Below are 122,568 nucleotides of genomic sequence, written 5' to 3'. Positions count from 1 at the left end.
GCTCAGTGCCAGCCTGCTTCTCCCTCTCCCACTCCCCCTGCTTCTGTTTCCTCTCTCTCTGTCAAATAAATAAAATCTTTAAAAAACCAAACAAACCCACCATCGTTTATAAAAAAAGTTTGCCAAGACCACTCACTGGGGGAAGCACTGTCTTTTCAACCAACGATGCTGAGAAAACTCCATGTCCCCATGCGGAAGAATGAAGTTGGACCCTACCTCACACCATGTGCAAAAACTAACTTAAAGTGGATCAAAGACTGAAATGTAAGAGCTGAAACTGTAAAGTTCTTAGAAGAAATGCAGGGGGGGGGCACCTGGGTGGCTCAGTTGGTTAAACGGCTGCCTTTCGCCCAGGTCATGATCCCAGCGTTCTGGGATCGAGTCCCACATCCGACTCCTTGCTTGGCAGGGAGCCTGCTTCTCTCTCTGTCTCTGCCTGCCACCTTGTCTGCATGTGCTTGCTCTTTCTCTCTCTCTGACAAATAAATAAATAAAATCTTTAAAAAAAAAAAAAAAAGAAGAAGAAATGCAGGGGGAATCTTCATGACCTTGGATTTGGCAACGATTTCTTGGATATGATGCCAAAAGTAAGACAATTAAAGAAAAAATAGGTGAACTGGATCTCACAAAAATTAAAGACGTTGGGGATGACAGCACAGACGCTGTAGAGAGCGGGCAGGCAATCTGGAAATGGGGAAGTATTTGCAAACCATGTATTTGATGAGACATTAGTACTCAGGATATATAAGAGAACTACAACTCAACAATAAAAAACAGATAACTGATTAGAAAACAGCAAAGGACCTGAGGAGACATTTCTTCAAGGAGATACAATGGCCAAAAAGCACAGGGAGAGGCTCTCCATCATTCACTCCTTGTCAGGCAAACGCGAAGTCAAAGCCACTGCAAGACACCATTTCATGTCCCCTAGGACAGCGACTACCCAAGAAATAAACACATCAATAAATTAGCAAACAGGGAAGGAACCAACGCTAGCAAGGATGTGGATGAAATCTGAACCCTGGCGTGTGCCGGGAGGGGTGTGAGTGGCCCTGCTGCTCTGGCAGACAGTTCGCGGCTCCTCAGAGAGGTCAGCACCGCCGCGGACCCTGCCCGGCCACTCCCATGTGCGGACCCCAGCTAACTGAAAGCGGTAACTCAGGCAGATACTTGTATGTCAGCCTCCATTTACATGGTCCACAATAGCCAAAAAAAGGTGGAAACAACCCAAATATGCAATGATGGATAAATGAGTAATCAAAATGTGGTAGAAACATGCCATGGAAAGACGTTCAGCTGTAAAAACCAACTGAGGCTCTGAGAGGATCTTGAAAGCGTGATGCTGAGAGGAGCTAGACCAAGAGGGCTCCCGTCCAGAGTGGCCCGAGATGGAAACTAGAGGGAGGGCTGCAGCAGGCCAGCTGTGGGGAACAAGGATTCTGGAGAGGAGGAAGGAGGTTTTAAAATTGACTACAGTGATGAATACACAACTCTGAATCCACTGACAGCCTCTGAACTATGCATTTTTAATGTTTTTTTAAAAGATGCTATTTATTTATTTATTTATTTATTTATTTGACACAGAGAGAGCGAGCGCACAAGCAGAGAGAGAAGCAGGAGTGGGAGAGGGAGAAGCAGGTCTCCTGCTGAGCACAGAGCCTGATGCGGGGCTTAATCCCAGGACCCTGAGATCATGACCTGAGCTGAAGGCAGATGCTTAACAGACTGAGCCACCCAGGCGCCCCTGAATTACACATTTTTAAAAATATTTTATGGGCGCCTGGGTGGCTCAGTGGGTTAAGCTGCTGCCTTCGGCTCAGGTCATGATCTCCGGGTCCTGGGATCGAGTCCCGCATCGGGCTCTCTGCTCAGCAGGAGACCTGCTTCCCTCTCTCTCTCTGCCTGCCTCTCTGCCTACTTGTGATCTCTCTGTCAAATAAATAAATAAAATCTTAAAAATATTTTATTTATTTACTTGAGAAAGAGAGGGCATGACAGTGCGGGGGCCACAGAGTGGAGGGAGAGGAAGGGAGAATCTCAAGCTCCACTAAGCGTGGAGTCTAACCGTGGGCTTGATCCCAGGACCCTGAGATCATGACCTGAGCCAAAATCAACTCAGATGCTCAGGGTGCCTGGGTGGCTCAGTTGGTTAAGACTTTTTGACTCTTGATTTCAGTTCAGATCATGATCTCAGGGTCCTGGGATTGAGCCCCATGTCAGGCTTTGTGCTCAGTAGGGAGCCTGCTTGTCCCTCTGCCCCTCCCCCTGCACGTACACGTGTGCTTTCTCTCTTTCAAATAAACAAAATCTTAAAAAAAAAAATTTGCAGGAAACAAGACAAAACCCAAGAAATTCACAACCTGAATTTAAAAGCCTAAAGAAAGAACCCGAGAGCTAGCCTTGAAATAATACACATGATGTCGTCTACAATAGAAGATTCAAAAATCAATGAGAAACAGGTTCATTATTCAGCAAATAGTACTGAACATTTTGGCTGTGTGGGAAAAAAAACTGTTCTTGGGTTCCATGTTATGACCAGATCCATTTCAGCTCGATTAAAAAGGAAAACGTAAACAAGAAAACCTTAAGAATCTAGAGAAGATTATAGATGAAATAGCCAGTCACTCATATACAGCATAAAAATAATAAAATTACAAGATTCAGAAACTTCCAATACAGTATCAGTTCCACAGAACGAGACTGACATTGGTATGCTTGTGAGGGGGGCATGTGTTTAAAGTGCGAGAACGTGAACTTGTTTTGCGTTGTTCTTATTTCGCTGTTTTTCCAGAAACATTCTCTGCAGTGAACTCATCTTCGACATTCATAAGAATATGTTTTGAGGGGTGCCTGGGTGGCTCAGCGGGTTAAAGCCTCTGCCTTCGGCTCAGGTCATGATCCCGGGGTCCTGGGATCGAGCCCCGCATCGGGCTCTCTGCTTGGCTGGGAGCCTGCTTCCTCCTCTCTCTCTCTGCCTGCCTCTCTGCCTACTTGTAATCTCTGTCAAATAAATAAATCTTTTGGGGCGCCTGGGTGGCTCAGTGGGTTAAGCCTCTGCCTTCGGCTCAGGTCATGACCTCAGGGTCCTGGGATCAAGCCCCGCATCGGGCTCTCTGCTCAGCAGGGAGCCTGCTTCCTCCTCTCTCTGCCTGCCTCTCTGCCTACTTGTGATCTCTCTCTGTGTCAAATAAATAAAATAAAATCTTTAAAAAAAAAAAAAAATCTTTAAAAAAATATATGTTTTGATATGTGAAATAAAAACCTGAAGGAAAAGAACGATTTTGAATTTTAAACACACTAAACCAGAAGTCAACTCACAGCTGGCCGAGGGCGCACGTAGGAGGCCCCAGGAAGACGCCGGAAGCGTTGGTCGCAGGTCTGTGCCAGCCGCGCGGGGCTGTGTGCAGAGACTGAGCTCAGAGCCGTTTCGGTTGGTCAAGGTGGGGGGCGGAGCCGAGTGCATGGGGGGTCGACTGGGGGTCCGTGGGGTCAGAGCCTGAGAGGTGAGTGCTGAGGACAGTTGGGGCAGGGGAGGTCGGTGTACAAGTTCCCAGAGGGCAGGGACCTCCCGACTGACCACTGAACCCCAACAGAAACCGGAGCAGTGCCCCCAATGCCTGCGGCCACAGGTCCTCTTCCTGGGTGGTCAGATAGGTTCCTCCTCCTTCCTGCCTCCCCGCCAATACCCTACAGCACACTCGGCCAGCGGCGACCCTGGTGCCTGCCCTGCCCAAGGCAGTCCGGGGCCTGACCCTTCAGCCGTTTCGAGACAAGGAAGCAGGGCAGGAAAGAAGGAAGAAGCCAGGTTCTGGTGAGTTCTCAGGTGCTGGGAGGGTTCTAGCATTCACCACTGGCCACCTCGCAGACTTGGCGTGTGGTGCCGACAGGTCAGGCAGGCTGTGCCTGACCACACCCCTGCGTCTATCTTACAAGGGGAGCGCGGAAAAGGGAGAACAAAGGCATCCTAGAAGCCAGGTCAGCTGTCAGCAGGACCGTACCTGTGCCCTGCCAGAGGCAGGGAAGGCCCGCCGTTCTCAGGTCTGTGAAGTGGAAAGGAGACATCACACACGAGGTCGGGCACGGAGGCACCTTTATTGGTTCCCGGATCTCAGGATCTTCCCTCCTCCCGCCTCACTTCCTCAGCAGGTCTGCCTCACCCACTCTCGTGCAGGGGCGGGAGTCAGGAGCATCAGACTTGGCTCCTTAAAGAGGGGAAAGGGCTTCCCACAGCCCCGGTTATAACGTCCTGAGGAAGACCCTGAGCCGGGTCATATGTCTGCCTTGTGGGTCAAGGCCAGGGGCTAGGCTGGGGTTGGCGTGTGTCTTGGGGTGAGTGGGCCCTCCAGGCCGCGGGGCGGCCAAGACCTGCCTGAGAGAACAGCATCCCAACCTGCATCCGTCACGGCGGTCGGCTAAGGCACACTGGCTGGATCATGTCCTGCCACAGAAGGCCAGAGATGTGTGGGCACCATGACCCTCCCGGGACACGGGGCTGCAGAACGCAGCTACTTTTTCCTCCTGGGAATCTGGGAGCTGCCGCTGCAGCAGTCAGGGGCTGGGGCGGCCTGTCTGCTGACAGCTCCAGAGACCTTCCTGGCGCCTGGCCTGTGCTTCTCCTCCTTGGCCAGAGGGGAGGAGCGGGGGGAACGGGGCCCCAGCAGGGCCTGCATCACCCTAATGGCCCCCACTGCGGCGAGTAGCCCCCAGAGCAGGGTGGAAGCCTCCAGCGGAGAGAGCTGTTTCCGAATCCAGCGGAGGGCCTGGGCCAGGGTGTTGCCGGAGCCGCGGGCTCGGGGTGGGCTCTTGTCCTGTGGGCGCAGGATCGAGGAACGTCCATGGAGACCACTCCTGTAGGGGAGGGTCACTCCCCGCCCCCTCGTGCCTTCCCACCTGGAGGCCAAACTGTCGGAGCAGCGTGTCCAGCGTCGGGTCCCCCAAGGACACGGGCGGGAAGAATTCTTCCACCCACTGCCGTCGCCACCACTGGCTGCAACAGGGCAGTGTGCTCAGGGGGTACCTGAGCCCGGACCCCAGCCCCCCACGCAGCACTCTGGCCTCACCTCCGCTCCCCAGGTTGTGAGAACCAGTACTTGTAGCGCTGGGCCCGCACGTAGGTGGGCGGCTGCTTGTGGAAGGGGTACTCGGCCACGTCGTTCTGGATGAGGCGGACCACTGCGAGGGCGCGGGGTTCAGCACGGCCGGTGGCCCCTCAGCCCCGGCCTCCCTTCCCCACACACCCTGCTCCCCCTAGACCCTCCCACGTTCTCATGAGCCCCCACCCCGCAACTCCCCACCAGGTCTCACCAGGGTCCTTGCCCTGCAGCAGGCGCAGGACCAGGCTCGTGAACCAGGGGCTGTGAGTGTGTGGGCCCAGGGCTGCGAACCACATCTGCCAGTCGAGGCGGGGCTGGTGGGGCACCACAACGGGGGGCGGCCGACTCACGTTCCCGGGCTTGTACATGAACTCTATCTCCTGCCCGGCAGAGCATGTAAGACCGGCCGCTGGACCGGAGGCCCCCCCCGCCGCCGCCCCGGCCTGTGGGGACGCTTACCGTCCAGTGATGCCCATCATAGCTGCCCTCCAGCACCACTTCGGGCCGCCCGCCGAGACCGGTCATCCGGCGGAAGAGGCCGTAGGAGTTTGCCAACTGCAGGTGCTCCACGGCCCCAAACAGCCGGTGTGCCCCGCTCCAGAGATGCCCATGGCTCGAGGGCTCGATGTAGGAGTATGGAACCTGCAGCGGGGGCAGAAGCTCAGCGCTGCCCCTCCAGCCCCCACCCTCCTCCCCGAGGACTACCCACCAGGCTGATCACAAACAAGGCCACCGTGGCAGTGCCAAAGATGAGCAGCTGGACCGCAGTGCAGAACTTCCTCAGCCACCCGCGCACCTGGGTCCACCTGGGGGGCAGGGGACCCAAGTGCCGTCAGGCCTGCCCTGCACAGCTCTACCCCACCCCGCCGGACCACATACCTCCAGAGGGCCGTCAGCAGTTCCCAGGCGAGGGAGGCCACCCCTAGCCACATGGTGGGCAGAGTCACCATCTTCAGCCACTGGGAAAACTGGTGGAAGGTAAAGGCTGCAAAAAAAAAAAGGGATGTGAGGAGGGGCAGTCCGGCCTCTGTCCTCTGGCCCCCCAGCTGGCACTCACTGGTTCTGGAGTGGACAGCATGCTGCTCCCAGTCAACTTCCAGGCCAAAGTAGTGCACGGTGCCATAGGCCAGCAGCCCGTAGACGGCAAACTCCAACAGCAGAGACAGCACAGCCCGCAGCGCCCTGGGCCAGGCTGCCGGGCAAGAGAGTCACAGGTCGGCTGGGGCGGAACCAGAGCAGGGCTCCCTTGGGGGGTGTCGGAGGGGAGGAAACTTGCTGGTGGGCCGTCGGGCTGACAACACCTGGCTATCTGGGACAAGCTGACGCTCACATGTGGGTCTCTTTCGGCAGTGGCTATCGCCAGACTCGGCAGTCAGATGCCCGTCATCCAGAAGAGAGGTGGTGAGCACCAGAGTGAGCAGGTTGAAGAAGTTGTAGTTGCCAGTGACGATAATCAGTACTTGCAACAAAACCTGGGAGAAGGTCTGCACTGAGAGCTCCAAGGCCTACCCCGCCCTGGCCCTTTGGAGCCCGCTTTCAAGGCCCTCTGCAACCCATGCCTGGGTCTCTCCAGCAGGCGTCCCGTCCCCTGCTCACCACCCCCGGCCTGTTACACTCCCACTCCAACTGGCCCCTGCGCCCTGCTCATACCTTCCATGGCTCCCCATCATCTGGAGAAAACCCAAGCTCAGCACGCCTCGTGCAGCCCCTCCCCACCTGCCTCTGCTAACTCGTGCTTCTGCTCGTGACGCCTTCTGGACCACCTGCAGCAGCCACCCAGCTCCAGTGGGACGATGGCTCACTGGCAGTGCTGAGAAATGCCACGTCCTAGCTTCCTGAGAGTGGAGGCCCCCACCAACCTGGGAGTAGAAAGCGGCCAAGCGCAGGCGGCGCACAGGGGCGAAGAAGAGAGGGGGCACTGCGATCTCAATGAGGAACGTGGCCACCACGGAGAGTCTGTGCAGCCAGACGGGCAGGTGGTGGGCAAACCAGGAGGCGGGGGTGGGCAAGCACTGTGTTTCGTAGTGGTAGGTGAGGGCTGCGGGCGATGAGTGGGTGGTCAGGGCGAGGCAGCACCCCCAACGCTGCCCCACATTCGGGATGGGACCCTCACCAGTAAGCCCCCACCACGCGGGGCAACGGCTGGTCAGCTTGACCACACCCGAGGCAAACATGAGGCGAAACAGCAGCCAGCGCACGAGCCAGAAGGGGAGGCCTTCGTGGGGCGGGGTCCCTGCCAGCCCACCCTGGGGCGCCTGCTTATGGTGGGGGGGCTGGCTCAGGGGGGCCACCAGCACCGCCAGGAAGCCGGTCTCCAGCAGCAGGGAATCCCTGTGGGGAGAAGGAAGAGCACAGAGGGCCCCTCCCCATCAAGGCCGTTCCCTTCCGCGGGTCCTCCCCGAGAAGAAGACATTCCCGGGGCGCCCCCACCTCCTGCAGCCTCTCCCCCAGAAGTCACTCACCACTGGAAGTAGAGGAACACCTGGCCCACCTGCAGGGAGAAGGGTTGTCAAGGGGCAGGGGCGTGTGTCTGTGGAGGCGGGCGAGGCAGAGGTGAGGCGCAGGGTGGACAGGGCTGGACTGAATTGGTGACCCGGGGCCCAGCGGTGGACGGGGGCGGCAGGCGGCCCCCACTTGCCTGGCAGGCCGACAGGTAGGCCGCCCAGAGCAGCAGGTAGACGACGCCGTTTCGCAGCCGGCGCAGCAGCAGGGCGCCCAGGGCCAGCAGGGCGCCCAGCAGGCTCAGCAGCTCCAGACCCTGCGAGGTGTCCAGCCCCAGCTGCGGAGCCTCCCACAGCAGCGTCGGCCTCTCCCACAGCTGCTGCCAGCGCCCCTTGCCCTGCGGTCTCAGCGTCCTCCGCGCAGGCAGGATGCCCTCGGCGCCATACAGGCCTGCGGGAGGGCTCGTCAGGGCCCGGGACGCTGCCCTCCAGGGCCAGACTCCCCGCCCCCAGGCAGGCCTGCAGACCCGCCTCCTGAGGTCTAGACTGCGGGACCTGCAGACTCTGGTCTACCGGGCGCGAGCCCGCGGGTCCCCGCCCCTTCCGAACCAGACCCCAGCAGGCCTGCGGGGCTCCGCCGTCCCGGCCCTCCCACCCGCGGGCCCGCGTCCTGCCGCTCCCCGTCTCTTCTCCCACCCGCCCCGCTCTCAGCCCGGAGCCTACGGGAGACGGGCCGCAGCGCGCCCCCGTTCCTCGCCAGCTCCCGCCGCCCGCCGGACGCGAACCGAAGCCGCCCCGGGGGCTCCGAGGCCTGGTCCTCACTCCGCCGCACCCCGCCCTCCCGGCGTCGCGTCGGCGGGGACGGGAGCGCGCAGAGGCCTTCCCCGCGGCGCGCCTCACCCGGGATCTGCGTGTAGAGGGACGCGAAGGCGAACGCGAAGACGACGGCCACGCCCTGAAGGAACAGCTGCCGCGGGAGCCGGGAGCCCGCCATGTCCGCTACGCGGCCAGCGGCAGAAGCGCCCGAAGCGCCCGCGGCGGCGCCGACAAGCCCCGCCCCCGCCCCCGGCCCCGCCTCCAGCGCGGCGCGCGGCGTCTCCCGGCCGGGGCCGCGTGCGTCATAGCTGTGCGCGCGGCGGCGCGTGCGACGGTCTTTCCCTGGGCGGGAACAGCAAAATGGCGCCAGAGCCAGTGGCGGGCTGAGGACGCTGGCTCCCCTGGAAGACGGCCCTGCGGTCCCCGGGCCGCCCCGGCCCCTCCCGGACATGGAGGACGTGGAGGCGCGCTTCGCCCACCTGCTGCAGCCCATCCGCGACCTCACTAAGAACTGGGAGGTGGACGTGGCGGCCCAGCTGGGCGAGTATCTGGAGGAGGTGAGCGGGGCCGCGAGACGGGGCGGCGGGCCCGGGGCTGCGGGCAGGCCGCGCCCCGCCTCCTCGTCTGCGATGCCCGCGCTCTGGCCGCGCTCGCGCTCGCGCTCGGGCTGGGGCTGGTGGCTCTCCTTTCGCGCAGCTCCGCCCCGGCCTCGAAATTAGTCTGGCGATGTCGTCCCCGGTCGCTGCCTGGGCGCGAGCCGAGGAGTGGGGTTCGTGGGTGGCGACCAGTCCTCTTCTCTAGGTGGGGCAGGACTTGGCGCGTGTTCGAGACAGCGGGGTCGCGGGTGAAGAGGGGTTTTCCCGCCGGCGTCGAGCGGCCGTCGACACGTGGTCTGTCTGCGTACCGCACCGCCGGGCGCAGGCCGCGGAGCGAGCTGCGGGCTCCGCTAGAGCACGTCCCTTCCCCCGCGGCCCGTCTGCGCCGCGCTCATCCGTATCAGCGGCGACGTCCGTCCTGCCAGATCCAGGGGGCGCTGGAAATGTGACCGTGCTCGGCCCAGCAGCTTTTGTCGGGCTCCACCCTCTTTTTTTGGGACAGGTTTACCTGCTCTGATTTTTTTCCCCAAGTCATTTGCCTACTTTCCCCCGCTGTCCACTCTGTATGTTGAGCTCGTCTGGGCAAGCCCTGGGCCAGCTGCTTACATATCTCCCCCGAACAATCACCTCACTTACTTCCGTGATTTTAAGTTTCAGGTGTACGAGGATAATTCTCAGTTTATATCTCCATCCCAGATCTTTCCCCTGTATTCATCTTCTGTCCAGTCACTCTTGACACTCTAGATTTAATGTGTTAAGTTAGAGCTCTTGGGACGCCCGCGTGGCTCAATCCATTAAGCTTCTGCCTTTGGCTCAGGTCAGGATTTCAGGGTCCTGGGATGAGCCCCGCATCAGGCTCCCTGCTCAGGGGGGAGTCTGCTCCCTCTCCCTCTGCATCCCCCCCACCCCCCACTCATGCCCTTCTAGTCTTTTCATGTCTCTTCTAGTCGCGGTAAATAGCGCTGCTGACCAGCGGAAGGTGAGCGCTACGGGCTGCTCTGCTGAAACCCTGTGCCTCGCACCCCGTTCACGCGTGGATTCTGTCGGTTACACCCCCAGAACTTCACCTGAATTCATCTGTTCTTTACCTCAGATTCATGTAAAATCTTCCTTCCCAGGCTCCTTACAGCTGTTTTGGCCCCATCCCGTTCATGCTCTGTCCGGTAAAAAGCGACTCAGCTGCTGTGGTGTCCTGTCTGACACCCCCCCCCCCCCCCCCCCCCCGGGGGCTTTCTGCTGCACTCAACAGAGAGTACGAACCTCCTTTTTTGAGTCTGGCCTTGCTGACTGTTTAGCCTCATCTGGGGCTTCTCTCCACCTGTTCTTTTGAGCCAATCAACCTACAACTCTGAAACTCATTATTTTTTTTTTAATAAGGAAATTTACTTACTACTATTATTGTTATTATTTTTATTACTATTATTATTATTTTTAAGGAATCTCTATACCTAGCCTGGGGCTAGAATTCATAACCCTGAGATCAAGAGTCGCATGCTTTAAGGCGCCCCGGAGCTCATTCTAGACCCAGGGTCTTTTTTTTTTTTTTTAAAGATTTTATTTATTTATTTGACAGAGAGAGACACAGCGAGAGAGGGAACACAAGCAGGGGAGCAGGAGAGGGAGGAGCAGGCTTCCCGCTGAGCAGAGAGCCTGATGTGGGGCTCGATCCCAGAACCCTGGGATCATGACCTGAGCCGAAGGCAGATGCTTAACGACTGAGCCACCCAGGCGCCCCTGGAATATTCTTTCCTTGGTTCTTCTGACACACATCCTTTATGTGTCAGTATTCTTTACGTCAGTATGTCAGGACATCGTCTTATGTCTCAGTTATTCTTTAACTTGTTCACTTGTTTGTGGTCTTTCCACTCTAGAATGTTAATTCTGCTAGGGCAGGAACTGCGTGTGCATTCTCTTCCCTTTGCATAATAGAATGCCTGGCACATAGTACACACAGAGCAAGTGTTTGTTGAATGAATACTTGATCTGTTGATCTGCTGCCTCTGCTTGAACACACAGGCTGCTAAAAAAATTGGGAGAATTGTGCTGGGTGGGGCTGTGGTGGGTTCAGGTATCCACAGCGAGCAGGCTGCTTGGTGATGCCTGGTAAATCTGCTTCCTAGCTTGGTCAGCTCTTTCCTTCCTTTTAAAGATTTTTTTTATTTTTCCTTTTTTAATATTTAATTTAAGTTTTAATTTTTTTTTTTTTCCAGAGAGAGAACACGTAGGGAGGAGGGGCAGAGAGAGAGAGAGAGAGTCTCACGCAGACTGCATACTCAGTGTGGAGCCCGATGAGTGGTTCAGTCTTACAACCCTGAGTTCATGACCTGAGCTGAAGCCAAGAATCAGACACTCAACACTCAGTCTGACACTGAGCCACCCTGGCCACCGAAAGATTTTGTTTTTTTAATCATTTTTAAGTAATCTCTATACCCAGAGTGGGGCTTGAAGTTATAACCCTGAGATGGAGAGTTGCTCCCTCTGCTAACTGAGCCAGCTAGCCCCGCCCTGCTTCATGCTTCCTGTGTTTGCTCTTCCAGACCTTCTCTGCCCTCTGAAGTCCTGATTTCCCTGCTTCTACTTTCCTCTTTACCCTTCTTTTCATTTTCTTTTTTTTTTTTTTAAAGATTTTATTTATTTATTTGACACAGAGAGAGATCACAAGCAGACAGAGAGGCAGAGCAGAGAGAAAGGGGAAGCAGGCTCCCTGCCGAGCAGAGAGCCCGATGTGGGACTCGATCCCAGGATCCTGGGATGATGACCTGAGCCGAAGGCAGAGGCTTAACCCACTGAGCCACCCAGGCGCCCCCCTTCTTTTCATTTTCCATGCAGCTCCCAGAAAGTTCTTTTCTCAGAAAACTTTAACACATCGTTTTATGTTGCTGTTCTTTTCCATCTGTTTATTTGTTCATTGTTGCTGAGCGTCTGTCGTAGCCGAGAATCGTGTTAAACTCTGAGAAAATAGTGGCAAGGAAACAGTAGTCCCTGCTTCCCCCTTCTGGGAGGATGGATCCTAAGGAGGTAAGCATGCAGAGTTGGAACAGGTGTTGGTTCTACAGAGAGGTTAAGAGAGGTCCTAGCTAGCAGGTGGCAGAGTGGAGGCCCCCCTCCTCACCGTGTCTGTGTGTAAAAACAAACTGACGAGAGATTCAGAAGGAACGTTGAGGACTCCAAGAGGAGTTTGGGTGAAAGGAGTTGGCTAGTCGGAGAGAGCTGAAGAATGTCCCAAGGTTCTGAGGTGGGAGAGTGCTTGGCTCCATGGGCGACCATGGAGAGGGACAGTGTGACCGCTCTACAGTGAGTAGGGGAGGGGGCAACGGAGAGGAAGCTGGTTAGCATGCGAGGCTTTCTCTAGAATTTGGGTTTTTTCCCTAAGAGGGGCAGAAAGCCATTAGGGTTCTGAGTGGAGTGATGTAATCTTGTGTCTTCAGACGCCGCCTGCTTGTGAAGAGGAGGGCGAAGGGGAGTGAAGGGCGAAGAGAATCCAGTCAGTGCCGGGTCCGGGCAGGAGGTGGGGCTGACTGGTGGTATGTGGAGAGGAGCAGGCAGGTGAGGCTGGAGCATGGAAGCATCAGGGAATGTGGCATGGGCTGCACGGGGGAAGCGAGAGAAGACAGGGAGGAGATCCGTGGGTGGTGGTTGCCGGCTTACCTGCGGTTCAGTGTGGACCCGTCCAGTATGAATTTCAGTTAAGACATCCAGGCGGGGGCGGGGGGCACCTGGGTGGCTCAGTGGGTTAAAGCCTCTGCCTTCGGCTCAGGTCATGATCCCGGGGTCCTGGGATCGAGCCCCCCATCGGGCTCTCTGCTCAGCAGGGAGCCTGCTTCCTCCTCTCTCTGCCTGCCTCTCTGCCTGCTTGTGATCTCTGTCTGTCAAATAAATAAATAAAATCTTAAAAAAAAAAAAGACATCCAAGCGGTGTTTGAAGAAGGTAGTTGGACATACAGGTTTCGGCTTAGACGGGAGGTCCAGCCTGCAGCCTGCATTTAGGAGTTGTTCGAATGTGGGTGCAGTGTGAGGCCCTGCCAGCGGCTGAGCCTGAGAAGAAAAGGGCCACTTCTGCAGTTCAGGGCCTGGGTGACTCGGCTGCCCTCTTCTTCATATCCTGTCTTTTCCGGGAAACCCGTGCACTTTTCCAGAACGCTCTGCACTCTCTCAGACTGGCATGTTCCTCCAGTGATCTGAAACACTTGCTCTGTCCTTCGAGAATTAGTAGAACTGGCCTCATGGGAGTGTCCTCCCAGACTCGCCCTTCTTTGGGCCCCCATAGTGCCCAATGTCTGACCTTGCTCTCCAGCACACCCTGCGTTTTGAACATGTGTGCGTAATACTCATTTTCCTGGCTAGTTGGATCCCAGGTCTGCCGACTGCCTTTGTGGGAGCAGTCGCTTTTCTGGGAAGACCACGGCCTTCGTCTGCCTGGGGAGTGTCTTCCAGGCTCAGCCCCAACGGCAGCACTTCTCAGTTTGTCAAACGTTTATTGGACACTCGCTTCTGGCCCTGAGGTGGAGGCGGGAATTGACCCTAACAGGGCAGGGAGAAGCCCCAGGCATGAGACGACACCGCAGGAGTGTTCACACTGGCACAGCTGGGAGCGGTATTCCAGGCAGATGGAAAGCAGAGGCGAGGAGCTTGGACAGATGGACTGGGGCTTCAGAGTGCTGTTTGCTGAGAGGTGTGCAGGAGAGGGGCCCTGTTGTAGAGAGCCCCTGGCTTGTGAATGGAGATAAAAAGCTTGCGGACATTTAGCTGTCTTGGGGTGGCTCTAAGCACGGTCGTGGCAAAGGAGGCCGCCCCGCTGTGGTTGGGTTTGGGAATTGTTGGCATATGGTCTGTGGACCACGGACTTTGAAGAGGTGGTAGGACCTGGGGCTCAGGGGAGTCTTGGGAGGTTCGGGTTGCAGAAGGAAGAGGATTCACTTGGAATTGTTTCCTTAATTTCTGCTCAAAGGATTTAGACCCCAGTGATTTGTGTCTGTCCTCCCCTCTGGGTGAGGGGTCTTCCTGCCTGATTCTACCCGAGTCAGCCTTGACTTGGAGGGGTTTAGTGTGGTGCGCTGCCAGGCCTCCGGGAGGGAACTGCTGTGCAGCTCTAGCTGTTTGTGGCTGATAGACTCCAGGGGCCCCCTTTTCCAAAAGGCTGACCCTCCCCGCCAAAAATTAAAAAAAAAAAAAGACAACCAGAGAGCCGGAAGCAGAGCTGGTGCTCTGAGGGGCGCCTCCTGGTGACCAGGCCCTGCAGGCTGGGTGCTGGGTGGGCTCTGTGGGGAGAAGTATACACAGATTTTGGCTTCCCAGTGCCTGGTATTGTGTCTTGCAGCTGGACCAAATCTGCATCTCTTTCGACGAAGGGAAGACCACGATGAACTTCATTGAGGCAGCGTTGTTGATCCAGGGCTCTGCCTGTGTCTACAGTAAGAAGGTGGGCACCACGTGGTTGCCGGTCTCATGGACTGAGGTTCACGCTCCTGCTGGGGCAGGTGGCAGGCTCATCCCTGTCTGTTCCCTGCCTCGCCAGCACCTGCTGTCTCCCCTGTTCCTCACTACCGTGTAACACAGCTGAGGCTTGCAGTCAGAACGGGTGTAATAGAGGAACAGGCGTGGGTTTATACTTGCAGGGCTTGCTGCTAATGCTGACCCTCAGGCGGTGTACACAAGAGCCCCATGCAACAGACTTAGTCAGTCCCGAAGCCCAGGCGCTGTGTTGCAGAATAAGAGGAAGAGCAGAATGAAGGGAACACCTTGAGAAAAACCAGTATTGAGGAAGCACCCACCAGAAGGAAGTCAGAGCAAGGCAAATTAAAAAAATATCTGGGAGTCAGAGGTATAGAGAATTTTAAAGGGGAAGAAAAAAAGACCAAAATTGTTGAATGTAGTGAATTGACGCACACAGGAAAGGTTTTCATGTGTGTAGTGGGTCTGCAGTTGGAAGGTCACCAGGGGTTTTGGTGAGAGGAGGGTGAGACTGGGGGGGGGAGGGGAGGTGAGAAGGCGCCACATGACCCCTTGTAGGAGAGGTCACAGGGAGGGGGACAAGGATGGGCGGTCAGCAAAGCAGCGGTCCTCCACTCAGCCGTCGTGCACCTTGTACCTGGCTGACCCTGCCTGGCCTGGTGATACAGCACCGGGCAGCGGATAGTTATCAGGATTTCTTAAAATGTCCTTAGTGACAGCCAGGCTTGAACACCACAGAGCTGAAGGACGATCCTGGCAGAAATCGTTCAGGAGTGGGTCAGGGCCGCGGGTTGTTAGGCCCCAACTCAGGAGTCTGGAGGGAGAAGTCAGTATTGATGTAGAGAAGTTGGACACAGGCATTTGGGGAGTCCCTGCCTGAGGCCCCGATTTTCATAACAGAGTAAAAGTCAGTTACTGAGAATCAGCTCCTGGGTCGGAAATTCGGAGAGAGAAGTTCGGTGAGAGCAGAGGACGCCCGAGGGTTACGCAGACAAGACTGACTGAGGGTGCGGGCCGTGCGCTTCCTCCAGCTGCGCTCAGCCAGCCCTGGTGGGGGAGCAAGGACACGTGCGTGACGGCCCTGGTCCGAATTGGCTTTTAGTGGTGGGAGAAGAGAAAAGGTGCACAGGGGTAAGCGTTTGGACGTGTGTAATGGGGTCCCAACTAGGGAAGGGAAGGCGAGTGATCTCCATTCGGGCTTAACTTGCATGGGACCCAGTGGATTTACCTCTGGGCAGCTGAAGTCATTAAAACAGTTTAATATCTCCTTGGTTTTGGTCCTAGATAGTCCCATTAAACCAGATTCCTACGTCCTGCATTTGTCCTAAGAAGGGATGTCTGCAGCCAGCTTTGCACAAGATGGGAGGTGACAGATAGGTGCGTGGGTGTGTGGCTGAGCAAGTGCAGGAACGTGTAACAGTGACGCCTGGGAGGTGGGGGGTCAGTAGCGTCCAGTAGGACTTTCTGAAATGATGGAGCCATTCTGTGACCTGAGCCGTCAAAAGACGGTGAGTACTAGGGACACGTGACACCAGGCCCTTGACGTGTGGCCAGTGTGACGGAGGAATTTTGAGTTTCATTAACTTAAGTTCAAGTTGGTAAAGCCACATGTAGCTGGTGGGTGCAGATGAGGTCACACAGCCTGAGACTCACACGTCCCTGGCCGCACATCCCGGACCTACCCCGATCCCGGTGACTTTCTCCCAGTTCGTTCTCCTTTGAAACCGGAGCAGCTCTGATGCCTGCTTCAGACAGGCCAGATGGGATGAAGCCTGAGCACAGATATTGTGGCAAACTTAAAAACTTCATGTTTGTTAACCCTAACAAACGGGGCCCATGTGTGGGGGCCGCCATCCGTCGTGCTCACCGCTGTGTCCAGGGCCTGGTGCCAGGCCCCTTACATAAAAGATGTGCAGTGAACATCTGTTGGTGGGAAAACAGAAAAAGAAGAAAAAAGGCCCAAGAAGAGAGAGTGGTGTGTGCTCTTAGGCACTGTTACTGCAGAAGGAATGGCCCAGAGGTGGCCCACGTGCACACCCTGCTGGCCGGCATCTCAGAAATGCTGAGCCTCCCCGTCGTGGTGCGCTCCCCAGGTTGTGGCTGGGGCACCGGTGGCCCACGCCTGCGGAGGGAAGGGAGCCAGCTCTGGGTGCTGGACGGGGTCGGCACGGAGATGGGCTAGTGGCCGCACGCAGGCCGGTGTGTGGGAGTGAAGGCAAGCAGGGCTGCTTGGAGTGTGGGGACAGAGGAAGAGGAGAGGACCACAACTGATGAGACACGCTGGTCGGACTGGAGAAGTCTTTCCGGCAGCCACATTGGCAGGACTTGTGCTGGAAGTTCTGGCTTTTCCGTGTTCAGGCTTGTCTGTGTGTGTACACAGCAAGGGCTCTGGGGAGGGCCCTGGGACATCTAGGCTGGGCTTTTCTTTCCACTCCTCACTGGCTGCTTCTGGTCCCCAGGTGGAGTACCTCTACTCGCTGGTCTACCAGGCTCTCGACTTCATCTCTGGCAAGAAGTGAGTACTGGTCTGAGCCCGGAGGTGGAGGCCTGCGTGTCTGCTCCGCATGCAGCTCAGGGGAGGCCCGTGTAGCCTCCCAGATGACCGTGCATTGATTCTCTCTCAGGCGGGCCAAGCAGCTCTCCTCGGTGCAGGAAAATGGGGCCAGTGGGGACACCAGCTCCATGGCTCCCCAGAAAGTGGAGGACCAGGTGAGAGTTCTTGGGTGGCTGGCCACTGCCCCCTGCCCTCTTGCCCGGCACTGCTCCTGAGCTCTGTCTCCCCACAGTTCCTGTCGCTGGATGACCTCCCTGACTCGCGTGCTAATGTGGATCTGAGGACTGACCTGCCCCTCCGTGTGAGTGCCCCTCCTTCTGTAGGGGCTGCACTGAGCCGCAGGGGCTGTGGGAAGGCGTCTCCCGCCTGGGTTCCCCACCTGGAGCCCCCGGGGCCTCTGGCTCACCCACTCTTGGCCTCCATGCAGGAGGTCCTCATTGTCCCTCTCCTGCCCATGGCCCTTGTGGCCCCTCATGAGATGGAGAAGAACGTCAGCCCCCTGTACAGGTACGGGCCTGAGCCTGGCGGAGGGAAGTCAGCTAAGGGGAGAGGGCCCAGTGGAAAGGGTCTCTGCAGTGGCTGTGTTTCTGCCTGCACAGCTGTCAGGGGGAGGTCCTAGCCAGCCGGAAGGATTTTAGGATGAATACGTGCACCCCCCACCCCAGGGGAGCCTTCATGTTGGAGCCAGTCGGCATCTCCCCAGTGGAGACACCGCTGCCGAGGAGCCAGAAGGGTGAGGGCTTGCACGTGGGGGCTTGGGAAGGAAGGGTCCCCTGTGCCTGCCAGCTCTGGTTCCGTCTCCCTCCCCAGGCACCTGCACTGAAGATGGTTCTGTTGGTGCAGTTCCCCTTTGTCCTGGCTTTGGCCATAGCTGGCTCAGCCCCAGGGTGCCCGAGTCCTGCGCCAGGTCTCTGCCCTCCCTGCCCAGCCCTTGGGAGGGACCTCCTGGGGGAGGGCGAGGGCTGACCCTGTCCCATCTCCCATCGTTCCCAGAGGTTGAGAGGGCTGAAGAGCAGCCGATGGAAGTTGCTGCGTGCAGTCCTGTCCCTGTGCTCGGCGTCTCCCAGGAGTCCGGTGAGAAGAGAGGACGTGTGGACTTGCAGCGGGGATGGAGGTGGGGGGCACGGGGCTCTGCTCAGCTACCCCACGGGTGAGGCGTGGGGAGCAAGGAAGCCTGGCTTCTTCATGCCCAGGCCTCGGCCTCTCTCCCCACCTTGGCCCACTGTGCAGTCTTGTTGGTCTCATGACTGCCCTCTGACCGTTCTTGCGCCAGTTGTGAGGTTTGGCTCTAGTCCTCCTCTCTGGGCAAGCGCAGAGGGTGGCATCTTCGGGGGAAAATTGCTAAGAGTAAAAGGAGCTAAACAGAACGGAGGGGCATGACGAGAAGAGTGGGAAATGCCCGGCTGCTTTCCCTGGGTCTGATGAATGAGGCTCAGTGAGGGAAGGGCCTCGCGGGTTCACCGGGGTGTTGGCCAAGGGCGGCCCCCCACCTCCTGCCTGGTGTCTTCCTCCCTGCTCAGGTGCTTCTCCCGAAGGCCCAGCACCTGGAGGTGGTGGTGAGGATGAGGACGCAGACGAGGCAGGAGAGCTCCCTGAGGCCCCAGCCCCTGAGGCCCTTCAGGAGCCCCAGGAACCCAGGAGCCCGCAGCAGGTAGGACCCTGACTGAAGCCTACAAAGCTCGAGCATCAGCCGGGCAAGCTTGCCCCCACTACGATGGGATAGTCAGCGCTTGGGCTTTGCCCGCAGGCCCGTCGCACTCTGTTCCTTCCGTCTGGTCCATGCACACGGGGGCTGTGGGTACGCCCTCCAGACAGCCTTCGACCTGGCTTTGCACCCAGCCCTTTGGGGCAGTGCTGATCGCATTGTCGTCCTTCCTGAGCAGAACAGCTGCGGTTCCTCGGGAGGGAGCTGGGCTTCAGAGTCCAAGCCCTGTGGTGTCCGTAGCTCCCACCAAGGACGGCAGCTGGTTTCTAAAGCTGACTCCTCGAGGTCAGGCTTGCAGGAGGGAATGGGCTCCAAGGCTTTGGCGGCTTCCTTCTACCCCCAGGGTCAGCTTTGTGTTTCAGCCTAGAGCTGAGAAACTGATGCACAGAGGAGAAGATGTTAATACTTGTTCATTTTGATTGGTAGATGGATCATGTTTATTTTTTTCTTAAAAATAAAAGTACCCCATGACCACTAGTTTACTAGTTTATATGTTCTCCTAAAAATTTTCCTAGAGTTTTGTTTGCCCTCAGAGGGTCCCTACAGGGTTCTTGACGTCTGGCCCTGGAGCACAGCTGCTGGGTTGCCTGAGCCTTGGGTGGAGGAGGGGGAGAGACGGATCCGTGGGCTATTTCTTTGCAGAGCGCTGCCCAGCCTGGTCAGTGTGTGCTACGGGAGCGACGGCAGCCGGCGTCCCTGGTGAAGGTGAGGGGTAGTGGGGCTCAGACCCCCTGCCAGGGAGGTGGTGCTGGGGCTCCCCTGCCCTCACCCTGGCTAGCTTTCAGAGCCTTGGATGCCTGGGCTCCTAGCCAGAGGCCCTTTATGCTGGCTCTCTTGCAAGGAATCTCCCTTTCTCCAGAAACTAAAGTCACCTCTTCTGGCGCTCTGGGGCACCTCCCTCCCTGGTGTGTCCCCCTTGGGTTCTGGATCGAATGTGGCTAGCCCTTCTCTGGCTGTCACTGCACTCAGTGTCTGGGCTTTTGAGGGTGGGCATCCCCAGTGCCCCCCGCAGTGTCTGCTTGTGCTCTGTGCTCAGGAGACTCCAGACCCCTGGCAGAGCCTGGACCCCTTTGACTCCCTGGACTCTAAGCCTTTCAAGAAAGGTAATCGGGTAGAGGGACACCTCCCTTGGGCACCCGTGGTCGGTGAGGGTGGGCTCTGTACCCGCTGGGAGCCTGGTGGGGACTGTGCGCCCTGGCGCAGTTGCTCCTGGCGCATGTGGGTGCTGTACCCTGCCCCAGGGCCCCAAGCTGTGCTCGTGCCCCCAGGTAGGCCTTTCTCCGTGCCCCCCTGCGTGGAGGAGGTTCCGGGACAGAAGCGCAAGAGGAAAGGTGCCGCCAAGCTGCAGGACTTCAACCAGTGGTACCTGGCTGCCTGTGAGTGGAGAGGGCGGGGTGGGGCCGGCGCGGGAGGGCCCAGGTATCGCCTGCAGGGACATGGCTCGGCTCCCGCTGACCAAATTCTCTTGAAGATGCCGACCACGCCGACAGCAGGAGGCCCCGGCGAAAGGGCCCGTCGTTTGCAGGTGAGGTCAGGATTGTGAGCGCACCCTTCTGAGGAACAGTGGTTCTGTGCCGTATTTTGCCTGCCTCCCCTAAGGCTCTAAGTGGACTGGGAGTGCCTGGGCAGGACACGGGAGCCCCTCTCACGAGGTCTTTGTGTGCAGACATGGAGGTCCTGTACTGGAAGCATGTGAAGGAGCAGTTGGAGACTCTCCGGAAGCTGCAGAGGAGGGAGGTCAGTGCTGGCCTCTGTCGGGACCCCCCGTGGCCCCTAGTGGGGACAGCAGTGCCCCTCATAGGTGCTCTCTGTACAGATGACTGAGCGGTGGCTGCCGAGGCCTGAGGAAGGGCTGTGGCCTATGGAGGACCAGCTGGAGGACTCCCTGGAGGATCTGGGGGCAGCAGGTGGGAGCCTACTGGGATGGGCTGGGGTGGGGGTTCAGCCTCCACTACCAGCAAACCTGCCTCCTGCTGGGGCTTCTCTCTCTGCAGATGACTTTCTCGAGCCTGAGGAGTACGCAGAGCCTCAGGAGGCAAAGCCTGGGGAAGCTGCTGACCTGGGTAGGTCTGAGAGGGGCCTGCTGGCCAGGGGGCCGTGAGAGGGAGGGAGGGTGTGGCCCATGGCCATATCGGCTCACGATATGCCCCTTTGCCAGAGGCAGAGGCTGTGCCAGCATCCCTGCGCTACGAGGAGCTGGTCCGAAGGAATGTGGTGAGTCTGAGCGAGAGTGGCGGGTTGCTGGGGGGGGGGGGGGGCCTGCACAGAAGGTGCCAGCTCCCTGGTCCCCCCCAGGAGCTCTTCATCGCCACCTCTCAGAAGTTCGTCCAGGAGACGGAGCTGAGCCAGCGCATCCGGAACTGGGAGGACACTATCCAGCCCCTGCTCCAAGAGCAGGTGAGGGGCTGGGCCAAGTTCTGGCTGAGAAGTGGGGACTCCCCTGCTGCCTGCCTTGGTTTTGCCCCAGGATCGTGCCCCTTCTCCTTGCAGGAACAGCACGTGCCCTTTGACATCCATACTTACGGGGACCAGGTTGTGTCCAGGTTCAGCCAGCTTAACCAGTGGTGTCCCTTTGCGGAGCTAGTAGCTGGCCAGCCTGCCTTCGAGGTGTGTCGCTCAATGCTGGCGTCCCTGCAGCTGGTGAGTGGCCTGGGGAGCCTGGGAGGGAAGTGGTCCCCGACGCCGCTGACGCCTCATCCCTACAGGCCAACGACCACACGGTGGAGATCGCCCAGCAGCCGGGGCTGGAGGCGGCCGTGGACACCATGTCGCTGAGGCTGCTCACACACCAGCGGGCCCACAAGCGCTTCCAGACCTACGCTGCCCCCTCCATGGCCCAGCCCTGAGTGCGGAGCATTGAGGCTGAGGGCTGGGCTCTGGAGGTCCATCCCTCCTGGGTGCTGGGCATGCAGTCTGCTCACTCCGCCCTTGTGTCCTGGCTGGCCCAGCCGAATAAAATGGTGTTGCCATCCCACCTCACCCTTAAAGGAACTTAAACTCCTGCTCTGCGCAGGGAAAGGGCTGCCTGTGCCCTACCCTCTCGGCAAGTGACCAGGTCCTGAGCCCTTTCTGCCTTGGCCTCCTGGGACAGATGACAGGCACACAGCTTCATCACACCCTCTTTAATGACCTGGCTCAGTGCAGGACGCTGCGGAAGGCAGCCATGTGGCGCCGGACACTGTCCGCGATCTGCTGTGCGGATTTGGCCCGGCCATAGTAGTCTGTGAAGAGGCCATCGGGGCTGAGCAGGTAGATGGCGATGGAGTGATCCACGATGTAATCCTGGTCCTCGTCCTTAGGGCCAGCGCTGTAGTACACACGGTAGCTGCGGGTCACCTGGGCGACCTGCTCAGCGGAACCAGTCAGGCCCAGCAGCCGCGGGTGGAAGTCCTGCACGTAGCGGGCCATGGCTGCGGCGGTGTCCCGTTCGGGGTCCACGGTGATGAAGACAGGCTGCACGGGGGGCAGGCCTGGTTCGGCCTCCAGCTGCTCAACCACCTGCACCAGCTTCTCCAGCTCGTCTGGGCAGATGTCGGGGCAGTGAGTGAACCCGAAGTACAGCAGCACCCACTGACCCCGGAAGTCGGCCTTGCTGCGAGCCTGTCCCCGGTGGTCCAGCAGGCTGAAGTCACCCTGGCCCACGGCTGCCTGGCGCAGGGCCTCTGTCCGCTGTTGCCACCGCCGCTGCTCCTTCTCAGCTCTCGCCGCCAGCCAGGCCCCGCCCAACCCAGCCCCAAACAAAGCAGTGATCAGCAGCCTGGTCCGAAACCTAGGGCCCTTGGCCTGGCTCTGCCTGCTCTGCTCTCCAGGGGCCTGCCCTGACAGGCGCTGGTACCCCACATGTAGGACCTTGTCTCCCCGGGTCCAGAGAAGGGCTGGGGGCTTGAGCGGAGAGAGCCTGTGCCAAGCCTTGGGTGCCCAAACCAGCAGCAGCATGGGCCTGATGATCCTGGAAGAGAGTACAGGGGTCAGGGGCCTGTAGTGGCCTCAGCCCCGAGCCAACCCTTGTGGCTCTGGGGAGACTTGCCACCGTCTGACGGACCAAGCCCACAGTCGAGTGCACTGCCCCCGCTCCTTAGTGCTCCACAGAGCACAGAAGTGCTTTAAGCACAGCCCCAGCTTAGGTGTCCCCCAGCGCCCATGCCTGTGACGCGTGTCCCCCCTCGCTGACCCCCGGTTCTGCGCTCGCCGCTCCGTGTGGCCTGAGAGGCACTCCTGCGCCTCGCCCTCTCAGGTGCCAAGTGCACGCCTTGCCCGAGTTCCTGAGCATGCGCGCCTGTTTGCAATAAATCCCCATTTCTTGAAAGGAGGCGGGAGAGCCCGGTCTCCGCCTCCAAGGACGGACTCCTCCAGCCCTCCTGCGGCCTGCCCACCCCGCGCTCAGCAGCGACCCTGCGCGCCCACGCCAGTCCGCCCACAGGGCGCCTTCCACGTGCGGCTTTCCTGGTGCTCTCACCCGGGGAGAAGCGAGTCTCGACTTGGCACAAGCCTACCCTCTTCGCATCTGGGATCCGACACCGAATTCGGGGTGCTCCGTGCCTTTCTCGCAGGAACCCTGGAAAGTCGGCCAGGTGGACACCCGAGGACTCCCCCTCACCTGTTCAGCTGCTGAAAAGATCCTCGGGGGGATTCCTGTGCGTCTGGTCTCGGCCACGGCCCGTGGCTTGCGCTCGGGGCTGGACGACCTTCCGCACGTCCCCGGGCTCTGCCCGCCAGCTTCCTGCTCTACGTACGCACTCTAAGCTGTGCGCGGGATGTGTCCGGCAAGCGAAGGCAGCCTCCGGATACTTCCAGGGCGCCCTCCGGGACGCGCAGCTGTCTGTCGAGCGGTAAGGTCAGAAAGCGGACACCGGCAGGGGCCACGCACCGGGCTCTCTGGGACCCTGCGTCTGTATCGCGAGTCCCGGGATAGTCCCGCCCTCTGCGAGGCAGTCGCCGCCGCGGGCTCGACCACAAAGCACGGTCGGGGTCCCCAGGTTCCTGCACTACCGGCACGCTCGCGCATGCGTCTAGGGCCTGCGCAGGCGCAGGCGGGCGCGAGGCGGCGGCCCCGCCGCCCCGCGCGCTTGCGCAAAAGGTGGCGGATGCCGCCTGAGGCCAAGTGCAGGACGAGGCGGGGCTTCCTCCCTGGCCCCGCCCCTTCCAGGCCCCTGCGGCTGCGGACGCGAGTCTCTCTCCCACCGCCCGCGCGCGGGGCACGGACCGAGTTTCGCGCTCTCCCGCCTTACTGCCGTGTGTCGGTCGGCGCAGGGCGCGCGGTCCGAGGGCACGACGTCCCCTGCAGGCCACCGGGCGCCAGGAGGGGCGGGGATCGGCGCCCAGCGTGGCTGCCCCCAGACAAGCTCCGCGGAGCCCGCCTCAGGCGCCGCGGCGGGGGACCAGGGGGGCCCTGGGGGAGGGCCGGGGGCCGGGGGCCGGGGGGTGGGGAGAATCCGGGACGAGTCCGGGACTCAGCGAGGAGAGTGGCCAGGGCCAGGGGTCGGGAAGGAAGGGGCATGGGAACTCAGAGAAGGGAAGGCGCCGGGTTTGGTGGGGAGGGACGGAGGTCTCCCGGGCCCCTCCGTCCCCGGGCGCCTGGAACTCCCCTTGCTCCCGGGCGCCAGGGTCCCGGAGCTCAGGTCCAGGCTCTGCGCCCGGGCTTCCACTTGAAGCGGTCGTCCAGGCCCCGGCAGGCAATGGGACCTGCCGGAGTTATGAAGGAGAGATTGAGCTCGCGTCAGGACCCCCACCCAGACAGGCCACACAGTGTCCAGGAGGCGCAGGTGCTCACCCGTGCTCTTGCCAGCTCCTGGGCGTGGCTAGGGAATGCTTGACCCTCCAAACTTCAGGTCCACCACCAGAGCGGATGGGGTCTCCACCAGTTTTGTTTTTATTTTTTTAAGTTATCATCCATTTGACAGGGGGAGAGGAAACAGAAGCAGGGCGAGTGGGAGAGGGAGGTGCAGGCGCTGCCCCCACCCCGCAGCAGGGAGCCCGACCTGGGGCTTGATCTCCGGACCCAGGGACCTGAGCCACCCAGGCTCCCTTCTCCACCGTCTTCTGATGGAGGATGTAGGCTTTGGGGGAAGGCAGAGGGGGCTGGAGGTGGTAAGGAGCCTGGAGCTTCCGGGGAGATGTGGGGAATGCTGACTCTCGGGTCAGTTATGAAGGACCAAGTTCCCTATGGAGGGGGAGCATCAGGTCACTTTCTTGATTTGGTGGTCAGGCATCTTGTTTTGTTTTTTAAAATAATCTCTACACTCCGTGTGGGGCTTGATATCAAGAGTTGCATGCTTTGTCAACGGAGCCCCCTGGAGCCCCGGCGGTCAGGCTTCTTGTGATGACGAGACACTGACCCTGGGGTTGGTTCAAATCACCTGTTTCGGGGGAGGTCCCATGGTCCCCTGTTGGGGATCTGGGCTTTGTGCGGTCAGAGGTCAGGCGTCTTTACTACGCAGGAGGTAGACCCAGAGCCTGGGCGCAGGCTACCTGTAATGACTAGCTGGCTGTTAACGGTGGCTGGCACCTCTGGCTTCATACAGAAGTCCATCCTCAGGAACCAGCCTCCTGTTGTGACCCACAGGACAGCAGCCCGCTCCCTCCAGCTGCCCTTATATGGGGCCAAACTCCCCTGCATCAAGAATCCCAGTGACCTTCAGTGATCCCTGCACTGATGCTGTCATCAGCAACCGTGAAGAGTGTCCAAGACCATGACCAGACACTTACCAACAACTCGGATAAGTCCTCATTAATGACTGGTTTGACCCATCAGGGATATTGACCAATATCCTATGGCCCATTAATGACTGATCAGAGACCTGTGATTTTGATGAAGTCCCTATTAATGACTCCAATTGGAGTTTCTTTGAAAACCAAAGTTCAGTGACTATCAATGACCCATAAATAACTTTGATCGATATCCAACGCTGATGAAAGACGTATCAGTGATACTTCAGAGATTCTGGCCCCTATTACTATCAGTAACCTAGAGTGAGCCGTCAGTCCATTTGTACCTGCTCTGAGCTCTGGATGGCAGTGAATCCAGAAATGACTCCAATTTATCCAAGTTGCGCCCCCCTCTTAACTCCAGACCACATCTGTTGGTCATTGGTACCTGCTGGGTAGGGGTGTTGAAGATACCTGCACAGCTGCTCCCTTACTTTCCCTGGTTAGGACTTCAGCTGGAGTTAGCAGCAGGCGGAGAGGGAATGGAAAAGAAATTGTCCTGATTTGGTATGGGGAGTGATGAGGAGGACTATCCTGAGGGCTCAAGTCTGGGGAACCAAGGGAGAGGAGTACCCAGCTCTTGCCTTGGGAATCCTGACTGGGGTACCCAAGAAGCTGGATAACTTGGTCCTGTTATGGGGGCTGATGGGGAGGAGGAACCTAAGTTCTGTTATGGGGTTGAGAAGCCTGGGGGGGGGGGGGTTCTGCCTTTGGGGACTCTGTCTAGGCCAGGCTTGAAATTAGAAACTGCCTGTGGGTTGCGGACCTCTTTGAGGTCAGAGTTCTGGTCTGGAGAGGAGGCATCTTCTAACCTTGCAGTCCACAGGCACCTAGGGCGGGTAAGAAGACCTGGCTGACCTTGTCGCCCACTCGCCCTGTGGAATAGTTCTCTGTGAGCTGCTGCCCAGACTTGGTCAGGGCCTGGGTCAGCGCCACTGTCTTCTCCAGACCCATGCCTTGCAGTGGCACGGCCATTAGCATCGCCCCGAGGCATAGGATACTGTGGTGTAATCAACACGACGGGGGTGTTCCCAAAGCAGTGGGTTATCCTGGGGTCACTGACAGTGGTGGGGCCCCAGGGGCAGGCGGTCTCTGGGGCGGGTCTTGGGGTCACAGGCGTCCAGAATTTCCCGCGCACCTATTTGCGCGCCCTGCGCGCTCCCGTCCACAGCGCGGACCAAGCCCCAGATGGCCCTCCAGTTGAGGCGGCCTGTCTGGTTCAGGCGGATCCGCTCCGGGAGTTGCCCGGGGTCTGGCGGGGGGCCTGGAGGGCCCTGACTCCCTGTGGCCCCATCGCTCCGGGCCTGCGGGGTGCGAGACAGGTGGCACCTGCCACCGTCCTGCGTCCGTGTCTCTGCGGCAGGTGCACTTGTTCCGACGGGATCCGGTGTCTCCCTTTCGTGTCCAACCCCCTGTCCCGTGTCTGTGTTGCCCAAGTGCTTGTCTCCGTGTCTGGCTCCCACTTCTCGGCCTCCCAACTTGGCCCCGGCCTGGACATGTCCCGGACGGTGGCCGTCGCCCGCCCTGCTTTAGATTCGCCCCGTCTGGCCGAGGGCCTCCGGAAGACGGCGGGTGGGCGGTGCCGCCTAGACAGGCGGGGCTCTGGGCCAATGGCTGCCTGGGGGGGCGGGACGCCCCGGCTGTCGTCTGCCCCGGCCAATCACGAAGGCCCGCGGCCGCGAGACTTCTGGGACTTCCCAGGCCGGCGGGCGCGCGGCAGTCTGGGGCCCCGTGGGCACGAGCGTCCCTACGCGCATGCCCCGTGTCCCGACGCGCCTGCTCCCCGCCCCGCGCGCCCGCGGCGAACACAGAGGGGCGGACACGCTGCTGGTTCGGGAAGCTTTAAGCAAACGTCTGTCGGGCCGCGCCCTCCCGGCCGGTCAGTCGTCTGCCTTGGTCGGGACCCGAGCCAGGTAGTCCGAGTGCCGGATCCCGAAGCTCCAGCCGCGGGGCTTCCGGGGCTGCGGGACCAGGAGACGTCGCTGACCCCGCGGTGCCACCCGTCCGGCCCCGCGCGGGGACCCCCAGGACCCTGACCCTCCTCCCCCGCCTCTGACCCTGGACCCGGGCTTCCAGACCACCTGGTCCACGTTGTAGGCTGCGGGCCCGGGATTCAGGGTGTTATCTTGGGGGAGCGAAGTCCGCGCCAGCATGGAGAACTGGGGGGCCCGAGGCTTGTAGATCCCAGTGTTCACCGCGTGGTAGGCGCAGGGGCCCGGGGTCTGTGGGGGGCGGCAGGGGCGCTGGGTCCGGCCTCCGCTCCGCGCTGGCCACTGGCCCTCACCTCCTGCTTCGTGCCCCTGTGGCCTGCCCCGCCGACCCCCTCGCTACAGCCCGCCTGGCAGCCCCGCCCCACCTTGCTGAGGTCCTCGAAGAAACTGCCCACCGCGCTGCGGCCGTAGAGGGAGTAAGTGGGGGCCGAGACTTTACCGATGACGCGCGGACCCAAGAGCGAGGGCACAGTGTAGGTCCCAGGGCCTGGGGAGGAGCCAGCGACGGGTGGGTCTAGGGGTCCGTCTCCGCGGACAGGCCGGGGTCTCCCCCACGCAGCCGGCAGAGCAGTCGCCGGTCGGGGATGGGAAGGTCCGCGGGGCTGGAATGGGCCTTTCGGCCTCACCTGGCGTCTGCTGCTTCGCGTGGGCGCCCCAGTTTCGGGGAGCGATGGTGTGCCGAGGCGCACTGGGGTACGTCGCGTTCCCGGCTCGCTCGGGGAAGTACCTGCCTGCGGGGCGGACGGGGGTGTGGGCCGGAACCGGGTTGGGGGCCTGAGGCGAGGGTGACTCCGAGCCACGATTTGTCAAAGCCTGGTGGGGCCCGGAGTCCTTCCGCGATGCGGGTGCGGGGGCAGCGAGTTTGGAGTAGTGGGGTACGCGAGGGCGGCTCGGGGCTCAGGCGGGGGATTCCCGGGTGGGCCTTTCTGGAGGCGGCGCGGCGTTGGGGAGACCGGGGTCCCAGGGGTCCTGACCCGGTCCGGGAGTGAGGAGGGGCGCTGCGTGGCGGGGGCGGCCGTAGATGGAGTAGGCGGGGGTGCCCTCGCGGCCGCGCACGGTTATGTGCGCAGGAACCAGGTGGCCGGGCCCTGGGCCGCAGGAAGTCTGCTGCGTGGGGAGGCGCGCGCCGAAGGAGAAGGCCGGGGCGCGGGGCCGCGACGGGTCGTGCAGGACGTAGCCTGCGGGAGCGACCCAGCATCACTGTGGGGCCCCCGCCGCTGGCCCGCCCTGGGCACAGCCCGCCGTCCCCCGAGGACACCACCCGCCCCAGCCGCCCTGCAGCCCAGGCACGGCGCCCGCCTCCCGGCACAGACCTCACTGGCCCCGTCTGTCTACACCCGCCCGACGCCGTACCGGTGTTCGGTGGCAGCATGTATTTGGGCCCCGGGCCTCTGTAGAGCGCTGCGATGGGGCCGCGGGGCCGGTGGGGCCGCCAAGGGCCGACCCAGACTTCCGAGCCCATAGCGCGCAGGGGTGGGGTGCGCTCACGACCTGCGGTACCTGTGGGCAGAAGGTGGCGGCCCCGGCCCCTCCACCCACCAGGCCCGCGGCTGCTCGGCTGCGGCTCCTCGATCCGGGGGCGGGGCCCATCCGGTATCCCAGGAGCCGCGGAAACACACCGAGCTTCCCGGCCCTGCGGGGGCGGGCGGGGGAGGCCTAGCTCTCACCGCGGCCCCCGGAACGAGTCAGTAGGGGTGTGTGGGCGCGCAAAGTTGGGTCTCAATCCTGCGGGAAAGGAATTCCCTGGGGTTTTGGGGGGCCGGGATGTTTTAGGGGCATGGGGTCACGGACACCAAGGTGAGGGGTCGGGGTCGCAACCCCGGTGCCCGGAGGGGGCCCCAAAGTTGATGCACTAACCTGTTTTTGTGGCTCCCGGCCGGGAAGGCGAGGTGGGGTGCCTGGATTCCCGCCCCTGCCCAGCCCAACTCCCAGACCCCATTGTGTCCAGATCTTGCCTCCTGGCAACGGGAACTGTCCTCCCCTTACCCCAACCTGGCTCCGCCCAATCCCCCCGCCCCCGCCCCCGCGGTGGACCCGGCTTCTCCTCAGAGTCCTTAGCACTCGCTGGAGCCCTGCAGGCGGGGCCTTGGATCGGAGCGCTGGGGCCACCCTTCCCCAGGCGCCAGTACACCCATTCCGGAACGGACGGATCTGCAGGGGGAAAATGTGTGTATATATATATTTTTCACGTGTATGAATTGTGAAGTGAAATGAAATATATGAATATTTCTCATATATGTGAGAAAAAATATATATGAGAATTAAGGAAAAAAGTAGTACAAACAGCAAGTTCAAGTGAATTGTTCCGTGTAGAGAGAGAACTTTGCATTTAAGCCCACGGAATATTTGCAGAAATAGTCTGGGCCATAAAACAAAACTGAAGACAAACATACGAATTGCATAAAGAGACGTAGGGCACATATTTAATCAAACTTCAAAGTAATTCTTTTTAAAAAAGATTTTATTTATATATTTATTTATTTGAGGTGGGGGGGACTTGCGCGCTCGCACATCTGCGAGCAGGGGGAGGGGCAGAGGAAGGGACAGAATCTCAGGCGGGCTCTGCCCTGAGCCTGGGGACGGAGGTGGGGCTCCATCCCTCCACCCCAAGATCATGCCTGATCCAAACCAAGAGTCCCATGCTGAACCACGGAGCCTCCCAGGTGCCCCTAAAGTCCAAAATAAATCTAAGCAAACAGTAAAATATTTTTTAAAAGGTAAAAACGTAAATACCAAGATAATGACAAGTTCTCTTACAAACAACCGGATCAAAGAGAAAGTCAAATGTGAAGTTGCACATTGTATGTGAAACTCACAAGGACAGGTCCCTCATATCCAGCTCTGCAGGACACAGCTTAAGCTGCGTTCGGAAGAAAACATACACCCTTTAATACATTATTGATGAAAAAAAATTAAGTATAAAGAAACTTATTTATCTTAGAAACAGGAAAAAGAACAATCAAGTAAACTAAAAGAACATCCATTCTCTCAAGCTTTGCCGCTCGCCTGCTCCTGGGAGAGGAATGAGATGAGGAGTGCCCAGGGGTTTGTGGAAATTCTGGTCTTTGCCAAGGGAGCTCTGAGCCCAGTGCCGCGGGGAATGAGAACCAAGAATGGGCATTGCTGGGAGCACAGATCTGGGCCCTCCAAGGGGACCTGAGGGCGGTAGAGGGCACATTGTGTGTGGAGAATTTTAATGCAGTGAGCCAGAGTTGATCAGCTTTCTGTTATCCCGGGAGACCAGCAATTCCGAAGGGTCCAAGATAAAACACTCCTCCACAAATCTTCTGTTGGTCCAGTTTTAAATGATACTGTGGTTAGTGTTGAACTTTAGCAGGGTATATGTTTCAAATTAGCATTTTTTATTACTCACCCTTTAGGAAGCATTGTATTCTGTATGGATATTAATTCAGACTCACTATAAGGTTTTCTTAGGAGCCTAAGTGCCTCATGGATGGGCATTGTGAATGGCTTTTAGAGTGTAAGGGGTAGTTAGTGTCCTCTCCCAGGGATAACTCATATTTCCCTCTTTTAAGCCTTAGGTTTGAGATAAGCAATGACACCAGAGTGACTGTAACAAGAGAGAAACTTCGGGTTTCTCACTTCTGTAATTCTGTGACCGTTTGGAGTTTTTATTTGTGTTTAAGATTTAAAAGCTGTAATAATTTTGTCTGGTTGGTGCAAACTTTATTTCATATGTGAAATATCTTTCTAGAAATTGCTAATCTTAATTGCTTATCAAAGTAAAGAATGAGTCAGTAATTACTGCTGACTGTTAGGGGATCGTTACGGAGAAGCGTGTTGCAGATAGCAGGGCTGTTGACCAAAGCTCCACGCTGGGATCAGATGCACTGGGTCTGTCTGCCTGGATGGGGCATCCATGGGGTGCGCTGTGCTGTGGGCTCCTGGGGGCTCCTGGCAGCTTGGCCATCGAGGGTCAGCATTTTAGTGGGAGTTGGCACCTGAACGGGCAGTCCCAGAGCCGGTGCCCGCCCCTGTGCCCCAGGACTCCGCCTGGACTCGGTCACCAGGTGGAGCAGCAGCTCTGACAGAGAAGGACGAGCTCCTGGAATGTGGGCAGAAGGTGAGGACTGGCAGGACTGCATGCTGGGGCTAGTGGGCGGTGAGAGGACATGGTTTTCCAGCCAATGAATGTTTTATTTCACTCCTCCCATGGAAGTAGCTTGATTTCTACCCAAGATACAAGCATGGTGCGTCCTGCCCTAAGGAAAAAGCCAGCCTACGCAGAAAGACCCTTGGCCAGGAGCAGACGCCCGTTGATGCTTGTCCTGTTCCAGAATGGGCTCGTCTTTTGTTCATGGTTCTATGCCTGCCCCAGGCCAGCGGGGACAGGGCTTCCTGTACAAGGACGGCGTGAAGTCACGCAGTGCTCACTCACACTCAGGCCGGTCCTGCAGCTTTAAGACCTACCGTGACCAGGTACTATGAACGCCACTGAATAAACCTTCCTACGGTTCCCCAGATGCTTCTTCAGGATGAACTTCCTGTGTGGAATTGCAGGATTAAGGGAGTAGACGTGTTGTGATTCAGCCTGTGTTGCCTCATGGCCCTCCTCAGAGGTTCAGACCCCGAGAGTGCTGGTCAGTGAGAGAGAGCCCGAGTCTCTTTTGGTCACTGTTTTGTCCCTAGTGGGTCATAAATATTTGGTGAATAAATAAATGAATTTACACTTCCTTCAGTGTATTATGAGTGTTTCTATTTCTGTATACCCTCACCAGTGAAAGTTAAGAACAGCCTTTTAAGTGATAATATCCAAATATGTTTATTGGGCGTGTGTTATACGTCAGGCACTATTCTGAGAACGAATTTGCTGGTATTTATTTAACCCTCACTGGGAAGCTTGGAATCAAGTATTATTATTTATTCCAGTTTCACGCATAAGGAAACAGACCTGAGGGCTACATGCAGAGAAGGTGAGATTCAAATCCAGACTCTGGCTCTCACTCTAGACCCTTCAAGAATCACTGTGCCACATGTGCCACATGTGCCACAGTGACACATGAAAATAAGGTCTTATTTTGTTGAGATTTGCATTACATTGGTTCTTAGGAAGAATGAACATAATGCATATATTTATTGGCAAATTGCCTGTTAGTGTGTTTTTGTCAGTTTTTCTGTTTGTGTCTTCATATATTTCTTACTGACTTGTAAGACATTTAAAAAAAAAAAAAAAGATTTTATTTGGGGGGCACCCCGGGAGGGGGCTCAGTTAAACGTCCAACTTCCGATTTTGTCTGAGTTCATGATCTCAGGCTCATGAGATCGAGCCCTGCATGGGGCTCTGTGGTCAGAAGGGAGTCTGCTGGAGAGTCCCTCTCCTCCCCCCGCCTCCCCTCTAAAATAAATAAATCATTAAAAAATTTTTAAGTAATCTGTACACCCAGTGTGGGGCTCAAACTCATGGTCCTGAGATCCAGAGTCACACGCTGTACTGGCTGAGCCGGCCCGGCGTCCGGGATGACTTTGTTACGAATGTTAAGTTTTGGGGCCGTATGTCTTCCAAGTTTGTTATTTTTCCTTCAGGTTTGTTGTTGGCAATTTTTTTTAAGATTTTATTTATTTATTTGACAGACAGAGATCACAAGCAGGCAGAGAGGCAGGCAGAGAGAGAAGGGGAAGCAGGCTCCCCGCTGAGCAGAGAGCCCGATGCGGGACTCGATTCCAGGACCCTGAGATCACGACCTGAACTGAGCCACCCAGGTGCCCCTCTTGTTGGTAATTTTTGTTGTACAGGAGAATGACATGTTTCTACAGTTCCATACGTCAGACGTTTCTCTCCGGGCTTCTAGCTCTATGGCACAAAGAGAGCACCGTCGTCGTGTTTCCTTGAGTGTGCACACTCACACACGTGTACACACAGCCCTCTGATTTTAAATTCATCATTTGGAATTTATTCTGTGTGTAGAATGAAGGAGGAATATACTTGATTCTCCCCTCTTCTAGTACCATTTATCAAACGAAAAAGATCAATTCCCAGGTTGTTTCTGGGCTCTACCTTCCTGCCGAGTCCCGCACCAAAGCTGTAATGTTTTATTATGGCTTTCTGTTGCCTTTTGATTTCTGATAGGGCAAGTCCCTTCTCTTTAGCTTCCTTTCCAAAATTACTTGGATAATTTGAGGCACTTTTTTTCTGGGTGAATTTGTCAATCAGTTGAAATTGACTGGAGTTGCATTGACCGTGAACTTACTTTGGGGAGGATGGGCTGGGCTATGGTTTCGAGTTTCCAGTTTAGGAACAGGTTATATTTCCGTAGGTCCAGGTTGGGTCTGCTGTGATGGGGAGAGGGTGGTTGGAGGAACCGTTCGGGAGGTAAAGCCGACCTGCGCTGGGAATACACTGGTCATCAGAGACGAAGGGAAAGTGAGGGTTGCGCGTTGCTTTTTGGCTGGATGGACCGAGCCGTGTGCCAGCCGTCACTCTATCTCCTTCCTGCCCTAAACCCCACTGGTCTGCTCTACCCTGACCCTGGAGGGGCCCCACACATGGCCTCCCTTTGGCTAGCAGGCGTGGTGCTGGGTTTTGTCCATAGAGGGTGCTGGACGGACGCAACCAGGACTGGCCTAGAGAAGGGCCTGCATCCCGTGTGCTGGGGTGCGGCGGGTTGGTGCGGTGGCCGGGGTCCAATGGCAGGAGGCTGTCACCGGAGCAGCCGTCCTAGGCAGCTGCTTCCTGCTTGCCTCCTCTCAAGTTTCTCCACGGCGTGGCAGCTCAGACTCGCCCCTCCAGGCCTGGTCACTTGTGGAAGCACAGCCCGGAGGCCGGGCGTCCGGCTCTTCCCGGTCCGGCTCTTCTCTCCTTCAGCCCTGCGGACAGATGCGGAGCCTGGACCAGCGCGGGTGTTGGTCCACTTGTACACGGATTTTCTTTCTCGATGGATACAGTACAGTATTATAAATGTATTTTCTTTTTAAAAAAAGATTTATTCATTCATTTTAGAGGTGGGGGAGGGGCAGAGGGCGAGGGAGAGAAGCAGACTCCCACCGAGTGCAGAGCTGGAGGTGGGGCTCGGTCCCAGGACCCTGGGCTCAGGAGCCGAAGGCAGACACTCAACCGACCGAGCCACCCAGGCGCCGCCGTTGCGATGTTCTTGATGACGCCTCTGGCTGGATTGTGAGATCACTTGTTCATGTCGTCGGTGAGGCTTCCCTTCTGGTCAGCCGTAGGCTGTTAATAGTGCAGTGGGGGGGTCCGCAGTTATATGTGGGTTTTTGACAGTGTGAGGCGAGCTCGGCTCCCCATCCGCTCCATGCTCAGGGGCCGCCGCGGCAGTGACCGCTGTGCCCGCTGCCCTCACAGCCCCTGCAGCGGTCTTCTGCTCACTTCCGTGGGCCCTCCTTTCCTAGTTAACAATTTTTTCCTTTTTAATTTTTAAATTAGAAAAAATTTTAAAAATATTTATTTATCAGAGAGAGAGAGAAGGAACACAAGTAGGGGAGGGGCAGAGGCAGAGGGAGAAGCAGCTCCCCACTGAGCAGGAAGGCCCATTCGGGACTCGGTCCCAGGACCCTGGGATCATGACTGGAGCCGAAGGCAGAGGCTTCATGACTGAGCCGCCCAGGCGTCCCAACAGTCCGTAAATCTCTCTGTGTGCATTTTTTTTTCCGGCTCACATTTCTGGTGGTTCTGACTCTTCTGAGGGACCCGGGTTCACGGGTGCGCAGCTGTCATCTGCTGAGCTGGAGATGGCGGTGAGCAGGGCAGTGTGATGCCTCAGTCAGGGCTCAGTGCAGAAAACAAGCCGCTGTGAAGTTTTGGAGGCAGATGTGGATTTATTACAGGGAGCATGGCAAGGCCATCAGATGGGCTGGTGGTGTAGGAACCGCGAGGTGGCCCCTCGAGTTTGAGAGACTAGGATAGCTGGGAATGGGAGACCAGGAACCCGGGGCCTCGATATTTGTCCCCTGCCAGCCCCCTGATGCCCCATTTTGGCAGCCCTGTCTGTGGTTCCCTCATGGGGAGGTTTCAGCAACTCTATTTGATGTAGGAAAGACGTTAGGGTTCAAAGCCAATGGCCAAGAAAATTCTTGAAACGTCTTTGGTGTGAGAAGGTGGTTTTATTAAAGCACGGGGACGGGACTCAAGGGCAGGAGGAGTGGGGTCATGGCTCGTGGCCCATTATATGCTTTCAAGTTGGGAGGAGGTCAGGGAAAGCCTAAATCTCTAAGGAATTCTGGAAGCAAAGTTTCCAGGATCTTGAGGGGGCTAGCTGGTGTTGGAAAAAGGTCATTTTTTACCCTCTGATAAAACCTGAGTCATGAGACCCTTCAGCTGTCTATCGGTGGGTCATATGCTTGGGGGATGATTGCGAACACGTAAATAAATAGATAAAGGAGGTTTCCAGAGGCATTTTTATATGTTAAAGTAGGCTTACAGGATCCTGGGGAGGGGGATCGGGCTAGGGTTACCTCTTGCCCTTAGCAAAGTATTATCATCGAGGCAGCTGAGTCCCTAGAATAAGGTCACTCTGCCTGTTTCAAGGACTTTCAATGGGCTGTAGGTAGTAAGGAAATTTAATAATTTCTCTTCTGCCTTTGTTTCCCACATCACACTCAGAAGTCCCATGTAAGGGAGTCTGAAAAATGTAGTGTTTCGTTTTTTAGTTCTCAAACACAGGAGAACGAGTGGAAGCAGCTGACGAGCACGGAGGCTGAGTGCAGTCAACCATGCCCCGATGCCGTGGAAAATCGAGAGTCCGGATCTGAGCATCGAGGCTCCCAGTCGCACACCGAGTGAATGTGTTAAGTGGGTAAAGCACACACACCGGGGGCTCAGCGGGGACGTCGAGGTGGACACGGGCAGCGTTTCCGCCGGAGCCCTGCACGGAGGGCCTCTCCGCCTCGTCTCCCACCTGCTGTTTTCTGCGGCTGCTTTCATGGCCGCAGAGCAGAGACCATGCGACCTGCAAAGGCGAAAGTCGTTCTTACCTGGGTCTTTACAAAAATAGGCACCGTAGACCCTGGACTTGACGTGGACGTGGGTGAGGCAGGACGAAAGGAGCACTGCCTCCCTGGGTGCGGCCGGCGGCCGGGCTGGAGATGGCAGAAGTGAGTCCTCGGGAGGTAATTCGGAAGAAGTGACAGTCTCGGGCTCCGCTGTAAGGCCACGTCTCGGCTAACAATTCCGAGAGCCATCGGGTGGTGGGACCTCTGGCGAGCACACTTCTCGAGGTTCAAGAGTCCTCCTGGGTGACGGTCATGTCAGCGGAACCGTGTTATGCCCTCCAGGGCGGGAGCCTGTCGGATCACAGGAAGACGTCCCCACACAATTACGCTCACACCAGCTCCCGCACGAGCACCTTCTGTGGTTGTGAAAAGGGCCGCTCGCATGGGCGTCACTTAGATCTGCACCTTGGCCCCCAGCGCAGCCTCTTTTTATGTCCCCTGGGCCATCGAGCTGTGCTGCCCCATGGGGCATCATTCGTGTGGAGCAGGGACCACACGATGGTCATTGTCATCTGCAAGGCTTGGGAGGGACCTGGTGCAAGGCCTGGCCAGGCCCACGACAGCCTTGCGGCCCACGTTTGGCTGCAAAGAAGAGGAGGGACCAGCAACCCGTGAGGGGGTCACGGCGGCCAGAGGGTTCATGTTGGTGGACGTTGAGGGAGGCCATTTCTTGAAACTGATGATGTGGGACGTCGAGGAAAACGGCTGAACTCTCGAATCAAGAAGCAGCAAGAGCGCGGAGACCCCGGCCCTGGGAAGCGGCTGCTCAGACGGCCCGGGGGCGCACACGTCGTCGCGAGCCGGGTTCGAGCTCTCAGCATCAGGACCTCAGTGGACAGCAGACGGTCGTAGCCGCAACGTGAGCGGGAGGCCTGGGACACCACCTAGAAGGAGCCTCCCAAAGCGCAGGGACAACCGAGAGAGGAGATTGTGAGGAAGAAAGATGAGCAACTGGGGGCAGAGGCGCCGCGGGTGTAGGTGCCCCAAGTTCCTGCACCGAGACCCGAGCCGCGTCTGCTCAGCCGAGGCTTGAGTCCCGCCAGCGAGGCGCTCCCCGAAGCCCAGGCCGGACGACCATCCATTTCTCCTTCTTTCTTTTTAATGTCCGCGCAGGCCCTCTGCCCACTTCGACTCTGAGATAAAGATGTCCTAGGGCGCCCGGCTGGCGTGGGTCATACGGTGCCTGAGCTCAGGGTCTCAGTTCACGTCCCTCGTTGCGAGTAGAGATTGCTTCAAAAGATACCCCTCAAGCTTCTAGGAAGAAAACCCCAGTTAACCCACAAAAGGCAAAATCAGCCTGGCCCCAGGTGCGTTGTTTTCAACACTGGGAGCCAGAGGACGGGGATAGCCGCAGGTCGCTGCGGGAAGGGTCACAGCCAGGACCCCGTGGCTCCGCGGGAACAGCCCTCACCTGTCCCGGCCTGGCCTGGTGCTGGGGACGGGGTGCCAGGAGTCGGGGCAGAGCATCTGGGGGAGGGAAACAGTAGGAAGATTGCAAGCCAACGGCAAATGCACCAGAAGCAGACCTCAGCATGGGAGCAAACAGAAATACCGTTGAGCGAGGAACCTCTCCATCCGTTCACACGTGGCGGAAGTGAGACACAGAGACAGAGATGGAGAGAGACAGAGAGAGACAAAGAGATGGAGAGACAGAGAGGGAGAGAGGGGAGGGGTGGGAGGGAGAAAGGTTCTAATGAAGTTTAAACTATTTTGGCAGAACAGATGCTTGGGAGACGTAAAATCCCTCCAAATTTCTCATGGGGATCGGGAGACGCGGAGAGGAAAGGGACAGAGAAATCATCCTAGAGGTTTTGTCTTGTGGAGGGATCTTGTTGGGGGAACGTACTAGACATCTTGTTTCTCACTGGTGGTGGAATCGTGAGTGTCTGAATGAAGAGGGCAGGGAAGGAAAGTGTGTGGCAGTAGCGTAGAGGCGTATTGGAGAGTTTCAGATGAAAAAGCCAGAAAATGGGAAGAATATCAAAACCAAACTGAAAACCCCATCCCCCACCCCCTGGGGAAGGGGAGGAGAGGAAAAACACTGTAAAAATTGGAAACAAAATGCACAAGCAGGGGGAGGGAGAAGGAGGCTTCCCACCAAGCAGGGAGTCTGATGCGGGGCCCATTCCAGGGCTCTGGGGTCATGACCCCAGCAAAGGCAGCCCCTTAACGACTGAGCCGCCCAGGCGCCTCAGGGAGGCGTTTTTTGCTTTTTTTCTTTTTTTTTACAGATTCTATTTATTTATTTGACAAAGAGAGACATCGAGAGTGGGAACATAAGCAGGGGGAGCAGGAGAGGGCGAAGCAGACTCCCCACCAAGCAGGGAGCCAGATGTGGGGCTTGATCCCAGGATCCTGGGATCATGACCTGAGTAGAAGGCAGACGCTTAATGACTGAACCCCCCCAGCGCCCCGGGAAGGTTTTGATTACAGATTCCATTTGTTGTTATAGGTCTGTTGAGATTCTCCATGTCTTCTGAGTCTGTTTTGGTAGTTTGTGTGTTTTTAGGAATTTGTCCATTTCATCTAGGTTATCTAACTTGGTGGTGGACGGTGGGTCACAGTATTCTCTTATAACCCTTTTCTTGCCTGTAGGGTTGGTAGTAACGTTCTCACTTTCACTTCTGATTTTAATTTTTTGTGTCTTCTTCCTTTTTTCTTCATCTAGCTAAAGGCTTGTCAATTTTGTTGATCTCTGCAAAGAACCAATTTTGGTTTCATTGATTCTATTGTTTCTCTTTTTAATTCCAAATAATGAAGACACAAGAACTTATGGGTGTTTTATAAAGTCAGTGTTTGCTTGGATTATTCCCAGGCTCGTCATGTGTGTTGGTCTTGCTCATCGTTCCTTCCGACATTCCATGTTCTTTGATCTCGTAGGATTTTCTTTGTGCCTAAACCACAAAGGTAGTTTAGTATTGACTTCACTGAAGACTCTCTGTGTGTCTGGAAAGGTCTTTGCTTTGCCTTCACTCTTGAAAGGTAGGTCTTCTAGCGGTCGGACTTGAGATTGGGAGTTACTTTGTTTCAGCACATTGAAAATTCCATTAAATTATCTGTTGGCCTCTGGTTTTTCGTCATGGAGAAGTCACCTGAAGGCTGTTGCTCCTCTGGAGGCGATCCGTCTTTTTCGGGGGTTTGTCTTCAGATTTTCCGTCTGTTGTCCGTCCTTCAGTGTTTCCCTCTGGTCTTTCTTGGTATGAACTTCCTTTTATTTCTCCTGCTTGACATTCATTGCGTCTTTGGAATCTCTGAATTGCCTTTCATCCATTGTTATCTTTATGACATTAAGTTTTCCAATCACTAAGTGTGGTAAATGTCTACATCAATTTAGAGTTTAAAAAAAATTTTAACTTACATAGGAAGCAAATTTAGCAACTGATTTCAAGATTTAGATATGGGGCGCCTGTGGGGCTCAGCAGGTGAAGCCTCTGCCTTCAGCTCAGGTCATGATCCCGGGGTCCTGGCATGGAGCCCCGCATCAGGCTCTCTGCTCAGTGGGGAGCCTGCTTCTCCCTCTCCCTCTGCCTGCTGCTCCCCTTGCTTGTGCTCTCTCTCTATCTCTCTATCAAGTAAATAAATAAAATCTTCAAAAACTTTAGATATATATATTCTCCCCTTTGGAATAAGAGGTGACTTTCACTATGCTGTATCTCTTTCTTCTCTCTCCCTTCTCATACTTTGTCCACATTTTAAATATTATGCCTTGGGCATCTGGGTGGTTTAGTCGGTTAAGTGTCTTTGGCTCAGGTCATGATTCCAGGGTCCTGGGCTCGAGCTCCTATTGGGCTCCCAGCTCCTTGGGGGGCCTGCTTCTCCCCCTCCCTCTGCTGCTCCCCCTGCTTACGTGTGCACGCTCTCAAGCACACGTTTTCTCTCTCTGTCGAATAAATAAATAAAGTCTTTAAAAAAATATGCCTGTTATTATGCCTCTTCTATTATGGCTCTCCATAATAGTATTAAACTTCATAGCCACATTATTAATAATTATTGAGGTAAGTTTCCCAATACCACATCTTTTTTTAAAAAAAAAGATTTAATTAATTGATTTGTTGGACAGACAGAGATCACAGGTAGGCAGAGAGGCGGGCAGAGAGAGAGGAGGAAGCAGGCTCCCCGCCGAGCACAGAGCCCGATGCGGGGCTTGATCCCAGGACCCTGGGATCAGGACCTGAGCTGAAGGCAGAGGTTTAACCCACTGAGCCACTCAGGCGCCCCCGCCCAATGCCACATCTTAAAGTCATGTGCATGTTTTCATCCTTCCCATATTGTTGAATGCTTACATTTTAGCTTTTTCCATTTTAAATCACATTGTATTATTTGTTTGTTTTTAAATAACATTTTCCTTTTTTGCATGAATTTTTCCCATGTCAGATGAATCCCTTAAGAGGCAGTTCCTGTGGGACGTGGTGATTAAATCTGGGATTTATATTTTCTAAGCCTTAAACATTATTCTAGTCTTATTTATACATATATAAAAATACATGTATACTTTTCAGGATAGGATTATTATATTCTTTGTTTTAAAATATTTTGTTTTTTATAATTTCTGATTATGTAATATTTCCTGGTTTTAAGGATGACAGTCACGGAGAAAACCCTACATTTGGTGGGTTCGCTGCTCTGCTCTGGGAATTATGTCATCACGCCACTGTGCTCTCCTTGCACTGAGTGTTTCGGAGAGGGCACAGCGGTGGCCTGGGCACCAGCCAGCTTGTTCGGGCTCCATGAGCAGGCAGTACTGGGCTCTTCCGCGAGTGGCTGCGGGGGACCGGCCCGTCCGCGGATGCGCCTTCTCTTCCAGGCGCCCGGGGTGTGGACCGTGGGCTTCTGGTAGGCAGGAGACGCGCCCAGTGCTGTTCTGGGCTGTCTGAGGAAACAGAAGCCTCCGGTACTAGGCATGAGTCCCTCTCCATCCCTGCCTCAGCAGGGTGCCACTCGTGGTCCCATCGACCTCTTGGTTGTCTGTTTCTCACCTTGATGGTAACGTGGGCATTTGCGCTGTCTCTTGGCACAGCCGGAACAACTTCTGTTTCGCGGTTGGTCTAGATGATGTCACGTTCCCTCACCTTTCCAGCAGTACTGGGAAGTTGGGAGGGCGAATCTCCCACAATTTAGGGAGGCAACATGTCCCCAGTCACCTTCCCGATAGGGAGTTTCTCCATGCTGCAGAGTTTTGCCCTCCCCCTGGATTTTGATAGAGGGAGGTGTTTTCTTTCCATAGAGGATGGGACTAGACCCTTCCTTGTGCCACCAAGACCCATCACAGTCCTTGACACCTTGTGAAATTGTTTGGGATGATTTCCTGTGCTTGGTTCTTCCCCACCATGGCACCCTAAGGTATCACTTGCTGGACACTTCTCCCGTTCTCTGACAGCAGCCCGGGGCTCTGCTAACAACAGGTGTTTTAAGAAGCCAGGTAGAAATGCCTTAGCGTGCGGCATGGCCTGTAAGGGGATGCAGGTCATCTCCAACTTCTCAAGGTCTTTGGACCCCAAATAACCAAGAGGCAGGCCCTGGGACTGGGACAGGAATAAGTGCGACCTGCCGCCAACTTGAAATCCACCTTAAGGGGCGGGCCCGCCTCCTGCCCTCCTGCTGTCATCTAATATGCTCAGGGGAGCTGGGAGGCCGCCAGGTGGGTGAGGAACCTGAGGTCCAGCAGAGCCCAGGCTGGGGGCCAGGGATGCTCCTTGGCCATCTCCTTATGAGTCAGGGAGAGGTCCTGTGTCCTAGAAAAAGTAATGAGTACATGTTGTGGGGGGTCTGCCTTTGTCCCAGAGACTCAGCTCGTCCTCATATCTGGGCCCCACTTGTCCTGAGACTTATTCCTGAGATCGGGTTAAGAGAGAAGTGCGCAGGGAAGAGCCGCAGCTCCTCCCCGAGAAACCACTCTGAGGGAGGCCAGACCCACACCCAGCGGCAGCGGCATCTACGCATTTACGCGCTGCCGGCGAGGGGGCTGGGTTCCAGTGAGGACGCCGGAGGGGCCTGATTTGGCTAAGATGAGGGAAGGCCAAGGGATGGGATGGGGTACCCGGAAGTCAGGCTGGTGACCAGCTGGCGTCAGAGGAGCGTCCCGGAGGGATCCCGGGGCTGGCTGAGGAGGTAACAGGGGTAAGAGCAGGCTGGGGTCAGGGCTTCCCGGGGGCACCACGAGAGGCATCTGAGTAGTCAAGATGGTCCACAGGGTGCAGGGAAGGCCCGGGAGGCTCTAGAAAGGGCAGGTGGGTTGTAATAAGCCAGACCAGTAAAGAGAGAACTACAACTTTTGGATTTTCTTTATTTTGTTCATTTTTTCCCTCTTGACAGCTTAGCAAATTCCTTCAGCAAACTCTAGCCCATCTCTGCTGAGCTCAGGGGAAGGGAAGTCCAGCGGCTGCTGGGAGAGGGGAGGTGGGGGCCCCTCTCAAGCCCCCTTCTGCGTCCGGGGAGAGAAGAGTGCGAGTCTCCAGTTCATGGCCGAGGTGACAGGAGGTCGCACTTTCTAAGACAGTGCTTCGTGTCGGACGAATGCCCTCCACGGTGTCCCCCAGGCTGAGGCCCTCCTGCAGGGCTGGCCCCTTGGGCTGTCGGCCTCTCCACCCCTCCCCCGCTGGCCCACAGTGGAACCGACTTCTTGGGTGTCTGGTAATTTCGTCAGGGCCGCGTCATGTTGCTCGAGCTGCAGATAACATCTCCCTGTGGGTGACACTTCCCTGCCAGAGCCCCCGGGGCTAGACCCAGGGTCGGAGCTGGAGTAATGGGGTGGAAGTCCCGGGGGTTGAGGGTCTTTGGGCAGAAGCAAGTTGGCTGGGGTCCGGAACAGTGGTAAGAGGCAGTGCCATTTGCCGCTGGGCCCCATGGGAAAGGAGAAGGGGCCGGGTGGGCCTGGAAAGGTCCCCGAGCTCCTGGAGCTCTTGGATATTATGTTGTCTCCGATAGCTCCACCGACAAACCCCCGTCCAGGGGCGGGCACAGAGACCCACCCCCTCCGAGGCCGGGCGGAGCCACTAGTCCCCCAGCCCAGGTCTACCTTAACTGGGCAGCTCTGTGGGCGGGGCGCGTCGCTGATGCCATCTGATGCCATCTGTGCGGACAGCAGCCCAGGCCGGACAGCGGACAGCGGACCGCCCTGCAGGCAGCACATACAGCCTCCAGCCTGCGGACCTGGCTCCCAGGCTGAGTCTGCCGCCCAGCGCCATGATCCAGGGCACCCTGGAGCCTGCTGGCCTCGGCTGGGGCTGGGACGGGGAGGATGACCGGGACGGCGCTGTCCTGACCCTGCTGGCGCTGGCTGTGGTGGCCGCCACAGCACTGGCCTTGCACTGGTTTGGCTCTGGGCAGGACCAGGAGGCAGCAGGACCCGCACCCACAAGCCCCGGGGCCCAGCCTTCTCAGGCGGGAGGAGCCAGGCCAGCCCTGCCCCTGAAGTCCAAGGTCAGTGGTGGTGTTGGACACAGCTCAGGGCAGGGGAAGTTAGACCCTCCGGGATGTGGCCAGAGGACTCCGGCTGCACCAGTGACCCAGGATCAGAAGCTCCGGGGAGCTGGAGGTCTGGCTGCCGCAGCTCGACCTCCACTCAAGACACCCGGCGAGGTGACTCTTGGAGGGACCTTGGGGCAGCAGAAAGGTCATGCCAGTGCAGGAGCCCCCCAAGGTCAAGGAAGGGAGCCTCTTGGGCCAGGCACTGCCCCCCTGGGTCAGAGCAAAGTAGGGGGGATACCTGGCCCCATCCTGATACGCTTCACCCCTCGGAGTCCTGGCAGAGAGACAGATGGACGAGCGAAGGCAGGAGGCGTCCAAGTCAAGGCGCCAACTCACCAGGGCCTGGTCCCCACCGCAGAACAGGACACCAGTCCCTGGCAACAAGGTGTAGGGCGACCTGCCTCACTAGAGACAGGCCCCCGCAGCCGGCGGGGGCAGGTGGACCTCAGCTCAGGAGATAGGAACCGCCACTTCCCACAGCCGGCCTCCCTGCACCTGGGCGCTGTGGTGAGTGTATGGGACACTGTGGACGCTGCCAGCAGCCTGGCCACGGGCTCTTGGAGGCCCCCTGCTCCCCGGGAGCTGCCTCCATCGCACGCCACACAGCTTGGACCCCCGGGCGAGGGCACAGAGAAGGGGAGCAGGGAGAGCAGCCTCCAACCAGTTCCCGCCCTAGCTCTGGAGAGCAGGGAGGCGCAGGGACCCCCGGCCGCCGTAGAAGGCTGGCCGTGGGAGAGGAAGGGTGTTCTGGTCACCAGGAGCACCAGCCAGGCCCCAGGCTCCACGGGGCCCTGGCCAGAGGGGTCTGGGTGTGGACACTCACTCTTGTCTCAAGGGCAGGGGACCACGGACCCCAATGACGCGGTAAAGGCTGGGGCTAATGGCTCTGGAGATGGCTCTTTCTTCCGCTCAGGATTGGGTGGGACAGAGCAGCAAGCAGGCCGCCGTGTCGGAGAAGCGGGAGAATCCCAGCGAGGCCAGGGGCGGCAGAGCAGTGAGCAGAAGGGAGGCGGTGGGGACAGAGGAAAGTCCGCAGACGCCACCGGAGGCGCCCCCGCCCCGAGTCCCTCAGCCACGCCCTCCCCACACGTCCCGAAGCCCCTTCCACCCTTGGCCTCCCCTCTGACAGCCCGTCCGCACGGAGGTCGCCTACATGTGGGCCCTACTCTTTCGGCCCCCTCTCCTTCAGACTCTTTGTGCCTCAGAGTTAGCCAGGGGCCTGCCGAGGACGAAGCTCTCAGTGCAGTGCGAGCCCCCGCCCCCGCCGCTGCCCCCGCCGCTGCCCCCGCCGCTGCCCCCGCCCCAATCCCAGCCCCCGCCTCCGCCTCCGCCCCCGCCCCCAGGAGTGGGTCAAGGCCTATGACACAGGAGCGCAGCGTGGCCCTCCTCAAGGACAAGCAGGAGGGACAAATCCCAACCGGCTGGGAAAACCTTATTTCCATGGTTCTGAGGAGTCACCCTTTGCCCAGGCAGGAGAGACCCCAGGGGAGAGCCCCAAAGGCGGCTCCCGAGAGCCCGAGAGATCCCGGCACCGGAGCCCGCTCTGAGCACGGAGAGTCTGGTTCTTCGCCTGAAGGGGCGGCCCCCAGCCTGGCGCTCAGGGGACCGGTCCCAGGGGCAGGCGCGGGGGGCCTGGCTGAGGCGGGGCGCGAGCAGCCCAAGGGGGCTCCCACCGCAGACCCTCGCTCGGGTCGGATCGGGGAGGCCGTCGAGGAGGAGCGAGAAGACCCTGCGCCGCCCGGGGCCCCGGCCCAGCCCCCCGAGCCGAAGCAGCCCGGCCCCGAGCCCTCGGCCCCTGGGAGGGGCGCCCCGCAGCGGGTCCCGCGGCCGCGGAGGCGCAGCGCGTGCGGGGTCGGCCAGGCCGCGCCGCGCAGACGCCCGGGGGAGGCTCGCGGGGAGCGGCGGGGCGCGGCGGGCAGCGGCGGGGCGTTCGCGGAAAAGCGGGAAGAAGCCGGAAAGCTCTCGGGGCTCCTGCCGCGGCCGGGGCGCCGGGGGGCGGCCCGGGGGTCGGCTTCGGCGGCCGCCCTGCCACCGCGGCTGGACCTGGGCAACTGCCTGGACGTCCTGGCCTTCGCCCGGCGGCACGGGGCGCCCGGCCTGGTGCGGGAGACCTACGCCCTGATGAGCGACAACCTGCTGCGCGTGCTGGGGGACCCGAGCCTCTACCGGCGGCTGAGCGGGGCGGACCGCGAGCGCATCCTGAGCCTTCGGACGGGCCGGGGCCGGGCGGTGCTGGGGGTCCTGGTGCTGCCCAGCCTGTACCAGGTGAGCCGCTCGGCGCTCGCCAGGGGCCCTTGCGGGGAGGAGGCTCCGGCTGCGGAGCCCGCGGCCCCGCCTCCCCGCCCGCACCTGCACGTGTTCAACCCGCGAGAAAACACCTGGCGGCCCCTGACGCAGGTGCCGGAGGAGGCCCCGCTGCGGGGCTGCGGCCTCTGCACCATGCACAACTACCTGTTCCTGGCCGGCGGCATCCGCGGCTCCGGCGCCAAGGCCGTCTGCTGCAACGAGGTCTTCTGCTACAACCCCCTGACCAACATCTGGAGCCAGGTGCGGCCCATGCAGCAGGCCCGCGCCCAGCTCAAGCTGGTGGCCCTGGACGGGCTGCTTTACGCCATCGGAGGCGAGTGCTTGTACAGCATGGAGCGCTATGACCCGCGCACGGACACCTGGACCTTGCGGGCGCCCCTGCCCGCAGGCACCTTCCCCGTGGCCCATGAGGCTGTGGCCTGTCGTGGGGACATCTACGTCACCGGGGGCCACCTCTTCTACCGCTTGCTGAGGTACAGCCCTGGGAGGGACGCGTGGGATGAGTGTCCCTACAGTGCCAGCCACCGGCGCTCCAGCGACATGGTGGCGCTGGGAGGCTTCCTCTACCGCTTCGACCTGCTGCGCGGCGTGGGCGCTGCCGTGATGCGCTACAACACGGTGACGGGCTCCTGGAGCCGGGCGGCCTCCTTGCCGCTGCCCGACCCTGCCCCACTCCACTGCACCACGCTGGGCAACACCATTTACTGCCTCAACCACCAGGTCACCGCCACCTTTACGGTCTCCGAGGGGACTGCCCAGTTCCAGGCCAGAGAGCTGCAGCCCTTTCCTCTGGGGAGTAAGGGGGTGCTCTGTCCATTCATCCTGACTCTGCCTGCCACGGACCCACTGCAGACTGCCCTCTGAGCTGCTGCTCTCCAGGGGGACCCTGGGGCTGGGAGTCCGGCAGCACGTGGGGCATGGACCCCACGTTTGGGATTCAGAACTTTCTGCCGTTGTTTCTGGGACTTTCCTTTTCTAAGACTCATGATTTCCCCCTTCTACATCCCAGACCCCGTGAAAAAGACTTCTCACCTGGGAGCCGAGGCTCTTTGCACCCGGGAGCTGGTTGCTGGTTGCTGGGCGTCCCGAGCCTTTTCCACCCTCCCCCACAGCATGTTGTCTCCTGCCTTTATGACTTAGCTCTTGCCCTCACACCTCAGTGGGCTCACATAGCCCCTCCTCCGGGATGGTCCTCCTCCTCTGGGCTCCAGGGCCAGGCTCCCTCTTGCGGCCCTGCACTGTCTGGAGAAGCATCTGTGGGTCTACTGTACTCTGACAGTCAGGGACTGAGGAGGTGTACTGAAGGACCAGGATTTGGCTGCGGAGGAGCTGAGTGACCGCTGAGTGGAGCAAGGAGGTGGCTAGAAATACAGTCACACTTCCTGTCTTTTGTCCCTAGGGCCCCAAGCTGGGCAAGGAGTCTATAAGGGAATGGGAAGGGGAAACAAGAAACAGAAAATCCTCAGGAAAATGTCCTTGCCCCAAGCCTTGGGAGCCTGGCTTGGCTCTTCCTGGGAACAGCTCTATAGCCTTCCTTCATCTGACTGGTCCCCAGAGGCCTAGAACCCTTGTCTATGAAATGGTCCTGCTGACTGCAGCCCCCTCCTGTGAGCCCAGCCCAGGCGGGGCCAGGACCACTTGGGCTCCTGCCCCTCTGTGGGGTCTCTCCCGCCTGCTCTGCCCCACTAGAAGCCAGCCTCGCTTCCCACCAACCCCCATTCTTGCGTGAGACCCAAGTTTCCCTGAGCTCCTTCTCTTATTAGCTGTGGACTTTGAAGAGACATCTAATTGCATTCTTCTCATCTGTGAAATAGGGATAACGAACATGTTACTCAGGAGAGTTGTGAGAACCTAAGGTCCCATAGGTGAGCACCCAGCACAGTGCCCAGAAGGCATAAATGATGTTCCCCTTTGCCTCTTTTGGAATCCATCAGAGGAAGGTAAATAAATCTGCCTGAATACTGCTGCCTGTCCCACGCTCTGACCTGGTTTGTCCCTCTCTGGCCCCGTTTTGGCTTTTTATTCTATGCTTGGTGCTTCTGGCACTAAGTATGTTTAATTCACTGGAAGCAGCTGCATCTCAGAATTCTCATCTTTTGATCACAAGGTTTGATATGCTGCTGGGTAGGACAGAAAGGGGTCCTCAGGCTGTTCTTAAAAATAAGTTTATTGAGAAACAAGTACGGTTCACGCAGCTCTCTATTCTGGCCGCTGTTCCAGCAGAGAGGGTTCCACGCCTCAGGGGCTTCTCCACATTGGCTGAGGGCAGCATGGGGGCTGCGGTGGGCAAGGGGCCTACTGTTTGTGCTTGGTCTCGGTGAGCAGCTCTTGCCAGTTCTTCTCCATCTCCTCCTTGCAGTTGAGGAAGGCGTCCTCCAGCCGGCGCATGGACTCTGCCAGCGAGGGGTTGGTGCGCATCACTACCATGTCGTAGGCCATCCACGTGGCTTGCACTGCAATGAGACGGGCCCTGATCAGGCCACAGAGTGGGGGTGGGCTCTGGAGCGCCCCAGGGAGGGCCCTGTGCTTCCGACCCCTCTAAGCATCCCAGGGCCTAGATCCTGCTGTTACCCAATGTCTTGAAGGAGGGGAAACTGGTAGGTTATGTGTTATAGGGTTCATAAAAACCCCTCTTACAACTTCTCCCTACACAGGACAGTACTAAAACCTCCCTGACCTCACATGGGTCTTAACTTCCGATGCCCATGGCATTAAGGCTAGAAGCCAGTCTGATATAAAATATTAGGAAAAAATTAGAGCAAACAGAAGTCCTTCCCCATCTGTGGCTCCTAGCTCGTGGTTGCAGGGTGAGCCCTGAGGAGTCTGAAGGCCTATCGAAGCTCACGTAGGGGAGCCCGCTCTCACTCCAGCAATGTCCTGAGCCTCATGTTACCTTATGGAGAATGGCCTGGGATGCTGGCCCGCCTCTACCTCAGTACCTCTGTGCTTTCATTAGGGGCAGTCCGCAGAATGAATAATAACAATCGCGCTTGAGTATCTACACGTGACCAAGGTCAGCAGCGCAACAGTCTCGATGTTTTACAGAAAGTAATATCTGTTTGGTTAGGGAAAGACTGTCAGAAAAGCTATGTTCAGTATCTCAACAGATAGAGGGGATACAGCTATATAGTTCGTACCGGAATTCTTGAACTTTTGGGTACATGAGAGTCACTTGGGACACCTGTTGAAATGTAGGTCACTGGCCCCTCCCACAACTCAAAGGCTCTCTCTTTTTTTTTTTTTTTTTTAAAGATTTTATTTATTTGACAGTGAGAGAGACTGAGACAGAGAGGGAACACAGGCAGGGGCAGAGGGAGAGGGAGAAACAGACTCCCCCTGATTTGGAGTTCGATCCCAGGATGCCGAGATCATGACCTGAGTGGAAGGCAGACACCTAACCACTGAGTCACCCAGGCGCCCCTCGAAGAGGTTCTTATTTAGCAGGTTGGGGATGGTGCCCAGAACCTGTATCTTAATAAGCGGACCACCCTTGCAGACCACCTGAACAGCAGGTGGAGCATGTTCCTGGGCGTCAGAGCAGTCGGCTTCTGGGCTCACCGCTTGCTACCTGTGTGACCGGGAACAAGTGACTCAAATGTACTAACCTCATCTGTAAAGGACAGACGATGTCCTAATCTTGCTGCTTGCTATGAAGATTAAATGGATGATATATGTAATTTGCCTAGAACATATTAGAGTGTTCTTACTATAAAATAAATAACTGATATGTTCAGGACAAAGTTAGTATAGTCAGAAATAAAAATTCAGGAGAAAAAAGGAGCTTGCAGAACTGAGTCTCATGTAGTCCCATATGGCAGTCGGAATTCTAGCTCTGAGTTTCCTAAGGCCAAAGTAGAGGAAACATATTCAGGTTTAAGCCTCAGTGGCCAAAAATAAAAACGAACCCATTAAGACACTTTTATCCTATGGAAACATTTTCTGATAGGTATATTTTTTGAGAAGTATGTAATATATTTTATTTTTTAAAAGATTTTATTTTATTTATTTTATTGTAATATATTTTATTTTTTAAAAGATTATTTATTTTTAGAGAGAGAGGGGTGGGAGGGACAGAGGGAGAGAGAGAGAGAGAGAGAATCTCAAGCAGACTCTATACTGAGTTCAGAGCCTGATTCGGGAGCTCAGGCTCTGAGGACCCTGAGATCACCACCAGAGCCAAAATCAAGACTCGGCTGCCGGACTGCCTGAGCCACCCAGGCGCCCCGACGGCATCCCTACTTTAGATACAACGTGTTTCTTCTGTGGCTATAGTTGTATATAGTCACTGGCCAAAGAGAGCTGTTGGGACGGTGCCAAAGCACGGTTCAGAGAAGGCAAGTCGGTGAGACACCAAAACACCGCGTCAAGAGCGAAGCCCTCCTTGATTTGATCCAAGGAAGAAAACTCAGAATGCAGAGAATAGGAAGGACTCATGGTCCTCTGCAGAAATATGTGTTTCCTCAGTTTTTAATTCACTCAGTCTTTATTGAGCACTTCTGTGTGGGCGTTTTGCTCCGGCAGCCCCGCGATATAGCAGCGTACAAGACAGACACACCCTGCCGTCATGAAGTGTCTATCGCAGCTGCTGTGGGAGGCGACAGAAAAAACACACAAGACAACCACAGGCTGTGAAGGCAGCATGTGTTGTGGCAGAAAAACGGGGCAGGAGGAATCTGATTTCAAACCAGGTGATAAGGGCAGGTGCTCTCTCTGAGATTTTGGTAAGTTCTGCGCAGTAGTAAAACTAAGCAAAGCCAACTGGGGCTCACCCCAAACACTGATAACCTTCTGGGTAGGGTTAAAGCCCTCACATGGATGTCAAGGAGAAATGGTGAAGCCGTACGCGTCGACGCAGTCAGTACAGGATGTAGACAGAGCGCTCCAAAAATCTGCTGTGGGGGGCGGACATCACTTAGGGCTGTCGTAGGTGAATCTGCTGTGTGGGCCTGGATGGCAGAAACGGAGAACAGGGAGTAAAGGATTGGCGACAAGAGGGCCAGCTAAGCCGTGTGACGAAGGGACAAGGGACAGGGATGGGCCTGGATTTAACAGCCATACGCGAAATCCCACCTTTGGCAAAACAGACCAATCATTTTAAAATGTAAATGGTGACATTCTGCTTCCCAGTCTCAGGCCCCAGATGGTCTTATGGATGAATTCTACCAAACTTTGAAAGAAGAGTTAGGGGCGCCTGGGTGACTCAGTGGGTTAAAGCCTCTGCCTTTTGCTCAGGTCATGATCCCAGGGTTCTGGGATCGAGCCCTGCATCGGGCTCTCTGCTTGGCAGGGAGCCTGCTTCCTCCTCTCTCTCTCTCTGCCTGCCTCTCTCCCTACTTGTGATCTCTGTCTGTCAAAAAAATAAATAAAATCTTAAAAAAAAAAAAAAAAACACTGTCGGTGGAAGTATAAATTGGTACAATTAAAAAAAAAAGAAGAGTTAATTCTTTTTTTTTTTTAAGATTGTATTTATTTACTCGTGTGTGAGAGAGCGTGCGCAAGCAGCGTGCAGAGGAGGAAGCAGGCTCCCCACTGAGCAAGGAGCCCAATGCGGAACTCGATCCCGGACCTTGGGATCACGACCTGAGCAGAAGGCAGATGCTTAACTGACTGAGCCACCCAGGCATCCCAGAAGAGTTAATTCTTACATCATACAAGTGAGTCCAGAAATTAGAAAAGAAGGCTGATAATCTCATTGTATGGGTATAGAAGCTTCCTACTTATATTATAGGAAATTTGAGAAAAAGATCAGCAAAAATAAAAACACAATTTTCCCTAAGGTGCTTTGTTCTAAAATCAAAGATCATATGAAAAAATTATAGGTCTATTTCACATCAATATAGATATAAAACTCTAAATATAATATAAGCTAATCAAATCTAACAGTGAATTAAAATAGTATATTATGATCAAGTAGAGTTTGTAAAAGAAATTCAAGGATGACTGAGTATCAGAAAACCAATCAGTGTTGGGGCGCCTGGGTGGCTCAGTGGATTAAGCCGCTGCCTTCAGCTCGAGTCATGATCTCAGGGTCCTGGGATCGAGCCCCGCATCGGGCTCTCTGCTCTGCAGGGAGCCTGCTTCCTCCTCTCTCTCTGCCTGCCTTTCTGCCTACTTGTGATCTCTTTCTCTGTCAAATAAATAAATAAATAATAAAAAAAAGAAAACCAATCAGTGTAATTAAGCACATTAATAAAAAGGGGGAAACCAGGGGAATATCTCAAAGCAAAAAGCAGTTAACGAAGTTTAATGCCTATTTATGATTAAAAACCCCCAAATCCTAACAAATTGGAAATAGAATGAGACACCCTTAATTTACTAAAAGTGATATACCAAACCTACAATGAACAATATACTTAATGCAGAAACCCTGCATATACTCCCTTTAGAACTGGGACCAAACAAGGACGCCTCTGACAATGTTACTGGTGTAGGAGATGCTGGCAAGTGGAATAGAGAATTTGGAAAGAAGTAAGAGGTGTAAGGATTGGATGGTAAGAGATAAAACTATCAGTATCTGGGGGTGCCTGGGTGGCTTAGTCAGTTAAGCAACTGACTCTTGATTTCAGCTCAGGTCGTGATCTCAGGGTTGTGAGATGGGGCCCCATGATGATGGCAAAGGGATCCACACTCAGTGGGGAGTCAGTTTGTGATTCTCTCTCCCTCTGCCCCTCCCCCTACTTGTGCACTCTCTCTCTCTAAAACAAACAAAAACAATCAGTATTTATGAATTATAAAAATGTATATGAGCAAATAAAGATCCAATAGCTAAGTCAATTTTAAAAAAAGAAAGTTAGAAGGGAATATGCCTTATCAGATATTAAGATATCCTATAAAGTCATCTATATAGCTATATGATTTTATTTATTTATTGGAGAGAGCAAGAGCGTACACAAGCAGGGAGGGGGCAGAGAGAGAGGGAGTAGCAGACTCCCCACCAAGCAGGGATCCCAAAGCAGAGCTCCATCCCAGGACTCTGAGATCATGACCTGAGCTGAAGGCAGAGGCTTAATTCACTGAGCCATCCAAGAGCCCCCCTTTAAGGTCATTTTAAAAAAAATAGTGGGGTATAGGGGCGCCTGGGTGGCTCAGTGGATTAAGCCTCTGCCTTCGGCTCAGGTCATGATCTCAGGGTCCTGGGATCAAGCCCCGCATTGGGCTCTCTGCTCGGTGGGGAGCCTGCTTCTCTCCCTCTCTGTCTGCCTCTCTGCCTACTTGGGATCTCAATCTCTGTCAAATGAATAAATAAAATCTTTAAAAAAAAGATATAAATATAAAAATTAAAATAACATCAGTGAATCAAAATTTAGCAGAACATCTGTGATCTTGGGACTTCTTAAAACCTCCAAACAAGGCAAAATATTGGTGAGTCTTTCTGTCAAAAAATTTTTTTCAACTAAGGACAACATGGAAAAGTTTTCAAAAAATGATAGAAATTTATAATCGTTAAGGGTGATAATGGGTTAATATCTATAATACACAAGAAACATTTCTAATTAATAAGACAGAAAATTCAATAATTAAAAAAAAGAAACCCCTGGAAAACAACAAGTGTTGGTGAGGATGTGGAGAAATTGGAGCCCTTGTGAGCTGCTGGTGGGGATGTAAGGTGGTACGTCATGTGTAAAACGCTCTGACATCCCTTAGGAAGCCAGGCAAAGAATTACCATATGACCTAGCAATTCCACTTCTAGGTAATATTCCAAACAATGGAGAGCAGGTTCTCAAACAAATAACTTGTATACACATGTTAATAGTAGCACTATTCACAATAGCTAAAAGGTGGACACAACAAATATCAATCAAATGATGAATGAATAAATAAAATATGATATATCCGTACAGTGAGATTATTATTCAGCCATAGGAAGGAATAAAATACTAGTATATTCTATAGTATGGATGAACCTTGAAAATATGATGCTAAGTAAAAGAAGCCAGAAACAAATTGTATTTACATATTATATGATTCGTGTATATAAAATATCCAGAATGGATAAATCCAGAGACACTGGAGACAGACTGCTGGTTGCACGGGGCTGCGGAGAGAGGCTATGGGGATGACTGCCTAGGGGTATAAAGTGTCTTTTTTGGATGATGCACATATTTTGAACTAGATAGAGTTGGTGGCTATAGGACATTGTGAATGTGTTCAATGCCCCTAAATATATACTTAAAAATGGTAAATTACATGGTGTGTGAATTTCACCTAAATTTTTAAATTTAAATTTAAGACGTAGGTACTGTAGTCATCTTCATTCTTCAGAAGTAGAAACAGAGGCAGAGAGGTTGAGTGGCTGCTACAGTCACACGGGTAATTAGTGGCAGGGTTTTACCAAGTAACCAAGCGCCAGTGTCCACGGCTTTTCTTTTTTAAATTATTCATTTACATTTTATTCCAATAACTTTATAGTTCTACCCTTCATATTCAGGTTCGTTAGTTCTTTGTTTATTTATTTATTTGAGAGAGAGAGTGGGAGGAAGAGGGAGAGAGTTTGAAGCGGACTCCCTGCTGAGTGTAACGTGGGCTCAGTCCCATGACTGTGAGACCATGACCTGAGCCAATACTAAAAGTTGTACACTTAACGGACTGAGTCACCCAGGAGCCCTAGTTGGTTATTTATTTATTTATTTAAAGATTTTATTTATTTATTTGACAGACAGAGATCACAAATAGGCAGAGAGGCAGGCAGAGAGAGAGGGAGAAGCAGGCTCCCCGCTGAGCAGGAGCCCGACTTGGGGCTTAATCCCAGGACCCTAGGATCATGACCTGAGTTGAAGGCAGAGGCTTAACTGATTGAGCCCCCCAGCCGCCCCTGGTTATTTCTTTCTTTTTTTTTTTTTTATAAGATTTATTTATTTGACAGATAGAGATTACAAGGAGGCAGAGAGGCAGGCAGAGAGAGAGGAGGAAGCAGGCTCCCAGCTAAGCAGAGAGCCCAATGCGGGGCTTGATCCCAGCACCCCGGGATCATGACCTGAGCTGAAGGCAGAGGCTTTAACCCGCTGAGCCACCCAGGCGCCCCTGGTTATTTATTTCTAAGTAAGCCCTATGCACAATATGGGGCTTGAACTCATGACCCCCCAATCAAGAGTCATTTACTCTACTAACTGAGCCAGTCAGGCACCCCACCAGTATACTGCTTCTTATGGTCCATAAGAAGAAATCCAAAAGACTAATGACCATACGAAGAAAGTCTGGAACTCTGCTCAAACAGATCTTTGTAATACAGTTGAGTTCAATGCAATATAAGTTTACATAACTTAAAACACATGCATAAAAACAAAATGACAAAATTTACAAAAACACACAGACAGGGAATAAGCAAAAAAAAAAAAAAAAGAAATAGAAATAAAAGAATGTAAAAAGAAATAAGAGAAGATTGTTATATGGATCGGTGATAGTAACACACTGTGAACTTCGAAGCAAGCCAAACTCCCTGCCAGAGAACCATTAAGAAAAACAAATCAACAAAACCAGAATCATTAGAAAACAACAAATGAAGGACCCACTATGATAGAGAGGGGATTACTATCAATCACGAACTAAAAAAATTTTTTTCCTCCCTGTGCCATGCAAGGAGGTACCAAGTGAAACAATGACATTCCAATACTTACTTGACTGTTAGCAAGGAAGATATCAACGACAGTCAAGGAAGATGTCAAGAAGCTTAAGACACAAGCTTTCTTAAAATGCATAAAAAGTTGGGGTACCTGGGTGGCTTAGTCAGTTAAGCATCTGCCTTTGGCTCAGGTCATGATCCCAGGATCCTGGGATTGAGTCCCCACTGGACTCCTTGCTCAATGGGGAGCCTGCTTCTCCCTCTGCCTGTCGTTACCCTGCCTGTGTTCTGGCTCTCTCTCTGAGAAATAAATAAATAAAATCTTTAAAAAAATGCATTTAAAAGTTAGGGAGCTAAGAAACATTCATTCATTTAAAAAAATACCTATTAAACACCTGGTATGGGTCAGAACCTGTTTAAGTTCTGGGGACAGACCAATGAGAAGAAATGTCAAAAGTCTTGTCCTCATGATCATTATATAATAAATAACACTAAGTAAACCTATATAGTATGTTAAAAAGGAAATAAATACTAAGAAGAAACATGAATCAGTGAAGGAGGGTTGAGAGTGGTAGGAAAAAGGATTTGTAATTTCAAGAAAGGCACTCAGGAAACACTTCATTGAGAAAGTGACATTTAAATTACCTTTAGATGAAGTTCTTAATGTTAATACAGCTCAATTTATCAATCTTTTATTCTGTGTTTAGCATTTTGCCTCTTGTTTAGGAAATTCTACCCACTCCCAAGTCACAAGATACTCTCCCCTATTTTCTTCCCAAGTTGTTATTATTATTTTTTTTTTTAATTTTTTTTTTTAAGATTTTATTTATTTATTTGACAGACAGAGATCACAAGTAGGCAGAGAGGCAGGCAGAGAGAGAGAGGAGGAAGCAGGCTGTCCACAGAGCAGAGAGCCCGATGCGGGGCTCGATCCCAGAACCCTGGGATCATGACCCGAGCCGAAGGCAGAGGCTTTAACCCACTGAGCCACCCAGGCGCCCCTCTTCCCAAGTTTTATACTTATTTTTGACACTTAAGTTCTCATCATGCTGAAGCTATTATATGTATATGTGGGTAGGGATCCTTTAAAAATTTTTTTTTAAATAATTTATTTATTTGACAGAGAGAGAGAGAGAGAGAAATCACAAGTAGGCAGAGAGGCAGGCAGAGGGGGAGGGCAAAGCAGGCTCCCTGCCAAGCAGAGAGCCCGATTCGGGACTCAATCCCAGGACTCTGAGACCATGACCTGAGGTGAAGGCAGAGGCTTAACCCACTGAGCCACTCAGGAGCCCCTTAAAATTTTTATTCTTTATGGATAACCAGTTTCCCCAGCTTACTTATTAAATAGTTCCTTCTTTTACTCCACTGATCTGGGAGGTCATTGCTGAAGTAGCTCCCAGTCTCCTGCACACTGCTATATAGTCTCTCAAAAACACGTATCTCTTTACGTCACTCCCCTGCTTAGCTTTCTCCAGGATTCCCCTGTTGACTAAAGAACGACTGCTTAGTGTGGTACACAAAGTCTTTCATGATCTGACCCCAAGTGACTGACTGAGATTTATTCTCTAACACTTTCACTTGTAGTTTATTCTTCAGTAGTTGAAATTTATTTTAAAAGATTTTATTTATTTACCAGACAGAGATCACAAGTAGGCAGAGAGGCAGGCAGAGAGAGGGGGAAGCAGGCTCCCTGCTGAGCAGAGAGCCCGATGTGGGGCTCGATCCCAGGACCCTGAGATCATGACCTGAGCCCAAGGCAGAGGCTTTAACCCACTGAGCCACCCAGGTGCCCCAGTAGTTGAAATTTAAATACAACAACTAACTAACTTATTTACTTTCTTTCCTTCCTTCCTTCCCTTTTCTTTTTTTCTTGAGAGTGTTCGAGCAGGGGAGGGGCAGAGGAGAGAGAGAATTTTAAGTCAGGTTCATGCCCAGCACAGAACCTGATGCAGAGCTCGATCTCATGACCTGAGCTGAAATCAAGAGGTGGACATTTAACCGACTGAGCCACTCAGGTGCCCCTCCAACCAATTTTCTTATACTTTTGTTCCTTGGCACAAATTTTTCTTTCTGTCCAAAAGCCTTGCCCATCACCTGTCTGGGAAACTCCTAACCACTCCTGTTTCAAAGAAATGCTCCACGCCTCCTCTTAAAAATTTCCATAATTTACCAGATTTCAGCCATCCATTCCAAATCCCACAGGAACTTTACTATTCTTTTATTATAGCAATTAATATAGTACACTGCATTTATATGTTTACACATTTATTTTCCCGTTAGACTATAGGAACTTCATAAAAGCCTTGGCATGTGTTCATTCAGGAGGTACTTGTTGAATGAATTAATGAATGAATGAATGAATGAATGGTACTTTACTCTGCCACCAAGTCTTGATTTTTCTTTGAGCTCCAGGATTATATTTTTCCAGCTTTTTTGAAGTAAAATTGAGAGACAGAAATTGTATTTAAGGTTTACAGTGTGATGTTTTGATATATGTATGCATTGTGAAATGATTATCACAAACAAGCTAATTAACATTTCTATCCCTCACATTTATTCTTTTGTGTTGAGAACACTTAAGATTTCTATTACTTGGTAAATTTTAAAAAAGATTTTATTTATTTATTTGTCAGACAGAGATCACAAGTAGGCAGAGAGGCAGGTAGGGAGAGAGAGAGGGGAAAGCAGGCTCCCCACTGAGCAGAGAGCCCGATGTGGGGCTCGATCCCAGGACCCTGGAATCATGACCTGAGCCGAAGGCAGAGGCTTCAACCCACTGAGCCACCCAGGCGCCCCTACTTGGTAAATTTTAAGTATATAATACAGATTAACTATAGCTACATGCTGTATATTAGATATTCAAAACTTATTCTATCTTGCATAACTGAAACTTCATATTCTTTGGCTAACATCTTCCCATTTCCCCCACTCCTCAGCCCTGGCAACCATCATTTCACTCTTTGCTTCTATGCATTTGAAGTTTTTTAGATTCCACATATAAGTGGGATCGTCCGGCATTTGTCTTTCTGTACCTGGTTTATTTCACTTATCAAAATGTCTTTCAGATTCATCTATGTTGTCACAAACGACAGGATTTTCCTCTTTTTTTAAGGCTGAACAATATTCCACTATAAAAATATCACATTCTCTTTATCTGTTCATCCACTGATAGACACTTAGGTTGTTTCCATATCTTGGCTATTGTGAATAAAGCTACAGTGAACATGGGAGTGTAAATATCTCTTTGAGAAACCGATTTCATCCCCTTTATGCCTGGATATATACCTAGAAATGGGACTGCTGATCATATGGTTGTTCTATTTATTTTTTGAGGGACCTCCATTATTTTCCATATGGCTATACCAATTTACATTGAACTCTGTGACTATATTTTTGACAGTGTGTAGAAGATCTCCACTTCAATGTAAAACTGATACTTTCAACTCAGCATGCTCGTAACTGAACTCACTTTCCCCTATCTCCTTCCAAACCTGCTCCCTTTTAACTCATGCCCATATTTTAGTCTTAGCTGAGAAGTCATTTACTCTAGGATGCCTTTCTTGGCTCCTTATTTATTTATTTATTTTTGGCTCCTTATTTTAAATTAGGTTCCCATTTTGGCAATCTCATAATACCATAGAACCACAGTACTATTCAATCTTAACAGTCATCAAAAGTAAATACTTTTTTTAAAAAAAAAGATTTTATTTATTTATTTGACAGAGAGAAATCACAAGTAGGCAGAGAGGCAGGCAGAGAGGGGAAAGCAGGTTCCCTACTGAGCAGAGAGCCCCATGCGGGTCTCGATCCCAGGATCCTGAGATCATGACCTGAGCCACCCAGGTGCCCCCAAAGTAATTACTTTTTAGTTATTTTTCTTCCTTCCATGACCATAAGCTTTAGGAACAGGGACCTCCTAACAATACTGCTGCAGGGCTGTACGCTGGGAAAAGGGAAATAATCAGACCTTTTGGGAATTACTAGATGATGGCTCTGAATTGATACTAAGTCCTGGAGACTCAGAATATCACTACCAGTCAGCAGAGTGATCTACCACTCAAAATAGGGGCTTAAGGAGGTCATGTTGTCAATGGAGTTCTAGCTTGGGTCTGTCTTATAGTGGGCTCAATGGGTCTCTGAACACACTTTGTGAAAATTTTCCCAGTTCCAATAAGCCCAATTGAAATAGATCACTTGGCAACTGGGAGAATCCCTACATTTATTCCCTGATCCATGGTGAGGGCTACTATGGTAGGAAGGCCAAGTGGAAACCACTAGAACTGCCTCTACCTTATTGAAAGCTGGAAAGCAAAAGCAACCCTGCATTCCTGGCAGGATGGTAGAGACTGGTGCCACCAGTAAGGATTTGAAAAATGCAGGGGGTGAATCTCTCCACATTCCCGTTCAATTTGCGGATTGGCCTGTATAGAAGATAGACCTTAGAGAACGACAGTGGATTATGGTACACTCAGTCAGATGGTAGGTCTACTGCAGCTGCCTTCTCGATGAGGTTTTGTTGCCCGAGCAAACGAATGCATCCCCTGATATCTGATACGCAGCTTTTGATCTGGCGGATGCTTCTTCTCTGTACTTATCAGTAAAGACCGCCAGAAGCAGTTTGTTTTCTGCGGACAAGGTCAACAACACATCTTCACTACCCTAATTCAGGTGTACCAACTCTCCAGCTTGATGCCATAATGTAGTGGGCAGGGACTTTTAATGCTGTTCTCCTCCCCAGGACATCAAGCTGGTCCATTACACTGATGCTGTTAAGCTGACTGGACCCGCTGAGCAAAAGAGGCCTGACACAAGAATATATACTGCGTGAGTCCATTTATAGGATTATATCAGTGGTGCCCGGGTGCTGGGGAAGGAGGAGTGGGAATTGACTGGGGAGGGGCAGAAGAAAAACTTTTAGAGTGATAGAAATATTTTGTATTTTGATAGTTGTGTTGGTTACACTGGTGTATACATTTGGCAAAACTCAGCGAGTTGCATACTTAAAATGTTTATTGTTTGTAAGTTATACCTAAATAAAGGTGACTTAAAAATAAAAAACAAGAACACGATTTATCAATCCTTATGGGTTGTATAAAAATATCTAGAGATAAATCCACAGCCCCAAATGTTTTCATGACTTAAAAAGGAATAAAAGTGAATGAACAAAGCATTCCATGTAAAGGTTTAATAAAACAATAATAAGAATATTAGGGAGGGCAGAAGGAAAGAGCCCAGAAACCCAATTAGGCTCAAATACGGAGAAATAAATACATATTGGGATGCTTTCCTGGCCCAAATGCCCTTCTCTGAGAATTTGTCTTCATCCACGGGGTGAGCTTTACCTGCCACGCTATGCACCCACGTGGCTTAGGCAATCCTGGCTACGAACGATGCACACTACTGCACGCGCACACTTTTCAGCACCGAATAGCAATAGGTTGGCTGTACACGTAGCATCTTGGACAGGGCTGACATGCACAGCTCTGAGTGAAACAAACAAACAGCACGAGACATATACCACAACAACCTACAGAAATTCAAAATAAATTTATAAAATAGCAACATATATTTCACAAGAACACATACACACGAAATATATGTCTATGGGAGAGAGGAAAGAGAATGGCTATGGGAATAAGGCAATAAAAAATAAACTAGAGGGTTCCTTCATGGGCCAATTATCATAATGTATCATGAACTGAGGGTATGATAAAATCAATTTTCTACATCTGAGATTGAAAATGAACAATTTTTTTCTACAACAACACAATCAGGGACTAGAGGAACAGTCTCAAGGAACCAACAGAAAATAAAATGGAAAATAACAAAGTAATAAGAGAGATGATAGAGATGATGATAAAGAAGATTAACACAAAACGAGATGTACAATGGATAATTGGAATTTCTTTCTTTTTTTTTTTTAAAGATTTATTTATTTGACAGAGAGAAATCACAAGAGAGGCAGGCAGAGAGAGAGGAAGGGAAGCAGGCTCTCCGCTGAGCAGAGAGCCCGACGCGGGACTCGATCCCAGGACCCCGAGATCATGACCTGAGCCGAAGGCAGCGGCTTAACCCACTGAGCCACCCAGGCGCCCAGATAATTGGAATTTCTGAAGAAGTAAACCAAAGAAATAATATACAAAGTATCCTGGTGGGGCACATGGGCGGCTCAGTTGTTAAGCATCTGCCTTTGGCTCAGGTCATGACCCCATGGTCCAGGGTTCAAGCCCTGGATCGGGCTCCCTGCTTGGTGGGAAGCCTGCTTCTCCTTCTCCCACTTCTTCTGGTTGTGTTCCCTCTCTTGCTGTGTCTCTCTCTGTCAAATAAATAAAATTTTAAAAAAGTGTCCCAAGGTATAATAAATGAAAAATTTTTAAAAATATTTTTACCTTTTTTAAAGATTTTATTTTATTTATTTGTTTGTCAGACAGAGAGAGAGAGAGAGAGAACGCACACACAAGCAGGCACAATGGTAGGCAGAGGCCGAGAGAGAAGAAGGCTCACTGTTCGGAGCAAGGAACTTGATGCGGGACTCGATCCCAGGACCCTGGGATCATGGCCTGAGCCAAAGGCAGCGGCCTAACTGACTGAGCCACCCAGGTGTCCTGAAAAATTTCTTTAAAAAAAATACTAAAGGGGCGCCTGAGTGGCTCAGTCAGTTAAGTGTCCAACTCTTGATTTCAGCTCAGGTCATGCTCTCAGGGTGGTGAAATTGAGCCCTGCATCCGGCTCTGCACTGGGCATGGAGACTGCTTATGATTCTCTGTCTCCCTCTCCCTCTTCCCTCTATCCCCACTTGAGTGTGCATGTTCTCTCTCTCTCTTAAAAAAAAAACAAAACAGAAGTCTACTGCTCTAGAGGTCTAATGTATCCCAGAAAAAGTGTTAGAGAATGTTAACGCCAATCTCATGTTAGTGAAGTATAGAACTTCCAGAATAAAGAATCTTAGAGGCAGAAAAAGTAAGTCACTTTCAAGAGGAAACACATGGGCAGGCCTCACACAGAGTCACTAAATGCTGAAAACATCTTTCAAGTTCTAAAGAAAATAATCACCTAGCCAAATTATCATCCAGTTATAAATGTAAACATATTTTTAAATTTTAAAAAAGATTTTATTCATTCATTTGAGAGAGAGAGAGAGAGAGAAACAGAGAGGGCACAAGAAGGGGGAGAGGCAGAGAGAGAGGGAGAAGCAGATTCCCGACATGGGGCTCAATCCTAGGACCTGTAAATCATGACCTGAGCCAACAGTAGACACCCAACCATCTGAGCCACCCAGATGCCTCTTGAATTTTGTTTTTAAGTAATCCCGCACCCAATGTGGGGCTTGAACCTACAACCCCAGGATCAAGAATCACATACTCTATCAACTGAGCCAGCCAGGTGCCCCCACCTTTCTAAACTCAAGGAGCATATCCATAGCTATAGTTTCTAGGGTTAAACATTTGAACTATTGAATACAGGATGTGTAGATCTCAACAACTGTACGATTTATGTGAACAGAATGTAAATGTTGTAAATATTATTACTAATACAAATGTTATTTGTAGTTGATAATGAACAAATACAGTATAATGAATGACAGTTGTGCCTCAGTTTCTTCATCCATAAAATAGGGATAGTAAGAGTCCCTATAGCTCATAAAACCGTTGTGAGGATTAAATGAACTATTTCATGTAAAGTGCTTAGAACAGCATCTAGCATTTAATAAATGTTGAATAAATATTGCTTATTAGTATTGTTAGATCCTGAACCTGAAGAAATAACATGATTTCCTTAATGTTTTCTCACAAACGTTCTTAATTTTGGAACAATCTTACAGAAGCGAATGTATTTTTTATGGTATTTAAAGATGGGATCAGGAGGGAGACAAAGCCTAAGAGAAACAAACTGAGGGTTGCTGGGGGGAGGGAGTGTGTGGAGAGGGTGGTGGGGTTGTGGACATTGTGGGCTGTGGGCTATGGTGAGCGCTGTGAAATGTGTAAGCCTGATGATTCACAGGCCTGTACCCCTGGGGCAAATAGTACATTATACGTTAATTAAAAAAGAAAATAAAAATACTAAAATGCTAAAAAAATATATATATTTAAGGTGTTCAATGTGATGACTTGATGTACTTATACATTGGGATATGTTTTTAAAAGTTCTTATTTTCAATGTAGTTAAATTACTAATCTTTTCCTTATATTATTAGTGTGTTTTGTATACTTTTTAAGAAATCTTTCTCTGGCATAAAGATATTTGCTTACATTGAAAAAAAATTATTTGTTTAGAATGAAGAATTTCAGGGCACCTGGATGGCTCAGTGGGTTAAAGCCTCTCTGCCTTTGGCTCAGGTCATGATCCCAGGGTCCTGAGATCGAGCTCCGTGTAGGGCTCCCTGCTTCTCCCTCTGCCCCTCCTACCTGCTTGCACTCTCTCTCCAATAAATAAATACTTTTAAAAAAAGTGAAGAATTTCTTCAGGTTCACTTCAATTTAAATTCTTAAGTAAAATTAAGGTGAATACCCTCTTTTAAAAGTAGCTTATATAGTATGATTCTATTTTAATGAAAGCATATCTTAAAAAAAAAAAAGATTCCTCCATGCATCAATCCATTGATCCATCATTCTATTTCTGCATAGACAGAGACTTGCCATAAGGTTCACCAATGTTAATAGTTAATTCTGGGTGACTGAGTTTTGTTGATTTTATTTTTTCTATTGTTTCAGCTTTTATTTATTTTTGAGAGAGAGAGAGAGAGAGAGAGACTTAAGCAGGTTCCATGTGATGTGGGGATTGATCTCACATGACCCTGAGATCATGACCTGAGCCAAAATCAAGAGTTGGTTGCTTGAATGACTGAACCACCCATTTTAGCTTTTAGTTTTACAAACTTCCTGAATGATCTTTCCTCCAGTCTTCCTTCTCCAAACCATCCTTCTTCGGTTACCAGAGGTATCTTTCTTTCTTTTCTTTTCTTTTCTTTTTTTTTTAAGATTTATTTATTTATCTGAGAGAGAGGAGAGAGAGTGAGCAAGGGGGAGGGGCAGAGGAGAGCGAGAAACTCAAGTAGACTCCTCACTGAGCGAGGACACTAACATGGGGCTCAACCTCACAACCCTGAGATCAGACCTGAGCTGACACCAAGAGTCAGAAGCTTTAGCTGCACCACCCAGGCGCCCCCAAGGGATGTCTTTCTAAAACACAAGTTTCTTCCTTGAAATCCCAAATGGCTTCCTATTACCTAAATAAGAAAGGTCAAACTCTTTAGCTTGGCACTGAGACCCTTCTTACCTTTACTCTTCTTTCCTCGGTCTGTGATCTTGTGATTCCCATGCACTAATCTCGTTCCTTGACTACACATGGCTTTCCTTCATTGGCACACAGCCTAGGCTATCTCTTCTATAGGGTTGCCTATCTGTCTACCTCCAACACCCCTGACTCAACTGTCCAATCTCAATTCCTTCCCTAATGCTCTGTTCAAAGCCTCGCTTGCCTCCCCAGTCAGCCTCTCTTTTTTTGTTCCCTCCGTAGCGCTTGGTATATACCATTATCAGCACCTGCCAGATTATAGTTTTAATATAAAATTGAAATGTGTTTTAATTTACATATTTAAATTATAATTAATCATCTTGATGTCTGTTTCCAGCCCCCACCTACTTATTCTAATGAAGGAGCATCTCTATTTGGCATCTCTATTCAACTTTATTTACTTATTTATTTATGATTTTATTTATTTATTTGAGAGACAGAGCATAAGCAGAGGAGGGGCAGAGGGAGCAGGAGAAGCAGACTCCCCATTGCAGGGAGTCTGATGCAGGGCTTGATCCCAGGACCCCCAGATCACGACCCAAACCAAAGGCAGCCACTTAAGCAATCGAGCCCCCCAGGTGCTCTGGATTATAGAACTTTCTAAAAAGGTGGTTTAAAAATATAAAAAGCTTTCAAGTACATAGACCAAAAAATGCAAACATTTTTAAGTAGAAATTTTCTAAAGCCCATGGTAATAAATGGAGATTATTTGCAAACTAATAATGTCCTTAAAAACAGGCTGTTTCTCATTTGAGTATAGAGTAGGCATACTTTCTAAAATTTGTTTTATATTAGTATTTTCTTTAATATAACTCAGGCTTACAAATTAGAGAATTATACATATTCTGAATTAGAACGAAATAACGAAATAATAATGGGGGTGGCTGGCTCAGTCTGTGGAACACATGACTTGATCTCGGGGTTACCAGTTGAAGCCTCACATTGGTTGTAAGATTACTTAAAAATAAAATCTTTGAAAAAGTAATTATAATGGTATCACTACCATGGCTGTTTATCACTTAACGGAAACATGTTGAATAACAGACGAACATTCTTTTCCCAAAACGGAGAAATTTGTCCAACTCCACTGCTGCTTTATTCCACGGAACTAAGTGAACCTCCCGTTTCAGCACCTCATCAGTCTTAGCACTATTACTCTGAGTTCTGTATTTAAACAACTCATAGAAAGTAAGTTCTAATTCTGTTCACAGGTGTTATATTGTTTGGCATTTGCTAAGTATTTGAGCTTGGGTCTGGTACTGTGCCCAGTTACAAAAAAGAAATCACCATTTCTGCCCTCAGAAGAGTCCAGTCGCAGAAAGAGGCTACAGACACACATAAAGGAATCAGAAAACACTGCGAGGCGCTCTTTAGTGGAAAGGTCCGACTCTGTGGTGGAGCAGTTACACGGTGTAGAAGCTGAGAGGTGGTCAAGGAAGACCTTGTTAAGGCAGTTGGTTTGAGCTCAGAAGTGCAGGAAGAATTTGACCTCCGGAAATAAGGGGGAAAACACCCTACCTGAGATTTTCTCCATCTCTTCCAGTAGCTTTTCCAAGTCTTTATTCAGGTCTGACAGCATCTTCAGCATGTTGTCATAGTTTCTTTCTCCAGGGTCAGAATCAGCCATCTAGGCGGCACACAGAAAGAAGACGCAGAGAGATCGATGTCGGGGTTTCGATTCCAGCTCTGTTTCTCACACCTGGATAGGCCAAACCAGAAATCCGAGGTCATCTTTAATTTCTCCTTGTCTTATTTTCCTGACATAAGGCGTCACTGAAACTCACCCATTTTATTTGTTCATGGAATATTTACTCATCTATGGGTCAAGAAGTCCCAGTGCTTGGGAGTAGTCAGTGAACGCTACCTTTGTGGAACTCATAGTCTTGCCCAGCTCTTTAGAGACTTTATCCTCCCTCTCTCCAAGGCTGCAACTTTACTTGAGGTCCATTCTTTTATCCACCATTGAATAGATTGACCGAGCATCTACTATGTGCAAGACATCTACTATGGCTGTGTAGATACTGTGGTATATTTGTGGGTCCAGACAGATAAAACCCATGCTCTCACTGAGCTTCCATTCCAGGGAGAGACACAAATAATAAACAACAGAATGGTAAAGATACCTTCAGTTTGTGGTCACTGCACAAAGAAAACAAAACAGCATGGTTTAATAAAGAGGACCTTTCACAGGGAGGGGTGCTTTAGCTGTCAATCAGCCAAGTCCTTTCTAATGAAGCAGTATTTGAACTGACACTTCAGTGGTAAGCATTTTAAAGAAGATTTTATTTTATTTTACTTATTTGAGAGAGAGCATGAGCAGAGAAAGGGGCAGAGGCAGAGGGACAAGCAGACTCCTCACTGAGGAGGGAGCTTAATGTGGGACTCAATTCCAGGACCCTGAGATCTGAAGGCAGATGCTCAACTAACTGAGGCACCCAGGTTCCCCTGACACTTGAATCATAAAAAGGAACTGGCATGTAAAGAGCTAAGGGAAGACAGAGAGAATGGGTCAAGAACAGGTGGGAGTGGTCTTCATGTGTTTCAAAGCATGGAAAGAAAGTAGAGTACGGAATTAAGGAGAAAAGTGGTATAAGGTGAGATCAGTTCAGTAAGCAAGAATTTTGGTTTTGAGTATAAGGAAAAGCCACTGGAAATTGAGAGCAGGAGATTACGTTTTAAGAGAATGACTTCAGCTGCCATTTGGAAGATGGAGTACTATAGAAGGCTGAAAGGAAGTAAGAGTGGGGGAACCAGTTAGTTAAGAGAGCACTAGAATGGTCCAGAGGTGGAAGTGGCTTTGGTTTAGGGTGGTAAGTAATGATATTAATGGTGAAGAGTGGAAGGGTTCAGGCTGTATTTTAGAAGATGAGCCAAAAGAATTTGGAAAGGGATCTGATATGTCTATGTTTGCAATGGTAAGTGTGGGAAGAGAAAAATCAAAACGACTCCGAATTTTGATGAGAACAACTTAATACATGGTGGTGTTATTAACTGAAGTGGGGAAGACTAAGAGAACAGATTAGAAGGGAAACAAAATGCTCTATTTTTTTAAAAGTTTTATTTATATAAGTAATCTCCACGTAATATGGGGCTTGAACTCACAACCCTGAGAGTAAGAGTCACAAGCTCCACCGACTGAGCCAACCAGGTGCCCCCCCCAAATTCTCTATTTTGAGTATGTTAATGAGAGAGGCCTTTTAGACCTGTGAGTAGAGATCCAAATAGCCAGTTGAATTCAGGAGAATTCTGAATTCCAGGTCTGGAATTCAGGAGAAAGGTTGGAGCTAAAATTACAAAGTTTGGGACTAATTGTGCATGCTCTCTTCACCTTTCACTTGGACAATTTTCATGAACTCCTAACTTCCTGCTTCTGGCTTCATCTTGTCAAATCCATTTTCCAGTTCACCTCCTGAATGACCTTACAAAACACGCAAATCCAACCATGTCACTCTGTTAACAACCCTTCAATAGCTCGCATTTTCTTTCAGGATAAAACATAATCTCTTACTACATATATAAGATCCTTGATAATCTAGCTCCTGACTCTTCCCATTCTCATCCAGTTCTGGGTTATGACCAAGTAACTGAAGAAAGCCTTAAGAGATCTCAAATCAAAATCTGTAAGAGTTGTGTATTTCCATGAGACATGATTAGAAAAGATCCATGAAAAAACATAAAACTCTGTAAAGTTTGAAAAATTTACAGTTTTCTTATAAAAGAGCTAAAGAAATTCAAAATGGAATAAAATCATTCTATCTTGTAGGTGAGGTTACAAAATTTGTGCAAAGGCAAAGTAGATAACGCCACACTTCATATTTGTGTGGCCACTTGCTCATTTCGTTACTTTATATGATACTTGTTACATTCTTTTACTCGCACATTCAACACATACTTATTGAGCACTATTTTAGACTCTGAGAATGCAGCGGTGAACAAAACAGGTTAATATTCCTGATTTCATGGAATTTATATTCTAGTGGTGAGAGGAGAACATGAACAAGATTAATAAGTGAAATAAATAAAAGGAGGGGATAGGCACCAAGGAAAAAAGTCGACCAGAGATGGAGGGTGGAACAGTGTGTGTGAAGGGGGCGGCTGTAATTTCAGTAAGCGTACAGGCTTGTTACGATGAGCACAGGGTGTTGATGGAAGTGTTGAATCACTATATTATATACCTGAAACTAACGTTACACTGTATGTCAACTACTAGAATTTAAATAAAAATTAAAAAAAAAAGAAAAGAGCAAAGAGTTGGAAAAAAAAGAAAGAGAGAGGCAAACCAAGAAACACTCTTAGAGAACAAACTGACAGTTGCCAGAAGGGAGGTGGGTGGGGGAGGATGGGTTAAATAGGTGATTAAAGAGTGCGCTTGTTATGAGCATCGAGTCTTGATTAAAAGTGTTGAATCACTGTATTGCACATCTGAAACTAACATTATACTGTATGTTAACTAAACAGAATTTAAAGAAAAACTTAGAAATAAATAAGTAAGTGTGCACTGAAGTGATTTTGACCAGAGACTTGCAGGAAGTGAGAGAATGGGCCATACAGATATCTGGGAAAAGTGTATCCCAGAACAAAGCCCCTGAGCTTGGAGTGAGCTGGATGAGCTGAAGGAGGAGCAATGAAGGCAATATAGTTGGTATAGAGAGAGGGAAGGGGAGAGTAGTAGAAGATGAAGTAAAAATGTGGGGGAGTAGAATTATGGTGGGCCCTGAGGCCACCAAAGAGACACTTTTTCTTTGAATGAGATGGGAGTCTGGGGGGTGATAATCTGATTTACATTTTAATAAATCACTAGGTTGAGAGTAGCTTCTCTGGACCTGGGTGGAAGCAGGAAGACTAGAAGCCCACTAGAATAATGCAGGTGAGAGATAATAACAGATTGGATTAGCACAGAAATGATGTAAGTAATATGAAAGAGGATAATTCACGGTACGTTTTGAGGGAAGAGCCAATAAGATTTGCCGAGTCAATGTGGAGTTAGAGACGACACGAAGATTTTTGGCTGGACAACCAGAAATGGAGATACCGTTAACTGAGATGGGGGAAAACGAGAAGACACTGGGTTGTGTGGGAAAGAACGAACTCAGTTTTGAACATGTTCAGATGGGCGATGGGTACTGAGGACAGCGTGTGCTGTGATGAGCACTAGGTGTTATACTTCACTAATGAATACTGAACAGTATATCAAAACTAATTGTGTATTATACAGTGGCTAACCAAATATAATAAAAAGAAAAAGATATCTATGAGGCATCCAAGTGGGGATGCTGAGTAGGCAACTGGATAAATGAATTCAGGACAGAGTAGGCTAAAGACAGAAATTGAGGAATCATCGACAACAGATGCTGTCTGACATGAGGCTGGGTGAGATCAAGGGAGATAATACAAACGGAGAAGAGACCCATCAAGTTTGGGGAGATGCGAAGGAACCAGCCACGGAGACGGAGGAAGAGGGGCCAGAGAGGTAGAAGGGAAGCAAGTCTGGACTCCTAAGTCAAGTCCAGACTCTCAGAGAGTCACTGGACCCCAGCTAATGTCCTCTGATGACATGAAATCTCAACAAGCTGAGAAGACAACTCTAAAGAGTACAACAGAAAGGAACTCCAAAAACTGTACGGGATAAAATACGTGTTTCCTTAATGGGAGAATAACTTATAATGCTGAGAAGGTAAGGAATTAAGATAGGACATGTTGAAGAGCACAAAAAAGTAGAATTTCTGGGGTTCCTTGTGGCTCAGTTGGTTAAACGTCTGCCTTCAGCTCAGGTTATGATCCCAGGGTCTGGGGATTGAGCCCTCATCATGCTCCCTGCTCAGCAGGAAGTCTGCTTCTCCTCCTCCTCTCTACTTGTGCTCTCCCTTGCTCTCTCTCAGGTAAATAAATATCTTTAAAAAGTAAAATTCCTGGGCGCCTGGGTGGCTCAGTGGGTTAAGCCTCTGCCTACGGCTCAGGTCATGATCTCAGGGTCCTGGGATCGAGTCCCACATCGGGCTCTCTGCTCAGCGGAGAGCCTGCTTTCTCCTCTCTCTCTGCCTGCCTCTCTTGTGATTTCTCTCTGTCAAATAAATAAATAAATAAATCTTAAAAAAAAAAGTAAAATTCCTGTGAATATTTGGTATTTTATGCATTTCTTTTATTTATTTATTTATTTTTAAAAAGATTTTATTTATTTATTTGACAGAGAGAGAGAGATCACAAGCAGGCAGAGAGAGAGGAGGAAGCAGGCTCCCCGCTAAGCAGAGAGCCTGATGCGGGGCTCGATCCCAGGACCCTGACATCATGACCTGAGCCGAAGGCAGAGGCTTTAACCCACTGAGCCACCCAGGCGCCCCTATTTTATGCATTTCTATGTTTAAAAGAATTTGGCTTGTTAGGTCAGTTCTGTCATTCTGGTTTAAAATGTGAAATTGATTATGGGTTATAATTTTATATGTTTTTAAAGATTTTATTTATTTGAGAAAGAGAGAGCACACAACTGGGGGGTGGGGGGCTGGAGCAGAGGGAGAAGGATACTCCCCGCTGAGCAGGGAGCCCGACATAGGCACAATTCCAGGACTCTGAGATCATGACCCAAGCAGAAGACAGGTGCTCAACTGACTGAACCACCAAGAAAGCGCCCCTGATTATGGGTTACAATTTTAAGTCAAAATCTGTTTCACCTTATAAAGAGGTTTAGAACATTTAGGAGAACCTGAAGTTCACCATATTTATAAGTTTCACTTATGATATTTATAAGAATTATTTAAGTGGGGAGTTCTGTTGTTAAGACAACTGAGGGTACTTGCAAGACTCTGTAGTGCTCTTCCTGCCTCAATGATGGATTATCCACACAGAAATCAGGGCCACAAGGTCGAAGCAGTCTGCAATATTGAGCCCCCACATGGAGAGCTCCTTTTCTGGAGTCTCCCAGACCTGTGATGGACCTTATGAGAACGGGAATTAAACTTTTGTTAAACCAAACACACACAATGAGTTTAAGTTTGTAAATGGAACAAAAACATAACGTTATTACTATTTAAATTTGCGAGACCTAGAATAAGATTAAGAGTTTAGAATGAGGGTGCCTGCGTGGCTCAGTGGGTTAAGCCTCTGCCTTTGTCTCAGGTCATGATCTCACGGTCCTGGGATCGAGTCCTGCATCAGGCTCTCTGCTTCGTGAGGAGCCTGCTTCCCCACTCTTTCTGCCTCCCTGTCTGCCTACTTGTGATCTCTCTGTCAAATTAATCAAAAAAATCTTGAAAAAAAAAGTTTAGAATGAGATAATTATTTAGAATAAATAATCTAATAATAATCTAATAAACTAATAATAATCTAAGAACTAAATCTAATAATTTAGAACATAAACTTAAATGCTCAAGAAAAACTGGATTTTTAATATTAGTAATGTTAATAAAATAATATTATTTTTTAAAACCAAAGTAAACATTCAAATACTCTTTTCTCTGTCTAAATAATGCCTTTAAAGTTACCGGAGCTCGGGGCGCCTGGGTGGCTCAGTGGGTTAAAGCCTCTGCCTTCGGCTCAGGTCATGGTCCCGGGGTCCTGGGATCGAGCCCCGCATCGGGCTCTCTGCTTAGCGGGGAGCCTGCTTCCTCCTCTCTCTCTGCCTGCCTCTCTGCCTACTTGTGATCTCTGTCTGTCAAATAAATAAATAAAATCTTTAAAAAAAAATTAAAAAAAAATAAAGTTACCGGAGCTCATATTTATCAATATCTAGCCATGTCCTCATATTTACTCTAAGCTTCAGTCATATCCAATATTTGGTAAATTGGGGTATCTACCATATGCCAACTAAGCACTACAGAAAAAAGGGATTAAAAAATAAACAGGTACTCAGTGCTGTAAACAAAGAAATAAGTCTGGCAAAAAGAAACCTGTTGTAAAGCAAGGTTCTTTGAAGAGCAATGGCCATTCATCCAGATGTCCTTGCTCGGTTTCAAATCAAAGGCTTCACATATAAAATGGCCCTTATACCCAAGTCACTGAGCTCTGCAAACACCACGTTCTCTCTTGCCTCCATGTGTGTACATATATTATGCTACTGCGTGAAATACCCTTCCCTCACGCTCTCTTGTTTTTAACGACTCAGCTCAAGTGTCACGTCTAGAAGTCTTTCCTCACATTTCCCATCGCCAGCTCTGAAGGCGGCACCTCTTTTACATTTCAACAGTTTCCGCACCTCTTCCAGCCAGACACTGTTCTAAGCATTTACATCTTTAGAAGAACCCTTAAAAGTAAGTACTATTATTGTTCTAATTTACAGATGAGGAAAACAGGGCTCAGAGAAATGAACAAAGTTGCCCAAGGTCAGAGAGCAAAGACACAGATCTAAGAACTGGGCCCTGAGAGTCTGGCTCCAGTCTGTGGGCTCATACATTATACTCCTGGTATACAATAAATTCTTGATAAACACGTCAGTGAACAGAACTAACAAGACGTAGTAAGCAACTGAAGAACAACTTGTGTGTACCCTGAAATTCCAGGATAGAATGCAGGGTCTACCATGTAACGGCTGTGAAAGGCTGGCAAGTTACCCTATCTCCGTCTCAGCTTCCTCTTCTGTAAAATGGAAACAATAGCTCCTTTGCAGGTGATTGTGAAGATGCACACAGCTATGGGGATAGCAGACACCCACATTCACCAAATGAAATAGTTGGCATGACTCTATGCGTAACACCAGGAATAGACAGAGTAGTTGCTCAGAAAATATTTGATGTTAAGGAGGTGAGAAAGAGATGTGAAGTGAATAATATAAAAGCTAACGTGTATTTCATGCTTAGTATGTGCCAGGAATCGTGTAAATTCTCAATGACCACTGGCTGATTTCACAACCAGCCAGTTAACAAAGTAAGTATTATTACTCTCCCTGTTGTACAGATAAGGAAACTGAGGATTGTGGAAGGATCTAAGCGAAGTCACACAGCCAAGCAGCCGCAGAGCCGGGCTGGAGCACAGTTCCGACTCTAGAGGCGGACCTCGTTGCCACGCCATTTTCTCACGGCTGCCTCAGACAATACAGTGGGTGGTTTTGAGCTTGACTGTCGGAACAAAGGACAAAGAATGGGGGTAGAGGAATGGAATGAAGAGGCTAACAATGAGCTCAGTTTGGGGCAGCTTGAGTGTGTGGTGCCTATCCAGGCAAAGCTATTCAACAGTTGAAACATAGGATTAGAGCCCTAGAGGGAGGGTAAACTGAAAATAGAGATTTGATGGTGTTTAAGTTATGGGAAAAGATGAAATCATTCACAGTGACTGTGTAAAGGAAGAGAAAATGGACTTGGAAGAAGCTCTTAAATATCAGCCATTAAAAGCAGAAGAAAACGAGCCCGTAAAAGACACTGATAAAAAGAAAGTAGAGAATTGGGGAGTATGTAGTTGAGACCAACAGAAGAGAGGAGGGATGGGCCAGTTAATTCATTTAGTCAACAAATATTTATTGAACATCAGGCACTGTTTTGGGTGCTAGGAGTATAGTAGCGAACAAAAGATAATACTTGCCCCTGTAGAGTATACATTCTAGTCAAGGGAGATAGGCAATAAACACATAAATATAGAACATATCAGGTGGTAATAGAAAATAAAACAAGGTAGGTTACAAAATAATGGAGTGGCAAGAACTACTCCATCTATGGTGAACTATGGCTGGCACCTCTGAGAAGGTGAGTCTTCAAACAGACTCAAGAAAGTGAGCATGTGAGCCCTGCGGATATGTCAGGGAAGAATTCTACGCAGAGGAAACAGGGATGAAAAAGCCTTCAGGCTAACTGTGCTTGAGAAGAACAAGAAGGCTAGAAATGCTGGAGAGGAATGAAGGAGGGCAGGATGTTAGGAGATGAGGCTGAGAAGCGGTGGGGGGGGGTGCTGCAGTTCATAGAAGACTTTGACTTTAATTCTGAGCGAGCTGAGGAGGTATTAGAGAAATTTGAGGGAGTGATATGATTTGAATTATGATTTAAAAGGATTTCTCTGGGAGCGTCTGACTCTTGGTTTCAGCTCAGGTCATGATCTCAGGTCATGCGTGGGGTCAAGCCCCTGGGTCTGCGCTGGGTGTGGGCCTGCTTATGATTCTCTCTTCCTGTGCCCACGGGCCCCGCTTATACGCACGTGCTCACTGTCTCTCTCTAAAACAAATATGTCAAACGATCACTCAGGCTGCAATGCCGAGAGCAGATTGGGATGGGGATGGTGAAGCAGAGAGGAGGCTGTGGTAGAACTCCAGGTAAGGGATGATGGGGCTTGGACTAGAGTGTTAGAAGTGGCAGTAGTGAGAAGTGACTGGATTCTGAATATGCTGGAAACATGGAGCCAACCGTATGTGCTGACATTCAAGTAGAAATATGTACCTGTAGTTTTGTGAAAAGCCTGGCTAAACATCTGTACTGGGGAGTCACTGGGGTACAGATGACACTTAAGGCCATGGGACTCGCTGAGATCTCCTGGGCAGTGAGGGTGGATGGAAGGGAGATCGGAGCTCTCCAATTTGGGAATTTGGGAAGAAGAGGAACCAGCAAAGGAGACTGAAAAGCAGCAGCAAGTCTTGGAAGTCAAGTGAAGAAAGTAAACAAAGAGTGATCAATTGTGTCTCATATAAAGTAGCATAAGGAAAAAAAGTGACCGTGGATTTGACAATCTGAAGGTCACTGGCAAACTTGACAGAAGCTGTTTTCATGGGGTGGCAGAGACAAAAGCCTGACTGCAATATGTTTCCAGAGAAGGGAAGAGAAGTAAAACTTGTGTGTTCTGGTTCAAAGAGAAGCAGAGAAAGGGCCAATAGCTGGAATGTAATGTGGAGTTACAGGAATCTTTTGTTTTTAAGTCGGGAGATGTTATACCAGTATCAAATATTACAAAAGGGCCCAGTGAATTTAAGACCTTTTATTTGGGTGTCAGGTCTCAGTGAGTAATGGAGTAACAGTAACAATGACAACCAGAATTCCGAGAATAAAGAACTGACAGAGCATTAGGCAAGATAGATATGGCCTGCAGATTCAGTTGAGACAGGAAGGAGAAATAGGAGATAAATGACAGTATGATAGAGGGAAGGATTTCTCTTTTTTAATTTACAGAGGCAGAGACTTGCCTGTCTTTAGATTTATGTGAAAGAACTGAGTTGAACAGAGAAGGCTGAAAACAGGAGAAAGGGTAGTTGATGGTGCATGGGCTGCTTTCAGACAGGAAAAAGGTCACTTTACCCTAGAAAGGGTAGATAAGGGTCCAGGTGGTCCAGGTTCAGACCTGAGGTCTCTCACTCACCCACAAATGGCAATGAAAAGGTTCTTCTCCTAACAGACATTCTTGGTTTCAGGAGAATGATACGGGTTTGGCAAAGCTGAGCACCTCACTAGAGGCATGTGGATATGCAGCAGAGAAGCAGTGGTTGTGTGGCTGGGGACACATGGCTGCACAGGACCCTCAGGACTCCAGGGTAGCACAGAGAAAAGGGATGGAGGGTAGCTGGCTTGGGATTTTGAAATGAGTGTGGTGGACGGGCAAGGTGAGGGCACAGTAAGAGAGTGGATTAAGAGGGGTGAAGATGATGGGTGGGGACAAAGCAGAAGCATGGAGGCCATGTAGTCGGGGGGCAGGTGGACTGGGGATGGAGGTTGTGACCAGAGTGATGCTGGATTTCAGAGGCGGGATGAGCAGATCCAGGGAGAGGGGATGAGCTGGGGTAGAGGAAGACTGTCGGAGGAAGGCCACAGGATAGGAGTCCATGGCTTTCCTTCCTGATAAGGTTGCTGCAGGTGAGGAAGACTAGGATGGAAAGGAGGGTTAGTCCAGTGCCAAAGCCCAAGGGAATGGGAGTAACAGCAAACTAATGGGGTTAGGAGAGCAGAGGGAGTGTGGGAGCGGGAGAGGACAGGCTTAAGAATCACTTTGGGTGTGAAGGGCTGGAGGTCACAGGGGTCCTGGGGAGTGGAGACTCCAGAGGTGTGCAGAGCTCACGGGCCTGGAGTCCTGGTTGTAGTCTCAGGGTCTTGCCTGGTCTGAAGAGTTTGGCAGAGGCTGGGATCCCGCTGGAGAGGAGAACTGAGAAAGGACAAGTGGGGCTCTCGGGTCAGATCCTTTGTGAGGGGCACATGCGTGTGAGCAGCACAGGAATAGCATGTGCATGTGTGGTGGGAATCCTGGAGTCGGAGGAGAAGGAGTGTGTGGTGTGTGGAGTGCAGGAGTTCCAGGTGTGGGAGCAACAGCTGAGAGGGTCAGGTCGTATGGGAGAGTCCAGAGTCTGGAATGTTCAGTGTAAGAGGTCTGGAGGAGATGTGGGGTGAGGGAACTGGGGTGAAAGCGGGGTTTGGGAGGTGAGGAGATCGGGTGAGGGGGCCCATGGGGGGTGAGGGCGGTGTGTGGGGGTGGGGCAGGGACCCAGGTGAGAGTGTGTTGGGGGTGGGATGGGCGGCAAGGAGACTAGAGTGAGGAGGGGTGTGGGAGGTGAGGAGACTGGGGTGAGGAGGTGGGGGAGGGGGCTGGGGTGAGAATGGGGTGTGGGGGCGAGCAGATTGAGGTGTGGAGCAGGGGGGCTGGAGTGAGGGGGTGTAGAGACTGGGGCAAGGGTCGGGTGTGGCGGGTGAGGGTGGGGTGTTGAGGCTGGGGGCTGGGGTGAGGAGGGGTGTGAGGGGAGAGGAGATGGGTGAGGGGATGTGGGGGGTGAGGTGCTGGGGTGAGAATGGGCTGTGGGGGGCGAGGATTGAGGGATGTGGGGGTCGGAGGGGGGAGGAGACTGGGGTGTGAGGGTGTGGGGGGTGAAGAGACTGGGGTGAGGGGATGAGGGGGGCGAGGAGACTGGGATAAGAACGGGTGTAGGGGCAGGGGCTGGGGTGACAGGGGTGTGGGGGGCAGCGAGCGGCCCGTGACGAGGGGACGGGTGAGGGTGCGATACCGGGTGAGGCGGCGGGCACAGCTCGGGGACTTTGTGGCCCCGGGGGTCAGGAGGCGCAGGGAGGGCCAGGACCCGTGGCTGGGCCGGCCTCGCTCACCTCAAGCACCGCCTGCGCTCTTCGCGTGGGAATCCACGACCCCCCTGTGTGGTGGGGAGCACGCGGCCGGAACTGGCCACGGAACCCCGCCCCTTTCCGTTAGCAGACCCGCCCCCTGGAGATGATTTCTCGCCCTCATTGGCCAGTGTCCCGGAGCGGAAGGGGCTGGGCCGCAAACACGTGAGTGTGTCGCCCTCTGGCTGGTCCCGAGTCTCGGCCTCGAGGTCTCATTGGCTGGTCTCCGGAGCGGAAGGGGCGGGGTCGCCCGGGGGCTCTTGCCTGAACTAGCGGTGATTGAGGTGGAGAGAGCGCGGAACTCAAGGGAGGGTCCTCTCCGGACCTGAGGGTTGTGTTGTATTCCGCGCTTCGCCAGTGCGAGGCCTTGCACGCAGGGCACGGTCCTCCTGACCACCGCGTCCCCAGTGTCCGGGACAGCACTTGGCCCAGCAGGTGCGTAAGCGTTAGTTCAGGCCCAGACGTTCTCCGGCGGACGGCGTGGCAGCTGTCCGCCCCCAGGGACCTGCGGCCGGGGGCAGAGAGCCCTGGCGCTCCCCGGGGCGGGGCGGGCAACAGCGCCGCCGGGCGCGGAGAGCGGCTGCGCCGGCCGCGGCGGTCCGGAGGAGACCGGAGAGACGGCCTCCGCGGGCCCGTGCGAGGGGCGCAGTCTAGGGCCACCGACGGCTTGGAGAGGCCGGAGCGGAGGAGCGGCTCGGGGACGGGGTCTCCCCGGCTGCCGGCTGCTGGAGCGAGAGGCGAGCGGGCTGCTCGGGCGAGTGACGGCCGAGGTGCGGGGGTCGCAGGGCAGGGACGTTCACCACCTCAAAGCCGTTCGGAAGGTGGACTTGAGCGGGCTTGGTTTCGGGGAAGGTGAGGGAGAAAGGGGCGGGGGTTGGGCCCGGGGGTGAGGCCCAGGCCGAGACCGGGGGCGGTGGGGGGGCAGCCCGTTGGGAAGGTGGACTTGAGTTTCCTCTCAGGGTCCGATCGGTCGCCGCTCGCCGGCAGAGTCGCGGGTGCGGTTGAGCCCGAGCGTTCGGGGCACGTCCGTCGGCGGCAGGAGCTGATTCCTGCCGCGGCCCCGCGGAGAACCGCGCACCGGGAGGCGCTCTCGCGGGTGAGGCCGGCCGCGTCAGGAAGACTCGTGCGCCGGGCGAGCAGAGGTTCCGTGAAGGCGAGGGCGAGCGTGTGGCAAAGCTTCCTGCCGGGAATGGCCTCCTCCGGGGCGGGGGGGGCGGAGGCGGCTCAGAAGGCGGTTTGGCCGCGGGTGCCCCGCCTCGCAGGTGACGTGGGCTGTCCCAGGCGCCCGCAGAGCCCAGGCCAAGAAGGACGGGCTCCCAGGAAGCCCGGGGCCCCCAGCCCGGCCTTCCCAGGAACCGGCTGTTCCTCACCGGGTGTGTCCTCGCCAGACCGTGTTCTCCAGTCTCCCCGCGGCGGGAGCCCGGCGGCGTGGTGCGCGCGCTGTCACCAGCAGGCCAGCTCCCGCGCCCTCTTCCCCGTGTACCTGCTGGACGTGGCTGTCCAGGGCAACCTGGGACCAACCTGGGGCGGGCAGGCCTTTCGTCAGCCTCCGAGTCGTGGTGTGGAGCAGAGTCTTCCTCTCAGCCAAATGCACGAGGATTAGACTCCGTCGGGCTGAGCCACGAAGTCGGGATTCGTCTGTTACCGCCGGGGGCCTCAACTGTGCGGACCGCAAACCCCGGGGGTACAAGTAGCTTATGGTTTGATGGGTTGTCGCTGAGGTTTTTACCGTGGGTTAGCGTTATGGCTTCTCCTCTTATTTTAACCAAGAAAAAAATCCGATTTAAACACACACACACACACACAAAACCACTTGGATCTCAGCATTAATGGAAAGCCAGCTTTTTGGAAGACTCTGCTCACTGCTCTCCCAAGGCTGGGTGGGCTGGTGTGCCCAGAAGCCTACCAAAACCCACACACTCCCCCAGGGTAGGTGACACAGGTACTCCGAGTGGCCCGGTCTGTGAAGAGATTCTTGGGAGCCCCAGAAAGTTCTGGTGCGGAACGGAACATTCTGTGAGCTGAGATTCGTAAGCTTCTCGTTGAGATTCAGAGGTGATTAGGAGCCTCTGCCCTGGGAATCCTCTCATGCGCTCTCTTCAAAGCTGCTCTCAGGAGCCTACATCTTCTTAGCTTTCAATTTATATTTTGAGGAGTTTGAGACAATTTCATGAATACCTCCTATAGGCACATCAAACTCAACATTTAAAAATCTCATCTAATCACTCAAGCACCCAAAGTAGGAAAATGTGAATTATCTTCGATGCCTGTCAGGTTTTCAGACCTACATTGACATTCTTGTGTCCTGAGTCTCCTTTTGGTAGTTTGAGTCCCGTCATTTATCCCACCCCGCTCCCCCACCCCGAGAGGTGCAGACAGGTCTCCTTGCTTCTGTCTTCACTGCCCCCTACTTTGTTCTAATGTCATTCTGGTTGGCTAGAACGATCCCATTAAGATTTAGGGCAGATTAGATCACTCTCTGTTCTCACCTCAGTGGCTTCTCCCATCATTCAGACAAGCCAGAGCCTGGCATATGAGGCCCCTGAGGCCCCGATCCACTGTCCCCTCCTGCTCGCCCTCTACTACCTCCACGCCAGCCACAGCCCTGCTGGTACTGTTCCTGCCCTGCAGCCAGCACCTGCCGCCTGGAAGCTCTGACCCTGGCTGTCCACGCTGTACCCTCCCTTCCTTCCGGTCAGAGTCAGATAGCCCCACTCAGGAAGTCTGCCTTCCCAACCCTGTCTGAAATTGCCACCCACCCCTCCATTGCTCCCTCCCATTACTTTTCTCCTTAGCACTTATTACCATCTGCCTTACTGTATAATTTACTCATTCTTCTTGCTTAATGCCTGTCTTCCCTCTAGACTCTAAGCCCCGGGGGAGGGACTGTTTTGGCCAGTTTTATTAACTACTGTATGCCAGTGCCTAGCCCATTATAGCACTGAATAAGTACTAAGTGAATTATTCCAAAAGACTGCTGGTTCCCAGGCCAGCCTCTCCATCCCCTAATCCATGCCTGTTTGACCTAATAGTGGATTCCACACGGCAGGTGCCTTGCTCAGCACCAAATCCCCAGCACAGCGCCGGGCAGGGGGTGGGTGCGCCATCAAGGGTAGTTCAGAAGAGAAGGCCCGGGACTGTATGAATTCGTTCCCGGGTTCTTGGCAACAAGCAGAGTGCTGAGACCCGGATTCCCTCTCGCATGCAGCAGTGGGAATTAAGAGCCTTCTTATACTTTCCAGAAAAAAATTTTTGGTTTACTTTTAATGTTATTTTAATGTAAAAAGTCAACCTGAGGGAAGGAGCATGTGTTGCTCCAGATTATACTGTGTGCCCTCTCACAGACATGACCACTTAGTATATGGACTGCAGGCCTAGGATTCTAGCCCTTCCCTATGGCCAGGAGGAGGCCATGGGCCTCCACAGGGCAGTGCCCCAGCCCAGAGGCGTGCAAAAGGCATGACCGTTCATGGAACCGGCAGCTGGGCCCCACTGTCTGGCAGACAAACAGAAGTGGCCCCAGGGAACAGGTGAAGGTTGTGAAACAAGAGTTTAGTCCAAGTGGGTGTGGACGGTAGTGACCTCAGGAGAAACCTGCGTTGCAAAGTACGTCACGAGCCTCTCAGTCTCCCAGCCCCATCTCCTCCCCCTGCTACCTCTCTGGCCTGAGCTTGGGCAGGGGAGGGCCTCCTAGTTCCCAAATAAAACAAAGGTGCTTAAGAGCTAAGAGAGAGTTACAGAGGCTTATCTTTATTAGTGTCTAGCGAGAAAAAAAAGTCAAAATTCCCTCCCTGCTCCAACCCCACTTCTACCGCCTGGGCCCTCAGGGAGCAGCGTCTGTTTCGGGAGTGCCTGCTGCCAGAGCTGTCCTTGGAGGCTGGACACCTGTGCATGGCCACCCCTTACGCCTGCGAGCCGACCACAGGCCTCTTTTTCCACAGTGTGGGGATGAAAGGGCAGCTTGCATTTCTCCAGCCCTCAGCTGTCAGCCTTGGGAACTTGGAAAAGATCAGCGATGTCCAGCAGAGCTTGGCGGATGTGGTTTCCAAAGCGCTGGGCATTCTGTGGGAGCCAAGAGCTCAGACCAACCCTTCAGGTGAGGCCCTGTCCCTCTGTCCCCGCAACCAAGGACTCTTCCCTAGCCAGACAGGGCCCCAGGTGGCACCCCCTCCTCAGGCCTGAGCAGGAGCGGGAGAGACTCACTGTCTCTGAGCTTGAGAACTTGCTGGAGATGTGGAAGAAGATAGTGTTCTCGCCCGCGATCATGTAGGAAACCCCATAGCCATCATCTGCCACCTGAGGGCAGCACGAGGGGTGAAGAAGAAGTAAACCAAACCTTGCAGATCTGAAAGCTGATGTCATGCTTGCTGTCCCCACAAGATGCCCAGGAAGGGGCCCCACCCCACATGCTGCATTTCCCCTGAGGTCACGAACATTTCCAGGCAACAGTGTGAAAACCAAGGAGCTCTGCCTACTGCAGGTCCAGACGCTACCAGGGATCCAGTGTTTCTCTCAGGAGGTTCAAGCTCACCAGGGAGTGTCTTTAGTTCCTGGGTCGATAGCCACCCATTGTCTTTCTACACAGGGCAAGCCCAGGGCTGTGCTCCTGCCCCTGGTCTGACTTCAGGGCTCTGTACTCTCCACTGAGACCCCTGGGGCCCAACCTGCTCACCACCTCCTTTCAAGGGCACTTACAGGGCCAAAGCCACCACCGGCACCCAGGTGTTTGGGGTACTTGTCTGGGTCAAACATACGGATCTGGAATTGCGCAATCTGGCTGGTGGAGAGGCGCCAGGGTTCTGAGAGCACCTGTAACAGGGAGATCACAGCAGTGAGGCTCCAGGCGTGAAAGAGGCACTCAGCACTCGCGCTGCTGACGGGTGATGCCTGAGCACCAGCATGAGCAGGAGCACAAACTTCCTGACCGCCCACTGCTGCTATACGTCCCCCTCCCACTCCCTCCCTTGTCTGTTCTCACCATGACAGCATCTGCAGAAAACCCTTGAGGCCCATGTGACCTCAGTGTCCCCCAGGCCTCCTCTCCTACTGGCCTGTCCCTCCCTCGGCTCTGCTCCCTCCCCTCCTGCTGCTGCTCTTTGTCCACCCATGCCCCTGCCCCAGTGTCTGGGCCCTGGAGGTTCCCTCCGCCTGCACCCTCAGCCCAGCCTCATCCTGCAGCCTCTTCGCTTTTCCCAAAGTGCTGTCACCACCCGAGAGCCACATATGTGTCTGTCCACCCTCATGAGAACCACCAGCTCCGTGAGGGGACACCTACTGAGAAACAGGACCACAGGCCTGGAAGGGGTGTGGAGCGGGAAAGCTGGCTCCAGCCCTCAAGGGCAATTTCTGGGGATCTGGGCAGAGGATAGGCTGTGCCCCCTCAGGAGAGGCCGCGGGGAGAGAGGACACACCCATCAACAATGCTGACCTCAGCCAGGAAAGGGGAGCTGATCCCCAGGTACTTGGAGACCAGGTAGAGGCAGAAGAGGTGCCTGTCTATCCCACACCCCGTCATGGCCAGGCGGTACATGTTCTGGTGTTTCTTTGAAGCCTTCCGGAAGAGATCTTGGAGGTCTGCTTTCTGGGGAGCAGAAGCGGAACAGTGAAGAGCAGCCCTGCCCCTCAAGGTGGGCAGGAGGTGGAGGGGGTGGGGGGGCTCACCACGTGGGACCCCTGCACCATGGCCCGAACAAAGGCCGTGGACTCGCTGGTACAGGAACGCACAGTCTCGGTCCGTCCCTCCCGGAACATCCTGGTCATGGAGGCTTCATAGGTCAGGCAGAACTTGCCCCTGTCCTGAGGAGCACAGAGGCGTGAATCTGGCAGGTGAGGCTGGTTCCGCCCTGCCCCTCAGCAGCCCGGCAGGGCCCCTACCCGGAAGTGGGCCAACTGCAGGGCGATCTGCACGAAGGCGTCCGGGCTGGTACGACACTTCTTGATGAGGCCTTTGCCAAACGGCAGGAACTGGAAGCAGTACAGCTCCACGTCGTCTGCCAGGGCCTTGGCCACCTGGTAGGAGCTCTCGATGATGGCCCGGCACTGCCAAGATACGGAAGGGTCAGCTGGGGGCAGAGCTCTCCAAGCAGTGAGGCTGGGCAGGTCTCCGTGAGCCTTCAACGTCTTCAGACACAGAGAGCAACCTGAGGGGCCTCCATCCCCAGAGGCCACGCTGGGCTTTGTGGGAAGAGGGAGGCACGAACGGGTGCTCTGTGGACGAGTCTCACGCCTCACGTCTTTCACTAACTACCTGATGGTCCCAGGATCTCTGTTCTCTGCATGGCCGGTCTGGACTCTGAGAAGCTCCCGTCCCACCCCCCTGAGAGCGTCCCAGGTACTTGCCACTCTCACATGCCCATCCCTGTCCCCTCTTGGCCTGCACACCTGCTCAGGAATGTCCCACTGCAGCCGCTGGGGAGCCATAAGCATGGGGTTCGGCTTGCCCAGGCAGTGCCCAGTCTCCGTGTAGCCCAGGTGGAAGGTGTCAGTGCCCAGGACAAACTGCAGAGAGAAGGTCAGGCTGAGAAGCCACCCTCACACCCCGCACCCAGCCTGTCCTGCAGGACCCCTCTGAGGGCCCATTACCTCCCAGAGGTGCCCTATGATAGGTGCATCTGCCCACGCGTGTTCCGTGTTGAGGCCCAGCTGGCCGTTCTTGAAGGCGATGACTGTGAAAGACTTGTCAAACCACCTGCAGGAAAGGAGGCCGGAGATGCGGGTGGGGGGGGGGGGCGCCGAGACAGGGGGAAGGAGCGGGGGGCCTGCCACGGGGCTGGGGTACCACACCTGTTGCAGCAGTTGCCATGTAGCAGCGCCTTGCCGTAGAGGCTGAGGCTGGCCTCGTCTTCGGGGTCATAGTGGGGAGACTCCTCGTCCAGGGCCACGAAGAAGGCAGCACGCTCGATAGCATCCAGGGCGGCCTTGTTCTTGCCAGAGCTGAAGAAGGCCTGGCGTGCCTGTGCCCACTCCGCTCTGGGGGCACAAGGGCAGGGTGAGTGTGGGGTCACTGGGCGGCGGTGAGGGACACCTCTCAGGACTCGGCAGGGCCCAGTGCTGGGGGTCCCAGGCTGTTCTGGCAGATGTTCCTGTCCGCCACACACTCCCACCTAGTCCCTGCCCAGTCGCAGGTGGCTAGATGTGCCATCTGCCATTGCCCACCATCCTCCTCACTACGGAGGGGCCTGGCTTGGGCAGAGGGCACCCTGCCAGCACGTGCCTCCCTCAGTCATGCCCGTGGCCCCAAGTTGCAGGCTGGCACGCAGGGCTGAGCTCCTCTTCTCCTGGGGCCCTGGTACCTTCCCCCTGCAGTGAGGGCTGCCAGCTTTTCCTCCCCAGGCTGAGGTGGGGAGGGGTCATCCAGGATCTTCTGGAACTGCATCTCTAGGTCGCAAGGCTTGAGCAGCTGGGAGCCCTCGTAGAGCCACACCTTGAAGAAGCGGCCCTTGTGGTAGACAGCCACGTGCCTGCTGTCCGAGAGGTGCTGCAGCAAGTCTGGGACAGAAGCGGCAGGAAGGCTGAGGCAGGGCACACCTCTGCCTCCCAGGGCTCCCACTGCCCTCCAGTCCCCCTGCAGGCCTCCGTCCGGGCTTTCCTTTCCCAGCAGTGGAAGTGCCGGCACCAAGCCAGGCCCTGTGCTGGGCGCTCCCACCTCTCTCGCTTAACGCCAGCAGTCCCATAAAGCACGTCACAGAAGAGGAAGCCGAAGCTCCAGAAAGTACACACACTGCCCCCGTGTCAGGAAGCAGGCCCTCGGCAAGCAGCCGCTCCTACCCCACTGCTTGTGAAGGGCTCCATTCCTCCCGCTACTACTTCTTCACACCACCTACCCCAGCCCTGGAAGGTCCTGGGGAGCAGGAGCTCTGTTCTGAGCCCTGCTGGTTACAAATCAAATATTTTTTCCAGTTCTGTGACCCTGAGATGCCCAGAACGCTTGGCGATGGGCGCACAGATACAAGGGTTAGCCATGTGAGGCGCAGACCTGGGAGGGAGGGGCCTCCGTCCTGACAGCCCCACCATGGGCCCCTGGCGGTGGCCCAGTACCTGACTCCTTGCCCGGGATCCGAGTAGTGTTGAACATCCTCTCCATCTGGTAGGAGCACATGGGTACAATGCCCTGCGCCATCACCTGGGAGGAAGGCCCAGCATGGCTCAGACTCAGGCCTCCTCTCCCTGCCGTGCCCTCAACCCCACACAACTCACAGGCTTGATCTCTTCCCGGTCCAGTTTACGGCGATACATGATCATAGCATGGACAATGTTTCCCAGGCGGGCTGCCTGTATGTTTGTATTCTGGATGAGCACTAAGTCCTGCAGAGAGAGAGCAGAGCCTGCACGGGGTGTGACAGAGATACGCAGCAAGAACCTCTCTGTCCTGGTGTCACCTGGGTCTCCCCGTGTAAGGACCTGAGGGGTCCTGATCCCTTTCCCCAGTCCATCCTGCACATGTGGTCAGGGTGCACTGCCAGAGGTGAAATGCATAACTGGCCACGCCATCTCTCTGCCCGGCCTGAATCTTTGGAGCTGCTTTCTCATAGCCTATTTTCTTTGGTCGTGTTTTGTTCATTTTGCATTGAGCACAGAGTTTCTACCACTGAAAAACAGTTTAAAATCTCTGTCATGGGCAGGCTGTACGTAAGTGGTTGGGAGGACCGCTCTGTGGAGGAGGGGACTTTGGCACATGACTCGGAATGTGTTTTGGGCAGTGGGAGAGGACGGGCCCGCTGTGCAGACTGGTGGCCGTGCTGAGGCCTGTGCTGGAAGCAGAAGGGCTGGTCATGTGGGTCAGGGGAAGACCGTGACCTCGTGAGCTCTAAGAGAAGCAGCTCGGGATCCACACAGTAACATAACAGGAAGGCGCAACGAAGGAAGTTCCCAGTGATGGTGTCAGGACAGCTGGGAACCTGTGGCTGGGAGGCTGGTGAGAAAACCAAGGCAGGAAGGGATAGAGCCTGGGCTGGTCAGGGCAGTGAGCCTGAGGGACTCTGACAATGATAGTTCAGGCTTGTGGGTCTGTTGGACTCCCCAGATCCTCAGTACCCTTGCTGCCCTGAAACTGCTTCCTGACTGTTCCGGATCTCCCCCATCTTCCCTGCCCCCAGGCCCACCCGCACCATGACGTAGTAGTTGCTGTTCACCACGAGGGGCGCCCTGCTCCTCAGGTACACGTACTCTTCCCACCAGTCACTCACCTGCAGGAGGAAGGGGAAGAGTTAGTGCTGGGGCAGGGGGCAGATGCCCCTGACACAAGGCGGGTGAGGGTAAGCCAAGGAGGGGACTCACATAGTTAGTTGCCCACCATGACTTGAGGACCAGGTACTTCTGCAGCCTGGGGGCAGTCTTCTCCTGGAAGTCCTTGGCCAGCGTCTCCATTCGGTAGTATTCTGCATCATCCAACAAGGGCCGCACGGATTCCAGGTACTGTCCAGCCAAGTCATTGTCAGCGTGGGGGCCAAATGGCAATGACTACTTCTGTCCTGACTCTCTGCCAACCCAGCCCCATTTCTCTCAACACCGCTCTTTGCAAGGGACAGTCCCTTAGTTTGGAGAAGTCCTCTGAGTCCAGCCTAGCCTGCCCAATGGGGACGTCTGATTCAGGCCCTTACCCGCTGAATTGTGGCTGGCACGCTGGGCACGGGAAGCTTGGGCAGAGATGTCTGGAAGCTGTAGAGCATGGGCCGCCGGCTGGACAGAAGGCGGACACAGATCTGGGCACATGGAGCAGAGAATGTTTCTGGTGAAAACCAGGGGAAGTAAAGAAAACAAATCACAAAGCCTTGAGGAGCTGGGCCCCCAACCCTCAGAACCAGGACAAACCTATGCACCAGGCACCAGTGCCCTGCCTGCTTCTCCCCTCCAGCTTAGAACCCCAAATGAGGCCCCCAGAGTCTCAAACCAGTTGCCTGAACCCGTCCACTGGCTTCTGCTCACAGCCCAGACTTTGGTGAAGTGGCTGGTCTGGCCATGCATCTCAAACATCCAGCCATGGTAGGAAAGAAGTAGTTTCAGGGTTTGGCGGAAGAAAAAGATGCCCATCATCCAGACACCCGTGGAGAAGATGGCCATGCTGAGAAGTGCCCGGGTCTGTGGGGTCTGGTAGGGGCCACATCTGTCGGAGAAGGGACAGGGCTGCAGGGAATCCACTTGAGGTCAGCCTTAGGGAAATTCTGACTTCAGTTTTGATGGTTGTGAACCAGCTTGGAGAAGGCATAGATGACCATTCTTGGGCACACTCATGTCTGAATGCATTACATACCAACTTACAAAATGCTGAACTCAGATGATGGTGGCCCCCAGGGAGGGCTGCCCCGAGGACCTCCAGTGGCTATTATCCTGAATGTGCCCAGCTCAAGAACCCTGGCCTTGGAATCTGCCCAGCCCTCTCTTGTCACCCTTCTTCTTACCCCTCAGGGAGGCACCTCTGGATAAAGCAGACCAGCCCCATGGAGATGTCCACCTTGCAGTAGGAAGAACCCACTGTTGCCATGACGACAACCAGCCAGCTGGTGGGGCTGCCAGGGTACACACCCCTAAGGATGCCATTCTGTGGGGCAGAAACAGGCACACTTACAGCAGAAATGACGGTGGGCACCTGTGAGGTCCTGGTCTTTGCCTGGGAGGTCTTCTCCCCGCCTCACCTGTTGTGCTCCTGTTCCTCCTTCGTGTCTGGTCTTCCCCTCCTCCACACTCCCGTACCTGCAGCACCTAGTCACTCACTGGGTCCCACTGCTACTCCTTGCACGCCCATCTCCCCTCCACACCTTGAGCATCCCTCTGGTTTCTGCACTGCTAGAGCCTGCCACCAAGCCGAACTGCCAGCCAGAGTGGGGGTGGAAGGTCTTGACAATGGGGCAGCAGCTCACACCTGACCTCTGCCTTCGCGAAGGCTCTATTCTGCAGCTGCTGGGAGGAAGAAGCCAGAACCACCCGCGCCCACCTTGATGCGAATCAGGCGTTTCTTCCAGGAGTTGATCCCGGACAGGTAGATGTGTTTTAGGGCCTCCCGACTGAGCCGGAAGTCGACCCCGTCTGGGGTCACCGTGAACTGGAAGGCCACGGCCTGGTGCGCTTCCGCCATCCCGGAGGCTGGCCTTCACCTGGGAGGGGGCAGGGCAGGAGGGTGAGCGGGCGGACTTCGACTGGCCCCGCCCCCCGGCCGCCCTCTGCCCGGAGGGCCCCCGAGCCCCGGCCGCGCCCCCGCCCCCGGCTGCGCCACACCACCGGCCGCCCCAGGCCCGCCGCCCGCTTCGGCCCTGGCCCCGGCCCCGCAGCGCGACCAACGGCCGCGGAACCCTCGCGCCCGCGTTCCGGGCGTGCTCCGCCACGGTGGGGCAGCGGTCGGGAAGACGGCCGAGCCGGGAAATCTTCAGAAGCCCCGAGGACAGTGAAGGGCTGCCTCCGGGTTGGGGCGAGCGAGACGCGCCCCTGAAAGCAGAGTTGATCTGGAGCGAGGCAGACAATCCAACTGCAAGGGACCCCGCGCCGTCCTCGCCCCCTGCTCTGGTCTAGGCTTCTGAGCCCCACCGGTGGCCCCGTGTGGCCCCCCACTCCACTCACAGCTTGGGTTCGCTCCTGTCCGCGCGTGGGGCCAGTCGCTCTGGCCCGTGTCCCCATGTCCTTCAGGCCTGGCCATCCCTGCCCCGCCCTCACCGGGAACCTGACACCCACTCCCAAATTTGGGTCGAGAAAGCAGATGTGGGGCGGCAACCAGAATCCCCTCCTCTCTGTGGTGGGAATCAGGAGTGGGGGCGGGCCGGGTTTCTGCAAGCTGAGATTGCTCAGAGGTCTGGGAACCTGGGGGGGCCCAAAGGGTCTCACGTGAGGATGGCAGCATTGGAGCTAAAAATAGCTGAATGTAGGGAAAAGGTCATCAGAGTGTCAGCTGCGCTGCCTGTCCCCTGATCTCCAGGGCTCAGGGTTGGGCAGCCCCACCCCAGTGCCCTCTTTGTACCCCCATTACCCCCTAGCCCGCCGCCCAAATCGTTCTAGTGTGTGTCACTTCTAAGCTGGGGCCAGGGAGGGGGAGGGTAGGGGGCTCCAAATGGCACAGTGGACCCTTGACTCTCAAGCCCAGAGCACCCAACAGCCATCCTTTTCAGAGAAAAGGCGCACAGCAGCGATCGCTCTTATCAATCTGTGCATTCCCTGGCTGGTACTTTCTGCAGCAGAGCTAGGACTGGGTGTGAAGGAAGAAGCTTGTTTATTGTCTCAAGGTACACAGCGAGGGGGCTCTCTCCCACCATCTGCCTGCTGTGGAGAGAGGTCGGCATCCTCAGGCTCAGGCTCGCTCCAGGGCTCAGCCCAGTCCCCAGAGCCTCCCTCCAAGGTCCTGCCCTGGAGGCTCCCCGAGCGATCTGAGTTGGGGGCTGGAGAGTCAGGATGAGAGGAAGCCGCTCAGCTGTCCCTTCTGCTGGAAGTAGAACTGGAAGCGAGACTGGGCATACTCCTAGGGAAGGAAACCCCCCAGGAGACCCGTGAGAAGGCTTGAGACTAGCACCTGCCTCACCCCCCACCCCAAGTCTGCCCCCAGATTTCCTGGGGAACATGAGGCCCCTGTTGTTCCCCCTCCTCCCACCTAACTCATCGATCTGGGTTACTTACCAAATAACCGAATTCTATGGTGGACATAGACGCCTGGAGGATAGACCAGAGACCCCAAAAGAAATGGGATGCCAGAGCATATCTAGGGAGGGCAGGACAAACAGGGGTTCAGAGCACACTTGGCATTACCTGGATCTCATCCCTCAGGCTGGTCAAGCCCCAAAGCTCAAACTTCTCCCCCACTGCCGTAACTCCAACACTGTCCTGACTCTTCCGCTCTGGCCCGACCTGCAGCCCCAGAAGTGGGCCTGCCAGCCTCCTCAGCCCTCTTCCCTTGCACTCCGCTCTGCCCCATCTCTCCTCACCGATTAGCCTCTACCAGCAAATCTTCTTCCAGTCTCCTCTGCTCCTCTTGGGAGATGGTCTCACCTTTCTTGACCTCTGCCAGGTAATGGCGAATAAAATGGAGCTGACGTTGACAGACAGAGTCAGACAATGGGGAGACTGCAGGACATTTCCCAGTGAACACCCTCTCTCACCATTCTTTCCAGACCGCAACTTCTTCCTCCCTCACAGGCCCGGTCCCGCTCCCCAGCCTCCGGTCCACATACCTGCTGCCCCCGGGTGGGGTAGTCTGCAGGCTGCGCTTTGTAGAAAGGCCACTCCTCGTGCGTATAATCGTAAACCCACTCACAAAAATGGTTCCCAATGTCAAAACCCCTGGGGGAATAAGGTGGACACTCAGTCCCCAAATACCCTGGGCAGCTGGGATGCAGAGAGGAAGGCCTAGTCTGTTTTCCAGGCTGTTGTGGGAACAGACCCTCGGAGACCATCCTCTTACCCTCACCTGTAGTTGTAACTACTGTACTCGAAGTCGACCAGCATGAGTCTGTCAGTGTTCCCTGGCTCGGAGAGCAACAAGATGTTTCCTGGGAAAATGGAGTGGAGTTCTGGTTTCCCCAGGGCCCTCTGGCCCCCCTCACCTTAGGAGATGCCGGTGCTTTCTCCTACCTTCCTGGACATCATTGTGACAGAAAACCACTGGTGATGGGGTAGAGTCTAACAATTTCCTGTAGGAGAACAGAGGGCATGGGTCCTGAGCAGGAGTGACCAGAGGAGGGTCAGTCACCCTGTGGGCCAGGCCCTGGGCCCGCCCTACCCCAGTAGGTGCCTGGCCCTGGTTCCTGTGCTGTTCTGTTCTCCTGCCCTGCCGTCCCTCACCTAAGGTTGCCCATCTCATGCTTCAGGCTGTACATCTCCAGCAGGTTCATCTGGGGGAGGCCAGTCGTGGGCAGGTCCTGGATCTGCTTTAGATACCTGAAGTCCAAAGAAGAAGACATGCTCCCTGTTATCCCTTCCTACCGCCTCTCCTATTTCCCCAGGCCAGGCTGTCCCACCCGTCTTCCTATCAATGGAGAACTTCTCTGGAACACTGTTCCGACAGACTGGTCTGCCTTACTCGGATGCCTGTTCTGTGTGAGAGTCCCATGCTAGACACTGGGACACCTGATCCACTCAGCTGGACAGTCACGGACACATTCAGCTGCAGCCCAGTGTAGTAACTGGCAGATCAGGGTTCAGGACAGGTGTGCAAGAGCCCTGAGGCGGCTCCGGACTCACCGTTCCATGGTCCCAAACAGCCAGTGGGGCTCCTTAGTGAATGGCATCTCCATGCCATGGAACCGGGCCATCTTCGTGGCGATTTCCGCTGACAGCACTGGCTCTCGCAGCTCACGGGTTTTCAGCGGCCGGCTCTGCACCCAGGAACCTATCAGGGTGGTGAGGGGGCTGGGGCAGCGGGGAAGGGGTGGGGAACGGAGGTGGGGGGGATGTCAGGGTCTTGGGGAAAATGCCCTACCTGGGGTAAGGGACATGAGGGCCGACACTGGAAAGGGGGATAGGGTCTGGGGGCAGGAGGTGCCTCGGGGAGGTCAGGGCCGGGCTGGGCTGGGCTCCTACTGGGATGTACTGTTCCAGCCGGCCCTCTGGAAAGACTCCATAGAGCTGGGGCCCGAGCGACCGCTCTGCCAGGATGGCGAACATCACACTTTCCAGGACCAAGGAATCCACGCCCTGAAGGAAGATGGACAACCACGGGGGCAGAGTCCCGAGGGGCCGGAGGCCACCCCAGGAGCGTCTGCTCTGCCCTCGCAGCACCGCCGCCGCCTGCTCTGCTGCCTGGAGTCGCCCGCGCCACGCTCTAGCGGAACTGACACGCGCCTGCGCCCCTGGGCCTCCGCGTCCTCGGCGGCGCGATGCGGCGACGGCCACCCGCCACGCGGGAGGGCAGGCCCTGAAGCCGGGGCCTCGGCGGCCCTCGCTCCGTCCTCACCTGCAGGATGGCCCCGTACAGCCGCAGCAGCACCTCCCGGGGCTCCCTGCCCACGCTGGGCAGCCGGTCCGGCAGCGAGCAGCGGAACAGCAGGTTACTGAGGCCTCCGCTGCAGACCCACAGCAGCGTGCGCTCAGCCCGCGGCCGGCGGCAGCTGCCCCGCGCGCCCCGATCGTCCCCCGCGTCCGCCCCGGGGCAGGCCGGCCCCGCCCCCCGCCCCGCACGCGCCGGAGCCGCAGCAACGCGGGGTCCCCGGGGCCGAGCTCGACCCCTGACCCCGGCGCTGGCTCCGGAGAGCTGACCCCTGACCTCCCACCTCACGGGGTCAACCCTCAGCTCCTCCGGCCGCACTCGGCGCCAGGCCCCGCCCAAGTACTCCCGGCAGCACTGGTAGGCTCGGCGCTCGGCGTCACGCGACAGCGACGAGCCGCGCCGCCGGTTCGGGGCCGCGTCCGGGCACTGAGACTGCGGCACGCTGTCCTTGGCCAGCCGGTCGCCAACAGCCCCGCCTCCGGCCACAGCTGTCCCCTCGGCAGCCATGGCGCCGGCTGGGCGAAGCCCCAACGTCCAGCCGCGCTCAGGCCCCTTCGGGCGAACTCGGCTCCTTCCGGCTGCGCTCGGGTCTGCTTCCGGCCCTCCTGCCCTTCTCCGGTCATACTCGGGTCTCTCCGGCTCTTTTCGGCCTTTTGCGGCGCCGCTCGCCTCTCTCCGTCATCCCGGTCGGGTGCCCTTTCCGAAGGCCAAGTTCTGCGCGTCTCCGCCGTGCCCGCCCCTACTCTGGGCGAACGCCAATGAGCTGTCTCTCTGGGCGGGGCCGCTCCAAAGACAGGCAGCTGGGAAGGGCCCACGGAGGCCAACCACAAGCGTCGAGAGCCGGGCCGGGGGCGGGGCGCACGGCCCCGGGGCGTGTCTCGAGGGCCGGTCACATGGGCGGGGTGGCGCGCCCGCCCGCGGTCCGCGAGTTGTGCTGCGGGCGGGGGTGAGGCGGGCCGGTTGCTCGAGGGCAACCGGGGAGGGCGGAAGGGCCGTCGCGGATCTCGGGGAGCGCACGGCGCCGCGCAGGCGGCGGCCCCTCGCTGGACAGATGCGCTCCAACCGCGTCCAGTCCCGGGGGCGGTCGGGCGAGGACAGGGCCGTGGAGTGCGTGGGTCCCGCCCGGAGGAGGGGGCGGTGCGACCCGCCGCCCGGGAGCGGAGAATGCGGGGCGCGGCGTAGGCGCCCCATGCACGTTCGCTGAGGAGTGAGAGCTTGGGGCCGGGGGGCAGGTCCGAGGACTGCAGGTGCCTGGAGCCCCGAGTCACCGCGGAGGCGCCCTGGTTCGGAGCGGAAGCCCTCGCGGCCCTGCTCGCGGCTGACGGCTCCGCGCCCCGCCCGCTCCCCTGCGTGCCCCCGATCTCGCAAAACCCGGGAGGAGGCTCGGCTTGGAGCAGACGCGCGGGGCTGCAGACGGACCTGGGCGCCGCTCTGACCGCCCCAGCCCGCGGAGCCCCTCCCGAAGCCGGCGTTTCCGCTTCTGCTGGAGGCCGCGGGCCCGCCCGGAGCTGAGGCAGACCTCGTTGCCGCCGTTCGTGGGGTGAGGGCGGAGGGCAGCGCCCTGGGGTGAGGTTGGACTTGAACAACCGGAAAGAAGTGAAGAGTTTGCGGTCAGGAGGCAGTGGAAAATCACCGTCCCTCGCTCTCTCAAAATCTGAGCCTGCGCTGAGACCCGGAGCCACGGTTTGAAGAGGAAGCTCGGCCCTTCGGGGTCCTCCAGGCCTTCCCCCGAGGGACCTGGAGCTGCTTAACAAATAACTTGCTTTGGGAAAGGGACGATCCAGACCTCTCACAGGCTCTTAGAAACAGGATGAGATCCTTGTGCCAAGGGCCTGAGGCTCTGGGAGCCAGCTGATCAGTGCGGTCCTGGCCCAAGTCCTGTGGTTCTGTTTTTGGTCCCAGTGCCTACTTGGGATGCGGGTACCTAGCAGTGAGCAGATCCTGACCCCGATCTGTGGAATAAGACTCATGGCAAGAAGAGCGCAGTGGGAGCCCCTGAAAGCCCTCTCCCCCACCCTGGGAGGGGAGTAAGTCAGAAGCAAGGGTGCTTTCCCGGTGGGACTGCAGAGAGTGGCCACTCTCAAAGACAGGTGCTGCTCCCCATGACATCTTCAATTCACCTGAATGGCCCCTGCAAAACCCAGATGGGCTCAGTAAAGGGTGGTGAACCACCACCAATGCAGCCAAGTGGTATCCCCAAACACAGTAGCTGTGTCCGCTGAGCTGTTTTTGCTGGAACCTATCCATGCACCTCTGGCACCAGATGGCGCAGTTACTGATTTGTGAATGTTGTTTTCAACTTCCAGTAGCAGAGAGTAAATTCCCAAAAGAAGTTCACATTAAAAAAAATTTTTTTGAGGATTTTCTTTATTTGACAGACAGAGAGAGAGAGAGAGAGATCATAAGTACCAGAGTGACAGAGGGAGAGGGAGAAGCAGGCTTCCCACCGAGCAAGGAGCCCAATGTGGGGCTTGATCCCAGGACCCAGGGATCCATGAACCGAGCAGAAGGCAGATGCTTAACTGACTGAGCCACCCAGGCGCCCCAACAGTTCACATTTTTATGGGAAGAACAGCCAAACATATTATCTCCCTTCAAGGTGGTTTTAACTTTCCTGCTCTCTTCCACAATTTAATCCACCCCAGACTTTGATGTAACACTGATAACATCATGCTGGTTGGACACGGTGAAGAAGGAAGTAACAAGGGCTCTGTCCTTGATGAGACAATGCAGATCTGAGGATGGGAGACAGCCCCTCAGTAGTCGTGGAGCCTGTCATCAGTGACGTTCTCAGGGTGCGCTGTAGGGCCAGACAGGGCATTGCTTCCAAGATGACGGTAAGTTGTTGCTCCTTGCGCCGGACCACGAAGAAGGAGGCATAGCCCTTGATGCACCTCTGGGTTCTGTAGTCAGCATCCTTGGGAATACTGTTCTGACCCATTTGTTGAGTGACTTGGGAGACTGCCATTTTTGAGTGGAGCCCAGAACAAAGGAGGCCTCTGTAGACCCAGAGTGGAGGATGGGTTCCCCTGCCACTCAGAACGAGTTGGAGTGGGTCTCGTTCTTGTACTTGAACAACCGTTCAAGTAGGGTTGGACTTATTTGTGGTAAGTAGGGATTCTCTAGGACACCTTTGACGCGCTTCCATGGGTTTGCAGTGCGCACTCTGTGGGTTTTGAGGCAAAACCATGCAGCTCCTGGCGCACTGCGGGATCCAGGTAGAGGCTTAGTGCCTGCCTGTGGGGCACCCACGACCACACGACCACATCGGCCTGTCCCGAGCTAGATGCTGACAGACCCATGGCATCAGGAGGTTAGGCAGGCTCAGTAGTGACTCGCTGCACAGTGAAAAAGAATTGGATCCAAGCTTGTCCAGAGAGAGCTTCCTGCCATTTACAGGAAGAGGTGGCTGTGGCCCTCATGTCTCCTGCCTTGTCCCGCTGATGCCTCAGGAGACAGGAAGAAAAATTCAGATCTGGTTCACAGGTAGGTCGACTTGATGTGTTGATTTGGGCTTAAAATGGTTCACTGCTGAGGGGCGCCTGGGTGGCTCAGCGGGTTAAAGCCTCTGCCTTGGGCTCAGGTCATGATCTCAGGGTCCTGGGATCGAGCCCCGCATCGGGCTCTCTGCTCCGCAGGGAGCCTGCTTCCTCCTCTCTCTCTGCCTGCCTCTCTGCCTATTGTGATCTCTGTCTGTCAAATGAATAAATCTAAAAAAAAAAAAATTAAAAAAAAAATGGTTCACTGCTGAACTACAGCCTGTTCAGGGTGGTTCTAAAGGAAAGTGATGAGGGGAAACCCTCCAGAGGGCAGAGCTCTGAGCAGTACCCTTGGGTTTCCACTTTGCAGGGAGAGAGTGGAGCGGACAGAGGAGCGGTCTAGGGAAAGAGTGCACATGAATTTCTGTGTGGTGACAGATGTCTTGCTGGCTGGCCCAGGGCCTGGAAAGAGCTAGAGGGGAATACTGGAGACAAGGCAGTCTGAAAAAGATGAGCCTGTAGAGGACCTCACAAATGTGTGCATCTTTGTGCCTCATGTCAATGCCCACTGCAGAGGGGTCACTGGAGGGCCAAGTGGACGGCCAGATGTCAGCCAGCTTCTGTCCCTGGCTGCCCTTGTGCTTGTCTGGCGGGCCTGTGAAGGGAGTTGCCATGTGGCAGGAGTGCTGGTTATGTCCACTAACATGGGCTCTCTCTAATCAAACTTGTCTAATTGTTAACCGTGGCTGAATTTCTGACCTCTTGGAGCCAAGATCAATGCGGAGGTCTGAAATGGCTCCATCCCTAGATGAGTCAGTGACAAGTCAGTTCTGGGAGATCCTTTCCACCCGGGAGAGGGCATCAATTCACCCTTACTGAAATCGACACCTGCTCCGGATATGGGTTTGCTTTCCCATATCTGCATCTGCACCATGCATCAGAGTAATATCACTACCCAGAGCCTTAGAGAACCCTGACTTACCAACATGGTATCATGTATGACATTACTTTGGATCAAGGGACTCATTCTACAGTGCAAGAAATGCAACAATGTATGAATTGCCATGGAAGCCACTGTTGCTCTAATATCCTGAATTATCCATAAGCAGCCCATCTAATACAAAGATGGAGTGACCCTTTAGAGACTTAGCAAATATCCCAGCTGTGGGACAGTAGCCTGAGGAGTTGGGCTATAAACACCAAGTGAAAGCTCAGTGTATTGTGCTATGCTGCAGTAGATACGGTATGTGGCTCCAGGAACAGCGACGCCGGGCTAAGAACCCAGGGCTTGGGATATCTCTCACCATTGCTCTCAGCGACCCACTCAGAATTTGCACATTCTGTCTCTGTAACATTAAACTCTGCTGGATCTGGCCCCTAGTTCCCAGAAAGGAAACACTTCCATGATGGGACACAGTCTGAAAATGCCATTAGGTCACTCTGGGTCCTCATGCTGGGAACCGGCAGACAAAGCCAGAGGGGACAACTGAGGATGACTGTGAGGAGATTTAGGCTTGCTGCTTCTTAGGGGCCATCAAGGGTTTGATGATTTTGTGATGAGTTTGTGAGGATTTACCTGGGTCTGTCTGGTTGCTTCCATGCCACGTGATAACAGTGGAAAGGCATTTTCATCAGCCTCAGCCTGTCAAGGGCAAGGCAACCAAGGGCTTGGAACCCCCAGGGAACGAAAGTGTGGGTAACCCATGAAACGCTGGCCGAGGACAAGGGAAGTCCAGACTCGGCAGAGAAGGGGGATCATGAGTATCAGAGCCTTGGGAGCTGCGGCAGTGGTGTGGCCCATTTTCATTGTATTAAGGCTTGTGTAGAGGATTGACCAGCCTTTGCCCCAAAGACTCATGACAGACTGGATTTAACATGGTGCCTGAGTAGGTCCAAGGGTCGTGAGAGCGGGTCCTGACAGATGCCCTCAGTGTCCCTTGACTTGCAGGGGGTTTGCACAGCTCAGCCCTGGTACTTGCTGTGGGTCTGCCCTGTGTGTCCCAGCCCTTCAAAGGGCACAGGCATCCACTTGGCCCATTTACCAGCACAGCCCAGGTCCCTGGAGGCAACCTCAGGGGTTGGGGACAGGAGGCAGTGGGTGAATAACCGGACAGTCCTAGGAGGCGTTCTGTACACTTTTCAGGAGGCCCTGGTAAAGTCTCCCCAAACTGGTTTTCCCATTTTATGCTCTGTAGCAGTTAGGATACTATTTGGCCCTGAATCACAAAGACCCAAAATAACAGGGACATTTTAGTGCTGCCGTGTGTGATTGAACACATATGATACACTAAGTGGGGTCACTGGAATTACAGTTACAGAACCTGGACAGTTTTGTGATGTTTACAAAAGATAAATTCATTTATCTCATGCAAAGGTGTAGAGGTAGTCAGACCTGGGCTTGAATGGTGGCTCTTTTCCATGAAGCCTGTAAGGATCCAGGTTTCTTTTATCTTGTTCTGCCTTTACGTCCTCCATTCCCAAGCTTATTTCATGATCCGAGGTGGCTGCTCCAACAAGTGCTTCTAGTTTTTGGCTGGCAGGGATAAGGATGGGCACAGATGTCTCAGGCCAAAAGTCTGTTCAGGGAAATACCTGGAAGCTGCCACAGGCCCCGAGCAGCAAGGAAGCGCAGAAACCGTATTATGTTGGAGGGCTACACGCCTGACTAAAAGTCGGGGATTCTGCAGTCACAGAGGACCGGGAGAATGGATACTGGGGGACAGTGGACGTTTCTGCTCTAGTCCACTCTCATGGCTGTTCACATATCTCTGCGCTCTGCTGTGTCGGGAACAGACGCGCTGGACCCCGAAGGGAGCATCCGCGAGACTCCCAGCCAGCTGCAGCTCACAGTTCAGGTTCTCTGAGTTATGTGTAGTTGTTTCAAAAGGTTTGATGTAGATTCTTGTGGTCCCATGATTTAAGAATGAAATGATATGAAAAAATAAAAATGAAATGATATGTTATTTGTATGAAATGTTATACACATATAACATTTACAGTTATACATTTATACATTCAGTTTATACATTCAGTGATTTATAAACTGAAAAATGTTTTACGTGTTCCAAATACACAATGAGAGGGTAAGACTAGGATAAAACAATGAAATCTCTACTTACAGGGGCGCCTGGGTGGCTCAGTGGGTTAAGCTACTGCCTTTGGCTCAGGTCATGATCCCAGGGTCCTGGGATTGAGTCCCACATCGGGCTCCTTTCTCATAAGAGAGCCTGCTTTTCTCTCTGCCTCTGCCTGCCACTCTGCCTTCTTGTGCCTTCTCCCTCTCTGACAAATAAATAAATAAATAAAATCTTAAAAAAAAAAAAAAAACCTCTACTTATAAATGGCGACATGGGAAACACATAACAGCCTATGGTCCAAGGCAAATTCCAAATCCTTTAAGCTTGAATAATGAAGACCCTTACCTGGGAAGAAAAGGAAGTTCCTTGTACTGATAGCCCCTGGCTGTGTCCTCTGGGATGTTCCTTGTGTGTTAAGCTTCATGTTCCCATCTGCAGAGGGCACTGCTTGTGTAGAATAACTTGGGAGACCCCACTGTAGATTTCTGGAACTCTGAGTAGATCTTTTGTTTCTAGTACTCCCTATCTCCCTTCTCTTACTGAAAATTCTAAATCCTTGTGGCTCTCCGAACCCCGACCTGTCTTCTCGACTCAGCAGGACTGTCCCGTTCTGATTGGATCCTCTTCCCTGCAGTCTGAGAAGTTCCTCTGCATGGAACACCAGGGCAATTGTAGACTTTATGTCATGGATTCCCTTTATTTTAGGGACCACAAACCTGTGCTGTCCTGTGTCCAATGTTTGAAAATAGTTGCTCCCTAAATAAATTGCCCAACTATTAAAAAAAAGAAAATAGTTGCTTCCTATATTTTGTATTTTGTTCAGTTTTCTTGGGTTTCCTCCCCACTCCCTTTGGAAGGAATGCAAGTCCATTAGCTGTTTTTCCAGTAATGGCTGGAAGCCATTTTAAAAATCGTGAATGGAGCGCCTGGGTGGCTCAGTGGGTTAAGCCTCTGCCTTCAGCTTAGGTCATGATCTTGGGGTCCTGGGATTGAGCCCCGCATCGGGCTCTCTGCTCAGCGGGGAGCCTGCTTCCCTCTCTCTGCCTGCCTGCCTCTCTGCCTGCTTGTGATCTCTCTCTGTCAAATAAATAAATAAAGTCTTTAAAAAAATCATGAATAATTGTTGAGTGTTTTAAAATTAACATAAAATTAACATTAATATTGAGATGATCATGCAAATTTTCTCTTTGTCCATGAATGTGTTGGATTATTATTGGAAGTGAAAGTGGGATGTTGGGGCGCCTGGGTGGCTCAGTGGATTAAGCCGCTGCCTTCGGCTCAGGTCATGATCTCAGGGTCCTGGGATTGAGCCCCGCATCGGGCTCTCTGCTCCACGGGGAGCCTGCTTCCTCCTCTCTCTCTGCCTCCCTCTCTGCCTACTTGTGATCTCTGTCTGTCAAATAAATAAATAAAATCTTAAAAAAAAAAGAGAGAGAAAGAAAGTGGGATGTTGAGCCATCCTTGGATTTTTGTATTAAACCCTCTGTGATTAGAATGCATTTACAAATATAAACTGTTGAATTTCATTATCTAGTATTTTATTGAGTCTTTTGTATATATGCTTCTAAGTGAAATAGACACACAATTCATGAATTTTCTTGAGCTAGTCTTATATGTTGGAGGGTTTCATAAGATAAATGGAGATGTAATATGGCAAACTAGATTCCTAGGCGAACTTCCTGATGAAAATGTTTTAAAATCAAGCATAAACCAAGAATTAAAAAGTGTTGACAAGGATGTGGAGAAAAAGGAATCCTCAGGTGTTGTTGGCGAGAATGTAAAATGGTACAGCCACTGTGAAAACAGTATGGAGTTTCCTCAAAAAATTGAAAATAGAAATATCGAATGATCCAGTAATTCTATTTCTGGGTATTTACCCAAAGGAAACAAAAACACTAATTCAAAAGGATACTATTTAGAATAGCTGAGATATGGAAGCAACCTAAAGGTCCATTGATAGATGAATAGATAAAGAAGAAACTATATATATATATATATATATATATATATATATATATATATATATACACACACATATATATGGGACTATATATACATATATATGTTGTTTCTTCTTTATTCTATATATATATGTTCTATATATTCTATCTATATCTATCTATATATAGATATTCTATATATATGTTGTTTCTTCTTTATATCTATATATATAATCTTTATATATATATAATGGACTATGATTCAGCCATAAAAAAGAATGAGATCGTGCCATTTGAGACAACTTAGATGGACCTAGAGGGTGTTATGCCAAGTGCAAGAAGTCAGAGAAAGAAAAATACCATATGATCTCACTGACGTGTGGAATCTGAAAACAAAACAAAAGGCAGAAACAGATCATAAACACAGGACAAACTGAGGGTTGCCAGAGGGGTGGGGGAGGGGCGGGGCAGCACGAGTGAGGAGAAGAGGGAGAAGAAGTCAGTCATGGGGATGAGAGGTACAGCACAGGGAATACGGTCAGGGGTGTTGCGACCGTGTTGTACGGTGACAGGCGGCAGCTGCGCTTGTGAGGAGCATGACATACAGACTCGTCGGATCCCGTGCTGCCCACCTGAAACTAACACGCCACGGTGTGCGTCAATGACACTTTGATAAAAAAAATGTAGGACAAACTACTTTCTTTCTTTTTTAAAAGATTTTATTTGTCAGAGAGAGAGAAAGAGAGTTGAGAGCAAGGGAGTACAAGCAGGGGGGAGAAGCAGGCAGAGGGAGAAGCAGGCTCAAGGACCCTGGGATCATTACCTGAGCTGAAAGCAGATGCTTAACCAGCTGGGCCACCCAGGGATCCCCGGACAAACTATCTTCTAAAAAAGTGTTTTCTAGGGGCGCCTGGGTGGCTCAGCGGGTTAAAGCCTCTGCATTCGGCTCAGGTCATGATCCCAGGGTCCTGGGATCAAGCCCCGCATCGGGCTCTCTGCTTGGCTGGGAGCCTGCTTCCTCCTCTCTGTCTCTCTCTGCCTGCCTCTCTGCCTACTTGTAATCTCTGTCAAAAAAATAAATCTTAAAAAAAAAAGTGTTTTCTAAAATCATTGATAATCTAGTAAGAAAATAAGGGACTAGATAAGATAGGAGGTCAGAGGGGTAAGGGGAGCACTGTGCTTTTGATCAGAGGCATTTGGTCAACTGAGAGAACTTGAATTTGGGGTTTATAGTCTATGCTGTAAATAAATAGTTAAATAGCGTCTCCCCCCTCCCTAATTCATATCTACCCAGAACCTCAGCATGTGACCTTATTGGGGCGTCTGGCTGGCTCAGTCCATAGAGCATACAACTTTTTTTTTTTTTTAAGATTTAATTTATTTGACAGAGAGAGAGAGATCACAAGTAGGCAGAGAGGCAGGCAGAAAGAGAGGGGGAAGCAGGCTCCCTGCTGAGCAGAGAGCCTAATGTGAGGCTCGATCCCAGGACCCTGGGACCATGACCCGAGCCGAAGGCAGAGGCTTTAACCCACTGAGCCACCCAGGCGCTCGAGCATGCAACTCTTGATCTTGGGGTTGTGAGTTCAAGCCCTATGTCAGACATGTAGCATACCTTTAAAGAGAAAGGTAACTTATTTAGAAATAGGATCTTCGCAGATAAAATCAGTTAAGATAAAATCACACTGGATTAGACTGGGTCCTAATTCGATGACTGGTACCCTTATAATAATAAGGTAAATAAGGTAAATAAAACACCAAAACCTAGGGGAGAAGATCATGTTACCATATAGGCATCTATGAACCAAGGAGCAGGCAACCACCAGAAGCTAGGAAGAGGCAAGGGGGAGTCTTCTCCTAGAGCCTTTGGAGAGAGCGTGTCCTGCTAACATGTTAATTTGGGGCTTTTAGCCTCCAGAAATGTGAGAGAAGGCACTAATTTTGTGGTACTTCTTAATGGTAGCCCTAGGAAACGAATATGTACCCTTTGAGATGTAGAAGACAGAGACAAGTCAAAGAGCCTGCTCAAGGAGGAGAATTTAATAAGAAACCAATCCTCTACAAAGCTTGTACTTCAAAGAGTTAAATTATAAGTGTGAATTAAAGATATACTCTGTCCTTTGGGGACTGCAAAGAAAGTTGTTTTAAATTTGGGGCAAAATGGAGTGTGTGTGTGTCAGAGAGAGAGAGAGAGAGAGAGAGAAAGAGAGAGAAAGCAAGAGAGAAAGAGAGTCAGAAATAGAGATAGAGACAGAGAGAGACAGATGCTGAAAATTTAGAATAGGAAGCCGGCCTTCATGCAAGTTGGCAGCTCCAGTTCATGTGGTCCAAGAACCTGCGGTGGGACACTGAATGCAGAGTGGTCCTGGTAATTCTCATAGGAGCTGGGCAGAAGCAAACATAAATTGTCTCTGATACCTACCTTTTCCCTAGACCACAGAGTTTCCCATAAATACAATCCTAGGGCTAATGAGCATTCTAAGGTAAAGAAAAAACAAAACACAAGAATTAAGCAGAAAGATAATGAGGAATAATGAGACAAACCAACAGTTGTCATAGACAGGACATTTCAGGTAATAAAATTATCAAACGTATTATAAAAGTCTTATGTTCAATATAAGTTAAGTAATAAAAGTCAAGGTTGAAAATATGTATAGAAACTATGAAACTATGAAGAATAATCAAACATTTTGGAAAGAAGCTCCAGACGGAAGTTCTAAAATGGAAGTTTTAATTTAATTGAGTGTCACTTGAATTTTAATTTCAACTAAATTTAAGACTCTGTGCTCAGCTTTAGCAGCAGATAATAAACAGCTGAAGAGATAATTCATGAAGTAAAGTGTGAATAAACTATCTTGAATATTGCCTGGAAAGATGTAGAGACGGAGAGCATGAAAGAGATGCTAAGAGCTATGGAGGCTGCAATGAGGAGGTCCATGAGGGTCTGAGTGGCATCCCAGGGGGAGAAGAGAGGGAGCAGGGGAGGCAGTGTTCCAGGAGATACTGGCTGTGAAATTTCCAAACTGATGAAACAATATAGAGAAATCTGCACGGTTGAGAAACTCAGTAAACCTCAGGCAGAAAAGAAAAGAAAAAGAAAAACCCATAAAGCAAATGCACACCTAGATACACTGTATTGAAACTTCAGAAGACCAAAGACGAAGGAAAGAGTTCTAAATGCAGCTAGAGAATAAAGATAAACGACTTTCAAGGGAATGGCAAACTGAAGGTGACTTCTCATAGCAACAAGGCAATTCAGAAGAAGACAGAAGAATGACACCTTTGAGTTGATGACGGCAACTAATTATCTGACCTAGAATTCTATATCCAGTAAAAATATCTTTCAGGAGTTGGGCAAAATAGAGACATTCTTAGACAAATAGAGGTTATCTCCTAGAGCTCTCAAAAAGAAAATGCTGAAGTATATACTTCAGGGCCGCCTGGGGGCGGGGTGGTGGTTCAGGGTGTTAAGTAGCTGCCTTCAGCTCACCCTGGATCAAGTCCCACATCTGTCTCCTTGCTCAGCAGGGAGCCAACTTCTCCCTCTCCCTGCTACTATCCCTGCTTGTGCTTGCTCTCCCTCCAATAGATAAATAAAATTAAATTAAAAAATAAAGAACTCCCTTTAACATTAAAAAAGAATGTACTTCAGACGAAAGCAAAGTGGTATCACAGGAAGGTCTGAAATGGGAAGAATGAAGACATAGGAAGAGGTTAACATTTGGATGAATCTAAACAGCGTTTAAAACAAAAAATAACAATATGCCTTATGTGTCTTTAAAAGGAAAATTAAAATGCATAGTAGAATTTAAATTGGGACAGGACTCAATCCAGGTAGAGTCTTCTAGGTTCTTTATATTGTTCAGGAAGAGGGTAGAAACAGCAATTCACTTGAGGCTTTGTTAAGTTTAACGGGGTGTCATAAGTAGGAGGGTGCCTGAGGTCAGATTCTTTTAGAAATAGTGGTGGGACAAAGGTTCAAGTACACGTGGCTGATCTACTCGGGCTTAGGACTGCTTGGACCAGTAGGTGCGGCAAAAGCGATGCCATATGACTTTCAAAGCCATATCAGAAAAGCCGCGCAGTTTCTGCCTGGCCCTCCTAGGAGCTCACTCGGGAGGAAGCCAGTCATCTTGTAAAAAGTCCCCCCACCCTGAGACCACCATGTGTAGACGCTGGTTGACAGCCGAGCTCTCCGCCAACAGTCACCATCAGCTGCCAGCTTTGTGAGAGAGCCCTCTTGCACATCCCAGCTAGCTGATTTCTGACTGTAACCACACCACGCGAGAAGCCCCAGTCAAGGACTTTTGAATCCCAAATTTATGATCAGAAAACTGTAAGCAGAGTAAAATGATTGTCTTAATCCAATAAACTTTGTGGTAATCTTCTACATAGCAAAAGTAGTTGGAACAGGTTTCCTACTAGGTCAAGGAATTGTGGGTGTCATGGTGATGGTTAGAGAACTGGATGCTTGACATCGACATTGAGGAGGTGGTGAAGCTATGACACCAGTCCTAATAGGTAAGTATGGCTTTTAAGCTTTTCATCATCATTATACATAGTTTTAGCCATTGGCATTTTACTTTTTTGTGTGACTTCTATGCTGAATAGAATAAAAGACAGATTCATATACATTTATTTATTTTCTTTCTTTAAAAAAGTTTTATTTATTTATTTGAGAGAGAGAGCATGCACACATGAGTGAGAGGCAGAGGGAGAGAGAGAAAAACTCAAGCAGACTCCGTGCTGAGCATGGAGCCTGACATGGGGCTCCATCTCCATAACCCTGAGGTCCATGACCTGAGTTGAAACCAAGACTTAGATGTTCAACTGACTGAGCTCCCCCAAAACCCCGCATTTACTTATATTCTGATGTATGAGAAAATTGTCAGGAAATGTCCTCTGACTGTTTAGAATTGATCCGTGACCAGGGTTGCTGAAACAGAAGCTCCGTTGCTTTTTCAGTTTTCCCAGAGAAGTCCAGTCAGTTCTGTGTTTTGTACTAGCTGCCCATGCCCTTAGTGGACTTTAGAGAAAACCAAATCATTAAAGTGCTGGAGTTGTTTAAGGGAAGGAAAAGAAGTCTGGAAGGACAGTGACAATAGGTGGTAAGGAAGTCAAGAGGAAAACCAGTAGTTGTGCAAGGGGCCCACAAGCTGAGGGAAGGGAGAACTTCAAGGAAGGTTTGGTCAGGTCCCTGGGGATCGCTCATTCATACAAATATGCTATGAGAATCACATGAGGTAACACATGTAAACTGGATGAAATGTGGGACATGTAAGGATCATAAACCCCTTCCAGAGATTGTGCCTTTTCATCAATGTATCCCTGAGTTGAGAAGAGCAGAGTCCTGAGAGCTTGGGAGCAAATGGGTCCTAGTTCGAGGAGCATGGGGAGGAGGAACCTTGAATGACCATGATGAGGAGCTAAACCCCATGCCTGGAGCTTTACATGTATTATCTTATGTGATCCTCATAGCATCAGTGTACAGTTGAAGAAACTGGGGTCCTTAGGATTGAGTAAATTGCCTGTGTTGAGAAAATCGATCACAACATAAAGATTGGTACCACAATCTCTCAGACCCTAAGGCTTATGACCTTCCATTTGTATTCTGGGGACAGATGGAAGGCTTCACAGGTAAAACTGGGTGTGGAAACCCTGACCTCATGACATTTATACTCCTGGAATCTGGAGGCAAATCATCTGGTAAGTGGGAAGAAAAGAAGGGAGGAGTCTTGAAGAGGATTGTGGGAATGATAACTTGAGGTGGAATTTAGAACTATAAGTCTTCATTCAAAGTTGATGCAATTCCAGGCAGAGGTAAATCCTGACACTTTTTATGGGAGAGGTCACTAGAATTGAAACAGTCAAAGACGGTTGACTGGTCAGAAGTCAAGGAATTGACTTACCAGGGTGTTGGATGGGTCATTTATGTGGCTGTCCAAGTTAGCCAGTTTGATGACAAGACAGGATTGAAAGGAAATCTGGGAAGTGGGGGTAGAAACTCTTTGTGAATTCTAGAGAGTGATCTGGATTTTTTGGGGGGGGGAGTCAGAGAATTTTTAATATGTCCAGAGTCCCTGAAACTCAGAAATGGGGAATGTTCTTAGTGCTCCCAAAATTGAAAAGACAGCATGTGGACAAGGGTTTAATGCTCCAGACCCGATAAAGTCCATAAGTCCTCTCATTCATTTGTTTCTTCATTCACATATCTTCTGAGCTCCTGCTATGTTCTAGGATCCAGCTGGCTTGGAGGTACAAAGGGAGTTAAGATAGTGTATCTGCTATCTTGCAGCTCCTGTTCATTAGAGAGGATAACATACACTATTAAGTACCATTCTTAGAAAAATACCATAATTGAGACAACATGTAAACTGTGGTTAGGGCACAAAATAGGGCACAATCTGACCTTGGCTATAGCCCTTCTATCTCAAGAAAAGAATGATGTTGTCCTTCATGCATGAGCTCCTTCTGCCTTGTGGTTTCCAGGCATTAATCAAGTGCTTCATCTTTCTCACAGAAATAATTTTCCACAGAAGTAGGAAATGTCAGGGCACATAATTTCCATCGGGGGGTGGTTTAAGGATAGTTTCATTGCACTCTTGTTGAAAATCCAGCCTCCTTCTTTAGCCAGATCTTCTCCACAACATCCCCCTAACCTGCCCTTCCAACCCGAATTTATCAACTGTGCTCACAACACTGATCTGCCCTCCCCCACCCCAAAGCCTGCTGACCTTGATCTAATCTAAGTCCTCCAGCTGGATTTCAACCATCGCTCTCCCCACGCAGCTCCATATCAAGTCAGAAAGTCAGAATATGTCAGTCTCCTGAACAGTGCCAATCACATAGTTGGTGCTCAAGAAACAGTTTTTCCAATTGAATGAACATAGCCTCAGGGTTATCACCCAGGGCCCATCAGTACCTCTGTCTGCGTGGTCTGTACTGTGTACTGAAAGCTCAGTTTTAGCTCCAATCAGCAACCTCTGTATGATCAACTTGGAATCCAGCCGGATCAGCATGCCCTGGTCAGATGTCTCTGTCCAGCACGGATCAGCACCCTCTGGGAGAACAGCTCCTTCAGCTCCGATCAGCACGTTTTAGGGAGACGTCTCCGTCGGCCCAATCAGCACCCAGAGGCGGACAGCTCCCAGCCCAGCCTCGGTCTGGACCCCCGCCCCCCCCCGCCCCGGCCCACCCAGGCCCTGGCTTGGGACCCCAACTCTTGAGATTCTTCCGGAGGCCAGCGCAGCTCCGGGCGGCGCCCGCCCTTCCACGAGCCTCTCCCCTTCCCAGTGTACCAGGGGTCAGTGGACCCGGACCGCTGCCGCCCTCCGACGTCCCCCAGCTTTCTCACCGGAGGCTCTCCCTCTCTGCCCCCCCCCCGCCCCGCAGACCCTCCTGGACACGAACTGGTCTCCCCCCACCCCGCCGCCAGTCCGCTCCCCACCTCCCCCACCCCGCGAAGAAACCAAAGCCGACCGTCCCCGAGCCGGAGCCTCTCCGTCAAACCACCGTCTCTCCTCCAACCAGCTTCCCCGCCAGCCCCCTCTCGCCCTCCCCTGTCCCCTCCCTCCGCTCCCGGATCCTCCCTCTCCTCTCCCCTCCCCCTGCGGCGCTGCCGCTCGCCTGCCGCGGTGTCCTGGCAGGGTGTCGAGGTGTGTCGGCGGGCGGGGTGTCGCAGGGCGTGTCACGAGGTGACTCGGGGAGGGCTGAAGACCGAGGGAGGGAGCGACGAAGGGCGTGCGGGGCCGTCGCTCCGCGCACCCCTCCCCCCGCCGCAGTCGGCAGGCCTTTCCCCGGAGAAGATGGCGGATCGGGCGGAGATGTTTTCTCTTTCCACCTTTCATTCGCTGTCGCCGCCAGGCTGCAGGTACGCACTCTGGCGCCCTGGGCTTTGGCAGGCCCTTATCTTCCCGCAACCCCCTCCCCGACCCAGTCCCCAGCCTCCTCCGACCCAGCCCTGCCACCCCACCCCCATCGCCTTTGGGGACCCAAGCCCCAGTCCCCTCTCTCTTCCCAAGGCCTCTGACTCCTGCTCCCCATCCTCGTTCCCTGCAGGGTCTCTATTTTTGTCCTACCCTCAATCCCCCTTTTCCAGCCCTAATGACCGCCCTCCCCCCCATATCCCGTTGGGACCCAGTGCCGCACCCAGCCGGGGCAGCCGACCCCTCAAGGGTGGAGGACCCTCAAGGGTGGAGCCGACCCCTCAAGGCTGAGCCTCTGACCCGGCAGCCTGTCTGGACAGGACACCGAGCCACCTTCTGTGCTTGGCAGTGTCCTTTTGGCCTTGTTGGGCCTGTCTTCGGTAAAGGCCTGTCTTGGCCAGTAGGGCTCGGGGAGGGAGAGAGTTGAAGTCAAGCCTGGAGCCCCTGGGGGAAAGGACTGAGGCGGGCAGAGGATTGGACCCCTGGGTGTAGACCTGCCTTGGGCAGGAGTGGGAGACAAAGTGGCTAGTGGACTCTGTGCCCAGAGCAGGCCTACCTGCCCCCCCCCCAGCCGCTGCTGCGGCTTCAGCTCCCCTCCCCCAACTCTGCTCAGCCTGACTCCCCTGGGGCTGAAGCTGTGACCCAGGGGGGCAGGGATCAGGGAGGAGAGGCTGCTGGCTCTCTGAGAGAGAGGAGGAGCTGGAGGAGGGTTGAGGGGACAGGAGGCTCCTCTGGGCTGGTCTTGGCTCAGATTGTGGGAGGAATCTGCTGAAGAGCACAGCTTGGGACTCAAGGTGATGGCAGTACGTGGCTCTGGGAGTTGGGTTTTCTGGAGACCATGGGGCCTAGCAGCTGGGGGTCCCTCCTTAGGGCCAGCATCCAGGCAGGGAGGGAGTCCAGAGTTTATGGCTCTCTAGGGAGCCCTGTCCTTGCTCTCTGACCCTGGTCTCCTCTCCCAGGCCTCCACAGGACATAAGCCTGGAAGAATTTGATGATGAGGACCTGTCTGAGATCACCGATGACTGTGGCTTGGGCCTCAGCTATGATTCCGACCACTGCGAGAAGGTGGGGAAGGGACTGGGGGACTGGAAGCCTCACTCTGGCTCTGTTTACTGTTCACTTGGAGTTTTAGTGTGGGTCTGAGCTCAGCCTTGAAATAAGAAACCCTCTGATTGTCCCCTCCCTGTGGGCCTCCTGGCTCAGGGTCTTCCTTGATATCAAACCTTCCTTTTTTCAGACTGTACACCCTCCACAGAGGGCTGTCTTCAGCATTCCTCGCCTGGCCCCTGTCACTGGGCTAGCTTGGGGGAGGGGAGGTATGCCTTCAGTCCTCAGACCACTTTTTAAGAAGACCCTGCCCCTTTCTGCTGCCGTCTCAGCTGTCTTCTTCCCAGCTCTGTCCCCTCTTCTCAAGCCTCCTCTGCCTTATGTCTCCACCCCTGGTATCTTCTCTCTCCCCATCTCCTGCTTCTTCTCCACCCCCTCTCTGTCTCTCCCTGTTTCTGTTTTCATTCGTTCAAGAACATTGCTGAGGAACTGCCATGTGGCAAGTGCTGGGGGACTCCCGGTTTGTGGAAGGAGAATGGGACAAGCGTTGTCCTTTCCCTTGGGCGCTTGTAACTTAGTGGGGGAGAAAGACAAGGCCGTGGCTGGCTGAATATGAAGGACTGAGTTCCAATGAATGGGAGGACACTAGGGGCAATGAAAGGGGAGGGAACCCAACAGACACTGAGGCCTTCCGGGAGACTTTGCAAGGGCAAGGCGGGAAATGGCGCACAGCCTTGCCCTTAGGGAAGACTGGATGGAGCTGGGCAGATAAGGGAGGGAGGGAATGAGGAGAGGATTTGCTGGCAAAGTGATTCAGTGTGTCAAAGGCCCTGAGGTAGGTGCAAGCTTGGTGAATCCTGGGTTGTTTTCGTGCATTCCGACGAACATCTGTAGGCTAAGCCCTGTTCTCAAGGTGGGATATGTTGGTACACAATATGGACATGGGCTTGTCTGGTGGAGCTTGCAGCCTGAGGAGAGGGTACAGCAGAATACAGTGATTGTGAATTGGGTTAAAATGCCATGAAAGAAGGAGTGCTGGTGTCAAATGTGATGGGCTTTGGAGATAACACGAGGGTGGCATGTGGATTGAGGCTACCCCGAGAACTGGAGTGATCTTTTTGTATCTTAAGCAGATTTTTTAAAAAAGATTTTTTTGTTTATTCATCTGAGAGAGACAGCAAGGGAGAGCATGAGCTGGGGGGAGGGGCAGAGGGAGCCAAAGAAGCAGACTCCCCGCTGAGCTGAAAGCCTGGGACAGACACATGGATGCTGACCCCTGCCTAAGGTAGATGCTTAACTGACTGAAGCACCCAGGTGCCCCCTAAGCAGATTTTTTTTCCAAAAAACTGCTCAGTTGGTGGGGAACAGAGTGAATTGGAGTCTTCTCTCCCTGAATTCATAGCTTCTGCTTTCCCCTGTCCTGGGATTTGGAACCCCAGGTCACTGTTGAGCTCTGGCCCAGCTCTGCCTGTCCCTCCTTCTTGCAGGACAGTCTCTCCCTAGGACGCTCGGAGCAGCCGCACCCCATCTGCTCCTTCCAGGATGATTTCCAGGAGTTTGAGATGATCGATGACAATGAAGAGGAGGAGGAGGAAGAGGAGGAGGACGAGGAGGAGGAAGAGGAGGAGGAGGAAGAGGAGGAAGGTGAAGGGGAGGGCAAGGAGGCAGGAGGCCCTGTGTCGGAGGCCCCTGCCCCAGAGACCCTGATCCCTTCCCCCTCCGTGGATGAACCCCACAAGAACCGGCCCACCACTCTCCATCTGACTACGCTGGGAGCTCAGGTGAGCATCCAGACCCACCCGCAACATTCTGGAGTTAACCTGGGTTTTTAGCATCTGGGACTCTGCTCCCCATGGCAGCCTGTCCTACCCCAGAAAGTTGGAGACACCCCTCAGCGCTGCTTTCTTACTGCTCCCCCACCCCACCCTCAGGACTCCCTGAACAACAATGGAGGCTTTGCCCCAGCGCCTCCGGCTTCCTGGCAGGAGACAGTACTGCGCTCGCCTCCCCAGGAGCCCCTCAGAGGTGAGCAGAGTGGTGGTGCTGGTGGTGGGGTCACAGGAGGCAAGGGGAAGAGGAAGGGAGCTGAGTGGGCTTGCTGATACATAACCCCTGCTCTGCAGAGTCGCCCGCGTCCCTCCAGCCCACAGAGGCGAGCCCGTGCGGGGTGCAGTCTCCTGTGCGCCCGGGCTGCGACGGGGAAGGGAACCGACCGGCCGCGGGTGCCCCTGCGCCCTGTGGCGCCTCGCCCTCCTCGGATCCTGGCATCGAGGCCGACCTGGGAAGCCGCTCCAGCGGGGGCCGAGGCGGTCGGCGCAGCAGCCAGGAGCTGTCCTCGCCGGGCTCCGACTCGGAGGACGCGGGGGGCGCGCGCCTGGGGCGCATGATTTCGTCCATCTCAGAGACCGAGCTGGAGCTGAGCAGCGACGGCGGCAGCAGCAGCAGCGGCCGCTCCTCGCACCTCACCAACTCCATCGAGGAGGCCTCATCGCCTGCCTCCGAGCCGGAGCCCGAGCCCGAGGCCCCCTGTGAGCCCCCGCGTCGCCCCGCCTTCCTGCCCGTGGGCCCCGACGACACCAACAGCGAGTACGAGTCGGGGTCCGAGTCTGAGCCCGACCTCAGCGAGGACGCCGACTCGCCCTGGCTGCTCAGCAACCTCGTGAGCCGCATGATCTCCGAGGGCTCCTCGCCCATCCGCTGCCCCGGCCAGTGCCTGTCTCCCGCGTCCCGTCCTTCTGGGGAGCCCGCGTCGCCCGCGGACGGGGCCGCCGAGGGCCCGGAGGCGCCTGCAGGGCGGGGCGGCGTGGAGCTGGTGGACATGGAGACGCTGTGCGGGCCGCCGCCCCCGGCGCCCTCCGCGCCTCGGCCCGGCCCCGCCCAGCCCGGGCCCTGCCTCTTCCTCAGCAACCCCACGCGCGACACCATCACGCCGCTGTGGGCCGCCGCAGGCCGCAGCGCCCGGCCAGGCCGCTCCTGTTCGGCCGCCTGCTCCGAGGAGGACGATGAGGATGAAGAGGACGAGATGGACGCCGGTGACAAGGTGGGCCCTCCTGGCGGCAGGGGCGTGGGCCCCGCCGCGCCGCTGGACGCCTCGCTGGTGTACGACGCGGTCAAGTACACGCTGGTGGTGGACGAGCACACGCAGCTGGAGCTGGTCAGCCTGCGGCGCTGCGCCGGCCTGGGGGACGACGGCTCGGAGGACAGCGGTGGCGAGGCCAGCGAGGAAGAGACGGCGGCCGCACTGCTGGGTGGTGGTCAGGGCCCGGAGGACGCCTCTCCGGACAGCCCTGACCTCACCTTCTCTAAGAAGTTCCTCAACGTCTTTGTCAACAGCACATCTCGTTCTTCCAGTGAGTGGGAGGCGGGGCAAGGGGGATGGTCCCCAGCGTGCCAGGGCAGCCTGAGGGTCCGAGGGTGGTCAGGGCTAGGCGCTGCCCTCTTACCCAGGACATGTGCCTGCCGCGTTCCCCAGGCCCCGGGCAGGGTGGGCAGTGGAATGGGGAGGGCTCTTCTGCCTCCGGCCCTTGATGAGCGGGGTCTCCGTCCCTCTGGGAGTCCGGACAGCCTACACCAGACAGCTGATGGGTGCATCGGGGAGGAACTCAGCTAGGCCTTCCAGTACTTTTCTTCTCCTGCCCCCTGAGTGTCTGTCTCTCCCTGTGTCTGTGTCTCAGGCACGGAGTCCTTTGGTCTTTTTTCCTGCTTGGTCAATGGGGAGGAGAAAGAGCAAACCCACCGGGCTGTCTTCAGGTACAGCCTTTCCCCTGCTTGCTGTCAGTGATCCCCAGCCTCAGTCCACAGACTCTGTAGGACTGGGGTGGACACCACCCACTGGGTCCCCCCCCCGACCCTCCGGTGACCTCCCACCTCCCACCGGACCTCAGGTTCATCCCTCGCCATCCGGACGAGCTGGAGCTGGATGTGGACGACCCGGTGCTGGTGGAGGCCGAGGAGGATGACTTCTGGTTCCGCGGTTTCAACATGCGCACAGGGGAGCGTGGGGTCTTCCCTGCCTTCTATGCCCATGCGGTGCCTGGCCCTGCCAAGGACCTGCTAGGTGAGGGCCCATTCCCAAGGGGTAGCTTGTCACCCAGGCTTCACCGCCCCCTCTGCCTGCTCTGGGCCCCTGGTGACGTCCTCCTCCCCCCAGGGAGCAAGCGGAGTCCCTGCTGGGTGGAGCGCTTCGACGTGCAGTTCCTGGGCTCTGTAGAGGTGCCCTGTCACCAGGGCAACGGCATCCTGTGTGCAGCCATGCAGAAGGTCAGTCTGGGGTCAGCAGCCCCCGCCAACCCCATGGGCTGGCCCAGCCTCTGGAGGTCCTGGGCCTCTGGCCGCACAGGGTTCTGACGGTGCCTTGGGAGCCTCAGGCTCCCAAGAACCCGGGGATCCCAGCTCTGACTCGGGCCTGGGCACACAGGTCTGGGGCACAGCTTGGCAGGTCTCTCCCTCCCTCGAACCCTCAGCGGAACTTGGCGTGCTCCGCCCTCTGCTCTAGCCCCAGCCCTGCAGCTTGGTCGCCTGCGGTGGGGCCCCCACCTTCCCCCCAGCTCCTTCTTTCCTGCAGTCCGTCTTCCTTTGGTCCATAGATCAAGACTGACTCTCACACATCCTTTCCTGGGAGTCGTCTGCTCCCTGGTTCGTTCACTCGGTAGACGTGTAGTGAGCCTGCCCCCCTGCTGGTCCTGCGGTCGAGTGGGGAAGCAGCCGAGGAACAGGACGGCTCTGTTGCTGAGCGCTCCCATCCAGCCCACAGGGATGGGCACCGAGGAGGCCAGGGCTGGGGGGCCGTGGTCATGTCTGGAGGAGCAGAAGGGAGTGGCAGGCTTAGTGCAAACAGGTGGCGAGCTGGGCCTGAGCCTGAGTGGCTGAGACCACCGGCTCCCGTCTTCTAGGGTTAGTGCCGAGGGTCTTCGTCCGTCATGTGAAATGTTGCACCCCGGGGAGAGAGAGACCTTTGCAGGGCCCTGAGCCCCTCTGTCCCCCAACTTCTTCCCAGATTGCTACCGCCCGGAAGCTGACTGTCCACCTGCGTCCTCCTGCTTCCTGTGACCTCGAGATTTCCCTCCGGGGGGTGAAGCTGAGTCTGAGCGGAGGCCCTGAGGTGGGAGTGCAAGGGCCTGAGGCCTGGGGGCGGCCGGGCATGGGTCAAGGCGGGAGGGGCCCCTGGCGGGATGCCGGGCAGGGAGCCCAGGCCCCGCGGCTGACGCGGCGTGCCCGGCCGCCTCTGCTCAGTTCCAGTACTGCAGTCACTTCTTCCAGATGAAGAACATCTCCTTCTGCGGTTGCCATCCCCGCAACAGCTGGTGAGGGCCTCCCCCCGCCCAGTCCCCACCAGCCCCGGGTGTTGCCTGGATACAAGCCTCCCTCCCCCACACTGACTGCCCCACCTGCGCCCACACGGCACCCAGTCTGCCCTGGGCACAGGAGGCTGGGCTCAGGCAAGCTCTCGTCTGGTCTGGGTGGGGAAACAGAGACACAGCCACGTACGTGCTCGAAGCCCCTGTTGGGGTCTGGCGGACGTCTGTGTGGGGCTCCAGTGAGCAGCCCTGTAGGGAGCGGGGTGAGTTCTCTTGGGGCTCAGGAGGGGACTGAGGTCCGCTCTGCAAGCCTTGGAAGATAAGTCACTCGGTGGGTCTTGGCAGGGAGCCAGCTGAGCTAAGGCTGTGGGGGAGGGGCGCTAGGTGTCTTAGGGGGCAGCTAGGATGAGGCTGGAAAGACACTAGGAGTACCTGGGACTCGTCCGAGAGCTTGCAGTCAGTCCCATTTGCAGTGCCGTCATGGTGGGGCTCAGCTGGCCAAGCTGGTCCCGGCTGCCATGCGGACGGATGGCCCGGGGGTTACTGCAAGAGGCCAGGTGCTGCTGAGCTGTGCAGGGACAGTGCGCTGGGGGCACCTAGGAGGTGGGACAGGCAGGCCCGAGGCTGATGGGATGCAGAGGCTGGCCTGGAGGGAGCACCAAGGGTGATGTGCAGAGAGTGACCCTTACACCTGGAGAAGGAGCGTGGAGTGAGTAGGCCTGATGTGCTGGGCATGTGGCATTCAGGCGCAGACACAGTGCCATCGGACTGGCTGTCTGGAGCGGGAGGGAGACGTGGAGGGAAGAGTTGGCTGGGAGCAGGTGGGTCACTGTGATGGAGGGGAACGAGACAGGCGGAGTGAGAAGGGACAGGAGGGAGGGGAGCGAGAGGACCAGAGCGGTCACTGGCTTGGGAGATGCGCAGGCTTCCTGCCCAGCCCGACTCCTGCCCGCTCTTCCCGGTGTCCTCGATGAAGGAAATAGGATGTCACTGGAAAGAAAGGGCCAACCAGAGGCTCGAAAAGACTTGGTGGGCTATTGGGGGAAGCCGGTCGTCAAGGGCAGGTTAGGTGTAGGAGGGACATGGGGACGGGAGCTGAGGCTCGTCACGGATCTGCGGTCCAGCCTGTGTATCATTCGGACACTTCTGTGATAACGAGGCTGGTGAGAAGGGCTGTGTCCGCTGCCTGGGGCATGGGGTCAAGCCTCAGCAGGGTCAGAGCCGGTTTGAGGCTGCAGACCGAACAGGGCAGCTCTGGTACCGCGAGGACTGGTCTGCATGAGGCCTGAGTAGGCAGTGGGCTGAGAGCGGCTCTGGCAGGAGGGGAGACAACAGAGAATCAGGCCTGGATGCGTGAACACGGACCCAAGTGCAAGCCCATGAGAGAGAGGTGGTCAGACCAGTGGATCAAGACGGAGGGGAGGCCGTGGGGGGAGCGGACGGGACCAAGGAACGACTGTCCTGGCCCAGACCTTCCTAGGATTTGTCACTTCAGAACTCAGCCCAGTCTCTCACAGAAGGAGGCGCTAACGAAATAGTGTTCGATGAACCCGTAACGCCTCTCCCGGGGAAGCAGGCAGCGATGAGGGTTGCGCTGGACTGGCAGGGCCTGGATGAGGGTGGAGTGTGTGGTCTGTGGGGTCCCAGACCGGCTGTGTGTCCTTGGGCGCGTTTCTGACCATCTCTGGGCCTCAGCTCTGTCCTCTCGGGACAGTAGATCAGGCTGTTGGGAGGGTATGTGGGTTAGTAGTACTAGTAGTAGTAGTACTAGTCGTCATAGTACGAGTAGTACTGGTAGTTGTGGCTGGGGCTTGGTAAGCGATGTCTGAGTGTTGGTGGCCGGAGGTGTCTGAGACAAGGCTGTCGGGGACACACGAGCGTGGCGTCTTGGCAGTGCCGCTGCCTTGTGGGTTCCGTGCTCTGGAACCACAGACCCAGGCCCAGTCTGCTGTGGACTGGGTCAGCCACCGTCTCGGGTCTACTGCTGCGCGGCTCTAACAGGGCCTCCCTCCAGACCAGGTTTTGTTCGTGTCTTAGACGAGCAGGATGGGGCAGACTCAGGAGAGGGCTGAACGAGACCGAGCTGGGGAAGCGACCCCAGATCATGACCCAGCCAGGGCGGGAGCTTTTTCTCCACGAAGAGGGTTTAGCAGGTTGGGGCCAATGCCCAGCCCCAGCTCGGAGCTCAGATGATCGCTGGAGCAGCAGTGGGGCTGGGCTGAGGTGACTTGGCCAGGAAGGCGGGAAGGAGGCTCCGCCCTGTGGCCCAGGGGCAGGCTCCGGGTGGGGGGCCCTCCCTGTCCCAGAGAAATTCACACAGGTCACTCACCCCTCGTAGGTGCCTTGCACCGTGCTTGGACTGGACCCCAAAAAGGCGCCTTCACATCTTTAATCTGTGGGACTCACACCTTTCCCCATCCCCTGCTCTGTCCCGGAGCCCTCTGGTGGGGGGGGGATCCGGAGGTGTGGGTTGGTGCTCTGACCGTCCCCCCCCACACCAACCCCTCGCAGCTATTTTGGCTTCATCACCAAACACCCTCTGCTGAGCCGCTTCGCCTGCCACGTCTTCGTCTCCCAGGAGTCCATGAGGCCCGTGGCCCAGAGCGTAGGGTAAGTGGGGTGGGGAGTGCCGGGGCGGGGAAGCTCAGGGCTGGGACGGGGTGGGGGGGTGGCGTGAGGCCGGGGGAGCAGAGCCGGGTTAGAGTGTGGGTGGGCGGGAGGGAGGAGCAGCGGTGGGGAGTCAGCAGGAGGCAAGCACGTTTGCAGACTTGGGGGCGGGAGCGGGGTTCTTGGCATGGGAGTGACACAGGTCCGTGCTTGTGCTCAGCGGCCCCAAGGGCTGAGGAGTGGGGTCTGGGGATGACGGGCACGCCCCGGTGGGTAGGGAGGGAGAGCTGCGGGCCCGGGGCAGGGGCGACTCCGGTGGCCCGAGTGGCTGGTGGACCTTCCCCCCCCCCCCCCCCCCCCCCGCCCCCAGCCGCGCCTTCCTGGAGTACTACGAGCAGCACCTGGAGTACGCCTGCCCCACAGAGGACATCTACCTGGAGTAGCCGCCCGCCGCCCTCCTGCTGCAGGGGCCGCTGGGGCTGCACGCCTCTCCGGAAGCCGCCGCGGCTTTGGCAAGAACTGGATTGGGGGCACGTGGGAACTGATGTCGGGGAGTTTCCTCCTTGCTCCCCAGGGGCTGCGGGAGAGAGGAGTCCTCTCCACTTTCCCTCCAATACGTTCTTTCTCTCTGTGTCACCCTCTTCCGCTCCTTGATCTCCTCCTATCTCCTTGTTTCTGTCTCCGCCCCTCTCTGTGCCTGCAAACTCTAGCCCTCTGCTCTTTACTTGGGGTCAGAACTGGGAAGGTCGTCGAGGAAGGCAAGACTCTAGGTGACTGGTGGCCCCGGGCTCCCAGGCCACCCCTCCTGCCCCTTCCCTGTGATTTATAAAGGAATTTTAATTTTTATAGTGAATCTCAAAGGATTACCCCATCCTTGACCACAGGGACAAAGAGAGGGACCCTCCATACTGCCCCACATGGAGCTCGGGGGAAGCAGGGAAGGGCTCCCCAGAAGGGCCCTGGGGGAGATTAGATTAGCTCTTGATGCTAACCCCGAGCCCACAGATGCTGGGAGGGGTGCGCGCCCCGGCCCTGGCCACACCAGCGTCCGCTTTGCCGCTGCAAACACTCCCTGCAGTCCAGCGCCTCAATAAACTCTGCTTGGTGTGATACTGGCTGTTTCTGGGGCCCAGTTGGGGGCCGGGGGGCCAGGAGCAGCCCGTGCCTGTGTTGGAACCCTGAGAAGATTCAGCCCTGCGGTGCTCTCCAAGGTCATGCCACAGGCTCCCTGGGGATTGTCCCAAGATGTACTTGATCTGAGTGCATCTCAGCAGGGCCCTGAGGCCGGAGAGGAAGGGCCGTGGTCACACTTAGCGTGTTCCTTCCGGAACGGCTGGGGAGCCAGTCGGGCTCAGATCAGCGTGTGCAGGTGCTCATGGGTGTTTTGCAGGCATGTGAGTGAGAAAGAAGGGGTTAGTCTGCTCAGTTAGTAAAACTGGCGTTTAAAAGATTCTCCACAGAAAGCCAGAAGAGAGGATATCTGTTTTTCTCGATGCCTCTAGGTGGTTGTAGGGACTAACAGAGAACAGGCTTTCCTGGCCCTGGGGCCCCAGGGGAGCCCCGGCTCTCGGGTGCTGAGGTCAGCGTGGTGGGCGAGGCCGTTCTGAGGGCCTTTCTGGGTCCTCCTCCCGGAGCCCGGGACCAGTGCAGCCCTGGGAAGACCACGGGTAAAGGTTATGAAATGTGAGCAAAAGCACAGACTTACTACATACGAACTTAAAACTACTGTCTGTAAAAATCACACGCCTCTCCTCAAATTGAGTCAATAAATGCGCCAGACCTTTGGCACGTGGACAGCCCCAGCAGCAGAACAGGGACCCGGACCAGTCTCAGCGGACGCGCTGCTGGTAAGCCGGCACGCTGGAACCTTCCAAGTCTGCTGTCAAGATCACAAGGCAGAATGTCCGTGAAGACTTTCCTACTGACTAAAGCTGGAAAGAGGCAGAGAGCCCTCGACGTGACTGTCTGAGACGTGCACCCCTCTGCGCCTGGCAGGGAGCGTGGGCCTCGGGCCCCTCTGCTGTGTCATCCTGGGGACCCAGCGCCCACCAGCTCCCGCTGCTCTGCCTTCGCTGACAGGCGGGGGTTCTCCACGCCGTCCCACCGCCCTCGTCCGTCTCGGGAAGTCACCACATGCCTGCTCACACCCCTGCCTCAGCCCCGCCGGCTTCCCTGGGTTCTCTGCATCATTAACATTTCCCCGCGGCTGGTCCTTCAGCTCAGCTGTTGGACAAGCCCCGGTACCCTTTCCCTGGAACAGCTCCCTCTCCGTAGGGCCCTTCCCGGACAGCCCACCTTCCTTCCACCTCTTCGACCTTGTTCCTCCCTCTCTTCCCCATTCCCACTGCTCCGTGGATCCCAGGGTTTCCTCCAGCTCAGCTGTCTTGCAGACCCCATCCCCGGCTCCACCCCAGGTCCTCCCTGGCTTCTTCGCTCGGCTCTGCTGTCTGCGTGTGCGTCGACTTGCCAACCCCAGCCAACCTCCAGGCCACTCCTTCCACCAGTCAGGGGCCCGTGCTTTGCAAAGTTTCAAGATTGTAATGAAGCTGCTGTGAGCCCTGAGGTGCAGAGGGCCTGAGCGGCTCTGAGGGGCCATGACATTTTTGACGCACGTGAGCCTTCCCTGCCTGCTCCTGTTAAGCGATGCTCTGGGTTTTCCGGTTTCTCCTTCAGCGCCTCCACTGGAGTTGCCCCCAGATCCCCATTGCCGCCGCCTCCGCCCCTACCCCGTCATGCCCAAGTCTGCCCCTTCACACACACACACGCCTATCGAACCGCCTTGATTGTCCTCCCACGTCTTCGCGCATCCAAAGCTGCTTCCAGGCTCCCGGCCTCAGCCTGCGTCCGAGAGCCCACTTGCCCCCCACGTCCAAGAACCCACCTGGCCCTGCAGCCAGATGAGTTTTTAAACAGAAACTGGAGCAGGCACTCTCCCTCTTTTTTTTTTTTTTTTAATTTAATTTCTTTTCAGTGTTCCAGGAGTCATTGTTTATGCATCACGCCCAGTGCTCCGTGCAATCCATGCCCTCCATAATACCCACCAGCAGACTCACCCGAGCCCTCACCTCCCTCCCCTCCAAACCCCCGGTTTGTTCCTCGGAGTCCACAGTCTCTCATGGTTTGTCTCCCCCTTCGATTTCCCCCAACTCACTTCTCCTCTCCATCTCCGCATGTCCTCTGTGTTATTCCTTATGCTCCACAAGAAAGTGAAGCCATATAACTGACTCTCTCGGGCACTGTCCCTCTTAAACTCCACAGTGGCTCCCCGCAGTGGCTCCCCACTGGGTTGGCTGGTCCCTGCCCCTCACAAGTACCCCCTCCCTCCACCCCATTTCTGCCCTAGAACCTCTGAGCTCCCCATGGGAAGCCGCCGTCCTCTGCGTGTTGCTGGGTGGTCTATCCTCCTCCTGGTCGCTGGGGGGCTGGAGCCTGGGAGTTGGGTGACCCTAACCCTGGCAGAGGCTGTGGGAGACGAGCCCGAGAGAGCAGGGCTGTAGCTGCTGCCCTCCCCCTGGAGCTCAGTGCAGGGCTTGGGCACACGTATTGATGCCTGCCAACTCCCCATGGATGTGAGCAATCCTCTAGTATCAGGACTCCGACCTCTGGAGACCTGGCTAAGGAGAGCATCCGAATTAAAACCTCTGTACACATTCTTGTTTAAAATACTGAAAGCATAAAAATAATCCAAATTTTGACCAACTAAATGCATATTTACTGAATTGAAATACTGGACAGATATGAAAAAAGTAATATGGGAAATGGTTATGCTATTATGGGGAAATACGCAGGCCCTATGCTAGAGAACAGGTGTCGAAAAAGAGTAAGCATGAAGAAGGCGGGCAACCTCTGTCCCTGGCTGTTCTGCACCAACGTCTTCATCCTTCCAAGTATTGTAGGTGCTCATTAGAGACCCCCAAATGCAAATAGAAACATCCCCAGAAAAACCAAGAATTTAAAAAATCGCATTATTTAACTGCAAGCAAAAAAAGGTTATTTAAAAAAATTTTTTAAAAGATTTTATTTATTTGACAGACAGAGATTATAAGTAGGCAGAGAGGCAGGCGGAGAGAGAGGAAGGGAAGCAAGCTCCCTGCTGAGCAGAGCGCCTGATGTGGGGCTCGATCCCAGGACCCTGGGATCATGATCTGAGCCGAAGGCAGAGGCTTTAATCCACTGAGCCACCCAGGTGTCCCCAAAAAAGGTTATTTGACCACAGTAAAAGTGCCTGTCTCAGGACTCTGGTGAGACGTGCACAAACTTGCCCTCCGGACAGGCTGAGAGCAGAGCTCAGGCAAGTTGGTGCTCCTCACCATTCTCATAAACACTATACAAAATAGAATTTCTCTTTTTAAAGTTAT

At 53.8% G+C, this 122,568-nt stretch overlaps 9 protein-coding genes across 18 annotated transcripts; 3 read left to right on the top strand and 6 right to left on the bottom strand.

The window, feature by feature from the left end:
• Window positions 1-4,073: 4,073 nt before the first annotated feature.
• On the bottom strand, window positions 4,074-8,593 carry LMF2 (lipase maturation factor 2). Of its 2 annotated transcripts, none has more exons than XM_046013738.1 (14): window positions 8,435-8,592; window positions 7,732-7,985; window positions 7,556-7,584; window positions 7,207-7,424; window positions 6,953-7,131; window positions 6,424-6,565; window positions 6,151-6,285; window positions 5,973-6,078; window positions 5,803-5,899; window positions 5,553-5,735; window positions 5,305-5,473; window positions 5,061-5,172; window positions 4,891-4,987; window positions 4,074-4,808 (listed from the first exon to the last, which is right to left on the bottom strand). In XM_046013738.1, the coding sequence occupies exons 1-14, from the start codon at window positions 8,526-8,528 to the stop codon at window positions 4,506-4,508; spliced, it is 2,118 nt and encodes a 705-aa protein (XP_045869694.1). In that variant the 5' UTR covers window positions 8,529-8,592; the 3' UTR covers window positions 4,074-4,505. The 2 variants fall into 2 exon arrangements, with proteins under 2 accessions (XP_045869694.1, XP_045869695.1); XM_046013739.1 differs by having other exon boundaries at window positions 4,539-4,808; window positions 4,891-4,983; window positions 8,435-8,593.
• Window positions 8,594-8,685: 92 nt separating this feature from the next.
• Window positions 8,686-21,630, top strand: NCAPH2 (non-SMC condensin II complex subunit H2). 3 transcript variants are annotated; one of them, XM_046013741.1, is made up of 20 exons: window positions 8,686-8,907; window positions 14,264-14,365; window positions 16,857-16,912; window positions 17,022-17,106; window positions 17,184-17,252; window positions 17,379-17,458; window positions 17,551-17,684; window positions 17,945-18,025; window positions 18,472-18,602; window positions 19,299-19,361; window positions 19,693-19,759; window positions 19,925-20,032; window positions 20,128-20,181; window positions 20,323-20,393; window positions 20,473-20,563; window positions 20,651-20,719; window positions 20,815-20,867; window positions 20,952-21,053; window positions 21,147-21,296; window positions 21,362-21,630. In XM_046013741.1, the coding sequence occupies exons 1-20, from the start codon at window positions 8,800-8,802 to the stop codon at window positions 21,500-21,502; spliced, it is 1,815 nt and encodes a 604-aa protein (XP_045869697.1). In that variant the 5' UTR covers window positions 8,686-8,799; the 3' UTR covers window positions 21,503-21,630. The 3 variants fall into 3 exon arrangements, with proteins under 3 accessions (XP_045869697.1, XP_045869698.1, XP_045869696.1); XM_046013742.1 differs by having other exon boundaries at window positions 20,815-20,870; window positions 21,147-21,263; XM_046013740.1 differs by having other exon boundaries at window positions 20,815-20,870.
• Window positions 21,631-21,763: 133 nt separating this feature from the next.
• Window positions 21,764-23,391, bottom strand: LOC123947485 (protein SCO2 homolog, mitochondrial). Of its 4 annotated transcripts, none has more exons than XM_046013744.1 (2): window positions 23,254-23,391; window positions 21,764-22,605 (listed from the first exon to the last, which is right to left on the bottom strand). In XM_046013744.1, the coding sequence occupies exon 2, from the start codon at window positions 22,590-22,592 to the stop codon at window positions 21,792-21,794; it is 801 nt and encodes a 266-aa protein (XP_045869700.1). In that variant the 5' UTR covers window positions 22,593-22,605; window positions 23,254-23,391; the 3' UTR covers window positions 21,764-21,791. The 4 variants fall into 4 exon arrangements, with proteins under 4 accessions (XP_045869700.1, XP_045869699.1, XP_045869701.1 ...); XM_046013743.1 differs by having other exon boundaries at window positions 23,150-23,267; XM_046013745.1 differs by lacking the exon at window positions 23,254-23,391 and adding an exon at window positions 23,113-23,237.
• A 3,826-nt stretch (window positions 23,392-27,217) lies between these two features.
• Window positions 27,218-29,839, bottom strand: ODF3B (outer dense fiber of sperm tails 3B). 2 transcript variants are annotated; one of them, XM_046013747.1, is made up of 6 exons: window positions 28,706-29,839; window positions 28,327-28,530; window positions 27,979-28,083; window positions 27,718-27,839; window positions 27,443-27,583; window positions 27,218-27,322 (listed from the first exon to the last, which is right to left on the bottom strand). In XM_046013747.1, the coding sequence occupies exons 1-6, from the start codon at window positions 28,812-28,814 to the stop codon at window positions 27,242-27,244; spliced, it is 762 nt and encodes a 253-aa protein (XP_045869703.1). In that variant the 5' UTR covers window positions 28,815-29,839; the 3' UTR covers window positions 27,218-27,241. The 2 variants fall into 2 exon arrangements, with proteins under 2 accessions (XP_045869703.1, XP_045869704.1); XM_046013748.1 differs by having other exon boundaries at window positions 27,241-27,583.
• Window positions 29,840-43,498: 13,659 nt separating this feature from the next.
• KLHDC7B (kelch domain containing 7B) lies at window positions 43,499-47,031 on the top strand. The gene has a single exon (XM_046010900.1). The coding sequence runs from the start codon at window positions 43,499-43,501 to the stop codon at window positions 46,952-46,954; it is 3,456 nt and encodes a 1,151-aa protein (XP_045866856.1). The 3' UTR covers window positions 46,955-47,031.
• Window positions 47,032-48,385: 1,354 nt separating this feature from the next.
• Window positions 48,386-66,571, bottom strand: SYCE3 (synaptonemal complex central element protein 3). The gene is made up of 2 exons (XM_046010917.1): window positions 66,463-66,571; window positions 48,386-48,543 (listed from the first exon to the last, which is right to left on the bottom strand). Exons 1-2 carry the CDS (start codon window positions 66,569-66,571, stop codon window positions 48,386-48,388), a joined length of 267 nt encoding a protein of 88 aa, XP_045866873.1.
• Window positions 66,572-81,671: 15,100 nt separating this feature from the next.
• On the bottom strand, window positions 81,672-89,986 carry CPT1B (carnitine palmitoyltransferase 1B). 2 transcript variants are annotated; one of them, XM_046012287.1, is made up of 19 exons: window positions 89,493-89,986; window positions 88,873-89,032; window positions 88,340-88,479; window positions 87,867-88,044; window positions 87,542-87,643; window positions 87,219-87,356; window positions 87,050-87,127; window positions 86,139-86,246; window positions 85,980-86,064; window positions 85,235-85,430; window positions 84,726-84,911; window positions 84,525-84,630; window positions 84,324-84,440; window positions 83,817-83,981; window positions 83,604-83,738; window positions 83,371-83,523; window positions 82,638-82,751; window positions 82,146-82,238; window positions 81,672-82,004 (listed from the first exon to the last, which is right to left on the bottom strand). In XM_046012287.1, exons 2-19 carry the CDS (start codon window positions 89,011-89,013, stop codon window positions 81,921-81,923), a joined length of 2,319 nt encoding a protein of 772 aa, XP_045868243.1. In that variant the 5' UTR covers window positions 89,014-89,032; window positions 89,493-89,986; the 3' UTR covers window positions 81,672-81,920. The 2 variants fall into 2 exon arrangements, with proteins under 2 accessions (XP_045868243.1, XP_045868242.1); XM_046012286.1 differs by having other exon boundaries at window positions 88,873-89,986.
• Window positions 89,987-90,118: 132 nt separating this feature from the next.
• On the bottom strand, window positions 90,119-93,539 carry CHKB (choline kinase beta). 2 transcript variants are annotated; one of them, XM_046012288.1, is made up of 11 exons: window positions 93,125-93,538; window positions 92,809-92,917; window positions 92,436-92,549; window positions 92,097-92,230; window positions 91,698-91,793; window positions 91,488-91,546; window positions 91,324-91,405; window positions 91,088-91,196; window positions 90,842-90,945; window positions 90,537-90,618; window positions 90,119-90,381 (listed from the first exon to the last, which is right to left on the bottom strand). In XM_046012288.1, the coding sequence occupies exons 1-11, from the start codon at window positions 93,346-93,348 to the stop codon at window positions 90,310-90,312; spliced, it is 1,185 nt and encodes a 394-aa protein (XP_045868244.1). In that variant the 5' UTR covers window positions 93,349-93,538; the 3' UTR covers window positions 90,119-90,309. The 2 variants fall into 2 exon arrangements, 1 of the variants encoding a protein (XP_045868244.1); XR_006819644.1 differs by having other exon boundaries at window positions 90,322-90,381; window positions 90,842-90,917; window positions 93,125-93,539.
• A 15,385-nt stretch (window positions 93,540-108,924) lies between these two features.
• MAPK8IP2 (mitogen-activated protein kinase 8 interacting protein 2) lies at window positions 108,925-119,320 on the top strand. Its single transcript, XM_046013932.1, has 12 exons — window positions 108,925-109,204; window positions 110,219-110,324; window positions 111,794-112,087; window positions 112,238-112,331; window positions 112,430-113,656; window positions 113,981-114,056; window positions 114,191-114,363; window positions 114,457-114,566; window positions 115,303-115,407; window positions 115,539-115,609; window positions 118,115-118,213; window positions 118,581-119,320. The coding sequence occupies exons 1-12, from the start codon at window positions 109,140-109,142 to the stop codon at window positions 118,651-118,653; spliced, it is 2,493 nt and encodes an 830-aa protein (XP_045869888.1). The 5' UTR covers window positions 108,925-109,139; the 3' UTR covers window positions 118,654-119,320.
• The last annotated feature ends 3,248 nt before the right edge of the window (window positions 119,321-122,568 follow it).

Source organism: Meles meles, chromosome 7 (genome assembly GCF_922984935.1).
Source record: "Meles meles chromosome 7, mMelMel3.1 paternal haplotype, whole genome shotgun sequence".
In the NCBI taxonomy this organism is placed as follows: Eukaryota; Metazoa; Chordata; class Mammalia; order Carnivora; family Mustelidae; genus Meles; species Meles meles.
This window is presented reverse-complemented; position numbering and strand designations above follow the sequence as displayed.

Excerpts from the sequence above, each read along its gene's own strand:
- MAPK8IP2 (XM_046013932.1), top strand. The coding sequence starts at position 109,140 with ATGGCGGATCGGGCGGAGATGTTTTCTCTTTCCACCTTTCATTCGCTG. Across the intron at positions 114,364-114,456 it reads CCCTGCCAAGGACCTGCTAG|GGAGCAAGCGGAGTCCCTGC; the intron begins GTGAGGGCCCAT and ends TCCTCCCCCCAG. Across the intron at positions 118,214-118,580 it reads CCCGTGGCCCAGAGCGTAGG|CCGCGCCTTCCTGGAGTACT; the intron begins GTAAGTGGGGTG and ends CCCCGCCCCCAG.
- NCAPH2 (XM_046013740.1), top strand. The coding sequence starts at position 8,800 with ATGGAGGACGTGGAGGCGCGCTTCGCCCACCTGCTGCAGCCCATCCGC. Across the intron at positions 16,913-17,021 it reads GACTTCATCTCTGGCAAGAA|GCGGGCCAAGCAGCTCTCCT; the intron begins GTGAGTACTGGT and ends ATTCTCTCTCAG. Across the intron at positions 20,394-20,472 it reads GGAAGCTGCAGAGGAGGGAG|ATGACTGAGCGGTGGCTGCC; the intron begins GTCAGTGCTGGC and ends CTCTCTGTACAG.
- SYCE3 (XM_046010917.1), bottom strand. The coding sequence starts at position 66,571 with ATGGCTGATTCTGACCCTGGAGAAAGAAACTATGACAACATGCTGAAG. Across the intron at positions 48,544-66,462 it reads AGAGATGGAGAAAATCTCAG|TGCAAGCCACGTGGATGGCC; the intron begins GTAGGGTGTTTT and ends GTCTCATTGCAG.
- CPT1B (XM_046012286.1), bottom strand. The coding sequence starts at position 89,013 with ATGGCGGAAGCGCACCAGGCCGTGGCCTTCCAGTTCACGGTGACCCCA. Across the intron at positions 87,357-87,541 it reads TGCCAGCCACAATTCAGCGG|TACCTGGAATCCGTGCGGCC; the intron begins GTAAGGGCCTGA and ends TTGGCTGGACAG. Across the intron at positions 84,631-84,725 it reads CATGGCAACTGCTGCAACAG|GTGGTTTGACAAGTCTTTCA; the intron begins GTGTGGTACCCC and ends CCTTTCCTGCAG.
- ODF3B (XM_046013748.1), bottom strand. The coding sequence starts at position 28,814 with ATGGGCTCGGAAGTCTGGGTCGGCCCTTGGCGGCCCCACCGGCCCCGC. Across the intron at positions 28,084-28,326 it reads CCTCCTCACTCCCGGACCGG|GCAGGTACTTCCCCGAGCGA; the intron begins GTCAGGACCCCT and ends TCCGCCCCGCAG. Across the intron at positions 27,584-27,717 it reads TCTTCGAGGACCTCAGCAAG|ACCCCGGGCCCCTGCGCCTA; the intron begins GTGGGGCGGGGC and ends CGCCCCCCACAG.
- CHKB (XM_046012288.1), bottom strand. The coding sequence starts at position 93,348 with ATGGCTGCCGAGGGGACAGCTGTGGCCGGAGGCGGGGCTGTTGGCGAC. Across the intron at positions 92,550-92,808 it reads TGTACGGGGCCATCCTGCAG|GGCGTGGATTCCTTGGTCCT; the intron begins GTGAGGACGGAG and ends ATCTTCCTTCAG. Across the intron at positions 90,382-90,536 it reads CCATAGAATTCGGTTATTTG|GAGTATGCCCAGTCTCGCTT; the intron begins GTAAGTAACCCA and ends TTCCTTCCCTAG.
- KLHDC7B (XM_046010900.1), top strand. The coding sequence starts at position 43,499 with ATGATCCAGGGCACCCTGGAGCCTGCTGGCCTCGGCTGGGGCTGGGAC.
- LMF2 (XM_046013738.1), bottom strand. The coding sequence starts at position 8,528 with ATGGCGGGCTCCCGGCTCCCGCGGCAGCTGTTCCTTCAGGGCGTGGCC. Across the intron at positions 7,986-8,434 it reads CCTCTACACGCAGATCCCGG|GCCTGTATGGCGCCGAGGGC; the intron begins GTGAGGCGCGCC and ends GCCCTCCCGCAG. Across the intron at positions 6,079-6,150 it reads TGCTGTCCACTCCAGAACCA|CCTTTACCTTCCACCAGTTT; the intron begins GTGAGTGCCAGC and ends TTTTTTTTGCAG.